This window comes from Fundulus heteroclitus, chromosome 6, assembly GCF_011125445.2.
Source record: "Fundulus heteroclitus isolate FHET01 chromosome 6, MU-UCD_Fhet_4.1, whole genome shotgun sequence".
Classification (NCBI taxonomy): domain Eukaryota; kingdom Metazoa; phylum Chordata; class Actinopteri; order Cyprinodontiformes; family Fundulidae; genus Fundulus; species Fundulus heteroclitus.
In genome coordinates, this window is record NC_046366.1 from 24,521,215 (window position 1) to 24,643,848 (window position 122,634).

The 122,634-nt window shown below is 42.4% G+C and overlaps 6 protein-coding genes across 8 annotated transcripts; 3 read left to right on the top strand and 3 right to left on the bottom strand.

Annotated features, from left to right (window-relative positions):
• Window positions 1-8,114: 8,114 nt before the first annotated feature.
• On the top strand, window positions 8,115-9,461 carry apoda.2 (apolipoprotein Da, duplicate 2). The gene is made up of 5 exons (XM_012855546.3): window positions 8,115-8,259; window positions 8,342-8,472; window positions 8,605-8,726; window positions 8,844-8,932; window positions 9,029-9,461. The coding sequence occupies exons 2-5, from the start codon at window positions 8,353-8,355 to the stop codon at window positions 9,268-9,270; spliced, it is 573 nt and encodes a 190-aa protein (XP_012711000.2). The 5' UTR covers window positions 8,115-8,259; window positions 8,342-8,352; the 3' UTR covers window positions 9,271-9,461.
• Window positions 9,462-12,595: 3,134 nt separating this feature from the next.
• LOC105920045 (apolipoprotein D) lies at window positions 12,596-14,320 on the bottom strand. The gene is made up of 5 exons (XM_012855539.3): window positions 13,618-14,320; window positions 13,344-13,476; window positions 13,144-13,265; window positions 12,972-13,057; window positions 12,596-12,849 (listed from the first exon to the last, which is right to left on the bottom strand). Exons 2-5 carry the CDS (start codon window positions 13,461-13,463, stop codon window positions 12,608-12,610), a joined length of 570 nt encoding a protein of 189 aa, XP_012710993.2. The 5' UTR covers window positions 13,464-13,476; window positions 13,618-14,320; the 3' UTR covers window positions 12,596-12,607.
• An 8,720-nt stretch (window positions 14,321-23,040) lies between these two features.
• Window positions 23,041-33,324, top strand: samd7 (sterile alpha motif domain containing 7). The gene is made up of 9 exons (XM_012855542.3): window positions 23,041-23,377; window positions 28,355-28,481; window positions 28,639-28,762; window positions 29,660-29,784; window positions 29,883-29,964; window positions 30,092-30,771; window positions 31,534-31,649; window positions 31,740-31,850; window positions 32,617-33,324. The coding sequence occupies exons 2-9, from the start codon at window positions 28,379-28,381 to the stop codon at window positions 32,851-32,853; spliced, it is 1,578 nt and encodes a 525-aa protein (XP_012710996.2). The 5' UTR covers window positions 23,041-23,377; window positions 28,355-28,378; the 3' UTR covers window positions 32,854-33,324.
• A 3,146-nt stretch (window positions 33,325-36,470) lies between these two features.
• Window positions 36,471-52,425, top strand: sec62 (SEC62 homolog, preprotein translocation factor). The gene is made up of 8 exons (XM_036138395.1): window positions 36,471-36,583; window positions 40,956-41,064; window positions 43,171-43,276; window positions 43,531-43,720; window positions 47,239-47,334; window positions 47,409-47,469; window positions 47,565-47,684; window positions 49,516-52,425. Exons 1-8 carry the CDS (start codon window positions 36,548-36,550, stop codon window positions 50,043-50,045), a joined length of 1,248 nt encoding a protein of 415 aa, XP_035994288.1. The 5' UTR covers window positions 36,471-36,547; the 3' UTR covers window positions 50,046-52,425.
• Window positions 52,426-53,252: 827 nt separating this feature from the next.
• On the bottom strand, window positions 53,253-75,084 carry nadkb (NAD kinase b). 3 transcript variants are annotated; one of them, XM_036138393.1, is made up of 12 exons: window positions 74,907-75,084; window positions 72,780-73,073; window positions 72,602-72,685; window positions 71,968-72,097; window positions 68,551-68,659; window positions 65,707-65,792; window positions 65,126-65,228; window positions 64,861-65,030; window positions 55,419-55,518; window positions 55,164-55,321; window positions 54,060-54,142; window positions 53,817-53,976 (listed from the first exon to the last, which is right to left on the bottom strand). In XM_036138393.1, the coding sequence occupies exons 2-12, from the start codon at window positions 73,070-73,072 to the stop codon at window positions 53,817-53,819; spliced, it is 1,476 nt and encodes a 491-aa protein (XP_035994286.1). In that variant the 5' UTR covers window position 73,073; window positions 74,907-75,084. The 3 variants fall into 3 exon arrangements, with proteins under 3 accessions (XP_035994287.1, XP_035994286.1, XP_035994284.1); XM_036138391.1 differs by having other exon boundaries at window positions 72,780-73,105; XM_036138394.1 differs by lacking the exon at window positions 74,907-75,084 and having other exon boundaries at window positions 53,253-53,976; window positions 72,780-73,072.
• A 6,297-nt stretch (window positions 75,085-81,381) lies between these two features.
• On the bottom strand, window positions 81,382-119,722 carry skila (SKI-like proto-oncogene a). Its single transcript, XM_036138396.1, has 7 exons — window positions 118,434-119,722; window positions 93,990-94,085; window positions 93,782-93,870; window positions 91,527-91,669; window positions 88,921-89,324; window positions 87,197-87,427; window positions 81,382-85,844 (listed from the first exon to the last, which is right to left on the bottom strand). The coding sequence occupies exons 1-7, from the start codon at window positions 119,553-119,555 to the stop codon at window positions 85,590-85,592; spliced, it is 2,340 nt and encodes a 779-aa protein (XP_035994289.1). The 5' UTR covers window positions 119,556-119,722; the 3' UTR covers window positions 81,382-85,589.
• Between the last annotated feature and the right edge of the window lie 2,912 nt (window positions 119,723-122,634).

The following is a 122,634-nucleotide window of genomic DNA, read 5'->3' on the forward strand; positions in this document are numbered from 1 at the left end:
TAATTTTTATTTTTAGTTCTGTTTTTGCAGTGTGCTTCCTTCCGTAGTCCAAAAATATGACAGTCTCTCTAGTGCCTTAGATTCAATGCACACAACGTTTTTCTGGAAGTCCCGGCACATGCGCAGTGTGGCTGGAGTCACTTCAAATTGTAGTAGTGTTTGTATGCATCCTTTTTTTTTATAGAGTCCTGTCTGGCAAGGCCCAACAAATTTTACTCTCACAAGCAGAGCCGTACCGCTTTCATCATAGTGCTCCGCTTGATTTATACATGCAAGTCGCTTTATTATAATTTATGCAGGGAATATTTCATGTTATACGGACACTAAAACAAGAAGGTAGAAGAGCAAAAAAAGGAGAAAATGTGAAAGAAAGATGAGAGAAAAGGGAAACAATGACACAGCATCCTCTGTCTGCTTCTTCACCAGCAAAGAGAGACGTAAAGAAAAGCACAACCAGCCGATAACGTATTACAGACACAACCAAGTAACGCCTTGATATCATCACTGAAGTATATACAGTATTAATTAATACGACATGTATAAAGTGACAGCTGAAGATAATAATAAGGGTTCTCTGTATGCATCCTGGTGTTGATAAATTTCAAAGAACATACCACCTACTTGTGGTGTGGCAGAGAAATTACACAGATTTCCCATTTCTATTAATGTCGTATGCTTGGAGATTGCAGTTACAATGTTGTCATGTAGACGTGTCAGTGTTGTAGTCAAGTCACTATGCCTCGAGTCCGAGTCCAGGTTCGAGTCACCAGTGTTCAAGTCCGAATCAAGTCCAAGTCATTAAAAAAAAAATCCGAGTCGAGTCCGAGTCGAGTCCACTACTCATCCGAGTCAAGTCCGAGTCGAGTCACTATTGACGTGTGATGTATGACATGAAGCAGTAACATTCCATTGCACCAATAACTCTTTCGCTGTAGTTACCCTTGGTTTTACTCGGTAAAACTACTGCTTTTTCCAAGTCTAAGACGTCTCCTAACCATGGTTTTTAAACATTGTTGTTATGGAATGTGCAACAGCGACTCGAGGTACGCTGATAGGCCGCATATGAAGGATGTTAAAGCCGCAAGCGGCGTCGATCGGCCCTCGAAGCCAAGCGCACTCCGGCCTATTGGCCACCGCCGCAGCTCCGGCCGGCGGGCGGGGTTCGCACACCGCCGCGGTGCCGGCCGGCGGGCGGGGTTCGCGCACCGCCGCGGAGCCGGCCGGCGGGCGGGGTTCGCGCACCGCCGGCCGCCCGCCACCGCAGATGCTGTCACGCATTTTCCTCGCCCGTCCACCGGGCGATTCCCATAAACGCGTTCGGCAGCGTTCCCCCATTACTCACAACAAATCTGGAGCAGATCGGTCGATGCAGCGAGGAGATACAGCCGCTTCATAATGGTAATGCATTTGGCCACCGGACCGGACTTAATTGTTCGGCGGGACGGAAAATTTATACCGATTCCTGGACGGTGACTACAAACAGAAAAAAAACGTCCGATGACGCCATGAACGCCGAGCAGAAGAAAAACATCGACTTACCTTTCTATCAACTCGGCCCGTTTTCCAGTTTTTCTAATCCCTCGACACTCAAGCCATCGTTTGAGCTGAACGTTGGTATGTTGTTCTGCTCTCACACTGTTTGCCCAACCTTAGCGGCAAGGGGCGTTGCTCATGAGATGGTCACATCACGTGCGCGGTACGACATTTAGATAATAAAATCATACACCAAATAATATTCTCATGACATATAAAAATTATAGCCTAATGATATAAAAAAAAGTCGAGTCTTTTTCTCAATTTCCGAGTCAGAATGATCTGAATGTAGGAGTCCGAGTCCAAGTTCGAGTCATCAGTGCTCAAGTCCAAGTCAAGTCACGAGTCTCTAAATTTAGCTAATGACTCGGACTCGAGTTCGAGTCTCGGACTCGAGTACTACAACACTGAGACGTGTTGAAAAAAAAATGGAAAAACACTCATATTTACATGTTAGTTATCGGGACTTGGGCATAGAGATCTGTGGGAGGCTCAGCACATATGCAGAACAATGTCTTGTTGTCAACTATGACTACAATTGATGACATCAAGATGATGAGCACATAAGGAACCAAACTCACAACCCCAAAAGCTCCATAACCAACAGTGAGGCACGGTGGTGGATGCACCATGCTGCAGGCATGTCTTTAGTTTCCAAAATAGAGATTGGTGTCATTATTCTCATTTAAGAATATTTAAACTGGAACTGACGCTTGACTTTTAGGTTGACAGTTTCCTTCACATGAATCAACATTTACATTAACAACTTGAATTCAGACAAGTTTATTAAATTGTGACTTTTACCAGGCATGAGCAGATAATTATGGAGAATTGCACCGAAAACCGAATTCTCAAAGAAGCATGTGAAAGATGGATCTGGTTGGATAATTGTCTGAGATTAAGACCAGCAGGTCTGAGTGAATGCTTGTCACTCAGAGAATAAAAGTTAAATGAGATAAGCATCTCTTAGGGCACAAGATGTCAAAAAAAGGGAGGAAAAGAGAACAAACAGAAAAATCATCAAATACCATTGATGTGCCAAGATAACAAACATTTCTGGGTGAGTTTGAAAGCTCAAAGTGCCAGGTGGCTCTTATCTCGGTTTGACAGATGTTCCTCAAGCCCTTCAGTTGTCACTGAACAGAACTTTCACCAGAAAGCATTTTGTCAGAAGGAAGTGTTATCAGGGAACAAAGGGGGAAAAAAAACAATGTCTGCTTTGTGTTTCAGTCGATGCCGGACCTGGGGAACTCATCCAGGTTGGTCATTCGCTGCGTATGACCTGTCCAAAGGTTAGACATTTGAGGGCAGCGTTCCTACAACATTTCACATCCCTCACCTCTACTTCCTGACTCCCTCATCCCCACATCACTGCCTTCTGCATCCCTCATCCCAACCGCATTTCTATCTCATCCCTAATCTCTACCTCATTCCTCTTCCCTACCTCCTCCTTGTCTTACCTCTCATCCACACCAATTTCAGATTCATCCATCATTTCTTTGTCCTGCAATTATTATCCCCCTTACCTAACCCTTTCATGCTTAATTCCTACCTCCTTTCCCTCTCAACCCACATTCCTACATCCTGTAGCCTTCATTCCTACCTCTATTAACCCTTATGCTTACCTCCCATCTCTAACCCATAACCCACTCTCATTGCTGCATACATTATCCCGACCTCCATCTCATTCACCCATTGTCTAAGAGCTGCACTGCAAAAACGGAACTAGAAATAATTAAATGTTCTTAAAATGAGTGTATTTGTCCTTGATTTGAGCAGGTAAATAAGATGATTTGCCAATGAAAAAAGATTTTTGCACCTAAAATAGGAACAATTTATCTCTATCATCTTATTTCAAGTGCGGGATGTCTAATTATCTTTTTTTAGGGATCAAAATACTCACTCCATTGGCAGATAATCTTATTTACCTGCTCAGATCAAGGATAAATACACTCATTTTAAGAACATTTTACTTATTTCTAGTTTCGTTTTTGCAGTGTAATTTCCTGTAAACACATTCCCACTCCTTGTCTCTATCGTCTCCAGCACCAAGCCTCCAAGCAAATTCACTTTAAATCTTAATGTCCAAAGTTTGGCCCGGGGGCCATTTGTGGCCCTTGTGCTGATTTTTAGCGGCCCTCCAACTTCCTTTCAAAAATGATTTGGTCGACCAGCACTGGTGGCTTTTGCGTATGGAAACTTTTTATTTTTAATTACTGTAAATGTATTATAGACAAGTGAAAATCTTCCAATTGAATGTTCGGTACAACATAAAATATTTGTCTTTTATTGAGCACACTTTTTTACATTCGCTTTAATTTCATAGTAAATAGGGCAACTTTTACTCCAACGCAGTCTTTGGTGCATTAAAATCTGATTGGAATTTATTTATTAAAATGAATACAGTTTAATATGTTTTCATAAAAGTATGATGTTTTGTTGGGTAGGTTAAAAGAAAATCACAATATTTTTGGTTATGTTATTTATTTTTGATTAATTGTTTTGGCCCTCGAGTGCTTTCAGTTTAACAAGTTTGGCCCAATAGCCGAAAAGTTTGGACAGCGCTGCCCTACGACATCCACAATTTTATAAAAAAAAAAAAAAAAAAAAAACTTTCTGAACCAACACTGTGGCATCGTTTTTGCTGCAGTGCAAAGAGGAGCCATTGTTCTGACCTGGAGCAGTAAATTTAGCCAGGGAGCACTGGCTTTCTGCAAAAGTTTTTGTTGTTTTTTAGTTTGAATTACTAAAGATGGGTTTGGTATTATGTTGCAAAAGCAGCACAGTCCATTTCACCTCCAGCTTACAAGGGACAAAAGAGAATAAAACGTCTTTTTTAGCAATCCCACAATCTGTTTAAAGGTTTTGTCCACTTGATGGCAGCACAGGCGCCTGTTCAGGCTGCAAAAGTAAAGAGCAATGTGAAGTCAGTTGAAAATTAAATAGATAACCAGCTAAACCAGTATACATAAAGCTGTTATGGTATCCTCATACAGAGCTTTCCATTATCAGGCATTCCTTTATTTCAAGGGTGCATTAAGAAAAAGAAAGTTTTCAAAGCGAAAAAATAATAATAAAGGCAATAAATTTGATCTTCTGTCCTTTAATGAAATCCATTAAAGTTTGTTTCCTTGATTAAAAAAAATTCTGATTTGTTTCCAGCACATTGTTGCTTTTCCGAAACCAAGGGCGCACATCATGTTGCACAACAGCCTCTGTAAGGACTCACATGCCAGCGCATTTGTAGCCACGCTGCACGTTGATGCCCCTGCAGCTGTGCACACATATGTAAACTGTACATTACCACAGAGGGAGGAGAAAAGGCCCAAAGGTGTGTTGTAACACGTGTGTACATGAGCTTGTGAATGTTCCCTGCTGCTGAGAGACGACTCGGGTCAAAACACCAAGGACGGTGCCTCACACCTGACCTGAACCGGCATCTCTGGGCATTTGACTCACGTTGTTCAAAGAATGAAGAATAAAAAGGCGCTTTTAACTACATAAGATAGAAAACCATAATGGTATGGCTTGATAGTTCATTTTAATTGAGCCAGAAATTGCGACTTGACTTTTGCAGCTGTAAAAGATTTGCTGTTGTCGTTATTGGTGGAAAAAAAAAACAATAAGATGTCTTTTTAAAATAGCAAAATGAAAATCAATCTGACTAAACCTTGTTATGTCATGCCTTTGTTGGCCTACAGCCACATACTGTTGTTGTGTTTGGAGGTAATATGGGGAAAGCTTTGCACTCCTGCAGACACCACCCCAACTGTGAATTACGGGAGAGGTAGAATCATACTTTGTGAACGTTTTGCTGCGGGAGGTACCGCTGCGGCTCGCAAAATAAATGGAACCATGAGGAGAGAACATTATCTGGAAATATGGAAACATTATCCAGGACGTTAAAGCTCGGTCATAAACAAACAATGACCTGTGCAGTGAAGTTCTGGAGTGGCCAGCAAAAAGCCCTGCTCTCTGCCCTGTTGGCAAGTCTGATAGAGCTGTAAAGGTGCCAATGAGCAAGGCAGCCTGCAAACCTGACCCAGCTACACCAGTTCTGTCAGGAGGAACAGGCCTAAACTCAAGCAAAGTATTTTGAGGAGTTTAAAAAGCTATTCTGCTTTTATAACCTGTTCATGTACAAATGTACATGAACTTCAATTCAAAATGCACTCAGCTAAAAGAAACAGGAAATGTTCAGCCTGGTTTACTGTCAGCATAGGCTGGAAAAGGGCCATGTATACTAAATAGTACATATTAAAGGAGCTACAAGTAATACTTAGTGGTTAAAATCCGTAGACCCGCCATTTATTCAACGACGCCTTGTTGCTCTGAAATGCCACTGATTTTCTTACTTTCACAGGACAGGTCTATGATGTATTCTGTTCTATTTCTGGTCTGCTTCTCTTACTGGCTTCTGCGTTTGCAGGCTGCTTCTAAGTTGTTGTTTTTTTTCTAAAATAAAATACCAAATGCTGCGCTCTGTTTTGTTAACCCTGGGAACTTTCATACGATTGGCTCAGGAACCAGGAAGTAAACACGGGCTACACTGTGAAGTCATTCCGGATCGTACCCCTAGGTTTGAAAGGAGAAAAACATGACTAAGACATTGTTGATGAAGAGGATGGATTGTTTATAGGGAATGTTACATCCATCCTGGGTGAAAAATTAAAATGATTTAAGTTGATTTTACAGATAATATATTACTTATCGCTCTTTTGAATTAAGTCCAATTATTTAAGCTCCATAGTCTTTGTGCAATTTCTCTCATAAAATCAACTTGTTAAATGAACATAATTAGTGTTTAACAATTTTATTGTTACTTCAAATAACAAGGAGGGCTCATTTTCTCCTTCTTTGATCACTCAGGTCTGGATATGAGTCTGACTCATTTTAGTTTGGCCAAAGGAAACCCAGTTTTTTAATAAAAAACATTCTTTTAAAAGTATTGTTTCCTTTTACTCTACCCACGTAAGAGACAGACCCAGTGTTATCATGAGAAATTCTCCGACCTCACAGATTTGGTTGTACACACTTTGTGTTACTGACACAACAGGTTTTCTTTATTCTAGAAACAAAATCTATATGATTCCTTGAGAAAACCTTCTGTTGGTTTTAGATTAAGATCTGTCCAACAAGAGTAAATTATTTAGCAAATGTAAACTCAACAAATTTGTGTTATCTGAGCTCAGACACCTTAAAGCCAGTCAGCCATGAGCCTTGGCTGTGTAACGTCTTCTTCATTATCCATTAACTGAGGAGCATTTCACTTTGTTTTAAACATTTATCGTATGTAGTTTTCCACACACAAAGAAAGGCTTCTGAAGGTTACGCCTCAGGTGAAACGTCGCCTCAGTTCGATCTGAATTTGTTAACCATTCTGCTGGATGGTGGCATAACATGTTCAAAACATATCAGTTTCACATTGTTAGTTTAACAAAGTGACTTTTTTTTTTTTTTTTACAGAGATACGGTTTTTAGCTCAATGGGAGAAGGCATGACCCTTCACTCTTTGGGTCATGAATGAAGCTTCTGAAGAAGTTTTGTCCATGAAGCCTCAGAAGTGACAGGAACAGTCGTATTAACCTGCAGTTTTTATGCCATTTTTAGGATACGTGTTCTAAATTGGTGCAGAAAGAGTAGATATGAAGAGATTAGATAATAATTTATACTTTTTTTTAAACAAAACTGCAGTTTTTTATCTATTACTTTTGCTACAGGCACTAATATAATGGTTCTTTTTTCAAAGGACAACCCAGGTCTACGGGTTTCTATGTTGTTTTTTTTATTATACTGCTTGAATTTTAAACAACGTTCACTCCAGGTTTTATCAAGCTTCAGTCAATCTTAAAAGTTATTTTAGTTTAGTTTCTATGAAGTTAAAGCTTCATAAAAATGACTTACCTGGCAAAGGTTAATGGGCTCTCTGCATATGAACCAAAAAGTAATCATTACTTGAAAGGAGGAACCCATTTTCCATCCTTTTCAAGAAACTAAATTAAATCAAAAGATAAGAATAGATTAAAATGATTACAATGCATTTTCTTTTGGGTCACCTCAGCCCTTTTCTGCTTCAGCACATTTTTCCTGCATCAAGTCATGATAAGCAAAGGATAAAAAAAAAAACTATTTTTCCTGGTTTTATTTTATATTATTTTTGAAAATAATGAAAAGACATTATATTGGAAAATGTGCAGAATTATATGGACTAATGTTTATATTGTTTAAACCATAAGGCTTTTACTTTTTTTTTTTTTTTTTACATTGTTATAACCTCAGGTTTTTATAACCAGAACTGTCCACGTTGTGTTTCTCACACCATAAAAAACAGTTTTTTATGATCAAAGTTTAAGAAATGCTGGAGATGCAAATAGGTAGCTGGTCTAAATACACTTAAGAAGAAATTTTATTTTCTGTTTCTCCTGAAATGCTTACAGGAGTCTGCAGCTTTCAGGGACGATATAATTACAGTTTACTTTATGTATTGTTAATAAGTATCTAAATATATTCAGATGTTAAGTTCATTACGTATAGCAGGCTAATGATGTAACCATACTTTGTGGGGGTGTGAACTGAATATCTTTGTTTGAACAGGTGCCAGCTCTCACTCTCGCTCCTCATCACAAAACAAGGAGGAGCTCTATCGATCACAAAGCTGTGGAGCTTTGGGGCTTTAAAAGATCCACCAAACACTGGAGGTGGAGGACTCCTGCTGATTTCAAACAGGTGAGCGGATGCAGCTTTCCTCATCTGGCTGGTTTCTGACTATCATCCTGAAGCTGCTTCTCTCTGTTTTTACTCTTTGCAGATTAAGGAGAGATGAAGGCTGTGCAGGCTCTTACTCTGACTCTGCTGCTGGTTGCTGGAGCCAGCGCTCAGCTTCTGAAGTCTGGAAAATGTCCCAATCCTGCCGTCCAGTCCAACTTTGATGCTTCCAGGGTGAGCAAATTTTTTTTTTCTCCTAATCTGGGTTTTATGATATGACACAAACTCAGCATCCAGTTTTTGTAACAAGAAATACATGCTTTGCTGTTTCTTACTTGGTGAACGATGACTGTGGTTCCACTTCAGTATCTTGGTAAATGGTACGAGATCCGGAAACTGCCAACAACTTTCCAGAAAGGTCAATGCGCCACTGCCAACTACACCCTGAAGGGTCCCGGAGAGATCGCAGTCCTCAACAGAGAACTGCTGTGGGTAAAACCTTGTGGTTTTTTAACGTCAAAAACCAAAAAAAAAATAAATAAATAAATAAGATCCGGCAGCCTTTACACATAAGAGCTGATTTGCCCTTTGTTATCTACCTGAAGCGATGACGGAACCATCGGCTCTGCTGTTGGCACGGCTAAAGTCAAGGACCCCGCTGAGCCGGCCAAGCTGGAGGTCTCCTTCTTCGAAGGTAAACACTTTCGACCTTCAAACTCCGGTCAGAAATCACCGTTAACGTTATTTAGAATCCCCCCGCAGCTCTGACTGCTCGTCTTTTTTGTTGCAGACACTCCCCCTGGTCCATACTGGGTTCTGTCCACCGACTACGACAGCTACACCCTGATCTACGGCTGCACGGACTACGGCCTCTTCCACATGGAGCTCTCCTGGATCCTGAGCAGGGAGCCCACTCTGCCCGAAGAGACCGTTGAGAAGCTGCTCGGCATCTTGTCCTCAGTCGGCGTCAGCGTGGACGAGATGGTCCCCACCGTTCAGGACGAGAGTTACTGCAGCGCCATGAACCAGTGAGCAGAGAGAGGCTCCTGCTGGGCGGGTCGCGCTGGAGTAGAACCACCCTGCAGCGTGCAGAGAGTCATCGTTCCTATGATGTGCAAAGTCATGGGCATCATCTTATTTAAATAAATGTATCTGTTTGTGCTTGTTTTGTCTTTTTTTTGTTTTGTGGAAATAAATTCTGATTCCTGTATTCCAAAAATGCATTTCTTTGTTATGTTTGTTCATCTTTGTAATACAGTTTAAGCTGTATCTTTTAGATTCCATGCAAATTTTTACATCTTTACGTCAGATAAGGCATTTTTAAAGAGATATATTAGGGATATATTCAAAGCCAGTTTTAACACTGCCTATGAATAAAAATGGCAGTGATTTAGTTTGTTTACGTAAAACAGTCATCAAGAGTGGGATCTTAAAGATAAGATCTGGTCAAAAACTGCCTTATCTAAGCTGTCAGACAGAAAATGAACAGGGACATGTCGTCACACCTCCAAACGTGACGCCACATAATCTGTCTCTTCTGAACATTAAAATCTCTTTGCGGACATTTGGCTTGTTTACACGAGCAGCTCCTGATTCCTAAAGGCTTTTTTTCATGGGTGGCACCCCAACTCTCTACTCTGGGACATGAAAATAACCTCACAGGTACATAGTGACACCGGAATTTCCATTTTATGAAAGATTTGCTGATTCCTGGGTTGTTCTTGCAAACCCTTGGCAATTTTCTACCATCTGAGGGTGATGGTGTGGGTCTGGCTCTACAGCTTGGTTCAGATACATTGCGATAACTTATTGTCGCCACCATCCCACCGTGTGGATCAGTGTAGTCAGGTTGGCACGAGCGGTGGAACAAACAAGGTTGGTACCAATGAAAAAAAATTGAGAGGTCAAGCAGTTTCCATGTCCTTTTATTTTCCATTCAAAAAAAAAAAGTCCAAAAAGTGCAGGTGCATTCAAAAAAAGTGCAAGTGCAGTCCGTATATGCATGGAGGTTAAGCAGTTTAGTGTTTTACCTAGTAGCAGCAGGTGGCATTCAGGAAACTCCAACAATCCAACTCCTGACTGAATGAACAAGATGGCTTTTTAAAGGGGCCACGCCCAACTAGGTAAAAACCACTTAAAACAACTAGGGGTGTACAAACATTTGTTACTTTAAAACTAATGTAAAATCCCTCCAATAAAAACCCACCAATAATTATGTAGAAATAAACCCACTAATTAAATAGACAAAATCCTAAATTAAACACAATTGCAATAAATAATTCTCCAGCAATTCAAAAAAACAGTAAACCACTCCCCCCTGCCTTCTTTGTTCTTTGTCTGGCCCGGAAGGTTTCAAATAGGTGTCTGGTCTCTGGGGAATCTTTTTTTGCCAGACACCTGGACACAAGAAGAAGAAGGTTAGAAAAAAAAATACATTGCACCATTCTAAAACCCTTTAAAACACACCACATACACTACACACTGACACTTAAAAGATATCACCAAAATTACATTCATCATTCTTATTTCTACAGGCTGGAGCCTGGGGATGTGCAAATTAGTAAAAAATGTAAAGTGCAGTGTGCCATCCAAAGTGCTATGTGCATGTTCAAGCGTTTCAGGTAAGAGCAATCTTTTTACTTCACAGTAACGAACCGGGTCTTCGTTACACTTATATAAAGGTTTAAAGGACTGAATTTATATAACACTTTTCTGGTGCTCTAGTGCTCTCTAGTGTAAGGTACTCAAAGTGCTTACACTACAGCCACCCAGTTGCACATACAGTACATTCATACAGCGATAAGCAGATTAGTGGGCACCTTGGGGTTGTGACAGTAGGAAGCTGGAAGCTATCAGATTGCAAGACGACCACTCTTCCTTTAGTCGCTCCATGCACAGCCATGACTTTTTAAAGTAATAAAGGTTTAAAGTAATCTAACTTTACTTTTGTGTCTCTTCTGACTGGAAGGATGACGGATATTTTCGAGTACCGCAGCGAGAGCCTTAAATCCTCTGTGGTAGGGGTGTCCAAAGTGTGGCCCGGGGGCCATTTGCGGCTCTCTGAAAGATCTTGGGCGGGCCTCAATCACAATTCAAGAATGGCCTAAATTTGTTTTGCAGGCAATGGCGATGATGCAGATCCACATTTAAAAATGTGTTACGGTGCAGATTTCACTGATACGAGGTTTTTCCATAAAGGCACAAATTAAAAGTCTTCTAAAAATGGAAAATATAAGTTGCAACACGAGGTATTCAGCTTTTATCAGCTGCTTTTTTGCTTTTAATTTGTTATTAGTAAATGGTACCATAAACTTATTTAGGTGCCAGTATTTCTTTAAAGGTCTTAGCCAGAGAAATGGCTTCTTCTAAATGTTATATTTCTCTGATTCAAATGGACCAAAAAAAAGCAAAAAAGCTTTTGAACGTTGGTGCCGATTTAAGGAAGCAAAGGGGCTCAGAAACCACGCGGAGGGTTGCCGTTTTCCTTCTGGACAGGTAAGTTAAATGTTTGCTAATGCTAACAAAAGGACCTGGAAACAGGTTAGCAAACAGTACAACTGAAGGTTGGAATGAGAGCTGGTGGGCCACCTACTGGCTGGGAGGAGTTAAACTTCTAGCTCTCTCCTTTCTAGAAAAATGTCTAAAAAAAGATGATCAACCGAAAGAAAATTAAGGTATCTCTTGCTGTTTTTTATAGGAGACCCTACAAGAGACTTTTAATGTTTTAAATGTGATAATTTTTCTACAGAAACCAGACTAATTGTCTCTTTCATTAAAACCTTGTATTTGGTTTATTGTTGAGCAGATAAAAAAGAAGAAAAAAAAGAAATAGTTTCTGCAATTTTGATCTTTTTTTGTGTGCTTTTTGTTTCTTGTTTTTTTTAACTGGACATTTTTGGCTCCCATGTAAAAGGGCCTGGACACCCCAGCTCCGTTGAATCTTATGTCCAGAAATCTAAAATGCGTTGCAGGCTTGTGTAATTTTATAACATCCACTTAATTTGTTGTACTTTTTCATTGTTCAGAGTGCATGTTAATACGCTTTGTCAAGATAAAAGGCATTCTACCACCTTGGGCACCTCTTTTTTTCAAGATTTATGTGAATGTATGTAAATATTAAAGGTTTTCTGTATAATTGCGTTTAGCACAGATCAAGTTTAATGGTGGTTAACCAGTAAATATTTACTGAACTGACACTGTGGCCAAATCTTTTCCATAAAGAAACGGCAGAAACCGCTGACTGCATATGACACTGACAAAAGAAATCCAAAAAAAACACCATGGATGACATCTTTTTTTGTTTTAAGCACATAATTTTATTAAATTAAGCAAAAATGAAAGAAAAAAACACAGACTGCATGACATTAATTTATTGGTTCATGATGCTACAATAATCTGCATCCTGGTCGGTGGCCAGCAGCTTGTGCACACTGACTCCGAGGGACTGTAGGATGCTGTGCAGCTCTTGGAGGGTCTCTTGGGACATAGTGGGCCTCCTGCTCAAAATCCAGACGAAGTCGCCGTGCAGCAGGCTGAGGTCGGTGCAGCTGTAGACCAGCGCGTAGTTGTCGTAGTCTGTGGACAGAACCCAGTAGGGAGCAGGGGGAGAGTCTGGAGGAGCAAAGAGACACAGCAAGAACTAAGTAAACCTTGAACCACGGCATAATTAAATACACAATTAAAATAAGATTTAAAGGAGTCAATGAGTATGAAAAGTAGATGAGGGTCTTTACTCTCAAAGAAGTAGACCAGCAGCTTGGCAGGCTCAGCAGGGTCGGGTTTTGCGATCCCGGTGATTTCATCAATGGTCCCGTTTGCACTACAACATTAAAGAAAAGCTTTAACCTGTGGCTTAAATCAGTCTTTATGAATCCAGCTGATGAAATGAATATAGAGAAATCTCACAGCAGCTCCCTGTTGAGGACTCCGACAACACCAGGACTCTGCAAACTGTAGGTGGCAGTGCTGCACTGGCCTTTCTGGAAGGTAGAGGGCATCCTCTGGATTTCATACCATTTACCCAGATACTGCAAAACAAGCAGACTCACAGTTAACGGAAAGCCTCACCGTGCTTGGCCGCTCCGTGTTTACTGTTTGCTATTCACCCTTGCTGCATCAAACTTGTCCTGAACGACAGCGTCGGGACATCTGCCAGGCATGATGACCTGAGCGTTGGCTGCCAGAACGGCCAGCAGAGTGAAGACAAACACCTGGAGGAAACTCATTTTTATCCAAAACCTTTAAAAAGTAAAACAGAGTCACGTTATTTCATCTTCTTATTACATTCTTGAAGGTTTTTCTTAATTGATTTCTTAATCTTTACACAAAGAACAAACAACAACAAAAAAACAACAGGAGAAGATCTTAGTTGTTTCCTACCTGTCTAACTGGGTAGCAGTGGATGTCAACGTTGTCTCGCTGTATTTATAGTGGAGGTCTGCTGCTGCACCCCTGGTCTGATTTTCAAGTCACGTTTTGTTTTTTTTAGAAATGTGTGAGATTTTTGGCATCTGTTCATGTGAAAATATACAGACTTTCTCCAAATGCAGACCTTGGCTGCTGAACAAATATGTTTTAAACTAAGGGACATAATATATTAGGTAACCAAAAGGTACAGATAACATGAATCATTCATGAGGAACATGCGTGACTATGTGACTATTATGTCATAGTTGTTACCGTCCTTCTCCTGCCTGAGTTAGGGTTATTTAACTTTTCCATCTTTTCAATTCAAATTTGTTGGATTTAAAGACAGAAATGTATATATTCATCATTCAGATCCTTTAGAATGAGCAGACAGATATCACTACCTGCATGGTTTTCATTCAGGCAAATCTCTCATTTCCTATTAGAATGAGTCCTGTGCAAAAGTAAAAATAATTAAATTAAATTAAATTCTAACCTATGTTTTAGCTTTGGAAGAAGATAAGTTAAGTTAATTTTTAACAAACACATCTGTAAGAACATAGATAATGTTTAATAAATTGCAAAGAGATTATTTGCAAGAAGTGGTTTAAGAGCTCAAATCTAATTTGTATGAGGAAAATTCCTTTTCCTAAAGGGTTATTTTAATAAAACTTTGGTATTTTGTAACAGAATTCAGATTTTAAAAATGAATAAATGTTGGTAAAAAATATGACTACCATAAAATCATTTGACAATTTTAAAATAAAATACCAGAAATAATCTAAAGCCTTTATTAATAGAGGAACAATTTTTCTATTCTACAGTTTATTTTTCTTTAGAGTAGTTTTGTATTTTATATCATCATAAAATGCTTTTGATTTTTGAGCCCACAAGGTTATATATTTGGGATTTGGCTTTGTGTAATCTGTCCTCAGTCAAGATATATACTTGCAGACTGACATGGTCTACAAGCGCATATTTAAAAAGAATGTGAAAAGATTATTGATATGTACCAATATTTATGTTTGCAAAGTAATGCTGCTTTCTTTTATTAAGAAATTGAGAAGTGTAAAACAACTAGAGCCAAGATTTAAAAAGGCGTTTCGAAAATAAAGGCTCCAGGTGGTGTTGAAGGGAAGACATTTTCATCATGCATAAAAGAACCTCTTTCCAGGTCTTAACTAAAATATGATAGCCTCTACCCATGAACCATAGATCCTCAATCTGTCTTGATGCATCTCAATAATCCAGGTAGAGACATCAGAAAAAAAATTATGAGGTCCTCTGGACGGGTTCTTCTTTGTTTAAACATTTCTTCTCCTCCCTGAAAGATTTCTTCACTCTGAGTTTCAGGTAAACTCCTTTATAATTAGATTATTTAATCTGAATACATTTTAATCCAATTGGGAAGCTTTGTGCATGTAAACATAGCTACTGTCACCAAAAGAGGGCTCTTTGTTCTCGAGGTTCAGGTGGACTGCTGAATCTTGCTGGCCCTGCCGTGCTGCTCCATGCGTTCATGTAGCTGTTGTTTAGTTTCTCTGATGTAGGAGTCTGAGCGGTCATCGCTGCATTGGACCGCAGACACAACACCACTCAGCTGTAGTTTGGCTGTTCTGTCTCTGGGATGAACCCGTTCTTGTCTGAGAGTGTTATTAGGTTTGAAATTTACTGGTATGTTGTGTTTGGAGAAGATTCTCCTGAGTTTCTCAGAAACGCCTGACACATAAGGAATGACAATGTTTTTGCATCTCTCTGTTGTCTCCTTTTTTTTCTGCCAGCTTTATTGGCTGATTTGACAAAGGCCCATTTTGGGTAACCACAAGCTAGCGGTGATTTCCTGATGTGCTTGTATTCTTTTCGTTTCTCCTCTGTGGCAGAGGGAATGTTGTCAGCCCGGTAACTCAGACTTCTGATAACAGAGAGTTTGTGCTCCAGTGGGTGATGTGAATCAAAATGCAGATGTTCGTCTGTGTGTTCGGGCTTCCGGTAAACCTTAGTTTTGAGACTCCCATCTTCCTCAATGTGTACCACACAGTCCAGAAAAGGCAAGGAGTTGTTCATGGCATCCTCTCTGGTAAGCCTTATGTTGCTGTCCACTGAGCTGATGTGATTGGTGAATGTCTCAACTTGTACCTAAGTGTCATCCATGTACCTAAACCGGTGAGTTGGTGGTGTTTTATTGTAAGCACCGAGCGCCCTGCTCTCCCCATCATCCATGTACAAACTGGCCACAATGGGTGACCCTGGGGCGCCCACGGCACACCCATGTTTCTGTGGGTAACAGTTGTTTCTGTACTTTAAACATGTGGTTGAGAGACAGAGAGGTCCAACAAGTCCCAAATCTGCTTTGGTGTTAAACTGGTTCTGTCTTTTAGTGATGCATCTTGTTCCAGCTGACTCCTGATGTCATCAAAGGAAACAATGATTTCCCCTTGGTGCCGGTCTCAGGTGTCAGACTTTGGAAATTAAGTCTGTGGAGTTTTGTTTGTGGTGTGGAGTGTTTCCAACCAGCGGCACCATAATTGTTGTATGTGTTTTGTAATGTTGTATGTGGGCCGAGTGAATGCTGCTGACAATAGGTCTGAGAGGCACCCCTTCTTTGGTACAGCTGATAGTAACGGAGGTGAATGATTGCTTTGTCTTTTTCCGTTTTTTTGCGGAGAATCGGTTATTTTCTTTTAGTAGTTATTGGTTGGGTCCCTTTTCAGGGTCTGGTATGTGTTACTTTCATCACTAAACACATTATTTTCTCATGGTAATCGGTTGAGTTAAGTAACAAAGTGCATCTGCCCTTGTCTGCTGGCAAAATTGTGATGTTACAGTCTTTGCTAAGGGATGTAATATCCAAACTTTCCTGTGGCGTGATGTTTGAGGTGGGCATTTCCTGCACTAGAGAGTGCTGCTGTGACCTTTATCCTAAGCTACTCCTGCCTCTGCCTCGTCGTTATTTCTTATGGCTGATTCAGCGGCAGTGATGAGTTCTGTTATCAGGCGTTGCTTAGGGGTTATGGCAAAGTTGAGACCTTTGGACAAAACATTCATCTCTGTTTGTGTGAGCTCTCTGTTTGAGAGATTCCTCACCCACTGGTTCCGGGTGATATTGCGTGCATTCTCACCATGTTCCTCTTTCTGTACTCCGGCAGTAGAGGTGGCGCTCGTTTTCACGAGGAGAGACTAGTATTTTCGCCGTTGCCTTTCTTTGCTCCTGGAGTGCAGCTGGAGCTGAACCTTCACCATGAAACGGATTACCTCTTCCAACAACGGTTCTGTTAGACACTTGATAGTTGTTGAGTTTTTTCTCTCCTTTGTGAGAGCGCATCAAGAGTGAAATGAACCTGTCTTGTTCTTTCGCTCAGAAGCTGCTTTTGCGCCCTAAGACTGATCTGTTCCACTCTGTGTCCTTTGATGGAGGACTTGAGGCGCACGCTGTTAGGGGCCAGTGTTTGCTGTCGGCATCTCAGACTGAACCGATGGTGGATTCTGAAATCGGCAAGTTTTCTGGAAATACGCTTATACCCTCGCACCAACATCAGGAGGAACCGCCCGCACCACGCTCCACTGCTCATCAACAGCTCAGCTGTGGAGGTGGTCAGCAGCACCAAGTTCTTGGGGGTGCATATCACAGACAACCTCACCTGGTCTATAAACACCACGTCACTGGTGAAGAGGGCACAGAAGTGCTTGTACTTCCTGAGGAGGATGAGGAGAGCCCACCTGCCCCCGCCCATCCTCACGACTTTCTACAGAAGCACCATAGAGAGCATTCTGACCACAAATGCCCTTTGCACAATCAATCCTGCACATGCAAATGGTTTTAAAAATACTCACCTGTACACTGTAATCGCACACAGTCTCTTTCTCTTGCATTGCTTACATTTCAATTGTTTACTTTTAAATCACTGCTGCACCTTATACTGTCATTTACTGTAATTTACAAGCTGTATGCAACGAAATTTCGTTCTGTACGCACAAATAAAGTTGTCTAAGTCTAAGTCTAAGTGTCTTTAACAAATTGTAACCCAACATGCCTGTGCAAATTCTCAATTATCTGGGTCATTGCTACAGCAAACATGCTTAAATCAGAGGCAACGAGACTTTTGCTCAGCTCTTTCTGAAAACATTTCGACATCTATCCAGGAGTTTTTGTCAATTCTGGTGGCTGGTACTATATTACAGCGGACTTTACGTGAGCATCTTCCCATCTAAGGTGCAAGTCTGTTCATAGATAACATGTAATGACCCCTTTACATAATACTGCAGTATACTTAGTCTTTTCACAGTTTATTAAGTTTCCCTTCTTAAAATTTTCTGTACATTGTCAAATATTTTGCTGCAGGGGTTCCCTACGGTGAATACAGAACAGCGCATCATTTTGTAAGGAAACAGACTTTTCAAGATGATTTGTAAAACGTAACCTAGCTGGTACCCATAATATCACCACGGTCAGCAACCCAAACAAGATTTCCCTCCACTAAGGCGTGAAAGACATAATGCTTCCAAATTAGAGAGATTACAGCTCAGGAACAGCTCGTCTTTTGCACAGTAGCAGGAAACACAGTTGATCCGGACACCAGACTGCTGCTGTAATTAGAAGATGGACGTTGTCTCCTCATACCCTGAGAGAATTTATAGCCGTGGCTGTATGTTGAGGTTAAACCGGCTCTGATCCCTTCGCCTCACCGTGACTCCATAATGCTGGGTGCAAACAACACGGACAGAAATCCCTTATAAAAAGCTTACACCTGGGAGATTCTTAAATTAGCGGTTTAGATGTCCTAAAGCCCTGTTCTCCTAAATCCTAAGTCCGTTATTTGTGGTTTCCGCTCTGCTTTTCTTTTTCTTTTTTTTTTTCTTTTAATAAAAATCCACTTGACTGATGAATGTCCATATTCGGACACATCTCAGCAAATTAGAACATTATGAAAAAGTTAATTTATTTCCGTAATTCAGTTCACAAAGTGACTTTTATATATTATCTGGAGTGATTACACACAGTAATACATTTGTAACATTTGGGTCTGTTAATTGGGGTGAATTTGTCTTGCCGGTAATATAAACAAAATTTTTATATTACATAGGGAGGATTATTAGATTTAGACTTAGACTTAAACTTAGACAACTTTATTTGTCATTTTGTATGCACAGAGTGCGTACAGAACGAAATTTCGTTTGCATACAGCTTGTAAATTGCAGTAAAAATTAAATTGCAGTATAAGGTGCACCAGTGATTTAAAAGTAAACAATTTAAATGTAGACAATGCAGGAGAAAGTCACAGTGTACAGGTGAGTATTTTTAAAATCATTTGTATGTGCAAAGGGCATTTGTGCGAGAATACAGCTTGTTAATTACAGTAGATTTAAAATACAGTATAAGGTGCAGCAGTGATTTAAAAGTAAACAGTTGAAATGAAAACAATGCAGGAGAAAGAGATGTGAGTCCAGTGTCACAGATCATTATCTTCTGTGTGGTACTATTGCTTGTCAGCATTTTACTATACTTTTCCCTCCTCTCACTCTTCAGTAATTTGCTTGGATACAGCAAACCTCTGTGGCAGCGACCATTTGTGATTAACCCTCTTCTTAAAAGGAATAATTGACTGTCTACTTCATACCTGAGATGTCAGTAATTTTCCCTGTGATTGTGTAAACCGCAACACTTTTTCCTTCCACTCAACTTTCCACTAATGTGCTTGGATTCAACAGCCTATAGACAGCCTCCTTCTTCAGCAATGCAATCCTCCTTTATCTATAAAGCACTTTGAAAACAAACAGCTAAGGGATGCACAGATCAAAAGCAAGAATGCATATACATGAAGTTATTCAAATACAAATAAATAAAATGGACATAACCAAACATATGCACCCTAATGGGTATTAAACGGCAACACAAAATGTGGGATTTTTACCCATATCCATCCTTTGTGCTCAAAGGAGTTAACTTCTATGACATGTTTAGATATTCAGTCCCTGCTATTTGTAATACAGCTATAGTTTTCACCACTGAAACTGCAACACATCAATATGGTTTTTGTATTATCCTTCAACATTATAGCTGCAAAAGAATTAATTAGGGACTGAATCTTCCTCCAAGATGTGCATGTCTCTTTGAAGTTAAGCCCGTCCACCTTATTATCTCAACTACACAGAATAAACCTGCTCTGAAATGTGTCTGATGCATAATTTGTTTTGAGACTCAGTCCAAGTGTATTGCATAAGTGAACCTGAAAAAAAAAACTAATCCAGATAGAGCCAAGGCCTGTTGAAAGAGAACATATCAATATGCAAAAAAAAATGCCCTGTCATAGTTTCTTTTTTTAGTGAATAGTGTGAGCCTTCTTTTCCTGATTAAAAAATGGAGGCTGTGCGATACATTAGGAGGGGATACAGCACCGTATAGTGGCAGCAGTCCTGGCAGAAAAACGACAAAAGCTAAATAACATTGCAGCAGCATAATCTAACAATGAAAATTTTAGAAGAAATATATATTTAATATCAGTACATTTATTTAGTCAGCTGAGCAGTTTTTGACAAAGAAATGATTACCTTTGACAAAAATCAGTAGAGACACAATTATTGGCTTCACTGCTGTTGATTTTTTTTTTTTGCACAATTTCTCTTTAGCCAGTAGGACACAAATTAGGTATCTACAATGTTTCAAAAGGCCGAGAGAGTAATTGCTGATAAAATACTCTCAGCTCTGCGTCCACCAATTATCTCTTCTTTTCAGCTCTCCCTACAGGTTTTCTACAGGACTGAGGTGGCAAAGTTAATTTGTTTTTAACCAACGTTTAAGATAAGTTTAAAATTGATATGCACTTTGACAAGCTTCTTCCTTGAATAGGAAACAAGCCCCAAACATCACAGTTTCACCGCGGATGATGAGACTTGATCTCTACCAGCTTCAGCCAGCAGCTTTAAAATGTTTTTTTTGTTTGTTTGTTTCTGGATTAATTTGCATGTGTCGCACCAAAACATTCCTCTATTGGATGGAGAACCAGTATGATAGCTGGACATTCCCAGGCTATTTAAACTTAGAGATAACTGTTTGAACAAATGAATGTGGCGCCTTCAGGCATCAGGTAATTAAACCAAAGGGTGAACCAGATTTGTGGATTTTCACCGTTCTCTCCTTATTTTGGGATTTAGCAAACAGAAATAATTTTGTGAATTTTAACAGACCCAAAATATGAAATGTTTAGTCTAATATAATGTCAAGCAATGTGAAAAATGTATTTTTATACAGTTTACATCATCATCTGGCTTCAGCAGCATACACTACTGTGCTTAAGCAGTGCATGGATCCCTAATCTCCTCATCATCTGAGCCATATGTTGTTGTCATCTTTCAAAGAGTTATTGATCAGTAGGTCTCTTGGATTTCTAAAGGCCTTTCACTGGTTTTTGTTTTGGATGTGGCCTGTTGTGTCACTGACTATTCCTCTACTTGTGCCAAAAATTATGAACTTGAAGAAATATAAGATCAAAGTAGAGGTGCAAAGGTTAAAAAGCTCAACAAATAAACAGTGTCTGATTGCTACGTCTTTGAAGAAGGAGTGGGAACGGGAAAAAAACTAACCCTGGCGCAGGAGTAAAAAGACTTACTGTGTTTTGAGTTGATCATCTACAGCACAACAGTTTTTCGGGACAATGCTCTTTTTGGATCAAATTGTTGGTGCAGATATCGATGCTTCTGCAACATCTCCTAGATTCAACAAGGTTATGAACAAGGTTATGAACAAGGTTACGTCTTTGCTGCAGGTGTCCGGGTTAAAGATCAGATTTCAAAGCAGTTCTTTGTTAAACTTTCCTTGTTAAACACCAGGTTATCCCTTCAATAGGAGCCTTTTTGTGTCAGGATGATTAATAGATCTGCCTCACGTGGCTTAACAAACAAAAACCAATCCTTTGAAAACAGTCGGGTTCTGCACTAAATTTCACTCAATGAAAAGGTACCAAAGTACAGAAGTAAACTGTGAAATATTTCCCGAACTCCAGAAGAAATAATACCGTACAGGGTTGCAAAAGACCAAGCACGTTGGGAAAAATCTAATAAAGACATTAGGGATAAAACAAATTGTCCTTTGTTGTAATGGCAATTCCAAAGAAAAACCAAGAGTAACAAATAAACTGTGATAAAGTATTCCCTCCGTTTTTGTTACAAAGTGTTTCAGATAGTGAAACTAATTTTAAGATCAGACCAAGATACAGTAACCAGAGTGAATGCAAAAGGTTTTCTCCTGATGATTTTTTTATTTTTAGTGGGAACAAATCCATTGGAGGGTTTTCCAGCATAAACAATCAGTTTTTCAAATGGATTTGAGCCTGGACTTTGATAAGCCAAAGACAAAATGTTTGTTTGGTTTTTTTGGACTCATTAAAAGGTGGACTTTCAAATGTGCTTTGAATCGTCATCCTTCTGCATAACCCAACTAGATCATTGCTTAATGTTCCGAGCTCATTGCAGATAGGACTTTCTGGAAGAGAATGAATGGGTCCATCCAACATGATATCTTGCTTCATGAGATGTTTTATCCTACTTCATGCTGTGACACAGATTCTATTTGAGTGATTTACTGATTTTACAGACCTGGCAGTAAGCACATATTTGTTCACAGTTTATTTAAGGTTAAAAATAGTGAGCAAAGTGTCCTAACGACGGTCAAGGCACTTGGAAAAAGTTTTCCAAATGAACAATTACTGCTTGCACCATTTTTGCACCATTACCAATAATGCATACATTGGATATTTCACTGTAGCGTGCTACATCTGAACTGTAGGGCAATCAAGATAGTTAACATTCTGAAAGGAGGCTCCAGTGTCTGCAGACTGAAAGGAGAGATTCAGAGACCCCACTTTACCCTCTCCACCCCACCCCTTCCACATTGTGTCTGCTGTTTGGCTAATTTTCTTTGCAAGCCCACCAACTGTGGACACCTAGCTCCTCACCAGGCATTAAGGAAAACATCATTCAAAGTGCAGCCCCCTTGCTTTAAGCTTGGTTAGCACAAACTGTCAGATTAGGAGGTCTGAGAGGATGATCCAGCCAACATTCAGTCGGATTTCTAGCAAATTACCACCAAGCATGTTTGGGTCAGCTCTTTTGCACCCTGGGGAGCACAATACTCCTGACACCCAAACTAGACATGTGTAAAAAAAAAAAAAAAAAAAAAAGATTACAAGACTGATCAGTGGAGCTGTCGAGGTCTACAAACAGCAGCGTGCAGTCTCTCTGCATGGTGCCACTAAGCAGCGAAGGAGGGGGCTGGCCATTTTGCCACTGGAAAAGGAAGCTAAGCATTTAGGTGTCTTAACTGTGGCCTAAAGTGCTAACACGGGATTAGTGAGGTAAACGTTGAAAGAGGTTTAGCACCCCATGCTTAGGGACCAGCGCTGCTTCAGTAATTACACATCAGTTGCAAGGTGCAGCGGGCAGTTGGATGGGAGATCATAGTGATGTCAGGACAGGGAGGGCTTACCGCAGGAGATAAGGCCAGCTAATAGAGATGAAATGAATCGGTATTTAAAAGGTTTCTTTTAGTTAAGACACTTTGCTGGCTTGCGCTCGCTCCAGTCCGCTGACCAGTTGGATGCTGAAGGAAAAAAGAGGAGAGACACGTTCTTTCAGATTTGAAATTACTTTTGGGTCATATTTGACGCTTTTTTGTTTTGTTTAATTTATATTTTCACCTGAATTGCAACAACACCCAGCTGCAAGCTCTGCTAACAAGACGGTGAGTCATTAAATACATCTCACTTCTTCTTTTTTTTTGAGTTACACATTTTTTCTTTCTGTTTTCACATTTTTCTTCTTTTAGCTGTTTTTTTGTCTCTTTTACTGTTACTGCAATATATGAAAATGCATGCAGCTAAAAAAAAGGTGGGTTTGTGCCATTATCCAAGCTGCTAAAATTGACGACTGTAAATTTGCTGCTTTGTTAAAATTTCTCATGAAAAAGTGGTTTACATCAGCAAGAAACTTGATGAAAGCTACTAATACAGTTGTAAGTAATTAATCTAAGGGCCAATGCGATTAGATAAGAGCTTAAAATCCTTGTGATTATTCAAATACAGTAATTAGTTTCTTCAAATGGCATGAGTAAAAAAGTGAAGAAAAAAGTGGAGGGGAAAAAAACAGCCTCAACAAGTGTTTTAAAATGGGAAACTGTTTCTGAAATTCCTGTTCACAATGTACAAAAGTCTGAAAAATCCAGTCTGCTTCATGCAACTGACAGAATTTGCATGGCTCCAACCTGTGTTGGGGGGATTAGGAAGGACTAGACATTGCTTCTGTCTTGTCTGATATGACCTCCTCAGGACTCCCATCTAAGTTGTCAGCAATTTTTCTCTTTAATTCATTCTTGTAATGAGATTAACCAGGCAACAGCAAATCCGAAGAGTCCAATCCCCGGATTTGGCAGCTGCGGTGTGGCCTCTGCACGCTGAAGGGAATATGGCAGAGGTTATTGTTTATTTTATTTTTTTGGTCTGTTTTTTTTTTTTTTTTATGTATGCTGCTCACCTTTTGTGACAGTTTCACTCGCATAAAACTGGAAGATGCTTAAAATGTGCAGGTTAGGTTTGCTTACATCAGGAGAGTGAGGTGAAGAAGTGGGGTGCAGTTTAAAAGTTCACTGGATACTTCTAAACTGCGAAATGCTGCAAGTTGGAGTCCATATTTATCCTCTGATTTATTGTGTTTGTGTTTCAGTCAGTACGTCCAATTTTTAAAAAGTGGAGAGAGGAAAGCGGCTGGAAAAACTTTGTATTTTTGTTTAGATGCAAAATGTTTTGGTTGCTATTTCAAGAAATGGGTTATTTCTTTTTCTTTTAGTGTTACTTGCATAAACTGGATTCAGTAAGATTGTATCACTAAACTGAAACTCATTTAACTTTGGATAATTTTGTTCATTTGATGATTTTCCCTAAATGATGTCAAGATTTAATGGCGCTGTCAAAAATGTGCAACAGTAACTTGCAATAATAGCCTGAACAAATAAAGTTGACAAGACAAATAATGTTCTCCAATCATACGAAGCATTTTTGTGTTTTACTGTAGTTACACGGTAAAAAAAAATGTTGGGTTGTTTTTTTTAACACAGAAACTGGGATTTTGTTCTGACACAGTTTTTAATTCTCTTAAGATAACATCAGCCAGCTGAATGGGGCTATGTACTTTCATAATTTCAACCCAAAGGTTTGAAAAAGTCAGGAAATATTAGAAAACTATAAATACTTGGTCATTAATCTATCATTAGCTTATTTGGCTGACGAACAATTAACAATATTGAACATTCACACTTTGATCGAAGATTTTCTCGTGATGTTACTATAAAAGACGTATTCGAAAAGAAAAGGAAAAAAATAGCACATTTCAGGACAAGGATAATGCTAAGTGCTTTACATGACTAAAACATAAGAAAATAAAAACAGAATAAAAGCAAGTAAAAAACAGTTGGAATAAAATGTGTGAAAATTGAAAAAGAAAACAGAAGTAAATGGAAACTAAAAGCAAATAAATAGTAATGATTTTAAAAACTGTTGGACTACATGTTTCAGTTAACAGTTTAACTAGGACAGTCAAAGGCAATCCTAAACAAATGTGTTTTTAATCTTGATTTAAAAGAACCTGCGCTTTAATCTTTGGGCTTGACACACTCCATCTATAACCTGACTCCGCCAGATTACTCCATCTATGGCTGAGAGTCTAATTTTCAAGTATAACAGGAAGTATAATCACAAAAGCATTAATGAAGCCCTCAGACCTTTTAAACCAGGAGGTGTCCAAAGGGTGGCCTGCAGGCCAATTCTAGCCACAAATGTGTCCCACCAGAAAAATACAATTTCGAAAATAGTTTTTAGGAAAAGATCTGCAACCAAACTGAAAAGAAATACAGATTTTTGTTGGACCAACTAACTGAACACAATCGACCCCTAAAAAATTGTAATTGCTTTTCTTTTAATGGATCAAATGTGCATGGCCCCTTTATATCTTTTGGGTCTACTATGGAAAAACAAGCTACTTTGTTCATTTTAACAGAATATGTCTTTTTCTCAGTTTAGCTGGTAACAAAAAGGTTTTAAGAAGATTATTTCATATGAAATAAATTCCAACTTTTGGTTGTAAAAGTATAGTGTAAGACTCAAAGACAAGACAGTAATGAGTTATAAGCACTGTAAGGACTTGCTGACAATTTTTAAGTTAAGACGCTAAAGTTGGCATCTGCTTCCCATCTTTACAGCTGCACTAATCAAAGTGATGTTTCACCAATTTCAATGGAGTCTGGACTGCATCGTTTTTACTCGAAAACATAAAATAAATTAATTGATCACACTTAAACCAGATGATTCTAAGATGAAGAGAGATTCCTGACAACACAGATCAACTTTTATGAAGTTTTAAATTTTTTACATTATAACCACTTTACTTATATTCCTGTTGAAACAAATAACCAGATAAGAAGGATAAAACCCTGTGTTGAATCAACCCAGGCCTGGGTCTGTCCATATTTGACCTTGGGATGGGTTATTCAAACTACATAAAATGTGTTGTTTTAACCAAGATGTTCGGGTGCTTAGACTGTAATGGGAAACATTGCTCACAATTTTTTAAGAGGAGTCATGTGGGAATCATAAAATTATTTTTTGAAATATCTCAAGGTTCATGTCCCTTACAGTTGCAGATATATGTCTTTATTGATGTTGGAGGTGAAACTTGAAACTTAAAGCTCTTTCTTTTCTCTACTCAAGAGAGACTGAGAACCTTTTCACGGTTTAAGATTTTGATTGAACTGATATAAAACAAGCATGGGGACAATCTTTCTTTATAAAGATAAAGTTGTTTCATTCCCTTGTTTTACAAATTTAAAACAACACGTATGCATCAAATGCTGTGTGTGTGTGTGTGTGTGTGTGTGTGAAGAAGATAATGAAATGAAGCCTAAAGCTTGGGGCGTGTAGTTCCTACTCCCATTTTAGAGATGAAAATCTAAAAAAAAAAAAACCTCCTTTTCTCTGATTTGCTGATGTTAGTGGTTGTGACACGGAGAAGGAAGGAGATGGACGGTGCATGTGTTCGCGCCACATAGCTCCACATAAACCGATTGCTTCCCCAGATTTATCTCCAAGGTGTTTTTGGGACATCCTGGGAGCTAATGGAGACTAATAGGCTTAGCACTTAGAGGTGTATTGTCCGGGATGCTTACTGGCAAGGTTTGCTGAGGGTAAAACGCTAAACGTGCGGATTACCTCTAACACATCCCTTTAAAGTGCTGTATAGCCAGGACTTAGCTAATAGGATCCTGAGGGTAGCAGGGGCCTGGGAAGGTGGGGATGGGGGGGGGGGGGAATGGGACGGGCCAGGAAGGTCAGCAGATGTAGGCAGCAGACTGTTGCAGGACTAACAGGAGGATTACAGCCCTCAGATTACACGGCTTTCAGAAGGAACTTGAGGGACTGAGTATAATGCACGATGCCTCGGGGCATTTTTTTCATGGCAGCAGTTGTCTGGGAGGAACGGGGCATCAGAAATAATAAAAGTGCCCAGTTAACGTGGGCCTCCTACAGCGACAAACATACCAATCAAACACTGCTTTAATCAGCCTAAGAGGATTCATTTAAAGGGGCGGCCAATGACATTCTGAGTGGCTCGTATTCACGTATCCAGATGCATGTCGCAGGCTGGCCCTGGATTAGCAGAACTGGATTACTGAGTCATTTACAGTATCATATTTGATAATGGGATTTGGGCAATGCAGAAGGCTAATAAGAGGAGGTTAATTTATTTTTTGCAAGCTGTTCACAGAGCCAAAAACAATGAGCAGATGCAACGCTTGTCTCTGCGTGTGTTGTTATACTCTAATCTTGACTGCATGTACTTACAAGGATAGAAAAAGGAGACAAAAATCATCAGTAAGAGAGCATATTTGCTGGCTTTTTGCACAAGTGAAGGATTTGAATTTACAGATTGATTTTGTGACGAAGGTTTACAACCAAGGTTGATTTAAGATTGTTACGTGGTCAGGTTGGAAAGGTGAGATTTAGGGTGAGAGGCATATTTTTTTTTTTTAAACATATGCACGGATCGATGGCACTTTTTTAAATTTCGTTGTTCTTGTGACAATGACAATAAAGTTTTCATCATAGGTTGAAATGATGCATGACATCCCAAAGCACATCTTTAAAAAAACGGTCTATAAGCGTAAATTTTGTGTAATAAACACAAGTAAGAGGGATTTTCTTTTTACATAAATAACACTGAAATGACGGTTCTTAATTTTCAAAAAGGATCAGAGGACATAAAGGTGGTGTCACCGTTCTTATTTATTGCCACCTACATTATTCCGATATTTGTTTTTATATCAACAATGCTTTTTATTAATTGTGATGATAAACAGTAGAATTTATTATTCAATGACGTGTTTAGTGGGTCCCTAAAGTTCCACTAATTTACAAGTGAGCCCGCTTTCAATTAGGATAACTGCTGCCATCTAGTGGCGAAAAGAAGAGATCGCTATTTTTGACAATTGGAAAGTCAAGCAGGGAAAATGTACCCAATAAAATCCAAACTTAAGTCATTCTAAAATAGTTACTGTTAAAATGAACTTAGCAGGTTAAGCAGAAAGTCAATTTAGGTTTAACCTGCTATCTGAGGAGTTCCTGTCAACTTAGATGATAGAAACTTATCTTCATTTGGTTCTGTTCACGTGCAGTATTCCTTTGGAGGTGCGTTTGGGATGACTCCACGGGAGCAGCTGAGGAAGATGACGGCACTGGGTGAACAGGGGTCTCTGGATGAGAAACACTGGTACCGGCTGGTCAATGGCATGTCGGCTGGAGGTGAGCTTAAAGACTCTGGACTTCCTGCAGAACCAACTTTCTGACTGAATCACTGAACATGCTAATTTTAGCAGCAACTGCAGCCCTTAAAACATTTAGTCATAACATGTCAAACTGATCTGATCGGTGTTTTCTGCTGTTCTCTCTGCTCTCGCAGAGCTAAGGCAAAGGCAGGAGCTGATAATGAGGAACCAGATGGCCATGGCTCCTCAGATCCTCGCCCAGGGCCAACAGAGGTTACAGGGGGTCCCAGCACAGTTCGAACCTCGCTTCATGGAGAGGTCTGTACCCGAATTTACCACAAAATCCCATCCCAAGAGCTAAAGTCAAGCATTTTGATCAGATGTTTCAAACTTTCGGAGACTGTCGTGTTCGTTACAAATACCACCTTAGTAAATAGAATAGAAGAGTTTATTGAAGATTATTTAAGTGAAATGTAAATGGAAGCATATAGATACACACAAAGGTAAAAATCTTTTAAAAAAAAGTAAGAAAATTAAACTTTGCAGTTTATTTCTGAGATTCATAATAATACGTTGCATTTCTTTTTGCAGTTCTTAAATGTTGAAATAGCATAATCAGAGGTTTATTGCAGCAGAGTGGGGTGGTTTTAAGAAATGTGCAAAAAAAATGTTTCAAGTAGCACCACAATGACAGACATTTTAGATTAAAAAAAGGAAAATAATGTTCTCATTCATTAAATGAAGAATGCAGTTTAATAGCATTCAGAATTTATATTTACAGTTGGAAGAATAAACAGGAAGGCTCCTGCAAGAAGTTGGACCTAAGAAATAACATCCAAAAATGGAAATGGACAAGAAGCCACAGGAGCAATGCCAAGAGAGCTCATTTCTAAAAATAAATGTGTAAACAGTACTTACTCCTACTCAACAAAAAGTGCCTAGATGTCACCTGGTCTAAACGAGCCTGTCAAAGGGTGACTGACTCAAGCACTTTTCTCACTTTCATGCACGTCTGAAACCATGAAACATATCAAAATTAAAGCAGTTTAAGGATTTTTTTCAGCACCATGAAACAGGCAGTTGGAAAGATATGGAAGGTCCAATTTTGGAGCCAAAGCCAGAATACATCTTATATATTACTGTCAACAGGTCGCTCAGCTGGCTGTAAATAAATTGCTGCCTGAGATCTCATCCTGTTTCCTTTTGCCTCATCAGGGAGTTGGTTCCTCCTACGGAGATGGTGACATCCGATGCGAGGCAGATTCACATGGGACCTCACCTCGGCCCGCCTCTTCCCCCGCATGCCAACGTCCTGCCTGGCAGAGGATTCCCGGGTCCAGGTGAGCCCAGCTATCCCACCTGAGACAATTCCCCACTCTGCCATGTATCTTAGCTTTAACAGCCTGTTCTCTACCGTTCTGATCTTCCTCCTTCTCAGCTGGCTACAGCTTCCTGCCCTCAGAACCAATGGAAACAGTCGCTCGGCGCCAGGAGCTCATACACAAGCAAAATATAGCGAGGTAGAGCATCCAGGACACTATCAACACCTAACAAACATGTTAGGTTGGATCACATTCTGCCAAATAACAGGTTTAATTAAGTCTGTTCTCACCGTTGCGTCAAACGTTTGTGTTATCTGATTTCCAGGATGGAGATGAATGCCATCCTGCACCAGAAAGAGCTGGAGAATGCGCACCAAAAAGGACTGATGGGGATGGAGAACCCCATGTCGTACCCCTCCAATCCCATGCTCTTCAGAGGCCGCCAGCGCATGCCGGAGAGCCACGACATCTTCGTCCACCGCCCCTCCCTGGATGAGCTGCATTCCAACAGCATACTCATGTCAGCCAGCCCCTACCCACCCATCGGCTCGCTGCACAGGGAGAGGGGTCGGAGGGCTGGGCGGCGGCCCGCCGTTCACAAGAGCACGGAGAACCAGGCCCCCAGCCTGAAAGGTCAAACTGAAGACAAGGGCATAGAGCAGAGTCCAGACGCCACGTCAGGAGAGGAGAAAGAGTTGGAGGCGAAGGGGGACGTGGGAGAGGAGTGCGGCACGAGCAAGACGCACCATCAGGCCAAAGCGGACTCCGACCTGGCCACGGGAAGCAGGAAGAGCTACAAAGAGGGGGAGGCCGGGGGGCTGCGTAAGACCTGCGCCGCCGCTCAGGATGGGTGTTCGGATATGACCAACGGCGCTTCAAACGATAAAGAGATCCCCGGTCAGTGCTCCGCTTTCCAGGAAAAATTCATTTATCCTTCCACCGGCGGAGCTCTCACAGGGATGCCGTACGTGTTCCCCGTCCCGGGAAATGGTTTCCTTCCAACGGGTGAGTCTAACACTAGCAACATGTAGTATACTTGATGTTAAATTAAGTATAAGTATATAAGCAGGGGCGGCTCTAGACAGGGGCCCACAGGGGCCAGTGCCCCTGTAGAAATGGTCCTGGCCCTGTTAAGGCCCCTGTACTAAAAGACATAAATGAAATAAACTTCTTATGGTTATATGCATTGGTGAAGAAAACACACCTGATTTGTCACTTTAACCAATTTTATTCTTTTTACCTTTACAATTTCACCCTAACAAGGGTTTAAAAATCAAGGTGTTTTACTTTTAGCTTCAGCCGTATTGAGCTGGGATCACAGTTTTCATCTGCTAGATCAGGGATCTGAAACCTGCAGAACCAGAGCCCCAAGTGTCTCACTTCATATTATTAAGTGATTAAATATTGCCCTGTTTTATGATTTCATTCTTTTATGTGCCCCTGTGAAAAAAACACTGGCCCCACCTTGGCCCCCGTGGTAAATTTGATCTAGAACCACCACTGTATATAAGCCTAAGTCTTAATGTATTTAATCCTGGACTTCTTTTATACTTTTCAGTATAAGTCAAGTTTACTTTACTATACTATTGTTAGGTATATGAAACTTAATTTATAAAACGTCAAGTACACTGCCTTCTTTCAATGATGAAATAAGTATACTTGTAGTACACTTGAATAAACTACTTTTTACTAAGGGTATTAAATAAATATGACAATGATCACTTTGTTGAAACCTGTTTTACTAACAAGCACTGTCTGTTTTTACAGGTCCGCCAAATTTGTTTCTAAATGGCGAGGAAGTACCAGAGGACATAAGGAAGTGGACAGTGAACGACGTGTACAACTTCATCAGCAGCATACCAACGTGTTCAGAATATGCTCAGGTTGGTCATGAGAACCATTTCTCTCTGTGTTTTCTCTCCTTTTCTTTCCTTTTACGCCTTCATTCGTCTGACTCGACATTATTCCTCCAGACGTTCAAGGACCACATGATTGACGGAGAAACGCTGCCGCTCCTTTCAGAGGAGCACCTACTGGACACACTGGGGCTGAAGCTAGGACCAGCTCTGAAAATACGCTCACAGGTGAGAGAAAATATATATATATACCATCTAGTTATCAAAAGAATACTTCAATTGAAATAGAGGTTTATGAAAAAGGTATTATTATTTTTTGTCATATAAACTGAGTTGTCGTCTGCAAAACTAGAGATGGGAAACAAAAAAAGCTAAACTAGACACATTTTTGGAGACCAATAAGCACAATAATTTCCTGTAAAAGAATATGAATACATACAAAATACATATAAATTGGTTGTGTATATACATTGCATAGCTTTTTAAAATGTCTCTCTGCTTTTAATTAAGTGGAATATGCTTTAGTTTTCATTTGACAACTAAATACAACAAATCTGACATCTAATACTGCTAAACGTACTCAAATCAGATATATGAAGAGTAAAGACAGAAAAAGGAAGCAGGTTTATCGGGCGACCAAGCACCGTGAGGGGGATGAGAGAAAAATTACCAATGTTCCCTGTTAAAGCAAACAGTGGCAACTTGGGGTGACCAAATCTGTCCAGGAACTATCGCAGCACTTGTGGGAGATGCTGTATTTAATTTAGAGAATATATAAATATAATTTATCAATATTGTAAAATAAAAAACTCCCTTATTTGATCAAACTCTATTTTGACTTAATAAAGTAATTCAGTTTTGTCTAACAAAAGAAAGAAAAAACTGCAAACCTGACTCTGAAATGGATTTTCCCACTTCAGAGGAAAGTGATGCTGATTGTTACCGTCATCGTGTGTGTGTGTAACATACGTCTGCGTTGCTCGCACCATTGCAGGTCTCCAGACGGATGGGGAGTATGATGTACATGCTGAACCTGCCTCTCTCCGGAGCCCCTCTGCAGCCCACCTCTGAAAAGCCCGGGGACCGCTCGCCGGAAACGGGCTCCCCCGTCAACTGCAACAGCGAGGACATGGCGGCGAGCCCGAGAGACCCCGAGGTCCTCAAATCCATGGAGCACCTTCACGAGTCAGAAAACAGCTCCCCTCCCTTGGCCACCAGTGAGATGACTTGATCTCTGCAGACACTCGGGACAAATATATACCGAACCCGGTTCAGGCCTGACGGGCTGTTCCTGCCATGACGGCGGTGGATTTGTTTACATTATGAGTAAATGGGTCAACAGTTGTATTTTCGATACCCATATATGTATATAGTAAAAGATGTGTTTATTTTGAGTAATAAGGTGACATACAATATTTTACCTTTCTTCTCTGTTAATTTTATCCTGTAGAGTCTCTGATTATAGTTTCTAATTATTTTTTTAAGCTGCTAATACTCTCTTTTTTTTTATTCAGCTGAGATACAAACAACAGAAAACATATGGGAAAGATTTAACCAAACCATATCAACAAACCAAGAATAGCTCATTTGTGCATTTTGAATCTCTTGTTTGATACGTCTTTGCATTTAATTGATGAAAAATAAAGTCTTTTTTCTACAAAGGAAGCTACAGTAGAATCTGTCTTAGCGGGCAAACAAATGTAAAATAAAGTATTGAGAGATGAATCAGATGTAACACACAATGTCGGTGATGGACATGGGAAAGCCAGACCTCAGCGACTGAGACACTGAACTCCTCGACTCAGCTGTGGCTGCACTGAATTGATGCACATGGAACAACAGAACACCTTCTGATGTAGGGACACGGCTAAATATATTTCCATTCCCCATTAGGGGTTGGTGCCCATTACCCTAGGTCCTTAAAAGAGGCAGGGTACACCCTGGAGCGGTCACCAGTCCATGAAAGGGCAACAAACAGGCAGTTTTGGAAGACCAATTAACCAGAAAGTCATGTTAATGGATGGTGGGAGGAGGCCAGAGCACCAGGAGGGAGTAGAACTCCATGTAGAAAGACCCTGGGCAGGGATGCGACTCCAGGAAGTTTTAACAGCTAATCAACAGCGGTTCCAACTGTTTTACTAAATGTCATTGATTTATTAAAATAAATAGATGAAGATAAGATCCAACGGTAAAAGTGATTATAATCAAGATAGAACAACATGAGTCTCCACAGCATCTGTAGAGCTGTTAAAAGCCCCACATTCTGTCTGGGATTACACATGCATGTTGCCTCCTGCAGTTACTGAAAGAAATTCCTAATCTGTGAAACAACAGACTGGACAAAAAAAATCTTCTGATTCTGAATTACACATCAGACAGAAGATCTGATTCTCTTAGTTTTAGCTTATCTTTGCAAATCTGCCCTCCTATGTGATCCCACAGATTTGTTTATTTCACAAATGACATCCATCCATTTTCTGACACGTCTATCCCTTGTGGGGTCGTGAGGGTTGCTGGTGCGTATCTCCAGCTGTCAATGGGATAGAGGGACGGTTCACCCTGGACAGGTTGCCAGTCTATCGCAGGGCAACATAAAGACAAACAACCATTCTTACACACACTCACATCTAAGGAGAATTTAGAGAGACCAATTAAGTCATGTTTTTGGACTGTGGGAGGAAGCCAGAGTACCTGGAGAGAACCCACGCATTCACAGGGAGAACATGCACACTGCAGAAAGACCCAGGGTAGGACAAATGACATTATTATTTTTATTATTATTATTCAACCCTTTGTAATCTTTTGCATTCATTCATGCAGTTATGAAACTGTTCCATAGGTTTATGCTTTTATGTGAAACAGTATTGCTTAATTACTGGGGAGGTGTTGGCCTAGTGGTTAGAGCAGTGCGCTCTGAGAAGGTTGCAAGTACCTGGTTCAATCCCCACTGCCTGCACTCTGGGTCCCTGAGCAAGACCCTTAACCCCCGATTGCTCTCCAGGCGCCGCACAGTGGCAGCCCACTGCTCCCCAAGGGGATGGGTTAAGATGCAGAGGTGAATTTCTCCATTGTGAGATCAATAATGCTTAATTATTATTATTATTAAAATTAATCTAAGATGAAGGATTTTTTTTGTAACTTACATTAACCTTTATTTCTCTTTTCAAACAATATTTAAAATTTAAATATTTATTTAAATATTTAAATTTTAAATATTTAAATAAATATTTAAATTTAAATAAATGAGTAATATTTTTGCTTTGTAGACAGCGACAGGATTTTTGCTTGTTTTACAAAGTCCACAAAGTTCTAAAAACAATAATTTGACAAAAAACACATTTGCTGACTTCCAACAATTGGCTTTATTTGAAATTCTGTATGATCTTTCAAGAGTTTTTAAGTAAAATTTTTAAACTTTTGTTTCCCTAATACTTCCAAATGTTTTTCTCCCTTTACAAGCATTTATGAAGGAAATGTAGGATATGTATAATAAACTCGTATTTATCCAATTAAATGATTGCGCTTATATTGGAAATTAGATTTCAATTTGAAACTATAATGAGAAACAAAAAAACAAGTAATTGTCAGATTCTGATTTTTTAAAATGAAATATAAATCCGAGTCATTTTTTAATCAAAAAACAATGAGGAAAGTTTAACATTTGGCTTGATTTTCTCTTTCATTTTTTTAAATACGGTAAAAAAAAAAGGAGAAGACAAAAGGAACTGCTTCTATTTCAAAGAGCCGAAAGCTGGGCAGATGCCTAAATACTGGTGACTCTAGAATGTGCTGTTTCTTCTTGGTGGCTTTCCGCAAAATCACAGCACATTTTAGCCAGTAAAAGACGAATGGTGAAAAAAAAATAATAATAATAATAATAAAGTAGCTGATTATCAAAACAGACAAAACAGTTTTTGCGTTATTTCACACCTTGGACGTGAATAAAAATTAAAACATTTAGCTCTGATATGAGAAGAGGGAATGAGAGTTTTTTGAAGAATAAAGGATTTTACACACTTAAGACAGATAAGAGTCAAATAAATGCATCTCAGATTTACACAGTTTTCATTTAGGTACATTTATGTTCTCAGTTTCTGATAAAATCCATCTGACTACGTAGCCTATTTTAATATTAAGTTTGTACATAATAATTTTCATGTATTTGTTGTATTTGCAGTAACCCATGTCCGACAGCAGTGTTACTGTATAGTGAGTATAAATATAGACAAACATAGGAAATAATGATGGAAATAATGATGGACAGATGGAAATAATTGTTAATCACAACATCCTGCTTTGACAAACGGTCTCTTCTGCTGAGTCACAATGAGATCTTCTGCATTTTAATCAATTTAACAGCAAACCAACGTGTTATCTGGTGGCACAGCTGTGTGAAAATAGGCAGCAGCGATATAAATTTTGATAATAATTAGTTGACACCCTGCCTAATTTGTGATTCTGGATACAGAACTCACGCATTCAAATCGAAGAAATCAAAGGCGTGTAGAGGAAACAGCGCCACCTAGAGTCACAACCCCTGATGGTCGCAGAATCAGGCGACCAGTCTTTCTAGACTTTTTTTTGTAACCTCTGGTTTCCGATTATACAATATTATTACCTGAACATGCACGGATCATATTTTAAAAAATGAAACGAAAATTGTATCTAAACCTAAATTCCTCCTAATCTTGTTTTCTTCCAGAAAAACTATAGACTAACAATGTCTTACTTTGCAATATACGGACCAGGTCATTAATGCGATGGACTTTCAAATCTCTTAATTCTCTTAAATCTCTTGGCTATATAAAAAACAGAAATACAACATATCGTAGTTTTGGGAGTTGTGATCGCAGAGGTCTGTCTTCTCGCCGTCGGTCAGTCTCGCGAGACTCTGCACACACGGTGTCGCTGAGTTGGAGAGGATCATGGCGGAGCGCAGGAGGCACAAGAAGCGGATCCAGGTAACATCACTTCATTCGCGATGAAATGCCGCGTCCACGAGTTGGCGCGGTACAAATAAAAGCCGGGGGGCCGGTCCTCACGTCCCGCTGCGGGATCTTAGCCGTAACAGCAGCCTTTTCTGGACCAGGAGTCCTCAGATAACCGAGCAGCTGGAGCTGATGGTGGCTAACGGTTGCTACCATTAGCTGGGCACCGAAAAAAAACAACACCAGTTCTTACGCCACTGGTTCCAGTTTGTGGGCTGTTAGCATCAGTATGTTGTTTTTTTACTGAAAGTGTATCGTTGTTCCTCTGCTTTCTGCCTTGCTTATCCCTGCAGTCTGATTTCATTCTCATGGAGACCGAAGAGGTCCCGGACGGTGGCTGGCTAAGCTGCGTCAGCTCTAACCCCCGCCGTGTTTACATAACGTGGGGGCAATTTAATGACACAATACTCTTCTTTATACGTCCGCTGAGCTGGGTTTGAGGCCGCCTGAACGCCAGTATGGACAGGGCAACGAGCCACAGAGCACTTACAGGTTTCAGTAACTTTGCTGCCTACAGCTCACTTCCAGACCTCCGCATCTAAAAAGGAAAAGGAGGGAAGGGGGTGGCTGCTTTTGACCCATCAACCATAAATTGATTAATTGAGACAAAGCCCGGCACGTGTTTGACTCCACTATTGGTTTTGCTGTAGAAAAGCTACGTTTTCTTTAAGGTTTTTATTGTGTGTGAGAGGATGCTTGTCTGAAATGAAGTTTTATCAACCTAAAAATACAGGATGGATGGCTGACAGCTGGTAAACATTTACGTTCAGCTCTATTGCAACACGAGAACCGAGTGGAACCAAAGGGATCTTGTCTCCACATGTTAAAATAGCCCCACAATCAAACTTTGATTGTGGGGCTATTTTAACACGTGAATATGCGTTATATTGTTGCTCTGGCTGTATATTTTCGTATGTTGTCCTGTAGGAAGGCAGATCATTTCCCTGCAGGATGATGCTCCCGGCGGCCGGTCCAGGGTGACGTGCAGTGCTGGTTTTCCTCCACACAGTAGCCCCGTTTAGACTTAGACAACTTTATTTGTCATTCTGTATGCACAGAACGACATTTCGTTTGCATACAGCTTGAAAATTTCAGTGAATTGCAGTGGATTTCAGAATAAAGTAAATTACCGGATAAAATTACAGGATATAGTGCAACAGTGATTTCACAGTACAGCAATTGAAATGTAAACAATGCAGGACAAATGTGGTACAGATTCCAGTTATAGCTTCAGCAGTTCAACAGTCTGATGGCAACAGGGAAAAAGCTTTTGCAGAACCTGGTGTCGGAGGCCCATCTAGGCACTAATCGGAGGCCCTGCACCCTCCACACCACACAGAGAGACAGCTGGTCAGAATGCTCTCTATGGTGCTTCTGTAGAAGGTCTTGAGGATGGGCGGGGGCAGGCGGGCTCTCCTCTTCCTCCGCAGGAAGTACAGTCATTTCTGTGCCCTCTTCACCAGAGGCGTGGTGTTCACAGACCAGGTGAGGTTGTCCGTGATGTGAACCCTCAGGAACTTGGTGCTGCTGACCACCTCCACAGCTGAGCTGTTGATGAGCAGTGGAGCGTGGTGAGGCCGGTTCTTCCTGAAGTCGACGATGAGCTCCTTCGTCTTCTTCTCCACGTTCAGGATCAGGCTGTTTACGCTACCCTTTATTTAACCGTGCCGAGAACGGTCTGAGCTCGGTAACTGAGATAACTATCGAGTGTAAATGGAACGCAAACTGGACTGAACCGTGCCAGACACAACAGGCCGGACCGCGCTAAATGTTGTACCAGTTCCATAGTAGCGCTCGGCCCGGTTTTTCAGTGGCTCGGTTCTCTGATAACAAAGAACGCATGAGCAGACCGCGTCATCTCCTTACAGTCAGCTGACTAATTTTGTGGTTTCATACATTCATAATAATACTAGCTTCCTTACCGTGACACACGATTTCCAGTGATGATTCGTCTTAGCAGTGTGATGAACCTCAACGTCTGTCGTTGTTTCCTGCATCTGTAAACCCTGATTAGACGTTCGTTTGTCTCATCCACTTCCCAAAAGCCGACTCTGTCAAGTAAATTCACCAAAGGCTGCCTTCTTCGCCTGACTCTCCGCAAACAACGAAATTTCACAATTATAACCAAGCATAACTTCCTGAATGTTACGGGGGCCGCCGTTTTGATTTGCTTGATTCCCTCCTTCAGTCCTAGAGAGCTGTAGTACCGTAGATCGTCACTAGGAGGCGAGGAAGCGTGCTAGCGTGACATGTAAACGGTCGTAAGAACCAAGCTCGGCACGGTTAACTGATCCAAGCTCGGACCGAACTCGGCATGGATCGGTTAAAAAAGGGTCGTGAAAATAAGGCTAATGTTTTCAACATAGCTCCAAGACTTACATTTAGGTCTCATCTGACCGGAGCACCTTCTCCCCTACCTTGCTTGTGGCAAGCTGCAAAATGTCTTCTCACTGGTCTTCTGTCAAGGTCAGATTTGTGTCGTACATGTTTGAAAGGTTTACGTTACACACAGGCAGGCTTTCTTTACTAACTGGGTCACATCTGAAGGTAGTGGTTGCACTAGATTTTATTTAGGGGTAACCAGACTAAAAGAGGCTATATGCATCAGTCTTTCACAGGAAATCCTAAGACGATACATTGAAGCAGGTGGCTGTAAGGTGTGACTATGTGGGAAAACTTCCTGACTACTTAGGAAGGCGCTGTAGGTTACAGTTGGGTGTGCCATAATGACTATAATTCAGCGCTGGTCATGCCTTAAACCAGTAAGGATACATTAGAACGTCACCTGGTGGTTTTAAACATGCAGCCTGAGGCCACACGACAACACTAGAAGCGTCAAATATCTTAAATAGAATAGTTTTAACTAGGGATGCTATCGATATTCAATATTAATATTGCTGTTATGTCCGATAACTGATATTTACTGATGTGTATACACAAAATTCAGTTTGCAAAGTTTTCAGTCAGTACAAAATTTACCAAATTTGACCATCACAGAAACATAAATGTGTTTTTACGTCTCTGTGATGGTCAAGTTTTGTACTGACTGAGAACTTTGATAATTTAATTTTTTTAAATGTTTTTTTTAATCTAGACTTTATATGCTGCTTTTTTTATCTCTGTTTCATTTAAGAATCCCACAATCCTCGCTGCGATGCATCACCGGTCACAGGACCGAACAAAAATCGCATGACCAACCCCCTCCTCCTCCTCCTCTTCTTCCTCCTGAAACACAGGGACAAAAGGGCAACTAGATGGAAATAAACATCGGTTGTTAATATCGGTCCAGTTTTACTTATCGGACCGGCACCGATGTTAATGCTGATATATCGTGCAACCACGATGCCAAAGCTCAGGGGGAGCGGTGGGGACGGCTAACCTGAATAGTTTTTAGTCATCTCGTTGTCTTAGGATTTGATCTTTCTTCAGCATTTTCTTTGTAGTTTCTAACATTTCCTGCATCCTACAATGTTCCCTGACAGTCAGAGGTTCACAGAAAACAGAGGAACTTCACTCGGCTCTGTTTAGCCTTCCTGTTAGCTGCTAAAAGCCTCCGTCTCCCTCGCTGCCCACACGAATGAAGACATTTCTCCACGTGACAGAAATAGTTTCCTTTTAAGACGGCTTCTTCACTGCAAAAAGAGAACTAAAAATAAGTTAAATTTTCTTGAAATTAATGTATTTGTTCTTGATTTGAGCAGGTAAATAAAATTATTTGCCAATGGAATTTGTATTTTTACCCAAAAAATAAGATAATTAGATATACTTCACTTGAAATAAGATGATGGAGATGAATTGTGCCTATTCAAAGTGCAAAAATATTATTCCATTGGCAAATAATCTTATTTACCTGCTCAAATCAAGGAAAAATTGTGTAATTTCAAGAAATAATTTCTTATTTTGAGTTCTATTTTTGCAGTGTTGGAGCTCTGCGCTTCCTCTGCCCACAGTTATAAATCGCCAACTTTGAGTCTTCTTGCATTAGCAGTATCTAAATTCAGAGAGGCCGGTGTACAACTTCCTGTAATAATATAGTTATAAGGCTGTTAAAAACTCTACTTGCTGATTGAGACTGCCAAAAGAAGAGCGGATGCACAGATTGTTGGTCGTGGCCAGGAGGTCCAGCATAGCAGCGCTCACAGATATGCGCCAGCACTTCCACTTCTTTCTTTGCTGTCTGTGCACCAGCTCCCATGAGAAGTGTCCACAGATATTATCTGACAGCCAGGCCTTAAACGCTTGGCTCTGATGGCAGTGGAGGTTCTGTCCAATCTAATGATCCTGAATCATGAAAGCTGTTCCTGTCTTAGACCCAGACTAATTATGTGTCTGTCTGTTCCTGTAGGAGGTGAGCGAGCCCACCAAGGAGGAGAAGGCGGTGGCCAAGTACCTTCGATTTAACTGCCCCACCAAGTCCACCAACATGATGGGCCACCGAGTCGACTACTTCATCGGTCAGTGCTCAACATCTGCGCTCCATCGGTTCCTCCGTCACGGACGTCTGTTCAGGACGGCTGATTTATCTAGGCTTAAAAACGCGGTGCTAGGCCGGCCGCTGTTGGCTCTACATCAGTCGAGCTTTTTCTGCCACATGCCTTTTATATTTGCATCGCTCTGTGACACCGCGCTGACTAGGGCTGAACAATTCAATATAATTGCGATTTAAAAAAAAAAAAAAACAATTTCCAAATCGCAGAGTCTGCAATTTTTGGCTATTTAACAATCAGCGAATCAGACGTGTCCTTTAGGTGTCAATAAAATGTTTAAAGTGGGTTTGCCTCCACATGGAAGAGACGACAGTTGCAGCAGTGAGATAATCTAACTTTTTTACTTGTTTTAGAGTTTATATAATCATACATAGCATTAAGTTCTGGTCAATCAGTTTAATACATAGACTTGCTTGTTTGTTTCGCTTTATGTTCAACAAGGATTGATGTCCAAATCAATTAAAAGCTGTTCTCTTGAACAATATTCTGATTTATAAAAACATTAAAAGTTCTTGTTTTAAATAGTCCTTGTTTACAAACATCTTTATCTAGAGGCCATTTTTGTTGCTTGTGGTTAACGCAGAGAAAAGTCAAAATTGCAATTTTGGTTGAAATATATCGTTAACCTGACGCCGCCAGATGGATTTGCTCCGCATATCCATCTGGAAACCTTCCGTTGAAGTAATTTTGGGAAGGGGCAAAAATACTGGTTAGCTGATTGGCCTATGTTGGTGATAGACGGGCCAAATAAACCAATCAGATCAACGAAGCATATGACTTACTCGTACTCAACATGCTTCGTCGTCGCTCTGTTACGAGCGACGACGAAAACACAACCACAAGCCAAGCTACTCTTGCTGCTGCAGGTAAAGGCTCGTTAGCTCAGCAAAGAAATACTCTGTAATTCCGATAAAACTTGCTCGATAGCCACGCTAACGCTAGTTTCATCGGCTGAAGCCGCCATGTTGTTTAGACTGAACTGTCGCGCTTCCCGTTGCGTCACACCTCAACCCGCCTCAAAGCCAACGCTGATTGGACGTTCGTTTGGTCAACGGCTCCAAATTTTCTTTAACGGAGAGTAGCCAGACTGATCTGCGAGTGAAACCTTGAAAGCTCGCGAGATCAGGATGGTCTCACGAGGCTAATATATCGTAGGCAGAACGCAATAATTTCTGCTCCGAGTTCAGATGCTGTGGGTCTTTTAGCAACTTATCCGCACGGCAAGTAAACAAATTGATTTGTTGTTTTGTATATGTTTAAAAAGACATGATAAAATAAACTGGGAGGGAAAAAAATCGCATTAATCGCAATATTAAGATAAAAAATTACAATTAGATTATTCTCCAAAATCGTTCAGCCCTACCGCTGACCATTTAGTCAGTTTTTGGAGCAACTCGCAGACACATTGCTATAAAAGTTATTTACCCTCTCCAGGGTTTTAGTAATCGCCCCAGAAATTTATGACGATTACACGTCAATAAAGCAGGAAAATGTTTTACGGCGTTTTCACCCGAGCCTGTAGCTGAACTGCACCGCAGCGTGCTCTACCTAAGTATTTGTTCTGGATTTCCGTCTCGATCTGGACAGACGTGGTTGCAAGCTGCGTGCTGATTGGTCGGTGGGAGCATAAAACAGGAAGGAGATGATTGTTGCCGTTCCTTTCGTCTCACCGTTAAGCTGCAGTTATCGTTCAGGGTGTGACTGGCTGTGTGGCTTCACTCATAAGCTCAGTGTACAGTGTCTTCCAAAAGTATTCACACCTTTGGACCTTTTCACATTTTTCTACTAATAGGAAGCAGCAAGTGGCTGTTGACAGGAAGGAAAAATATACACGGTTTTCAAATATTATTAAAAATAAAGATCTGTTCCTACTCCCTTCAATCTGGTGCAGCTGATAAAATCCAGAACAAACTACCGTGAGCAGTGATCAAAGGAGACAAAAATGAAACTTTTGACCTCCACGTTACATAAAGATAAAACGTTGCTGGGTGTTTTCTCTATTCCAGTCTTTGATTGCTGTTTGTTATCTGAATAAAATAAAGACGAGATGTTTTACTGTGTGTCTACGTTTAGCATCCAAGGCCGTGGACTGTCTTCTGGACTCCAAGTGGGCCAAAGCCAAGAAGGGAGAGGAGGCGCTGTTCACCACCAGAGAGTCGGTGGTGGATTACTGCAACAGGTCGGCCTGCGCTTGACATTTGACCCGGATGTTAAAACCAGAACCATCTTCCACCATCAACTCAAACAGAAATAATCACATCACAAATTTAGTTTCCAAAGTCACAATGGTCAATGTTGTTTTTTTTTATTATTATTAGCAAATATGTTTTGTTTTGCCTGACTTCACATTGAAAATGGAGGACTTTTAGCAGCGAACGTCCGTGAAAATCACTCGCAGCTCCTGGAAGTCCAATCTTTTGTTTTTGTTTGCAGACTCTTGAAGAAGCAGTTCTTCCACCGGGCTCTGAAGGTGATGAAGAAAAAGCCGGAGAAAGACGCCAAGAAGGAGAAGGAGAAAGAAAAAATCAAGAGCGACAGCAGCAAAGAAGATGAGAAAAAAGGGAAGAAGGAGAAAGAGAAGAAGAAAGAGTCTGAAATTGTCGAAACCAAGAAAGAGAAAAGCGTAAGTGACTCCAAAACACTCCAGAGGGAAAAAAACTTACTTAAGGGATCATCAAATCAAAAATCACAATTTCTCCAATGGGGATCGCGTCATGACATACCGTCAAATGTTATTGTGGGTTGCTTTTTGTAGACCCACTGGCCATAATCTGTAATATATTTGCCTTTAGTCGCCTTTACTCTGAGCTGGTCGACCTCCAAACCATCAGGGAGCTGATATTTATCCTGCGTGTCAGGCCAAAGTGTTAACCCTTACAAGTTTTGGAGGGTGGTGGCGTGTGGATGCCTGAATCATAACAAAATGTTTTCCAGGTTTGGAAAGTGCTTGATCTTCTAGTAATAAAGAGCTAGATTAAAAACCTCAATTTGATATTTTTATGTGTGAGGCACCAAACGGAGAGCCATCCTTGTGCCTTTAATGAAGTCTCAGAAAGTGGGTCCGCTCCTCTCTGTGATTCACCCCGTCAGCAGTAGACGTCGCCACGGGACCGGCGGCGTCCTCCGGCGGAGCTACGGAGCTGACCTACTTTGAGCACATCATACGTCATCTACTCTAAAATGTGCCACAACAAAGTTTTTTTTTTATTGCAAACGTAAGTAAAGGTGGTTAGCTACTGGTTCAGTAACACAAAAAGTAGCTGTGGCTTGACGACATGTCCCAGGAAATCAGGGACGCTCCCCGTTTAGGACGACCTGTCCTCGTCTTCCACGCATTATGAATGAGAACGAAATGTTGCGCGTAACGACGACCTTTATAACCTTTACTAGGTTGTAGAGAAGAGGCGAGCTCGCACCAGAGCAGAGATACACGCTGGTCTGAAAAGTTTGAAAATGTAAGTTTACTGTGGGGAAAGTCGACAAACCCACTGAGCTATATAATACACTGGAGTGCTAATAGTCCGCTGTTAGAACGAGCCGCTTTGAAGCCACCAGCCGCCATATTGGTACTCCCTATTTCCCCCAGTATCTAGGGAATATGTGCGCTACAGCATCAAATAACGAGGATTTTCTCATGTTTGGGGGGGGCTTAAGACTTTTAAAATGTCAAATGTCATATACTTTTATGTTATGTTCTAAAACTATCAAGTACTGAGAAAGTCATGTGCTGAAATATTTTGCATTTAATTTATTTAAATATTAGGGCTGGGCAAGTTAACGCGTTAATTTTGCGTTAGCTCATTAGACTATTAACGGCGATATTTTCTTTAACGCGCGTTAACGCATGTTGCTCACATGCTTTTATTTTGTGAAGGTCTGTTGCTGCGGTGTAGGGGTTTGAATCAGAACAGTAGGTGGCGATAAAGCGCCAATAACCTCGCTGTCAGCCCAGCCTCAGATTCAAAGAGGAAGAAAGGTGCTGGCCGGAAAAAAACAAAGCCGACATGCGGAAGGCGGTGTTTCCCGCTTAGGCGAGGCGGTGAGTTGACGGCCGGAACAAGTTTTGTGCGGAGCGGAGCGGGGGGGTCTGCTTAGACGCCGTCGGTGAAGTCGCTTCTCGTTTCAAAGCATCCATGTGTTTTTGCCTGTTTTCCCCCTGCCATTCACTGTATGTGCGCGAGAAAGCAACAACAAAAAACCGCGTGTCAACGTCAAATAAACGCAAGCATATCGAGTTAGCAAGCATTTCAGTTTAAAGTTCTTCCAGCATCGAATATGACAGAAACAAGTTAGTTGTAACCACTGCCAAGTTAAACTTTGGTATTAAACATAAAATGGTAATGCTGCTCCCTGCTGTTACCTCAGAAATTGCCTGTTTTTGGTAGATTTTTTCCCCATAAAGAGAATTCCCTGTCAGTGGAAATAAGCTTTAATTTATTATTATTATTGCTATTTTTTGTTTTACATGTTTAAGTTGAGCTTTACACTAAATATGTGTTACTGATAAGTGCTACAAATGTTACAACACTTTTGTTCATATGGCAGCAGAACATTAAAATAAAAGTGCTCTTTACACTACTTTTGAATTAATTCTTGGAGTTTGTAAATACAATGCGATTAATTGCGATTAAATATTTTAATCGTTGCCCAGCCCTATTAAATATATATATTTAACATTTATATCTATAAATAACAATATACAAAAACATATATTTACATATGTGTATACATATATACATACTTATATATACATATATATATTTAATATGAATAACATGTAAAATATTTCAGCACCTAATTTCCTAGTAGTTGATAGTGTTAGTACATTCACTGACTGTAGAATCACCTGTGAAACGTTTTCACACAGCCAGAAAACTGCTTGTTGTTTCAACCAAATCCTATGGGATTCTGTGAGAGTAGGGAGTAGCAAGATGGCGGCCAGTGACTTCAGTTTTTTGGCAAAATCAGCACTCCAGCGTATAATATAGCTCAGTGGACAAACCCCGGGTCTGGTAATGGTTTTGTGTTTAGTAAATGCATTTAACCTGCTCTACCTTAAATATGTCCATATTTTACACACTAGGTCCTAAATCACATTTACTCAGGGTGTCCGCTACAGACATATTTACTCCCTATTACGTATAGCCTATATTTGCACACTTATATAAACCATAATCCGCATTTGAAATGCATTGAAATATCATGAAACGTTAAAATGTCCTTTATTATGAAAAACCCACCTTTCCTGCTCCTTCCTGTCTGGCTGCTAGCAGCTACTGTGCTGCGCTTCTGTCAGGAGGGAAGGAAAACCAGAGACGACGGTCCTGTGTTGACCACTTTGTTGCTTTATTTAGTGACTTTTCAGACCCTTATAGGGACTTCATTTCAAAAAGCGACTAGTAATAATGACTTATTTTTTATTAATGGCCAACTTAACTGAACGCACCGGTCGTTCTGGAGTCACTGTATTGAGGCAGCAGTGAGAGTTGCCGCTTCCCTCAGCGCTGTCTCACAGGCACACCACAGCTGCTGCTGCCTCGTCACATAAATATAGTTTTTAAAGTTGTCGCTTTTGTCTCTGAAACTGTTGCAATAAAATAATTCCCTGAATTTGATTCACATACAACTTCAGTCACTCGTTCACTTTGTGCCTCCAACTGTCTTTTTGGTTTTATTTAGTGGGGATTCAGGCAATGTCCTAAAATTCATAAATCATTTTATAAAGGTAATTTTTTAGTTCCAGACACATTTATTCACCTTTTTAATAACTGTCATTTCATTTTAGGCTTGGCAGTATTATTACCCTGTGAAAAAAAACTACAACCTCGTTGATTACGGGTTGAATGATGTGACAAAATGATTCCCTACGAAAAAATGTGTGTGATAACCGTTCCAATACTATTCTCATTAGTTTGAACAGTTTTGCCAACTTTTGTCAAGCAGAGTTTAAGAAATATATTCCAGAAGAACGAAAGAAAGGAGGAAGACGAAGAAATTAAGTTTTGTTTTGTCTAAATTACAATTTATGTTCATTTCAAAACAAAAACGAGATTCGGGCAAAGTTGTCTATAGCTACCTAAAGAAAAACGTTAGAACAAGAAGAAAAATAATTTTAAAATGCAGACTGTCTTTGAACGGCAGGACGACAGCCCAGGAAGCCCAAAGAAGAAGAAAGAGGTGAAGAAGAAGTTCAAACTGGAGCCTCACGAGGATCAGCTGTTCCTGGACGGGAATGAGGTGAGAAACCGCTTCTTAGAGTTCTTCTTCTGTGGTTCAGCAAGTAGAAAAAAACTGAACCCTCTTGTCTGCAGGTGTACGTGTGGATTTACGACCCGGTGCATTTCAAAACGTTCGCCATGGGCTTGATCCTGGGTGAGTGGCGGCTGTAGCCGTAGGGTTTGTGCTGAGCAGGAAGCAGGAAGCAAACGCAGGGATTTCTCACGCTGATCCCCTCTTGTTGCTCTCAGTTATCGCAGTGATCGCAGCCACGCTGTTCCCGCTGTGGCCCGCAGAGATGCGGGTCGGTGTTTACTACCTGAGCGTCGCTGCCGGCTGCTTCGTGGCCAGCATCCTGCTTCTAGCTGTTGGTAAGTAAAAAAAAATGTTAAACGTGTGTTTGTTCTTGTATTCCTACGCTTTCGCCCTTTTGTCCCGTTTTGTCAGTATGTTGGTGAAGATTCTCAGTCATCCGAGTCAATCCTTGATCAATCCAAAATAGGTTTAAAAAAATAATAATAAGCACTCTCCATTGTTGGGGCGACCAGTTCCAGGTGAATCTAAGCTCCGACGAGGCATCGCCTGCTTGAAACTCCACTTCAGACATGGGAAGCCAAACGTCTTCAGCTTAGGGCTGGACGATATAGAAAGAAAGCGTAGCGACAAATCGGAAATCATATTGATCGATAATTATCAATAAATTCAAAACATATATTTTAAGTATAGCCCTGCCCATTTTATGCCGTTGCTTAGCAACCTATTTTAGATACAGAACACACAAACACTGAATTCAAACTCAACCCTTTATTCAACCAACTTTTTAGCAAAACTGCAAGTTTTTAAAAAAGAAAGTGTGCTTTCTGAACTCTTTAAAGGGGGCGGAGCTTGGTGATGGAGGTTCCTGGGTCTGCGTTGTGATTGGTTGGGAGGATGTAATGACTGGTATTAACCTACATGGCTAGAATATAAAAGGAAGGAAAACTTTTATTCTACTGAACTTTTTGATCTTTTTTTTTTTCTATCATCGATATATGCCTATTGGTTGATTATATATCATCATTGAATTATCGTCCAGCCCTACTTCAGCTTCACAATAGGAGTCCAGTTTTATTTTTTTTTAACCTTTTCTGTACCCGTTTTGTCAGGTTGCAAATACCATATTAAATGGGTTTTATTGGGGGTTAATGTGAAAGTATTTGACAGTTTTTAAGTTGAGGGGAGGGGATTGTGGTGATTATTTTCCACTGGTTGCTGTTGAATACAGGTGTGGACTTTGACTGGGCCGTTCTAAGACATGAATAGCAGCTTTGGGTGTGCGGTTTAGTAGGGCTGGGCGATAAATCGATTTAATCGATTAATTCGAATTTACAATTCTTTAAGATTTCATTTTTGGAAAATCTGGATTTTATTTTGCCAATACACTCATTGGGTTTCCATGAAGAGAGCAGCATGTGATGCTGAATATATGTTTAGGCAAATGTATTGTCAAAATATTGTTAAATGGAAACTTTTTTTACCATAATACGAGGTACTTCATTTACTTATTTACTTTTTTTTTTAACTTCGTTTGAAGTTCACAAGTGCAGTGAAGCCTGTTCTTAGCTCAATGTGTAATACCACTAGCAGCAAATGTTTTGTTATATTTTCATTGTTTATAATGGCACGGCTGCCATCTTGTTTTACAAGCATGTTTCACAGCTTGTTTTTAGTTGCTCTTTGAATTCAAGTTCCTGACGAAATGCTTGACATAAAAAGCAAGGTTTAAAAATAATTTCTTTAATTTCTTTTTACGAAACAAAAAGGAGGAAAAAAATCGATTAATCGGATTTTGTATGATAAAATCTGAGATTTATTTTTTAATCCATATCGCCCAGCCCTACGGTTTAGTCCTGCTGGAAGGTGAACCTCCATCCTAGACTCACGTCTTTAGTAACAGCGTTTCTTCTAAGGTGGCTCAGTATTTAGCTCCATCCATGACTCCACGGCTTTCCTTGTCACTTCCAAACAAAAGCATCCCCACATCATGATGCTGCCACCGCCGTGCATCAACCTGGGGATACTCTTTTACATCTTTAGATGATGGACTGAGACGTTCAGAGCTTAAATTATCTTTTATAAACTAACTCTGCTTTTCACTTCTCCACAACCGTATCTCTGACTCGTCAGCTTTGCCGTCTCAAACGTTTTCCCCTCTCCCCTCAGCCCGCTGCATCCTCTTCCTGATCATCTGGGTGGTGACCGGAGGCCGCCACCACTTCTGGTTCCTGCCCAACCTGACGGCGGACGTGGGCTTCATCGACTCGTTCAGGCCGCTCTACACCCACGACTACAAAGGCCCGCGTGGCGCCGGCAGGAAGGGCTCGGACAAGGCCGACGACAAGGACGACGGCGCCGCCTCCCTCAAGGCTCACAAGTCGGACAGCGACGAGAAGTCGGACAGCGAGAAGAAGGACGGCGACGACGAGGAGGACGACGAAGAGGAGGAGAGCAAGGAGGCGAAGCGGGACGGCGCGGACGACCGGCATTCGGACACAGACAGCGACCGGCGGGAGGACGAGGGCTCGCAGCACAGCAACGGAAACGACTTTGAAATGATCACCAGGGAGGAGCTGGAGCAGCACACCGAGGAAGACGAGGAGGCGGAGGAGGAAGGACAGGAGGACGCTGAGGAGGCACGTGAGAGGAAAGAAGATGGCGAGAGTGAGTGTAAAGCCCAGACTGCTGAGACATAAACTCCCCGCTCCATGGCTCTGGTTTTCTCCTCCTTCCCCGCTGTGATCCAGTCCAGCCTCGGCGTGCAAACAGGCTCCATCTCATGCCGCTGAGATCTTCCACTAGACCGTACCGGGAAAGACTGAACGCTCAAACGTTTACGGCTACGACAATAATAATGGGGGGAGGGGGGGGGGGTCTGAAAGAAGAAGCCTTAACGGTGGAAATGATTCCTTTCCAACTAAATGTTATTTATGTTAAAATAATGAAACTGCTGCCAGCTGTTAAACCCTGAACTCACCCAGATGGACCAAATCCCGACGTTTATTCTAGACACGACCACATTATGGCAGCAGAGTAGCGCGCGTCTCTCTGAGGTACGAACTGCAGCTTAATCTTTTTTTTTTCTCTCATTTCTTTCACTGGTTAAATTCAGATGAAAACTCAGATACGATATAGATTAATTACACTTAAAGTTTTTTGTTTTTTTTTTACTTCTGTTAGTTTTGATGATTATGGCTTAAAGCTATTGAGTTAACAGGCTAATCAGCAGACCAGCCCTTTTTCTCCTTCAGCATACTTTTTTCCTATCGCCTAACTTTCCGTTAACGTGCTCAGAATCACCTGAATAAGAATTGCTTCACCGATCTCTCGATATCCGTGTTGCCGGTGCACCACTACATGTTTTCCTTCCACTCAACTTCCCAGTTAATACACAGAACGGTGTTCAGCCAGCTTGTCTGTGGCTTCTACCCTCCCTGTCCCATAACAAGACTGCCACCACACTGGTTTTAAACATTTTTATCAGCTTATTCTGAAAAAGAAACCTGTATTTTTTTTAATTTGCTCTAAGCCATAGTCATTGAGATTTACAGAAATAAACCCCTGAAACAAAATCAGTTTCACCTTTTGAACCGAGCTACTTTTCTGATCCATTGAGAAGCGTCTGTATTGTCACATTTGTTTCCTAGGTGCAGTCGGCTCACTATGAAATATTTATCCAGAAAAGTACATCTAAGCGGCGAAGGCGGCTGGAGTACTACATATTTTTTTAAGATTCTGTTCGTTTTGCAGGACAACCAGTGCTGTAAGGCCTAAAGTTGAGTTGAAGCGGTGGGAACGTGAGATGTAAAGCGAACTCTAGTGCCAAACACGCCAGATGACAAACGCTTTGCCTGCCTGAAGGCGAGGAGCTGGGTTGGGTTTCATGAAGCCGTTCGTTGTTTTGTAGCCGCGCCGTCACGTTTTCGTCCACCAAAAAACGACGAGCACAGCACAAAGTTGTAGGAAAGAGGATTTTGGTCTCAATGAAACCATTAAAATGCGTTCACACTAGACTCCTGTCCAAAGGGGTCAAGTCTAGTCTTGCACAAGCGATCGGTGGGCTTATTTTTTTTTTTTTTTTTTTTTAAACCCAGATCCGCTCACTGATTGGCTGAGATCCAGTCCCCCGAGGTCCAAGCTGTTCTTTCACTTTATCTTCGGGTTAGAAATGGGTTAGCGGCTCTTTCTAGGCATAGCGAGGATTATATTTAAGTATAAAACAGAAGTGTATCATTTATATATGGATTCTATTAATGTTTCAGATATATGACTATAGTACTGAAAAGTCTCAAACCATAAAAAAACAAAACTTTGTGTCCCGTTCTTGTTTCAGTCATTTAACTTTTAAAGGTAGAATCTGGGAATCATTGGATTACAGCGGGGTGTTTATTTTATTTTTTATATATTCGCCACTATGTGCAGCGTGTGATGCGGTAGGTTGTGCGTTGCCAGGTCTGCTTTTCTCCCTCTGACATCAACCTGAAGTTAAGGAACCAGCGGTGTGCGTAAAACACCGACACAATCTAATAAACGTTTGCGCAGTTTTTTTTGTACGTTCTTTATGTTACTGGTCTAATCTGTGTTTAGTACGTTTTGTTTTTATTTTTTTCTCCCTGCCGTAGTCTAATGAGGTGTGTAGCTCTCTGACTTTCTAATTTGCATGTCACCATGTTATGTTTGTCACCGTTTTGATCCTTATTTGTTTTTTATTTTAAAACGGGCAAAAAGTGCATCTCTGTCCGCAGAGCTGCCAGCGGTTTGACTCCGGATCGTCGTTTCACACAGAGAAAAAAAAAAAAAACTAAATCTATTCTCCCAGCTGTTCTTGACTGTTGCAAACTATCGGTCTGTTGTGTATCGTAGTATTACTCTATGCTGCTGCTTTTCTCATCGCACATTTCTGGGGGAAAATTAAAGTGAAAATGTAAGAACTTCCGCATTTTATCTCTGGTGTCTTTTTCGACCACCTTGTCGATATCATTCTCAAGACTGTCTAAAGGTATCGAAGTGTAATTTCCTGAAATTGGATGTCTGGATTATATCTGTATGTTATTGCAATAAAAAGTCTAGAAAGCATCAGGGTCTGTGTATATTTGTTTACTGCTATATGAAAAAAAAATTTAAATAAAAGCTTCATGTCTGTTAAGGAGATCAACTACATCCTGAAAAAGTAATTTCAGTAACAACGTGAAACCCATGTGAATTCCTTACACTGGGGTATATAAGAGCCTATTTCTGTTCATTTTGATGATTATGGCTTCCAGCTAATGAAAGTCTGAGGTCAGCTCAGGAAAGCAGGTACTGACCTAGTCTGCATTTTTCCCCCCCCTCTGCACTTTTTCCTTCCACTTAACTTTTCATTTATAGACTTTATTACTTTTATAATCCTAAATCTATAGTTGTCCCTGCCACTCATTCCAACTTTTTCTTGCAAACATTTTCCTTCCACTTAACTTTCCATTCATATGCTTGGATGTAGCACTCAGCCAGTTTCTCCAGCAATGACCCCTGAGCCCGACTGTTAGCTGCATTCCTCATTTCTACATTAGAAAACATTTTTTATTTAATATTGAGATTTTAAAATACTTCTGATGAAGTACATTTTGAATTTTATTTAGCTGTAAGCCATAATTAACTAAAATAAGAAATAAACAGTGTAATCTATATAGCGTGAATAGAAGTACAATTTCTAGGAGCTGCACACCCTGGTGGAAAACCTCTACACAGCTGTATCACAACAATACCCAGTGGTTTGCTTCCTCTTCAGGATTTAAAACCGTTGCAGAAACGACACGGTCTGTGTTACAGAGTGTTAAAACGACGTTGGTTACGTTCTGGAAACCCAGATTGTGAGTATAGGTGCAGCTCTTTATTTCCGTTAAAAGATCAAACTGAGAAAGAAACAGTGTCAAGCTTTTTATTTTCACATTACTGCCTTCTGCCACATCATTTGTCAGCTTTTTTTTTTTTTTAAACATGAAATTCACACAGCCGGCCGGGTTACAGCTCATTATCAGCTGCAGTCTAAACGTAACTGCAGTGTGAACAAAATCAAGACTCTGGATTCTGGTAGGGAACGCAGCAGGAACATTTCACGTGATCACTAGTAATATTTCCATCTTCTTGAAATATACGAACATAAACATAACACTGAATGCATCTGAACTAGAGATCTGTATGTACAAATATACAGGAGATAGCTATAGCATGCTGCTTATTCATGAATAGGGAGTGTTAGGTTCTCATTGTCGCTCGTATGGTGTTATTTTTTTCCTGTCTACATGCTGTAGCAGCAAACTACAGACACAAATGCAGAGTCGGGTGCACAGAATGGTAATAACATTATGAGTCAGGGTAAAATACCTATAATAGTCTGTGTAATCATGCGTTGCACAGGACCTGGGTCACCGTCTGCTGCTTTCTAAGTGTGTCTCTGAGCAAACCTGACGCCCCTCAGCGGCGTTCCTTCAGTTCTCCGTGTCTGACGAGTCCGACACGTCCTCCAGTCGCGCCTGCCTCTTGCGAACGTTCCAGTGCAAACACTGAGCCAGGCTTTCGAACCAGTCGTACACCAGGTCGTGGCAGCAGATGGACGGCACCGGGTAACAGGAGGTGGTGATCTTGATGCTGTCGTGAGGAAGACGGGACGAAACGATAAGGAGACCTAACGGGGGACGGTGAGACAGACCAGGAGGGTTCTTGATACGTACCAGTCTCCGTGCTGGATCTCCTGTCGTCTCCTGCCGTCAAACGACACCCACACGTTGTTCCTGGCATCAGGAGACAGAGTGATCTGATTGGGAACAAATAAAGACAGACTGTGGGTTTCAGCCCAGAACATCTCCCCCTTCATCAGAGGGAGCAACGCTAAAGCCTGTTACTGACAGCCAATTACTAACATTACACAACATCTGCATAGGGTGGGGCAGGGTGGCTACGCATTTTTCATGTCAGAATAGATACCACTCTCTACCTCCAGTGGTTTGCTATACAGCTTGTTTTGGACTACAGAAAATGCTCAAGCTCCACCTTGTGGTCAAATATTGGTAATTGCTCTATTATAGTCTAAATACTAAAGGCTCACAATGAAGTTATGGCAGATTTCTGCACAGTGGTGAGGCTATAAATAGAAAACCTGCAACAACCAGAGGGATGGATAAAACAGATGGATGGATGGTTGGATGGATGGATGGATAAAACAAGGATGGATGGATGGATAAAACAAGGATGGATGGATGGATGGATGGATGGATGGATGGATAAAACAGGTGGATGGATGGATGGATAAAACAGATGGATGGATGAAACATGGATGATGGATGGATGGATGGATAAAACAGATGGATGGATGAAACATGGATGATGGATGGATGGATGGATAAAACAGATGGATGGATGGATGGATGGATGGATGGATGGATGGATGGATAAAACAGGTGGATGGATGGATGGATGGATGGATGGATGGATGGATGGATAAAACAGGTGGATGGATGGATGGATAAAACAGATGGATGGATGGATGGATAAAACAGATGGATGGATGAAACATGGATGATGGATGGATGGATGGATAAAACAGATGGATGATGGATGGATGGATAAAACAGATGGATGGATGGATGGATGGATAAAACAGATGGACGGATGGATGGATGGATGGATAAAACATGGATGGATGGATGAAACAGATGGATGGGTAAAACATGGATGGATGATCCGGTGTTTCCAGGTGTGTTTCCAGGTGTGTTTCCAGGTGTGTTTCCATCCCTGCTTCCTGCTTGTCTTCTGTACGCTGAGGTCAAAGTGCTCACCATGAGCTCCACTCCAGCAGGGACCACGATGGGCCTGAAGGACAGGGAGTGGGGACAGATGGGGGTGACCATGATGGCGGGGACATTAGGGTGGATCATGGAGGCTCCTGCTGCAGCTGCGTACGCCGTGCTCCCAGTGGGCGTGGACACAATCACCCCTGGAGGAAGGCACACATACGCAAATGTTCTCACTCAGTACTCTCCCCGTGAAATAAAGCTGAAGCTGAAGCAGGAAAAAAGAAGGAGGCATCTCACCGTCTCCCTGCACCGAAGTGATGAGCCGTCCATCCAGGTACAGGTCCACGTTAGACAGATAGGAGGAAGGGCCTCGATCCACCACCACTTCATTTAACGCCTGCAGGCGGGCAAACAAACGTGGGCTCAGGTTAGGAGGCCTTCAGGAACAGAACAGCCTTTTAATCTGGAATCTTAAACACACGCAGTCCAGATGATTTTCTGAAAACCGTAAAATGCTGTTTGGCCGTACGGCTGTGTAACAACGTGTGTAAAAGTGCTCTATATCAGGGGTGTCCAAGGCGCAGCCCGGGGGCCATGTGCTGATTTTCTGCAGCCACCCAATGGATTTGGCTTTTTAATTAGGGGAAAATTATTACATACAAGTTAAAATCTTTCAATTGGAAATATTAAGACAAAGTATCTGTCTTTTAATCGCTACACGTTTTACATTCTCTTTAGTTTCATAGCAAATGGGACCACAACAATCCAATTACTTAAATGCAGACTTTCGTGCACAAACTCTGGTTTTATTTGTTTATTATAATCGGTTGATTTATCAACGGTAGCGTTTTCAAAAAAAGACAAATGCTGATCTTACTGCTGAGAATATGCACAAAAAAATAAAAAAATTAAAATAAAAAGCCAATCGATTCCAAGAGATTTTGAAAACTGGATGACCACATTTTTACATATTTTAAGTTCTGGATCTATCTGCATATTCTCTTTCCAACAGAAAATCTGACTCATTTAATTAAAATATTACGTACATATTCTGTGGAGCAGGTGTAAAAGAAAAAAATCACAATAGATTTTTATTGGTAATTTTAGTTCATATATATATATATATATATATATATATATATATATATATATATATATATATATATATATATATATATATATATATATGGTTTTTTGTGGCCCTTGTGTACTTTTGAATTTACTATTTAGGCTCACGTGAAGGAAGGTTTGGACACCCCTGCTCTATATAGTTTAACGTTTTACTGTGGTGACATCTACAGGCCAGACCCCACAATGTTCTCGTGTTTATAGGCAGCCTAATGGTTTGGCATCGACGCACATTTTATGGCTTCACATGTTCCTCAGTTGGTTCATTATTGCTTAAAACAATAAAAATAAAAACACACGTTTAAAATGATTTCATTACCAAAAATCTCAAATGTTTAGTGCTGACCCTTCACAGCTTCCGTACTTCCCTCTAGGTCACTGCGTGCACATGTGGGTCGAAGCCCAACTAATCCTGAGCCGTTCTTCTCTCATTGGTGCGACCTCTAATCGCCGGCTCATATTTATTCACCCGCTTCTTGAAACCTGACCACCAAGTTCACTGTGAGGTTAAATGTGGAAGGTTTTACATCTAAAAGCTCTGATCTTCTGACACCTTATTACGCCTTGTGTCGCTCCAACAGGCAGAAAATCCACAGATCATTAGAAAATTGAGTGAGGATTCTTGAAAGAAGTGCTCCTTGTGGATGTTTTCACACCGTTCGTCACTTAAGGCGATGCCATTAGCCAGAAATGTGAGTCCACGCCCTTGGATGAGACGCCGTCCTGCAGATTTATTGTGTCAGAATGCTTCACTGTTGGTGTGACACAGGACTTATAGCAGATATCATCTTTTTTCCCCTTTAAGCGTAAATGATTGTTCCAGAAGTGTAAAACAACTGGCCGGAGGATAATGACGGAAAACAACTTGAAATGAGTCTTTGTGTCGATCTACTTCCTGCAGAATTTCAGGCTGAACTTGATGTTTCTCTCAGAGACAGAAGTGGTGTCTTTGTTGAATGAAAGCTCCTACACTTCCCCCCACTTTAAAAATAAGCACATCCAGCTGGAAATGTGCAAAAAAACACACAGATATCATGCTGTAGGACCGGTTGGGAAGCTACCTGACAGCCTGGTGAATTAAGCAGCTGATTTCAGAAAAAAGGGAGAATCCTGTCCTTTAATAACTTAAACTTCACTTATACATTTAGAAATTGATATATTTTCATCTATGAGACTATGAATTTAAAAAAATACGTTACGTATAACATTGCATTTATTGTATTTACAGAAGAAATAATATTTATTCTGTATGCTGTGCTTTTCTTTTTCATATAAAATCCATTGTTGCATGTCATAAATGTACTCTTCAAAGTTTTTGGAACTACTACTGGCCCATTTCTGCCCTCACATTTCAATTCTTGATGTTCTTCCAGAAGCAATATTCTTAAAAGTAATTTCCTCTCATGCGAGTTCATTTTAATACAAAGCAGTGACAGCTGCATACTTCTCTTTGGAGGTAACCGTTGTTGACACAAGAGGACTTGAGCTGCCCTTTAATGGCCACTCAGTCTGCTGAGCAGATTGATTTCAACTGGACTCTTTCACAGCTTCACCAATTTATTATGCTGAACCCAGATTAGCTGGTTCATTTGTCCCAGAGCTAAACTGGAACAAAATAAGCGTGTCATGCTACTAAATCGCCTTGCAAAGAGGTAACAATTCAATTTCATGCTTTTCCAGATTCAATTTTAAAGTTTTTATGATATTTTTGACATTTGATTAAAAAAAAATAGATTTGTTTTCTAAATTTTACAAAACCCACAAACATGAAACAACATAGTGCTGCTTTTAATTCTGCAGTTTGGTAAAAGGGTTATTTCCATAATTTGGGTCAGTTAAAATCCAGGATAATCTTGACTAGATTATGAGAGTTTAAACAAAGATAACTTTTCCAAAGTTCAAAAAACAAGAAGTTTCAATAGTAGTTCAAGAACCTTGGGTCCATTTTTTTAAAAAAACAGAGAACCTTTAGGGTCTAAAGTGCAAAAGAAAACAGTGAATCTGCCATGTTTGATCTTTAAATGAGTGTTTGTCACTCAAAAACAAAATAATTAAAAATTGAAGCAAAAACTAAAGATCTGATCGTCATCTAGTAAGTAAACTGAAGTAGAAAATGTGGATTTTATGTTTTAAATTAATGAAACAAGGGCAGGAAATGTAATATATTACCCATACCCAAACTTATCCAGACTTGGAAAATAATAAAATTAAAGTTCTGTACTTTTTCCAGATTTCTCAAGACTTTAAAGGAACGCTGTAAAGACGCATCTGATCACTCCTGTGATGTGAAATGCAACCCTAAAGATCGAAGCTGCAAAGTTGACTGAACACAGCATCTGTGTCACTGCAAAACACCGCTGCACTTATATGAGCTGCAGCACACCAGGTCATTTAATACGCTGCAGATGCACCACTTGACAACATAAACTGCATGGTGCTAGAAAGACTAGAAACAGGCAAATTCAATAATTAGATCCTGATGCACTTCCTGGTTCCCTGGAGCCTGCATTATGTAATCCCCTCTCACAGACATTAGATTTACTGGAGATAGTGGCCGCCTCGTGGTAAGAGCAGCGAGCTTGTGTCGTGCAAAAGGTGGCAGGTTCCCCGGTTTGAATCCCACAGCCACTCTCACTGCAAAAAAAGTAAGTAAAATGTTATTAAAATTAGTATATTTTTCTTTGATTTGAGCATGTAAATAAGATTATTTGCCAGTGGGATGAGTATATTTTACCCCTAAAATAAGATAATTAGATACCCTGCACTTGAAATAAGATGATGGAGATGAATTGTTCTTATTTTAAGTGCATAAATCTTATTCCATTGGCAAATAGTCTTATATACCTGCTCAAACCAAGGAAAAATATACTAATTTCAAGAATTTTTTTGTTACTTTTAGTTCCCTTTTTGTACTTGAGCAACACCCTTTGGCCCAGAATGTGCACCACCCAGTGGCAACGCACTGCTCCCTAAGGAATGAGTTCAAACGCAGAGGACAAACTTTACAGTATAAAAAGATGTAATCAGTGCCAACAATGAAGGCAAATAATCCTCCACCAGCACAACAAAGGGAAACTGACAGCGGACCCGACGCACAGCAACACATCATGTTCCACACCTCGGTCACACGGCATTCTGCACCGCTGAGCTGCGATGTCTGGCAGATGTGCTGACGTCAGCGGAGCTCAGCTCAGATATCCCCGCTGGAGACGGCAGACATGATGTAATGCCAGGTCTAAGTGGGGTTCAGAGAGCAGGGGGGGGAAAAAAAACAACCCATCGCTGTGCTTTTTGCTGATGAGAAGGCAGACCGTGTGGAGCGAGACGGCGGGAGGGAGCTGGACCTGACGAAACGCAGACAGGTGTTGCGAGCGCACGCAGTCGGGCGTGTTGTTTGGTTACGCTCCGTGCCAGACCGAGAGCATCGGGAACCATTAAATACCCATTTGGTGACGACTCCCCCGTTTGACGCCACCGTCTCCGTGGAAACGGGCCCAACAGAACTTCACAACATCCGACGTCGTCTCCCCGTGTATGCGCTGAAAGGCTTTGTTGTGACGGTCATCATGGAAACCGGGCTGATGTTTCCTCTCCGACCCGTACACATGTTCTGTGTGTGTGTGTGTGTGTGTGTGTGTGTGTGTGTGTGTGTGTGTGTGTGTGCGTGCACAAACACACAAAACGAAAAGCCTGACAGCCTACGCCGTCGGTCTGCGGTCGCCCCGGGCCTCTTTGTCACGACAACCGAAGGACCAGGAGAGCTGAAGCAGCAGGCGCCGAAAATTCAGCACACAGAAAGGAAAAAACAACTATGGTGGCCGTCCTGGTTTTTGAATTCAGTAAATGTTACAAAGGATTTGCAGTGGTAGCCGAGTTCTGAATTTATTCTGCATCCATCCATCCATCTTCTAACACGTCTATCTCTCATTAGAGTCACTAGGGGTGCTGGTGTCTATCTCCAGCTGTCAATGGGTGAGAGGCAGGGGTTCACCCTGGACAGGTCGGCAGTCTGTTGCAGATTTATTCTGTATCGATTTGCCATAAAATGTATTAAAATTAACATCGAGGCTAAAGCAGCCTGCTGGTAAAACACCAAATTAATCTCACAGATGCACAGATTTCTCTAACAAGCTATTTAAAAAGACTGTTTTCAGCAACACGTCAAGATCCGTCTGCATTTCTTTGCGGCTGCATGAGAGCAGGACTTTTAGCAGCTAACAGGAAGGCTGACCACAGTACAGCATAGTGGGTCGGCTCACGTCTTGTTTTGGTCTACAGACGATGCTCAAGCACCACCAGGTGGTAAAATGTCGCTTATTGCTCCTTTCAAGAACAGCAAAGTTGATCCGCAACAATAGTTTAATGAGACGCGTTCAATGAATTGAATTTAACTTTTTGTTCTCTCTCTTTTTTCTTCATAGTAGGCACACCTGGTCTGGCGTTCTGTTAGCTGTGACATCATCCAGAGAAGACAGATCACCCGCTACTACCATCTAATGTAGAACAGATTACTAGATCAATGTGTGCTTCTGTGCTTTTTTTGTCTCTCTTGTTGTGTCTCTGTTCTGTCTTCTGTAACCCCAGTCGGTCGAGGCAGATGACCGTTCATACTGAGCCCGGTTCTGCTGAAGGTTTTTCCTTCCTGTTAATGGGGAGTTTTTCTTCCCACTGTCGCTTCATGCTTGCTCAGTATGAGGGATTGCTGCAAAGCCATGGACAATGCAGACGACTCTCCCTGTGGCTCTACGCTTCTTCGGGAGTGAATGCTGCTTGTCAGGACTTTAAGGCAATCAACTGGTTTCCTTATATAGGAAATGTTTGACCAATCTGTATAATATGATTGATTTGACTTTGTAAAGTGCCTTGAGATGACATGTTTCATGAATTGGCACTATATAAATAAAATTGAATTGAATTGAACTTGTAGATTTTGAGGATTTTTAATGACAACCTCTCATTTCAGAAGGCCGTCTTGTGAAAAAAGCGGAGGTTTTACCAAGCCCCCTACAATAGAAAATGTCTGCTTTGCCTTTTATGTAAAACTGGAATTAGCTAAATCCACCTTTTCGCCTGTTGCTGGATATGGAGATACACTGAATGTATACAAACATCTGCGATGCTGAAGGACGCACCTGTTTTTTTTCACCCGTCATTCTCTAATAGAAACCGGTTATCTCTACCTGCTTGTCATCGATGTCACTGGTGTTCATATGTGAGTAAAACTTCTTGTCATCTCCTCTGAAAGGGAGACGATTGTTGCTCATTTGACATTTCAAAAACGCTGCGGCACCTTTAACTGGTACTCATAAAACTGAACACCTCACTCCAAAGGCTGCCTGTGAAGTTTAGAGCTCTTTTTGAAATTCTTATTCTTCCTCTCAGGGCCACAGGTTGGCCGACGATCAGCTCCTGCATGTACTGAGATCTAAGAGGAAGCTCAGAGAAGAAGAAGAAATCTTTATTTATCATTGCAATTGTAAATCCCCCCCGTTAAAGCTTTCTCTATTGTTGCTCTACGACTGTGGGATAACCTACTCCTGCCCACAGACAGACTCCTTCACTGTCCACTTTTACAGCTAAAGCTGGTAATGATGGAGAGCTAGCAGGATTTGAAAGTGGCGCCTCCTCTAAGCTCCTCCTCATTCTCCTCCCCCAAAATGTAAACCTGCATCTGACAGCAGGGCAGAGGAGCGCTGACTCAGCCAAACTACCTCATGTCTCATTCACCTGTAAGCAAACTTCTCCTTGTCAGAATAGGATTACCAACTGCAGCTTTTTATTTTTATTTTTTTCATATTATAGCTTTAACACTTGTCTAAAACCCATTTTATTGTTTACCTTTCAGCTTCAGCAAGTATTACTTTGACCTCGTTTGTTTCATTTAGTATAATCTTTTATCTTTCTTGTGAATTGTTTATTTTTTTTTATGTATGTTCATCGTTTGCAGCTATGTGCGGCACTTTGTTTCAGCTGCTGTTGTTTTTAAAGCACTTCATGAATAAAGTTGGTATGGTACTACGGTTATTTGTCTAATTTACTCCTCTGGTGTGTGACGTTTGCTGCTGAAATGTAAAGCTGCCAGGTCTCCCTGGCAAAATACATTAGTTTTTGTTTTTTCAGTAGTAAAAAGTTGGTTAAATACAGGAAATAGTTACTTTGAATGTCTTCATGTTGTGATTTCTGACACCGTAGCCCTACAGGAATCCTACAGCAGAGGACAGACGCTTTCACATAAAGCAAAGCTTGTTAAACAGAAAGTTGCTCTGACGTTTTTTAGCTGTGCAGTTTATAAATCTACTGTAATTAAACACTTTATCTGTCTAAAATCTATCGGAATCATATCAAGTTCAATGGGATTTTATTGTGTAACACTATTTTAAATCAGACACATCTTAAAGCTTTAAGATGACGCCGTTGGATTATATGGTAAAAATAATAGATGTTTTTCTTGAGACAGGCTACAAAGATAGAAACATTTTTGTTTTGTTTTTTATATTTAGATTGTTATTTGACCCATTCTCTTCTTTGGCAGGAGTACAGAGATCACCACATTTGATTCAGTACTGTAATTTCTACTCAGATCCCCTCTGGTGTCGCGCACACACACACACACACACACACGAGATCAACATCAAGCCTAAAAATATGTTGTGGCTCTAAAATCAAAGCAAAGAACTAATTAGAAAAATTTAAGAAACGACATCTCAAGCAACAACTATTTCAGGAGGGAAAGTTTTGCTAGTTGCCAGGCAGCAGCAGAGACAGACAAGCGAACAGCTTTGCAGCATGAGATGAATCACCGAACACTGCGAGGAATCCGTGGTGGTAGATCCGGCAGATAAACAGACCTAAAACGTGCCGAGAGTCGAGGTCAACGCAGAGACAGGAGGATGCCATGGCAGCTGTGGTAGGCAAACGCCAATTACATGAGCGACATACGTGGAAATATGGAGAACGCATGTTTACATAAATGTAAGAAACTGGTTTTGACTGAACACTTCTCTGAAATATATTTTTGGTTACACTTTATTTGAAGGGGTCTACATAAGACTGACATTACACTGTCATGAACATGACATAACACCTGTTATGAACATAAATGACTCCTTATGAATGTTTAGGATTGTTGTCATTAATTGTCATTCGGTAAATTATGACACTATTAAAGCAAAGTTGACATTGTTTAAAATGTCTTTGTTATGACAACTTGACATTAACAGAGACAAGGTTAAATTTAGGGCTTGATTTGGGATTAGGTTAATTTAAGGGCTTGGGGTTTTGTTAAGTTAAGGGCTTGTCATAACAAAGACTTTTTAAACAATGTCAACTTTGCTTTAATAGTGTCATAATTTACCAAATGACAATTAATGACAACAGTCATAAACATTCATAAAGAGTCATTTATGTTCATAACAGGTGTTATGTCATGTTTATGACAGTGTAATGTCAGTCTTATGTAGACCCCTTCAAATAAAGTGTTACCATATTTTCTTTAAAACGGCAACTTTTAGCATATGGCACTTTTGTTTGTCCAGATCAGGTGAAGGAAAAAAATCTATAAAAAAAAAATAACACAAAGAGGGAAGAATCAGGAAAACATGTTAAAAATCACAATGGGCCTCATTTATCAAACATAACTGCTGAACAATAAATGTGGGTGCGGTCATTTTGACATTAATTTACCAACTTGGGCTTAGCAAACATCCCACACCAGGCAAACTCATGCCAAACCTCCCTTTTCAAACAGGCGTTCAGATAAGAGCAGCACAATTTATCCGATCAAACTCTCTATTTCAACGTGAGCGGCACCACAATTGCATTAGGCAAGCTAATGCATTCAGATTCTGCTCGCCAATATTGTCTCTGGCTTAGCTGGACGGACTTCCAGCAGCGCTTTATGGCCGCGCCTCAAACATAACTCAGTGACTAAGAAGCTAAATGGTGATTATGGAGAAGAAAAAAGATGCGTAATGGAAATGTGGAGTAATGTCAGCGCGCCGGCATGTTTTAATAGCTACGGGCTGGTTGGCGACACCTACGGCGTACGCTGGGAGACTGTTATGCATGTAAAAAAAAAATGCTGCTGTACACATCATGAACAACTCGACACAATTATGAGTTGTTCAAAACTCAAAAGAAACATTAAATCATGAGTTTAATTATAAGAGATCAAAATGAGTATGCAAATATTGATGCAGCGACTCAATGTTTTACTTTTCTTGGATTTTTTTTAATGAAAGTTAAATGTAAATATTTCACATTTTACACAGCAGTTTATTCATTGTTGCTGCAGAATTTCCACACAACAAAAGGATAATTATGTTCTTTTTATTCTATTTTTTCTTTAATCAGTCTTCACTTTTTACAACGGCAAATGATTCTTCAGCAAAAATACTAACGGGGGAAAATATGTAGCATTATATAATTTACTCTCCTTCAGATTTAAAGCCAAGAAACACTGATGTTATCCTAACTTGCTTCAGTAATATCTGAATTTTCTATTTATGATTAGGTATTGAAATTAAAGCAACAAGTCGTTTAAAAAAAAAAAAACAACAACAAGCTCAGGTATATAAACCGCTCCACACCTTACTGACACGTTCCTTCCTACCTGGAGCTGCAGGGTGACCTTCCCAGCCTCGCTGTTGGTGTGTCCGTGAGGAAGCAGCCCGTTGTGCTCCAGCGTGGGTTCTCTGTTCTCCGGCTGCTGGCCCGTCCTCTGGAGCATATCCTTCACCACCTTCACCTTCAGGCGGCTGCGCAGGGTGATGGCCGCGTTCCCTTTGAACCCAGAGCACAAGACAACGTGTTCCCTGGGTGTGCGGGGGTCTCCTTCGAGCAGCCCGTTTACGGTTTCACTCATAGAGCCACTTTACCTTCCAGCACTTTGGCCACTTCGGTCCTGTATGACTCAAACTTGAAGGGAGTCAGGAAACCCAGAGAGCCGAGGTGGAACGCCATAACCGGCGGGACGCTGCCCTGGAGAGGAGCAGCGTAAGAACAATTAGTGGATTCAGAAATGTGCTACGCTAAGTCTTAAACAACAGAGGTTTCTTACAGAACTATTTTATTTAAACAAACGGAAAACACTGAACAAGTCATTTTACAGCATAATTACTTTCAATCAAAACACAGGAGGGTTCTTAAAATGTCTTCTATTTTCTAACAGGCTACTCTTCAGATTGCTTGACTTTTGGGAAATTAATGTTGTTATTTTAGGCTAAAGGAAGACAACGGTACAAATAAACTGAATCCAGAAATCTAACCAGCATAAAGAGAACCTCTCTGATTTACAAAGCCTGAGGTAAACCAGTTTATTACATTTACGTTACCAAACTGAAACTCATTGAACCTTTTGACTCCATTAGTTCAGTCAAGCAACATATACAAAATATTGTGTGTATGTTATCAAAGCAATCAACGATTTATCCATCTAATTTCCTCAAAGTCACCATACCTGAAAGAGAGAAGAGGCGTAAAGCAGAGTCCCATCGCCACCCAGACAAATGATCAGATCTATGCAGTCAGAGATGTCATCATAACCTGAAATCACAACCAAAAATCAATGTTGAAAAATAAAACCTGCTCTTACTGCAAGTCAAACTTATTCATTTATTGATTGATTTGTCAATAATACATCCAACAACAAAATGACCTCTTTGTTTAAAAGGTTAAACAAGTAATAATGACGCCTAGTGTTTCAAATCGGAACGACACTCAAAACAGAAAGCGTCCCCCCCCCCATGTAGCAGGCTGCTGCTCTTTTGCCAAAATAAAATACCAAATGCTGCGCTCTGTTTTGGAAACCCTGAGAACTCTCATATGATTGGCTCAGGAACCAGGAAGTAAACACCGGCAACACTCTGAACCAAAGTAGTTCTGGAGCGTACCTCTAGGTTTGAAAACAGAAAAACGTGATTAAGACATTGATGGAGAGGACAGATTATTTATAGGGAATGTTACTTCCATCCCAGGTGACTAATGAGATTTAGGTTGATTTTACAGTAAATTTCTTCTTTAATTTTAATTTCTCCGTCAAAAACCTGGTCTTATTCTTTACAATTTTCTTTAAATACAACCTAAACTACACGACTGCCCCCCTGACAGTTCCAGTACTTTGAGGAAAAGCATGTTTAACCCCTAAAGACCTCTTCATTGTCATGTTGCAGCTAAAACATAAAATATGTGATTTTATGCAGCAGACAAAAAGGGCCAAATACGACGCGGTAACGACCAGGCATTAAATCCACAAAGCTGCCCGTCCTTCATGGAAAACTGGAAAGTTTCCATGAAGGACGGCATGAAGGAAAGTTTTTTTTTTTTGTTTTTTTTTATTATAAAAATTTCCACATGGACCCCCAATACACTATTGCCACTGTTAACGCTGAATGAACATCTGTTCATTGGGGGGAGTGGTGGCTAAGAGGTTGGAGCATAGGGCTTTTGTCCTGGACCTTCTGGGTTTGACTCCCATAGGGTCCCTGAACGCTCCAAAGTGGACACCCACTGCTCCCTGAGGGATGGGTTATATGCAGAGTTTTATTTATTTCCTTCAAATAGATGATTAAAAAAAGGTCACGGCCAATTTATGCCTAATATTAAACAGGCAGATGATTTGCACTTCTCTGACGGTCAAAAAGACATTTAATTCATTATTCTTCAGTTCACCAGAAACCTTTTGAACTATAAGTGCAGCACATAACCCTTTCCAGTTGGAAATGAAGCAGATGCTAGTGAACCAGGAACAAGTGGAAGATGAACTGATGGCTACTTATGCTGTCTTGCATTTACCACTGAAATCTTTTAGCTCTGAAATTGACATTTGGATCTGGGAGTGTCATCAAGCCCCACATGCCTTTGTTCCAGCTCCATGTTGATTTGCTAACTAATTCCCTCAGTGACCAGGCTAATTACCAGATTAGATAATACCAGCTCAGAACGTAGTTTTCACATTTTCTTCTTTTAAACACGCATGTTTTCAAACAGTGATTGAAAGATTTAATGAGATCACATCAGATGAAAATTGTTGAAAACTGTTTGTGATCTTTAATAATTTTGTTTCTTCACTCAAAAATTGAATAAAATGTTTGGCATCAGCGCCCAGTTTAAGAAGCAGAGGTCCTGTTAAAATCCCTGATCAAAAAAAAGGACAAAAAAGTTCAAAGTTGGACAAAGCTTTATCATGAAAAAACTAAAACAATGATACAGTACATCGTATAAATGTAGATCAATGTGAAAACCTTTTATTTTTTCAGACATCCTGATCGTTTGTCTGGAAATTAAAAACATTTACCCATATCTAACTTTATTTTTATTTACAAACTTGTGCAGACTTGGAAATATGATAAAATCAAACTCCAAACTTTTCAGGACTGGGTAGGACTTTAATTTTTTTCTAAAAATAAATAAATAAATATCTTTGGAAACCATGTTACGCTACACCGCCAGTCTGTCAATACAGTAGTTTGTGCTGTTCTGTCTCCCAAAACTCCAATAAACAACAGAGTTGACTCAATAGAAAACATTTTAAGGGATATGAATACTCTTTTATGGTACTGGATGTTTTTACTACGCTTAAAATGAGAACATTCTGGTCCTTGTCCTTTTTATTGTCTTTTTTTACAGTTATAAAAAACAGATGCTCCTCTGACTTTTGCTATAAAGTCTGCCTCATGTCAAAAAAAAAAAAAAAACTGATGCACAAAGAAAGTTAATAATCATAATAAACAATATTAGGAAGAGAATGGATGGATGGATGGATACTATTAGGCCTTAATTGGAATCCAATTGTGGAGAAATGGAAATGGAAAACTAAAAATCATGCATTTACTTTTATCTCTGGCGGCATAGCAAGAAACTGTAGACTCTAAAACATTTTTCTGTCAAAAATGAATGTGTGTAAATTCTGACACAATATTTAAAAATCCATAACACTAAACCTAATGTAGAAACCCCACAAAAAAGAAGATTTATCTTTCTTAACAGTAGTTTGTAAGTTTACAATTAGTTTTTATTTATCTATCAGTAATATAGTTAAAACAGAGAGTTCGGGTGTAAAGTTGATTTAGGGGTGATTCTAATTGCTTTCACATAAACGCATAAGCAGTATAAAAGTTTGGTGCTGTAACAGCCTTCCAGTTTCAATGTCTTATGAAACCCATGACTTAATATCAACATTTGTACAGCAGCATAATTATCGCTGCTCTTTGTTTAAGGGGAACATGTTTGGTCCGTGTCTTTCAGTAAAGTCTGAACCCAGACAGCAGGTCTGGCTCCGCTGTAGAACCCGCGGATGTCTCACCCTCTCTGAAGGTGCAGAGCTGGTTGCGGATGGAGCCGAAGGCCTCGTCCTTTGACAGCGTGGCGTCATCTGCCACCCGGCGCTCCACATACACCATCATCTGCTTCTCCTGACACACACAGAACACACGCCTTAGCCGCGACACAACGAAACGCATGCCGTCCACTTGCAGCTCGCCGCTTCTAGGGGTGAAAGACAAACACGTGGGTCTGCGGGTCGGCTCAGAACGTCTGGTTTTAGAAACATGTGGTCAAAATGTGCTGCAGCTGCAGGAGGCCAGACTGCAGCATTCCTCTGCTGGTCTGAAATATTTCCTGGATTCATTGTGGTCAGACCTGCTGCTCTTCGGTACCACAGATTCCTCAGCAGGAAGTTGTGTTCAGTGGAGGCCAACAGGTTTACCGTTCTGCGTTTGACGTGCAGATTGTCCTCAACGAAAAAAAACAGAAGATTCTGTAAAGATACTAAACTAAACAGCGATAAGTTGTTACCGTAATCGACTCTAAATGACTGACTTGGAACAAATGTTGAGCTGGCGCGTCCAAAAGCTGGCAGAGTGTGCCTCACCACAGGATGCAGCGTAAAGGTTTAGGAAATCAACAAAGCAGCAAAGTCTGCAAACCCTATTCTGATCTCTGACTATATCTCAGATTTGGTATTTCCAGTAAATTGTGCCAGCTCATAACATGTTCATGTGCAAACACCTAACCAACATAAACGCAACTGTACGGCTCACATAGTACGTTAAACCAAAAATTAATACAATTATTTCCGCACTAAGATGCCAAATCTGAAGCAAAAGTATTCATTTTTACGCACTTAGTCTCATCTCAGCCAAACTCTTTAATCTTTTGAGGGGAATTTCACCTACTACACACTTTTCAATATTTTTCCAAACCATTTCTAAACATTGGGCCATACATTTATATTCAGCTCCTCTGATACAACTAAATAAAATCCAGTTCCCTTCATATCTCACCTGATAAGTAAATGGAGTCGACGTGTGTGTAATTTAATCGGAGCATAAATAAATGTGAGAACATTTGTGAACGGCACCATTAAGACCATGAAGGAGCACAGCGAAGAGGTTAGCTTTAAACTCGTGAAGCTGGGCGACATGGACCAACCATTAATAATCTAACACAGGGGTGTCAAACATACGGCCTGCGGGCCGGATCCGGCCCGCCAAACAATTTAGTCCGGCCCTGTGGCTAAATGCATTATCATTATAAAAAAAAATAAAAAAATATTATTATTATTTTTTTTTTTTTTCAGTTTCCTGTCTGGCAATGTAGCAATAAGATGCCACAAAGAGCTCATCAGATTTGACTTTCACAAGTGGACAAGATAAAGAGAAGAGAATGATAAAACAATTATTGAAAACAACATGTACTTCGTTTAATTGAAAATATGCAGTTCCTATATTGTCCACGAGGGGCGCTGTGTTTTAATTAGCAGATTAAGCTTCAGGTGTGGAAAAATTCAAATCATTTCTTAATTTTTATCTGTTTGATGTATTTTGTCATGCAGGACAGCGTTTTTAAGTTCCAAAAAATGTGAATAAATGTTTTTCAACATTGTATAATCACTGTGATTAGTTCTTATGCATAATGCACAAGTAAATGTTTAACTGAGAAAAAGTATTGTTGAAATTGCACATACTTTTCTTAAAAACGCTGAGGTTATTCATAATATATTGTGTAAAAGTGAAATTAACTTAATATAAAAATCAACAACAAGTCCACATTTATTAGTTCTATTTAATCTTGCAATGAGTTAACTCGTGTGGCCCTCTTGAGATCAGATTAAGCTGAATGCGGCCCCTCAACCAAAATGAGTTTGACACCCCTGTGCTAACACATGCACAACAATCCCAGGTAATGCATAATGTTAATGTAATGTTATAATGTTAGTGGCAGCATCATCAGCAGGGACAGGGAAGCTGGTCGGAGGTTTGCTAAGATAAATGGGACTAAATACAGGGCTATCCTGGAAAAAAAACTCAAACAGGCTGCAAAACACTTAAAGCTATAGTGGGCGATCTTTTTCGACTTCAAGTTCTGGGGGAGGATCATCTTATCAATGGTTATCTATCTTATCTGTGGTTGTCCCACACACACAATCATTGGGATGCTAGCTTCTTCTTGCTGCGCACTTCTAGTGTTTATGTATACTTTGAAAATGGCTGAGTCTCAAGAAGCAAACTGTCTTACAAGTTTATTAGAAGAAGAGGAAGGCGTCAGGAGAAAGAAATGAGACCAGAGTCTACTGGGAGATTCTTTCAAGTGATCCCCCTGAGGAGCAGAAGTGTGGGTAGGATGGTCTTGCACATTCGCAGTTTCTTACCCACACTTCTGGTAAAATCCTCCACTATACCTTTAAGATTGGGGTACTGCCATCCTGAATCGTCGGTGACCACTCTAAATTATGGAGTTACAGCCAGATGAACGACTGCATCTTTCATTTTAGTCAAAGCATTTTTGGCCCTGCTCCAGACATAATTTGAGATTCTGTAGCAGGACTTGGAAAACATTATTCACGGATGCTCTTCAACCAATCTGACTGAGCTTGGGCCATTTTGCTAATAAAAGCAGGCAAAATGTGTCTTTATGTGCAAAGTTGGCGAAGACCTTCCCTACTGTTAAATCCAACGATAGGTGGTTCTACAAAGTTCTGACTCCGAGGTGGGTGGAACAAAAATGCACAGCGCACATTTCCGACTTCGGCTTTCACTTCACAATTATGTCCCTCTGTGTTGGTCTGTCAGATAAAATCCTAAGGAAAGACACTGAAGTGTGTGGCTGTAAAGAAAGAAACTGTGAAAAGGTTCAAGGGTGTAAAAGATTTTTTTAGCACACTGCATAATTTTACTATTTTTAATGGACAATAATTCAATAATATATATCGATCGATAGACGTATTTCAATGATAGAATAAAAAGTCAATAAAAAGTTTGATAGAATAATAAGTTTTCCTTCCTTTTGCATTCTAGCCTATCATGTAGGTTAATATTACATATCTTATATATTACTACATCCTGCCAACCAATCAGAAACACAGACCCAGGAACGCTTTGTCACCAAGCTCCACCCCCTTCAAAGAGGTCAGAGAGCACGCCTTGTTTTTTCTTTAAAAACTTGCAGTTTTGGTAAAAAGTTGAATAAAGGTTTGAGTTTGAATTCAGAGTTTGTGTGTTCTGTATCTAAAATAGGTCGCTAAGCAACAGCATAAAATGGCCAGGGCTGCACTTAAAATATATATTTTTAATTTGTTGATAAGTATCGATAGCGATCACTATGATTTATTTTTTATCAATATGCTTTTTTTTCTATATCGTCCAGCCCTGATTTATACTGCGCCTGAGATAACTGCTAGTTTTTTTGTTTGTTTTTTAATGGCGTGCAGCGTATTTCGTACCTCTACCAGAAACCTGCAGAGCTCTTTGAAAGGCTCGACCAGGCTCTCGTCTCTGATCTTCCTGATGACGAGCACGTTGACCGGAGCTTTATTCCAGGTGAGCCTCTGACTGGCCGGGTCCTGGATGTGCCTGCAACGCGTAAGGGGAAAACCAGCATAGAAACGCACTGTGCAACAAACGAGTTACAGAACAACAAAATGAACACTAACAGACCTCCAATGACAGCAAATTTACCACAAATACCACATTTTCTCAATTAAATACACATTATTCCAGATTTCTGAGCAGCAAAGTCATTCATTAACTACGGTGACTCTTAACTGTAGCAGAGGATCAAATTCCAAATACGACAGTAAAACAGTCTCCTGCTTCCCTTTTACCATTTGTCTTTCCTCTTTGTTGGGTAAATAGTAGGCATCGCGAAGGTTATTACACCTCTATAGGTTCAGATCATGTCCTAGGAAACCCTTTCAGATCAGCTAACACTAAAGTTAACTAGCCTCTAAAAAAAAAAAAAAGCCAATCGTTCTCATTTTTCTTATCTCACTTGGTTACACAAACCTCTCTTTGCCATCGATCTAACAAGCAGCAAGTTAGCACAAAGTTCAGCTTATTTAGCAGCCTCATGCTTACATGACTGAAGTCGGGTTGGGTAGAATGCAGGCTTTGGGTCCAAAGTGAGTGGCTGGATACGGTCCATGCAGAAAGTGAGCTCTCCTGTGAGGAAGAATATAAAAAAAAAAAAAAAAAGGAGGAGTTAATATCACCTCACGTTTGGAGCAGCAGAACCCGAGCCACCTGGATTTCAGACCTCTTAGGAGAGCTTTCCGCTGCATCGCACGATGAACCGGCATGTTCCGAGTGCTCGTGTTGGCCTGGCAACCTCCGCCGCTCCATCTCCCACAGCCGCTGCTCGTGACCATCCGCCCGCCGCTGTGACCTCTTTCCCTCCCTCCGTCGCCTAGGTGACCTGGACGGCTGCTCAATATGCTTCGAGGACCTGGCCGAGTCCGACTGCTGATCGGGACAGCCGGAGGGTCTCAACGCGGCCCGGTCCCGAGCTGGAAGGGACTTTGACGACAGACCCGGCTCTGGACTCTCCATTCTTAAAAGGGCAAAAAAAAAAACGGGTTGGTCCTGTGTGGGAGAAAAATAACGAGGGGAGAAACGAGCTCATTAACATCCATCAACCTGGAAAGGGTTACAGAGCCAATCCTGCAGCTTTGGGACTCAAGTGAGCAACAGTGAGCGCCATTGTTGTCCACAAACAGACAAAATCCCGAACAAGAGCAGGGAATTCTTTAAAGAGCTCCTTGACAGCTTATCCAAAAGAACCCAATTAAGAACTGCAGACTTAACTGCTTGCCTCAGTTAAGTCAGAGTGATGAACCCTGATTCCACAACAAGGAGGAGACTGGATAAGAATGACATCCATGGGAGTGTTTCATGGATGCCGCCCACTGCAGACGACCCAAAACACAAACGCCTGTCTCATATATGCCACAAAAAATGAATAAGATCTTAAGAAAATAAGATAAAACTTCAGGGGAAGTTATTTTGTGAAGTATATCCAACGTAAAAACCAGTGTTGTATAGTAACAAAGTATAAATACTTCACTACTGTACTTAAGTATATTTTGGAGTACTTTATACTTTCCTCGAGTATACATTTTTTTGATAACTTTCACTTTTACTTCACTATATTTTCGAACTTAATTGCATACTTTTACTCCGATACATTTTCAATGTTTGATTTAGTTACTCATTACATAAAAGAGAGAGACGCACGCAATTTGTAGAGCACCGACCTTACTTGAAGAAGAAAGACTGAAAGCTTACAAAAAGGTTGTATTTTCTGTCTAAACTTGGTCTAAATTTCTCCTGCACTTGGTTGTATATATTATTTTAAGTGAATTTGACCTTCAAAGTTTACCAAAATGTAAAAAATGTCATTCAAACTGCATTTGCTTTGTTTTACTTTTTACTTTTTATTACATTACTTGAGTACATCTATTTTTACAGTAATTTTCATACTTAAGTACAAGACATTTCAGATACTTTAAGACTTTTACTCAAGTAAAATTTCAGTCAGTGACTTGGACTTTTACCAAAGTCATATTTTGGAGAGATACCTATACTTTTACTTGACTCTGAGATTTCCGTACTTTATACAACACTGGTAAAAACTAACAGCATTTCAGAAAAGGAGCATCCCACCTAAAAGTCAAACACGATGGAGGAAGTGTGATGATCTGAGTCTGCTTTGCCGTTTTAATCGATGGAATCATAATTCCTGCTCTCTACAGATAATCCCGAACAAGAATCCCCGACCATCATGTTAGCATTAAGCTCAAGCACACTTGGGTTCTCCAGCAGGACAATGGTCCATACGGACAAGTATTATGAGAAGGTTTTGAAGTGGCCTAGTCAAAGTCTGAACTGATTTAGATGTTGCGACACACCCTTATACGAGCCGCTGATGCTTGAAACCCCTCCAGAAACAATTGTGGAACCTATACAGGGTTAACACTTTACTTAATTTTTGCCAGTACTGGTGAAAGCTTTTAGGTTTTAGTGGGAAACTAGGTTCTGACACGGGGCTATTTAAAACTGGGTTTTAACTCTCTTAATAATGGGGGTAAACAGCGTATTATCCATTATTTTACACATCTGCTCATGTAATTACCGTCTGGAGCGTTTCAATTCAAACATTAGGCGAAAGTAATAACAGTGTAATCGGGCGTACTGGGGGTGCTTTTTGGTCCCGGTTCGAGTGAAACAGCCCTGCTGTGTGGAGAGAGCGGCACCCCAAGTGCGGGTTTAGCGGCTGTCATCCACCAACCGCTGACAGATAACGTTGCCTAGCATTAGCGCCGCTAGCTAACCGCTAGCTAACCGCTCTGAACCGGCGTAGAAACGGGACGAAGAGACGCCTTACTTTTCCACAGACTACCGCACAGAGCTCATGTCGACACGGGCACGGCCAAGAGCAATCGACACGGTCAGACACCGGCGAACGTGCGCTTAAAGAACACACGTTAAAAAAAGAAACATTAGAGAGCAGAGGCGGCGTGACGTCACAGGACGCTTCTTAGTGACCGCTCCTCGTCACAGCGCCACCTTCGCCCCCGCTGGTCAAAGGGGGGAACTACACCCACAGCGTTGCAGGAACGGACTGCTCTTTTTCCCCCCAGAAGCAGGGGTGAAACTAGCCATGTAGCTGTATGTAAATAGGAGCAGATTCGCTTTTGTAAACAAAAGAATAATTGAAAGGCAAGCGCAGCACTTGAGCTTTGTACGAAACTGCTAAGTAGCTTTAAAGCAAGCCAAGATAAGTTTGTTTATATAGCCCTTTGCAGTGACAAGATGATTCAAAGTGCAGTATACGTGAACAGTAAAACATTATAGGGGCAAATATTACGTAGGAAAGGAAGAACATTACATTAACAAAGGAATAAGCTAAGTAAATATTCTACTAGACTTTTTTCTTAGATTAACAAACATAAAATCACAGTACTGAATTGTTTCTATTAATAAGGTAGGTAAATCCTTGGGGGTTTCCAAAAAAAGTAAAAAAACAAAAACAACTCCCAAGGTAAATCCTTGGGGGTTTCTAATCTAAAATTATTTTGTCCAACTTTTCTAAAGCTACAACTAGAATAACTTGTTTTATTTCATTGTTTCATTGGAACAAGCTTCATCACTAAAACTTAATTATTTCTATTCATAAAATACCAAAAGTAAAAACATTGCATTAAGCTAAGTAAATCCTCGACTAGACTTCTTTAGTTTTGCTTGTACAAGCTTCATCACTAAAATTCAAAGCTTAAGTGTTTCTATTCATACATTAACAAAATCCTTGAAGCTACAACTTCATCTTCCTGATATATTCTTGGAGCTTGGACGTTTCATCTTCAATGGTGGCTCTGTTGCTCACTAGGCCTCTGTCTCTTAACATTTTTAAGTTTACTGCACAGGATGTGAATCATGGACTCCAAACATCTTAAAAAGAAATGTATTAAGAAAGGACAGATGGAAGCTTGAAAAGTGTCACAGGTAGGAAGGAAGATAAAAATGTAAATAGTAGGTGATAAACAATTCACCTGGATAAAAACAGTCAAAGTTAAAATCAATTAACTCTCATTAAACACATAATCATGTGAAAAATTTAGGAAAACGTTAAATGTTTCATTCATTATCAAGAAATGTTCCCATGTTAATGTCTAACCTCAATTTTTTTTTTAAATAAGGCATTTTAATTGCAATTAAAAAGCAAAAAATGAAAATTTTCTGCTCAATAAACAAAAGATTAACACCAAAATGTATTTGGTAGCGGAAGAAATATGTAACTTTTGAGATGGCATTCTGGCATTCACCCTCAATGTAACATTCAGGAGTAAATTAAACTACACATTTGAGGTTTTAACCTGTTCTCGTCCTGTGCATCTGTGTTTGATCCTAGTCATTTAAAGAGGGAGTAATGTGGAATTAATCCTAATTTATTCCTCACCAAATGTTTTTTAAATGGCATGTGCAAAGCTCTAAAAGGTATTTTTCATCCATTTTAAACTAATTTTAATAAAAATGTACGTGGAAAAATCAAATTTTCCAAAGAATTTGGTAAAATCTAAAAATCTGTATCAGTTTTAATAGGTTAAAATGTAAGGAAATCCTGTTTGTGTGTTACTAATTATCAGTCCAACACACAGGTGTAAAAATGCCCTGCACTGCAGAGGTAGATCCAATCAATATTTAATATGAGGAAATACTGTTTACTAATCAAACATTAATGGTTTAATTAATAAATTACCCAAATCCATCAGGACCTTTTTCAGTCTACACTTTACGTTTTTTCTCCCACACCCACTTTCCCATTTTACATTTCTGTTATGGACAATCAGCCAGGATTTCTGAGAGTTTGTGCAGTTGGTTCGCTCATGGAGAGAAGTTTTGAAGTTTCGTGTTGTGTTCAAGGGCCATTTTTAGACACAAAAATGAACAAGGTTCTCTGGGGTCCTGGAAGAAAAGGACGAGTTTGATGCCAGTTTTTTTTTTTTTTTTTTTTTTTTTTTTTTTTTTTGCCTGGCTTTGTTGTCAGCTCAGTGCTGGTTCCCTTTTATACATTTTTTTTCTTAGCTAGGAAGCCACAGGATACAGGTACTGAATTCACTGGCATACTGTTCAGAGTTTATTAGTTTAAAAAAAGTGCAAGTATGCATTTGATCTGGAACAGTCTGGTCAGTCCTGTTTGACAAAACGTGTCAAAACATACTCAGAGTGGGTTCCTCAACAATTTACATAATAATTTCGATGCTATTTATTTTACTTTGTGACATAATTGCTTGAATCCATGCACTTTGGAGAGGCAGAATTTGCTGACCTAGAATTTATGGACCTGCGCGTTTTAAACGAGAATGTGCCAGCACCCAGTGGCCAAAAGAGGTATTGCACCCCAATGCTCATTTCCTCAGTTCTGTGGTAGACATGCTCTCGAGTGTATTTTCCCCCCTAGTTAATCCTGCTGCTTGTTACCTTTTTGGCTTTGGTTTTATTCTATTATCATGGTATTTATTGTATTATTATGATATTTTGTGTAATAGCCAGGATCCCATCTGTCTTGACATCAGGTGTGCATGTAGTTTTCCAATCAAATGCACAGGTGAGCAAGGAAAGAAAAACAACAGGCTCAAAGCAGTGCATACTGTATTTCTGTTTTTCTTTAGGGGTCTCCATCCAATCCCAGGTTTTGGCTTGGGGTCCCACTCAGGTCTTTTTTAAATAATCATTATCAGAAACCCTGATGAAACTCGACTCTAGATACCCTATTGCTGGTCTGTGATGTTATGATTACTTCATTTTTCTTATCATGAAAAATATTTATGTGCATGCCTGGTGTAAAAAAAAAAAACTTTTACCTTTTAAACTAAAGGATTTTTCTCCTACAGTCATGTCACAGTGAAAGAGACAGTATTGGGTGCAGCTCCCAGTCTGTCTGTTTCATGTGACCTGCTCAGCACCATGTGCTCAGATATACTTAGCTATCCAAGGGAGAGCAGCATATAACACCTGAAACACCAGTAATCTGGTTATATCATGTTCCAAATGAAGCACTAAGTTTAAGAAACAGAGCAAGAACAGCACTGAAATATGTACTTTCTGAATAATTACGTGATGAATTACAACACAGATTAAACATGCTGTTGACAGCCTAACATTAGACGAAGCGAGATGTCATTTATTCACTTTCCCCCAGGATGTCAGAGTTTAAGTTTTGAGAAATTAACTTTATTCACTGAAAACAACAGTAGCAAAAGTAGATTAGGAATGAAAGGTGTTTTTTTTACATTTGCATTTGTGTGTTGGTTTCACCTTCTGAGTGAATCCACTGTGTGGATGCCACAGAAAGGCATCAGTCAATCAGCTAGGATCAAAACAGCCAAATTTCCTTTGATTCTCTCTGATCAGCATCTTTTTGCTCTTTTTTAATATGTCCATCAAAACTGGTTGGAGTTTTTTCTCACCACTTTTTATCTGGAAATGCTTCAACCTGTACTCTGATGTACTTTTCGGACATACATTTCGGATAATCTAAGTCTTCCAATTCAACTACGATCGCTAATCTGAACTTCAAGGAAACCCAGAAATCGGCATCAGCCAAAGAAAAGGGTGATCGCTGCACCTCTTTCCTGCAGCTTATTTTAGTCAAAAAAAAAAAAAAAATATTCTATTCTATTCTATTCAACACAGGTCATCCCGTCATGTCTTCCTGTGGTTCCTCATAGACCAGGGGTCTTCGGTGCCGCTCCTCGAGGTTCGGTGTCCTGCAGCTTTTCGATGTTTCCCTGTCCAACACGCCTGAAAACCAGTGTTGTATAAAGTACTGAAATCTCGGAGTCAAGTAAAAGTATAGGTATCTCTCCAAAATATGACTTTGGTAAAAGTCCAAGTCACTAACTGAAATTTTACTTGAGTAAAAAGTCTTAAAGTTTCTGAAATGTCTTGAACTTAAGTATGACAATTACTGTAAAAATAGATGTACTCAAGTAATGTAATAAAAAGTAAAAAGTAAAACAAAGCAAATGCAGTTTGAATGACATTTTTTACATTTTGGTAAATTTTGAAGGTCAAATCCACTTAAAATAATATATACAACCAAGTGCAAGAGAAATTTAGACCAAGTTTAGACAGAAAATACAACCTTTTTCTAAGCTTTCAGTTTTTCTTCTTCAAGTAAGGTCGGTGCTCTACAAAATACGTGCGTCTCTCTCTTTTTTGTAATGAGTAACTAAACCAAATATTGAAAATGTATCGGAGTAAAAGTATGCAATTAAGTTCGAAAATATAGTAAAGTAAAAGTGAAAGTTATGAAAAAAATGTATACTCGAGGAAAGTATAAAGTACTCCAAAATATACTTAAGTAAAGTAGTGAAGTATTTATACTTTGTTACTATACAACACTGCTGAAAACACTATATATGAGCTCAGTGTATAATTCCCCCCACACTTTTCCTGGTTTTCTTGGCCCCGCTCCTCATTCTGCCAATGGGAATTACCCTCATACCTGGACCTGAACGTTGCCTGGCTCAGCACTGTCAACAGCCTCCTTGTAGAGGTTGTTTTATGTGCAGTCTGTCAACCCTTGCAGCTATCGCAGGGCTTGGCAGCAGTTCTGCAGACCGCTTCTGTGAGAGGAGGTTTCAGTTAATTTTAGCCTGGATGCACAAGACAAAAGGCAGGACTTGAAACAGCAGAAGGAGAGCTGAAATGGAAGTAGCCAATTCTGCCTAGAAGACAGTATTTATGATATCTGACTGGCTCTAATAAAAATGTAATGGCTCTTAAAGGCACAGTACACGCCCTCGCCATGCAGGCTCGTTTATGACGAACATCCATTCATGCATTTGACTGATTCTATGTTGCAGATTAAATATGCCTCAGAAATAAGACATTAGACCAGTAGAGCGAACCAGGCACATTATTATCCGCAGCCAGAAATCTAGTAGGTACAAGTACAACCCAAAGGAACATTTTTTTTTTAAAGCACCAAATTTCCCTGCCCTGAGCGACACTAAAGCAGTATTATTTTTCTCTTTTCTTGCAGCTTTGCTAAAGAGCAAACAACTACTCCAGAACCGTCGATTTGGATGCTGATTAAAATGGCGAATGATTAAAACGTGCGAAGAATCAAGCTGTGGGGAAAATCAGGAGGGAAATAAAACGTGATAAAAATCAACAGGATGAATGAATGTCCAGGTCCTCCACCTAATTTAAATGACTGAACTGTATCATGATGTTTGACTTGTGGAATCTGGCCTCTTAGTGATGTCACATTTATAGACTAATGTTTAAAAGCTTCCTCGTCAGCAGAAGAGTAAAGTTTACCTGCTGGTTTTTGTAACAAATAGTCCAAAGATGTGTTCAAACGATGAAGGAAGCCTGAACCTCTATGGCTGCATAACTGAGTGTCCTGACGCACGGATGCACAGTGCCAGCTGCGCCACAGCAGAAAAGAAGAAGAAGCAGCTGCAGCAGCGGGTCGTTCAGGCGGCTCACCGGCTGGCCACTTCAGCGGTGGGATGAAATCTACCCAAGTCGTCTTTTCTTTGACGGGTCAAAAAGATCCAGAATGACTCTCTCTATTCACAGCCCTGCCCTCTGGTAGGCTGGCAGCGACACCAGGCCGCCACAACAGACTGAAATACACCTTCTTCCCCAGAGCTGGGAAGAGATTACTAAGGGAAGTCTGCCCAATCCTTCCTGCACACATACCCGTCTGCATACATGACACAAGACCAAGACCACACACAATGCTGTTTTGTATATCCAGCCAATTCTGTGCAGTAATGTGCTGGAATAATAACACCTTTGCACTTTAATACCTTTCAGTAGATTCATATTTTTAGTATTTTATTTATTGGTGTTATAGATCATTTTAATTTTCATTTCTTTTTCTTTTTTTTAGCAGCGCCTAGAACCATCACTGCCAAATTTCGTTATAGAACACGATTGCAAAACAGTTTCCTCTTCTTCTCTTCTTCGAAAAGTAGCATAGATTCAGTCGGATTGGAAGAAGAACATCAATTTTTCAAGTCTTGCCATAGATTCACACGTGGATTTAGGTCTGGACTTTGACTAGGCCATTCCAACATATGATCAAGCTGAACCTTTCTGAACCGTCTTGTTGCTCCACATTTAGCTCCATCCATCTTCTCATCAAATCTGACCAGCTTACGCTTTTCAAGATGAGAAAAAATATCTGTACAATGTTATATTTGATCATGTTGACCCAACATGATGTCTGAGATGGTGTTTTTTGTTGTTGTTGTTTTTTAAAGGCGGTGCGTTAAAGACCACACATTAGATCTTCTCCATGAACGTAACTCAACGAAAATGAAGGGAACCAAAGACAGCGCTGGTTTTGACACTACAGAACTTTACTTGAATTTGATCCAAGTTCATCGTCTATACAGGGTTTATTTACAAGATTTGAAATCAGGGAAGAAAAAAAAAAAAAAAAAGATAAAAAATAAAAAAAATCCAGAAATAAACAAAAACAACACTAGATACAGCTGAGGTATCGGCTAAAAGCATTTACAGTTACGTCATTTAATAATGATGCTCAACAGTTAGAGATGCAGTGTCCTCTGCTTTTTAAAAAAAACATCTTATATCACAACATGAGGTAGGAGAACAGTGTCTCTAATTCATGCAAGAAAGAAAAAAAAAAGTCTCATCACACTGTAGTATTGGCAACATAGTATGCAATGGTCACTCTCTCACACACACAGCGCTGATAGGAAAGCAACAGATTTAGGTTTCTTTAACGTGTAAATTTCACCTTCCCGACTATGAACCGGCGCCTCCCTTTTATTTTCATCAGTTTGGCAAAATCCACACCTGTACAAAACACACGGGAGCGCTCAGAACTGCAGCAAGAAGCCAAAAAAAATATATATATTAAATAGGCCCGCATGCCATCTTAAAGACGGAGATTCTTCCACCCAAGTGTGGAAAAAAAATAAAAGCTAAACGGCACTGACTTGTTTGTAAGAAGCAAAACTACTTTGAAAGTAGAAAAAAAAATAAACATTTCAGGTTTATTTTCTGCTGCAGCAGCAAATATGAGGATTAAAAATAAGTAATACTGATTTAGCATCTGACGGGTGATGCAATTTAAAGTTGGGGAGGGGAGAAAAAAACAAACATTTGATTTAAGTTGGACCAAATTTTTTGGATATCCTGGCCAGCCCCCATCAGCCGCTAGGGAGGAGAAACTTTGCACAGGTTCAATAATTCATGCAGATGAGCCGTTTCAGGAATCTGGAGGGAAATCTTCAGTTTTTGCTTCTTCATTTCCAACAATAAAACAGATTTTTTTTTTTTTTTTTTTTTTTTACTTGGCGACACAAACCGATAAGGGCAGCAAAACATGCAAACATTATTTTTCTTTGTTTTTTTTCTTCTTTTTTCTCTAAAAAGATCTTCTTGAACATTATTTTTTTTAAATTTAGGTTAACGGAGAAAGTTCAAAATAGCAAAAAAACAAAACTGTTCTTTGTGAGAAAAATCCATTAAAAAAAAAAAAAAAAACAGGAGTCGGTTCTGACAGTGGAGCAAAACTGTGTAGCAAATAATTATTTTTTTTATACATTTTCTTTTTTCTATCGATGTCTGAGTAAACCATGCACTTCATTCCCCCCACATCCACTCTGGAAAAACCCTCTTTTTTTTCCCATCTTTAAATAAAAGAAAGCAAAAGACATTTTGGCCACTGAAGCCTTTTAGCTGTGGTCCAAACCATATAACCTTTTAAAGAGTATTTATATAAGAACAGTTAATATATTAATGACTACTATATTTACAAAGTGAATATAAATCTTTTGTTAATACGTTAAATATTTTTTTTTCTTTCATCGTCTTAATAAATGTTTTCAAAGCAACAACAGTAGAGTTTGTTCCACCTGCACCCTTATCCTCTCCCTCGGGTCAGTCTCTGTAAAGGGAGGCTGTGTAGGAAAATCTGCATCGAACAGGATGGAGCACAGTGGAATGTCTTATCAATTTGCATTAATAGCAGATGCATAAAAAAGAAAAAAAGAAAAGAAGAAGCTCAGATTTTCACAGAGGACGATCCCATTACACAGTTATTTACGCACGCACTCGCACAGACGCTCACAGGGATCTTTTCATAGTGGCGATTAAAAAAGGCGCTTCGGCCTGGGCATGATGGGATTCCTCGTCTGAGCCGATCTGGATGTGGGTCGTCCACCAGAGGGCGGCTGAAGGGCCCCAGATTTCAGCAGCTGCCTGAAACGAGGAGGGGGGGGGGGGGCCTCCTTGGGGCCACCCAGCCAGCCATGAGCTGGATGTTCTGGACGGCCCCTGCTTCGCAGCGTTTGTTCAGCCAAGGAGAATAAGTGCAAGGACCCGAAAACGGACTGAACCGACAGCTTTCACCTGCGACCCGCATTCCTAGACGACGAGTGGGGGGGGGGGGACCTTCTGCTAACAATGTAGTAGAAAAAATAAAAAGAACAGAGCAAGAGAAGGAAGCCCGGAGAGCAGTGACAGACTGCAGCTTTGATCATCTGCTGGGACCGTTTGCTGGGGGGGTGGGTGGGTGGGGGGGGGGTTCCTCTATGCGTTGTCAGGCGGGGATGAGATCGGTCTGCGGCTGCGGCGTGTAAAAAAAACACGGCAGGTGGGAAGTTTTCAACCACATGCAGAGAAAAGAAATCGTAAACATGAACTACCTGCTTGTGTTTGAATGAGAAAATCAACAATAACTGCGGCTGCTGAAGATATTATTACTAGTTAGTTCTGGTCGTTTCAGTTCGTTGCTGCAGGATTTCTCTCCTGGAACAAGAGGAGGCCGCTCTGCCGTAGTCTGCTTTAAGACGTGTGGGTTATTTGACTTTCTCAGTTGTTTCGCTTCAACTAGGGGGTTTTACTCTGTTGCATTTCCAGTGGGCGAACCTTCAACTTATGATTTACTTTGACTAGACCAGCGAAGCACGGGCTCTCCCAGCCGTTGCTACGTCGTCTTCATGATTGCTGTCCTGATACCAACGTCAACAGAATTTGCAACGTACGTTCTTAGCTTATCGAAATTGCCCGTTTGAGTTACCGCCCCCCTTTTTACACAGCTGGTGATGCCCTGGGTAGGGAGCAGTGTCGGCCATATTGACAAACGCCAGAGAAAACGGGTGTCAACCGGCACAAAAATAGGTGGAAATTGGGTGCAATACAAAGTTCCTAGGAAATATTTCACACTGAAATTTGAGAGGTTACTTGATTATTAATCTCTGCGATTAATAAAACTATTTAACTACAAACAAAGATAGACGCGAAGACGCAAAAGGTTTAGATACAAATTGGCAAACTGTCTATAACGTTACTTGTACATTCATTTATTGTTATATTATTTTGATATATAGGCTTGAGGAAATATCTAGAATAAAGACTTGATGAATCTTAAGAGTGGCATTAATGTTTATTGCGCAGAATATTGTACCTTCCTGTCATTCTGCTGTCTGCAGAGTAACTCATCGTGAATAACAAGCTCAGCAGAGCTGGTTAATTAGTCGGGCTATGAACGCTCATGGTTTTGTGGAACCAGAAATATTTAAAGAAAAGCGTAGCGGCCTACTTTTCAGCCAGCTGGCTGTCAGTGTGCAGCCACGAGTCGGGGAGGGGCGATCATTGCCTCTTCTACTCTAAACGGTACCTGACGGTGTGACAGGAAATCTTAGCAGCTTTTTAAATAGCGGTAAAAGACCCGCGCCCAGACCGACTCCTCTGCTAGACTCTGGATGAAGAGAAGCGGCCTGGTCGAGTGAGGAAGAAATCAATCTGCCCTCCAGGCTGGAATATTTCATAGCTGGGGGGGGGGGGGGGGGGGGGGGGGGGGGTCCACATTCAGCCACTTCAACTTCAATACTGGCATACTTTCATGAGGTTCTACATCTGAAGATGACAAAACGGCTGTTTTTGTACAGTAAAGGTCTTTTTTTTTTTTTTCCTCCATAAAGACTTAATATCTTAACGTGTTTATATCTATCTGTGTTTATAAGGAGTCCAAAAGAAAATATATATTCTTATATATATATATATATGTAGAGAGACCCGGTCTCATCTGGTTCTCCTCCGGTCGCTGGTTCGTGACGATTTGAGCTTCATGGGTATAAAGTCTGTAGGTACCGGCGGCCGTGCCAGGTAGTAGCATAAAGTGTCATCAGCGAGGAGCGGGGGGGGGGGGGGGGGGGGGGGGGGGGGAGGGGGGGGGTCTGTAGCTCCGGGAGCCGGGGAGCAGCGACGACTACGACCCCGGCGGCAGGGATAGATAGTGATGAAACCTCCTGTCTCTAAAGCAGCTAGTAGTACAGTAAAAACTATAAATTAAATCAAACATACATGCCCAAAAATCTTTAAATACTGTTTAAAGAGAGGACTGGGAATAATAAAAAAAAAAAAAAAAAAACATAAATCTTGCAATGTTATATTTTTTTTATAAAACAGGTAGAAGGAGGAGAGCCTGTGGAGCTTCAGGCTGAACTGTTTGTATCTTTAGAGTTGGCGAGTGACGGGGCAGCAGGGGGTGGAAGGGGGGGGGGGGGTGCAGTTACTTCAGGCCGGCCGCTGGGGCCTCAGGCATGGAGGAAGAGCAGGAAGGAGAGTGGGCGTTCAGGGGTCCTGTGGAGGGGGTGAGAGGAGGAGACGGGCTGCCTCCCATCATGCCGGACTGAGCCATCTGCTGCTTGAGCTGAGTGATGGTGTGCTCCAGCTTCTCCCGCGCCTCCCGCTCCCGGTGGAGCTCCTCCTGCAGCTCCTGCCGATCGGCCTCGGCCTGCTCCAGCCTCTGCCGCAGCTCCGACAACTGTGGGGGGGGGGGGGGGGTTCAACGAGGAGGTCCAGTTAGAATTAAACACGTCAGAGCAAACCTGGCACAACATTTACCTTTCTTTAAGCTGGATTTGTTGGTCACTTAGACATATTTAAATCTGCAGATTTTTTATTTTTAGTTTTTTATTATGCGCCTAAATATTTCTGTTAATTGGAAACATTTAAAGCTGCACTTTTACACACAGACACTCTGTATTTTGAGATCTGACCTTCTGACTTAAATATTGGCCAAATCCTGCAGCAGCAAATACAAGCTCAGTAGTTTAATATCATCCCAATTTGCAACCAAATAATAAAAAAAAAAAAGCGCCACACAGTGGCCAATATGAAGCACTGCTGCCTCGCAGCAAGAAGGTCCTGGGTTCAAATCCCGGCCTGGGGTCTTTCTGCATGGAGTTTGCATGCAGAAAGCATGCATCAGTGTCGATGCGTTTAATGAACCTGATTGGATGTTTCGGGATTTGGCGAGCGGCTCAGCACTCAGAGCTGATCCAGGGAAACCTTGCTAAGCGTTACGCTAAAAACTAAACATGCTAAATGAGTAAAACCAAATAAATAAACCATCAAACTTAATAATGGATCCAACAAACGGCCCCCAAAACATGAACACCACTATTGAGTGGCAATTCAAGAGGAAGACTTATACATTTAATACCGTGTTCAACTTTCTGCAGAGATGAACTAAACCAGTTTAACCTAATGAGGTAAAACCTGCACACAAGATGGCTTTAGCATAAAAACGCTCTTATATCCCAAAACCCAGCTTGGAGCTGCACTTCAGCCACATTGATATTCAGGGTGAAGCAGCCGCGCCTGTTTGCCACTAATGCTCGCATTTCACTGCTCAGAAAAAAAGGCAGAGAGGTAATCTTGTTTAGCGGGCACGAGACAAACGTCGTAAAGCGAGTGTAGGAATATCTGCTCCGCGGCGTTTCCTCATTCCTTTCTACAGCAGCTAAGAGGAGGAAACTAAGCTGAGGACTCTGCACGCACAGCCTTCTGACGAACTGGCAGAGAAACTGGGTTAAAAGCCGGTGGGAGCGAGGCAGGTGGGCGGAGCCTGAACGGCAGACTGCAGCCCTGAGCTCCAGCCAACATAACTCAGTCTGTCTCCGGCTCTAATCTCCTGGAAACCCAAACAGCGGCCCCGAATCTGTTCTTACATTCTGCTGCAGGGTGCAAATATTCCCGCACAAACATTTCTAATATCTGCCACTTCTATATTGCATTTTTTTCTGTTCAGCCTACATTTAAAGAATGTTTTCAAGATAAAAATGGCCCATAAAACACACAATCTTAGACCGGTGATGCGTTCAGGGACCGTACCTGCGCGGTGTAGTGGGCCTCCTGCTGCCGCTGGGCGCCCGGCTCGCAGGCGCAGGCCTGCTGGCGGAGCTGCTCCAGGCGGCTCTCCAGCTCCAGCTGCTCCTGGCGGGCCTGGCCCAGCCGCCGGGCCTGCTCGCTGTGCACCGCCTCCAGCTCGCTGCGGAGCTCCCGCTGCTCGGCGCTCAGCTCCCGTAGCCTCGCCGCCTCACCGCCGCGCAACGCCTCCAGCTCCTGAACACACAGAAGCCGAGTCAGCAGAGGCCTGGATAGAGGGGTGAGGGCGGAAAACGACTACGATCCGACCCCCGGAGGAGAAACTCTGCCCACAAGCTGACAAAAAACCACAGAACTGGGCTTCTGACCCATGACTCACATTTGGACGTTGTTCAAATGCGTTTTGCCAATAAAATACTATAGTAAAATACTTTTACTCAGTTATGCCTAAACAAGCCTGCTGAGTCCAACTAGGTAGAAACGTGAAAATAAATGCAGCTGCTGAATACAAAATAACCCGCACACTGTTTGGTCCATCATCCCAAAACGGAAGAAAGAACCGGTTACAGAAATGGGGAGAATTTATCCAGGTTACTCTGGAGGAGCTGCAGAGAATCCATCGACACCATAATTATTAGTCTTACTCCACAAATCTGGCCAATAAAAAAAAATAAAAGATTTCCAGACATGGCAAACAAGGGAAAAAACGGAAACGAACGGACCCCCAATACACAAGCACTGTGGTGAAGCACGGCGGCGGCACCATAGTGCTGTGGGGGGGGGCTTTTCTTCAGCAGGGACCAGCGAAACTGGAGCATGGACGGATGGACTGAGCCAGAGACGGAGCAACCGAGGATGAAGAGCAGAGGGAACGTGTGACTTCTGGGCAGAAATCCCCCTCCCAGCAGGACAAGGACCCCCTAAGGCCCGCCAAAAATAAATGCATGCAACACTTTTACAGGGTGCTTGCTCTTTTTCCAAATTAAAATTCCAGACTTTTTTAAAACTGATATTTTTTTTCCCAAGACCTTAACTTTATGTACTTGTATACTTGTGTGCCTACTGCCTACTTCATTGGTTGAGATTGTACAAACTTTTTATTAGAAATGTTAATTTTTATAGGCTAGTATTCAATGAACAAATGCATTATTCACAGTAAATTATGCTTTTACTGATGAAAACGTTTCAAAACATGAAAAATCACAAGTACATGAATTTCACATCAAACAAGTGTTTGATTCCATTAGGCTAATACAGTACGTGACCAGTTAGTAAAATTATAGTTTTATAGCCTACCTTCCTATTTCTCATTTCACAATGCCTTTGAGCATACTGTAAAATTCTACCATACATTTTTTTTCCCCATACTTTATTAAGACTTTCACACAAAATTCAAGACTTTTCAAGGTCTGGTAAACAGTGTTTCAAAATTCCATACTTATTAAGACTTTCAAGACTTGCGCAAGCACCCTGTTTTAGGATTTTAATCCACAGCTGGTGTTGATCCAACGTATGAAATCCCAATAAAAATACATTCAGGTTTTTGTGTTTGGGACTCAAAATGTGGTAAAAGTTCACGGAAGAGAAGTCAGTGGGTGGATAGAGAAAACCATTTCTTATTGCATAAAATGTGTGTGTGTGTGTGTGGGGGGGGGGGGTGCTTTTAAATGATGGCGGCATTAATCTGGTCCGCCTTGTGCTCCTTTCTGCGTTTCCATCGAGCAACTCACCATCTCCAGCTGTAGCTGCTTCTGCAGGGTGGAGTTGAGCTTCTCCTGCTGCCTGCTGTACATCTGCATGATCTCCACTACAATCCTGTCCTTGTCGTCCTCCGCCCCCCCAAACGCCGCCGCCGCCGCCGCCGCAGCAGCAGGGGCGGCGCTCACGGCCGAGTCCTTAGACGCCGGCTCCGTTTCCGACAGCAGCGGCGCAGACCGGCGGAGAGACGCGGTAGGAGGAGGAGGAGGAGGAGGAGTGTGGGAGGGGATGTGGGCGGCTTTCTTGCAGCACGGGCTGATCATCGTCTCCATGGAAACTGCCTGGGTTTGGCTTTCCCGCTCGGCGGCCGAGGCGGCGGCGCTCTGGGATTTGGCCTGCTCGGCGCCGGCTGTGGCAGGAGGCGACGCGTGGAGATCTGGGGAAGGGAAGAAGGAGAGGAGGATTAAAAAAAAAAAAAACTAAATAATAAGAAGAAGAATGACAAGAAAAGCAGAGGAAGTGGTTGAAAGACAAGAAGAGGTGCGAGGCTGTGTTGCTGTGCGTGCGCGCGCGCTTAGCGACAGCCTCGCGAAAAAAAAAACCTCACACTTCTTCCGAGGAAACCGAACGCTCGCCCACAGTTTCTGTGCGTTTGCCCTCAGACCCAGAAAAAAAAAAAAAAAAAAGGAAGGAGAGGCGGCGTGTGGGAGCGCCGCTCCGACTCCCCGTCGCTTTGAACCCTGGTTTGCTCCAGAAGTGTGCATCATGGGAGACATTAGGCGGGACGCTAATGTGTGGCACAAATCATCAGTGAAAAGGATGCGAAGCCACAGAGGCTAATATTAGATCCTCTACTGAAAGCAGCGGTTTGGTTGAAGGGGAAGGGAAACGCCGCAGTGCATTTAGAGTTTACAGCCGACAAAACCCAGAGTGGTGTGGAAAAAAAAGGCAGGGAAGGAGGAGGAGTGGAGTGGGAGGAGGAGGATTTGACAGCAGACTGAGGGATGAAGGGAGCCGGAGAGGGATGGATGGATGGATGGATGGATGGATGGATGGATGGATGGATGGATGGATGGATGGATGGATGGATGGATGGATGGGGGAGAAGTACGGGAACAGACGGAGAGTCGGCTCGGCGAGGCTGCGTCGCCGGCTGCCAGGAAAACAGAAAGCTGTGGAGGATGGAGGGAGAGAGGACAGCTTGGCTGGAGAGGAGGAAGAAAGAGAGAGAGAGAGAGAGAGAGAGAGAGAAACGCAGCCTGGCAGTCAGACGGTGTGTTAATAACGACAGACGGAAAAGGTTCCTGCGATCCGTTCCTGCTGTTTTTTCTTTTATTTTTCTCCTAAAGTATACGTGAAGGCATGGCGCGGACGGGGAAAGGTCCGCGGCCGCGTTGCAGCTCCGGGGTCAGCGAGCCATCCGGCACGCCGGTGCTGGAAGTAGCTGCTGAATGAACCTGATACGCCTGTCGTTTCTGCTTATGCTGCACGCGAACAGCTGCCGCGCGCTGTATTAATGTCAAGTATTTATAGTAGACACACGTCAGGCTGTGTCCACCAGGCTAATTAAACACGAAGGATCGGTTTCACGGGGAAAACGGCTGCGTTGGGAACGAGCTACCATTAAATTGGACTAAATGAATATTAATGAGCCTTCTGTGTTACACCCCCCCCCCCCCCTTGTATTCGCTAACAACTATTAGAAGAAGTGTGCTCGGCATTAAAAGTTTTCACCGACATATTAGCGTCATAATTAGCGTTTGTGCCGCGCAGCTATGAACATATGGTCAACACTTGTTTAGGTCACAACACTGGAAATCATTTTTCTTCTAATTGAACAAGACATAAGGGTGCTTTGAGCTTAAACTTACTCATTTAACGTTAATAAAGTAGAATCTTAATCACAATGTGGTATTTTTACCTTGGAGAAGGGGTTTAAAGCATATATATCACATGGATGCGGCATTCAAAATGAAATATTAGTCAATTATGCTTTCAGGAGTGTAAGAGAAAGACAGTTAAAACTAAACTAAATGGTCTTCATAACTAAATGAGCATTAAGAACGGCTAAAACATTAAAATGAGACTTGATTTTACCCTCGTTCTCTTTAAGGAACCCAGAAATTGAAAGAATCAATCTGCCCTCTAATCACTTTATGCATTTTCTTTTACATTTTTTTTATTTTTTGCATTTATTTTTTGCCATTTAAGCAAAAGCAAAACCCACACACTGCAAAAACTGAACTAAAAATAAGTCATATTTACTTAAAATTAGGGCATTTGTCCTTGATTTCAGCACATAAATAAGATGATCTGCCAGTATTTTGATCCCTAAAATAAGATAATTTGATATAATGCACTCTAAATAAGACGATGAAGACGAGTTGTTCCTATTTTAAGTGTAAAAATCTCATTCCATTGGCAGATCATCTTATTTACCTGCTCAAATCAAGGACAAATGCCATAATTTCAAGAAGATTTGACTTATTTTTAGTTCCGTTTTTGCAGTGCAAACTTTGGGTTCCTGTCTCGTTATGCTTCAGCCAAAGAAAACGACATAAAACCTGAAGCCGTTCTACTTCTTTCCCCGAGTAAAAGAGTCGTGAAGTGGTTTAAAACAAAAACTGTCGGTACTGACCCACTGGTGGCTCCTCGTGGCCCAGCATCCTGTGGCCGTAGTGATGTTTGAGCAGCGCGCCGAGCATCTCGGGACTCATCTCCGCCTCCCGCCTCAGAGAAACGTTGGGGGCCACCATCTTATCGTATGTGTACAGGTAGTAGCTGGGAAACAGAAGGACAGGGTTAAAGATGAGCCATTCAGACACGCCAGGACAGATTACCTCTGTTTTTACAGCGCCTTCGATAACATTTCCTGCCCTTTGAGCCCTTTTTCTCATTGTGACGCGCTGGAGCCACGAGCCTCTGAGTATTTTACCGGCATTAAACGGGACTGACCGACACAAAGCTGCTTCCCTGTCCCTGCTGAGGATCAGCGTGACGGCACCAAGTTTGGTAAATTTGGTTGTCGGCCTAAAATAATAGCCACTCTAAAGATGGTATAGTCTTATACACTGCAAAAAACGGAACTAGAAATATGTAAAATATTCTTTAAAATGAATGTTTTTGTCCTTGATTTGAGCAGGTAAATAAGATAATTTGCCAATGGATTAAGATTTCTGCACTTAAAATAGGAACAATTCACCTTCATCATCTTATTCCAAGTGCAGGATGTCTAAATATCTAATTTTAGGGGTCAAAATACTCATTCCATTGGCAGATAATATTATTTACCTGCTCAAATCAAGGATAAATACACTAACTTTAAGAACATTTTACTTATTTTTACATCCGTTTTTGCAGTGTACATAATAATCTAAATAGGTCAAAGTTTGTTTAAGTAAGTCAGAGTTTAAGCCAAACTAGAAATATGTATCAGAATGGAAAGTCTTGCCACAGATAATTAGATTTAGGCCAGGTAGATCTGGACTTTTCCTTGAGGTTTCACTGGAATTATTATCACTACAGACTCTGCTAATTAGGTGACTTCAGAAGACAATTGTTTTTTTAGGGGCATGCCACACTTTTCAGATTTTAACCACTTTTTCCCCCTCTTCCACTTCCCCATCATGCTCTTATGTCGCTTTACGTTTAACGCCATAACAACGTTTCTGGTGTTCTGGTTTCCTCTCTGCGTCGTTGCCAAAAACCGTAAACATTGAGGAGTTGCGGGGCTCCGGGACTCGGCGCTGCCCTTTTACAACGAGCACGCCTGAAACAAAAAGGACGACCTCGGCTCGCTATCCGTTTTGGCTCAGAGTAACCGGGGGCCAGGTCTGACAGCGGGAGCCGCGTGAGGAATATGGATGTTCCTTATCGCGTGCCGCCAGCATCTCAAACTAAACAGACCTTACGGCTTATCGCGTACGTCCAGGTAGACGAGACACCGCCAGGAGATGCTGCGCAGCCTCTAAAGCCGGCGCTGCGTCTGTACGGCGGTAAAAGGAGGAGAGCGGAGGAGCGGCGGGCCCCTCCCCCCCCCCACCAGCAGCCCTGCTTCAGACAGCGCTCAGCCTGGAGCAGTGAACTGGGTTAAGCCTGACAGCTCAGCGGGGCTCTGCTTAAAACTCCACCAACCAAGACGTTCCTCCTCTCCCTCCTGGATGAGGCCGCGGCTCCGCCTCAGACGTGACTGAATGAACGCAGACCAGGACTGTGTTGGACGCGTGTCCCGCTCCTCCGTCTCCGTGTCGACCTATGTCCAGCGCTCTGATCTGACCGGCGCGTGCCTCGTCTGGTCCAAACGCGTGACATCGGGTGACGCCGGCAGGTGACCGCGGCTCTAATCCCCCACGTCTTAATTTGCGTTGGTGTGACGTCTGCAGCGCCGCCGTAAAACCTTTTTGATTCCAGGCTTTAATCTGGGAGAGATTACCGCGCTGGCAGGAAAAAACCTGAGCCACGTCCACACGGACTCTGGAGAAAACCCAGAACGACGAAAATAAAAAGGTTTCACGCAAAACAGGCGTCAAAGATGCACAACAGGAGACCGCCAAAGTAAAAGCTGGACCGGCAGGCGTTTTAAAAAAAAGCAGCATGTCTGATGTTTCCTCTTTGTACTCATAAATTGATCGACGGATTCAAAAAGCATCCAGATCAGAGGTTTGCAACCCCGGTCCTCGAGTGCCACTAACCCTGCAACTTCTGAACGCACCCCTCCTCCAACGCACCAAACCATGAAGGTCTGCTCGTTATTCGATCCGTGATCCACATAGCGACAGTTTGGCTGATTTTAACGCAGAGATCACTCTCCAGCTTCACGAGGTCCGCCACAAACGTGAGAACAGACTAAGCGAGACTAACAACTGTTAGACTTGAGAAAAATGGCCGCAGTACCTGGGATGGACCAGGGTGGGGTGTCCTGGCTCCTCCTTGATGTCTGTGAAGAGATGGTTGAACACCAGGGCAGGTGGCGATGGTTTCCCCTGTGGAAAAGGGACGAGAAAAAAAAAACAAAAGACCAGCATAAATATGGTGAAGTTATGGTTTACAGCTCCTCTTTACCAATTTACTGATCTACGAAGAAAACTAGGCAGCAACTGACCTTCCTTGTTGGCTCTGCGTCTGATAACTTGTCTGAAGGGGAGCAAATTTCCACCGAGGACTTCCTCAGCTGGGTCTCCTCTTCCTCTGCTGACCTCTAAAACACATAAAGAGAGAGGGGGGGGGGGGGGTTAACACACCAATACTATCCAGTGTTTCCATAAACAGCAGCAGGGAAGGGGAGGCACAGAATGGCCGCCTCACACTTTCAATGAACACAGTTTCAATTCCTTAATGAGACACCAGAGGAAGTGCAGTAGTAGAGCAAACCCCCCTGATGCTGCGCACTGCCGCTCAGCTGGCCACGCCCGCTTTCAGCAATGCGGTCCTAATAGCCCTCTGTCTCCAGAACCTCATGGACCATCAGTCGGTCTAGAGAGTGAAAGGGGCCCCAAGATATACTGATTCTTTTTAAAGCTTTGGCTTCAAAACCGCTAAAACTTTGTTAGCATCAACGTTAGCCATGCTAATTTTTGATGCCAATATTTTCTGCACATTTTCCCTCACCGACAACCTTTAGTTTTCTGTGAAATGGAAAAAATAAACAAAAATGCAAATAAAATAAAAACAGAAAGCACAAGAGGAAGATAAACTAAGCAAAACCGTAACTAAGCATTCTGCGGTCAGTCAAGAATCAGTCAACATAGCTATGAATAAATGAAACAATATGTAATAATTTAGCAGCAGAAGGAATAACTGCAGCTTTTCCACCTCAAATATACCCAATAAGACAACGTTCTGCTGCGAAACTGCAGGATTTTTACGTAAATCCTCACACAGCAAGAATGTCTGACCGCTCCGAGCCTCGCGGTTAGAAATAAAGGAGGACAGTCGGCAGACCGGCTCGTTGTCAGACGCTTGCACAGCTGGAGTCAGCCTCTCGCGTCGGAGCACAGATGTGCATCAGAGCGTGTGCAGATGCGTCCGCTGAACGCCGACGCTCCCGTGTCTGTCTGGTTAACTTCGCCGCATTTCTGCCGCTGTGTGCATCACGGGGGGGGGGGCGTGAACCGACGGTGGACGCTCGTCTGTGGCAGGCGGGCCTCACTCGACAGGTCGCACCGATGCACGACTAGCTGGATGAGGATGAGGGGGGGTGGCAGATGAAACGGGGTTGTAAAAAGCATCAATAATTGACTCCCTAGCCTTTTAAAGCCCTCTCTGCTAAAGCAAGCCGGCTGCTTTTTAGCAGCTGGAGGGTTTTCCTCCGCGCTGATGCCGTCGTGACAGGAGCTAAGCACGACGACATCCTGCTGCTTTTCATCTGTACCAGCCTGCAGCCCAGCAGCCTGCGGCGTCTGCCCGCATTCCCCCCCCCAGACATCAGAATAACTCTGCTTCGTCGCTTCTCGGCCAATTTGGAAAGCGCCATCTTTTTTTTTTACCGCCTGCCCAGGAGCCTCCGACCGGGTTCAGCATCCATCAAACAGAAAGCCCTGCCTCTTGTTTTATTGAACGCACTCCTACGCAGGGCGTTTTTAAACGGGTTTTACACCCAAACATCTAAGTTAAAAGGCAAAAAATAAAACTGCTAGTGCTAATTTGTGTGGTCCCTCCTGCAAGCCAAAGCAGGGGATGGTCCTTTATTTACAAGGCCGTGGCTGAATGAGCATGCAAATGCAAGAGGAGGAGGAGGAGGAGGAGGAGGAGGCGGAGGAGGAGGAGGAGGAGGAGGAGGAGGGAGCTGGATGCGCAGCCTGGTGTGTCTGTGCGTGCAGAAAGGAGGCTCGTCCGTCCCCGAGCGCATATGGTTGGTGGTTTTTCCTTTTTTCTTTTTTTTTTTCCCCTGCTCAGAACGAAGTACTGCAGCACTGAAGGGAGGGGGAGAGGGAGGGATGATGGGACAGCAAAAAGATGGAGGGAAGGAGGGAGGAAGGATGGATGGAGAGCTGAGAGAGAGAGAGAGGGGAAAAAAACACTGCAGTGGTGGGTGGGATGATGTGGCTTCCCTTAGGAGGAGGAGGAGGAGGAGGGAGGAGGAGGAGGGAGGGGGCACATTAACTGCAGGTCATTCAGGGGTCTTTCATCACCTCGACCCCCAAAATAAGGAGAAGCTCCGTGGCTGAGACTAATTACCTGCATGTCGGTGCGCACCGATCACAAAGAGACGCCCGTGTTGAATGCTGGGAGATTTGGGGAGTGGGATCACGGTGCCAACGACCGGCGATTAGTCTATTGAGGAGTTATGACCTTTTTCTCCTTTGCAGAATCTTTTTTTTTTTTTTAAAGTCAGTCATGCTGCAGACGTTTCACAGCAGCAATGGTTTCTGGTCACGTCAGAGAGCCAAGTCTGGACTTTGACTAGGCCACTTCAAAACCTTGATTTTTTTTAACTTTTTTCTGGTTGTTGGCGTCTCATTACCAGATGGACTCGGATAATCGCCCAGCCGCATAAACCAGCTGATCTCTGATTGCTTGGACATTCTCCTCCTCATGGTTCCAATCCTTAACGATTATTTTGTAACACCAGACTGATGGATATCATTCTCATCCGTCGAGCAGACCAGGTCTCTTTTCTGACAGCTTCTGGTCTACTTCGTGCTGTCAGACAGGTTCTAGATAACCAATGTCTAGATCCTGCCGCTCTGGCTCCTCTCTCTCTGTGACTCCTGCTCACCTCACAGCTCTACACCCACCGGCTCATTATCGCCGCTGCTCTCTGCTCCTTGATGAACGTTCGCACATGTCTACACAACTCTACCCCCCCCCCCCCCCTCACAGACGCCAGGCTGCTCCTTGGTCTTAATCTGCACTAATGAAGCACCTATCCGAGACGTTTCGGTGACCCGCACACACCGGCGAGGCCGACCTGCTGACAAACGAACTCTTTGTCGGAGGCCCATGGCTCGCCTCACGACGGCGTGGATTAGCATTCCACGCGCTCGCTCAGCTGAACTCTGCCCCGTTGTTCCTGATCAGCAGCGGTCCGCCCGCCGCTGCCGCTAGACCGGCAGAGCACGGCGGAGGGAGCGCTGCGCTCCAGACACAAGCAGCCATGTGAACTCCCCACAGTGACCCACTTCCACAGCCTCGGTTCAGCCCCCCCCCCCACTTCCTCACGTGACATTTCTGCAGCAGATGCATGGAGGTAGCAGAACAAGCAATGTTTCTGGAGAGCGGTTCTGTTGGATCCCAGAGTTAAAGCTGCTTCGCTGTTCTGCACAGAGCGACATCTGCGCTTCTTGCAGCAAAGCACAGACTCGCACCAGCAGCATCTGGCCCCTTACTCTGCTCTCTTTTTTTTTTTTTTTTTAATCTGAACTTTGTAGCTTAAAGCGTTTTAAATTAAGGCCACCGTTCAGTGTGTGCTGGAACCTTTAAAAAAAAAGAAGAAGAAGGCGGCATTTCTGGCTCGCTTATTTGTAGCTTTAGACAATTTGAAGGGTAGAAATGAAAATGTGCTGCAAGGACAGGATTGAGTGATTGTTCCGCTCGCGCGCACAAGCGTTCCTCATCTCATTCAGCTGATTTCTGCACGAGATCAAGGATTTTAGCTTTAAGAGGAGGAAAGGGGAGGGGGGGGTGGACAGCCATCCAGTTTCTTTGCTGCAGAGCACGCCAGCGTGAGCGGCGGACAACCAGAAGGGGAGACGGCCCATAGGGCTCGGGATCCGCGTTGCATTATGGGACGTGGCGGCCATATTGACAGCAACGCAACGTTAAAATACCTCTGACATAACGTTGTTGAACGAAGAGACGTAGAAGTAGAGTTGAGAAAGAATAGATAGAAAAAATATGTTAAAATCCCGAAAAGGATCTGAAATTTACCGGGACACACTAAATAGAGAAATCAGGGACCGGTATGTTGACAAAATCAGCATTATTATGGAGCGCCGACGACCACTTGTTGCCACTGTTTTGCATATCAGACGTCTTCGGCTACCTAGTTTGTGGTGTGAGCGCCTAGACTTCATAAAAGTTCCAAAGCTACAAGTCCTTGGAGTCTCATGTTCAGTTCACGAATGGTTGGGTTCAGGAGCGGCAGATTATAAAGCCAGCAAACAGTGGGAAAACAGTAATTCATACAAAGGTAAGCTGCGCTCAGACGGGCTCTGGCACCTGCTAACCGTTAGCGCTAACAACCACTCACGCATGTAATGTACTTTTAACTAGCTGCTATGTGTTTCAAAGGTTTAGTTAGTAACGTTAACTGCCAGCCCTCCCTAAACCCTCCGGGTTTCTCACGTATTTGAGCCTTTTCCCGCTGCCGTTTTAGTATTTATGTGCATGTATGTGGTGTGCGGCTGAAGGAAAGAAACTGTCGGCTATTAAATAAAACCGTGCAGCTTTAACTTACCAGAATGAAAATGGAGGGAACATACTCTCATAGACATCGGGATACTGTGGAAAGTTATGATCGGTAGTCTTAAAGTCGCGATCCAAGCGAGCCGACGACTCCATTGCGCTTGCTGTCTCTCCCGTGGTTGCGCCTCCAGGCAGGAAAGCGGTGGAAAGTTAGCCCGTTTTCTATGTTTTTCCCATGGCGATCATGTGTTGCGCTGTTACAGCCCACAACACAGCAACGGTTTACCATGGTTGAAATGAAGTTACGGTAAAATTAATCAAATTAAAACACGGCTGAGAGAGGGAGTACAGTATGCGGTAGTCATAAGCAGTAGTCTGAGTAGCGGGGGCGGAGCCGCGGAGGCTTTCAATATGGCGGCCACACAAAGTAATACGTCATGACGACCAAGCCCTATTCCAGGCGGCGCGTTTCGCCCGGTTAAAAGGCGAAGGACCGCCGGCTCTCCTCCCTCAGAGTCACGCTGAGCCCCCCAGACGACTGCCGTCTACGTGCGACTGACACACTCAACGTTGACTCTGGGCTATAAATACACGCCGTCTCCCTGCGTGCGTAATGAACAAACGCGCGTGCGGCTGAGTGTCTCGTGTGCCATCTTGAATTATTTAAAAATGAAAGCGCCGGCTAAAAAAAACACACGTTCATTTCAGGCCGGTGAGTAATGTTAGAGGCTTTTGGCTTTCAGATTTCGTCAGGCCGTCTTTTAGAGGGATTTCCTGTGATGGACAACGCAGGCTAACTGGTACCGGATTACAGGTTTGCACACCTAGAGACTGCGATTCCTGCCCAGTCCTCTTTGCTCAGTGAGGCAGGATGGAGAGCGTCTGCGAACGTCACGTTTTTAAGGTTCCCGGTCGGATTAGGGTCTAATCTAGCCTCGTGAGACCATCCTGATCTCGCGAGCTTTCAAGGTTTCACTCGCAGATCAGTCTGGCTACTTTCCGTTAAAGAAAATTTGGAGCCGTTCACCAAACGAACGTCCAATCAGCGTTGGCTTTGAGGCGGGTTGAGGTGTGACGCAACGGGAAGCGCGACAGTTCAGTCTAAAGAACATGGCGGCTTCAGCCGATGAAACTAGCGTTAGCGTGGCTATCGAGCAAGTTTTATCGGAATTACAGAGTATTTCTTCACTGAAAGAAGAGCAAAACACTGCTCTGGAGGCTTTTCTCAGAGAAAAAGATGTTTTTGCTCTTCTCCAGACTGGTTTCGGCAAGTGCTTGTGGTTGTGTTTTCGTCGTCGCTCTGTTAGTACGTCATATGCTTCGTTGATCTGATTGGTTTATTTGGCTTGTCTATCACCAACATAGGCCAATCAGCTAACCAGTATTTTCGCCCCCTTCCCAAAATTACTTCAACGGAAGGTTTCCAGATGGATATGCGGAGCAAATCTATCTGGCGGAGTCAGGTTAAGTCTAATCCACTGTACATACAAAGAGGCTGAAACTAAACAATGGATGAGAAAACAGTCTAGAAACCATCTTCTGAACTCATAAAGACGTTAAACGGCAGTGATCAGGCTACTGACCTCACAGTGAAGCAATAAATATAAATACATAAAGACAGACAGACAGGCAAACACAGCAGGTCTCGACGAGCCGAGCAGCCAATCAGATCGTGGCTGTAATAAAGGTGAGGTCTGACCTTTGATCCCAACCCAGCGGACCTGCTTTGTTTTTATAGAGTCTGTCGTTTAAATCCATTAAGATTCATCTTGACCTCTATTCAAATCCTCACAACAATAATAGTAATAAAACAAACTAATTCCTAGACGCCACCTCAAACCCAGCCGTGCCCCTTTAACCCCCCCGCTGAGCGGCAGCAAGGAGGAAGTACACAGCCTCTGTTTGGGTGCCTCCTCTATCTGCTCCAGCCGCACCAGAACCGAGACAGCCGGTCACGCCCCGTCTGTCTGTTTCTAAACCACATCCTGTGCTGCTGCACTCGTCAGCTGGGGCCAAAGATCGAGCTGGAGATACGCGCTCGCCTCTACTTCCTCCTCGAGTCTCGCCGAAAACGCAAAAAAACAGACGACGCAAACCCTTCTGCCGCTGGAGACCTTTATATGTGTGATGGTCTTAATCCAGTAAGCCATTTATCCCCAGACTGGGAGACACTTTGTTTTTTTTTTTCGGCAGCCCGATCGATAAAAAGCCACAGGGGAAGCGGGCACTAAGCGGAGGGGCAATTAAACCAACACACATCCTCTCCTTTTTCCTCTTTGTTTGCCGTTTGTGTTGTTTTTTTTTTAGCGCTGCGGGCTCTGGGATTAGCTGGGACTCTAATTGATGTCTTCATGTTCAGATCTGGACTCATTCCTGGAAGAATAAAAAAAAAAAAAAAGGAGTGTGTGTGCGTGTGTGTGTGTGTGTGTGTGTGGGGGGGGGGGGTGCTCACTCATTGATGGTGGTCTCCGTTTGACGTAGGTGCAGAGAGGGTGAGATTGCTCAACGTGTTTTTCCTCCTGGTTCAGCCTTTAGACGGACGGATAACAACCGACAGGTGGACGGTTTTCGCAGAAACCGGAGGCAGAAGTTAATAATAATAAAAATAAAAAGAACCAAGGAGACAAGCAGCCAGCATGTGTGTGGATGTCCTTTCATTCAGACACGCACACATCTGCCCCCCCCTCCTCCTTTCGACAAACAAAGCGAAAGATCAGAGCCAGACAAACAGGCTGATAGGTTAGTCATGAACAAGCTCCCCTCTCACACACATTCCCACAGAGGCCAGATGAGGACAGGTACATTCCCCGCTGGCTTTGGCTTCAGGCAGCGAGTACTTTTTGGGGTTTTTTTTGTTTTTTTTGCAACACATGGCTCCTGCGTCTAGACGGTCAAACGTGGTCTTCCTCCCTCCTGCATGACCAGAGTTCCAGCACAATCTGCCCGTAAAAACCAACCGGACACGATTACCAAAGCCGCCTGTCGCCGCCACATGGCAGCCAGAGCCTCGATTTAGAAACCCAGACATAGTTTTTTTTTTTTTTTTATGGGTTTTCTTATTCATCTTCCTCACATTTCACGGCTGAATTACAGACCCAGTCTGGTCTACGGCAGGACTTTAGTATAAAGATGCAGTGATGAGGCTCTAATGGGCCGATACACATTTATCTTTCCTCTGAGGTCTGACCGGCAGATTCTGATCCAGTCAAAATACACCCCCCCCCCCTGAAAAGAATAGAAAACAAGAGAAGATTGTATTACGGGTGGTTTAGTGGCGCTAGCAGCTTTAAATGCAGCGAAACATCAGTCCCTGAATGACTGAATGAACCCGGTGGTTAATGTGGTTAAAGACCAACACTGGCGGCAGCTCTTAGTTTCTAAGAACCTTGTTAACTGCAAATAAAGACCTAAATAATCGGCATATATGACCTTCAAACCACAGATCAGATCTGATCATATTTCTATGTCTGCATTTTTTTTTTTTTAAGTTTAATCCTAGAAATTTGAAAACAAATGGAGGGAAATTGGACGTTTTTATACTTATTTCTGACTTAATATAAACACAGTTAGCTCATTGGTGCAGACCTCATTAAGGGGAAATTGGCCGATTGCGTCTGGTGCAGCTTAAAAAGCTGATTTAAAAGGACTCTTATGTTTGTAATGTGTTTAGGGTATTGCTTAAAAAAAAAAAAAAGAAGAAGAAGCAGAGAATCTCGCTTCAACCTGACCCAGAGGGTATTATCGATATCATCCGTTCAGAAGGCGCTGTGGTCCATAAAAGTGATGAGATGACGCACAAAGACATTGTGGTCAATACCCCCCCCCCCACCCCCCCGCAGACATTGCTTCATAAGCAAAGGGTACAACCAAATTATCTCACACATCTCTTCCAGCGTCTGCGCCGCTGTGACTAATAGTCCTGTGCAGACAGCAAAATATTGCCTCATAATGCACTTATGCGCCTCAGTTGGAAAGGAAAAAAAAACAAAAAAAAACGACTCGGAAGTTGTGAAATGCTACGCAGGGTTGGTTTAGATGATATCTGCATTTTGTTCACGAGCCGTCGTCGTTGTTTGCATTATTTGAGGATAATTGGTGCAGTTTCTCCACGCAATGAAATAATCGCAGCAAGACGAGCTCACAGAGAAGAATTTGACAAATAATCGCAGCAGAAATAAACACAAACACCCTTTTTTTTTTTTTTAACTACTCATCAAAATGGGAAAGACTGGGGGGGGGGGGCAACCCATTCAAGGAAGAGATGTGAGATTAGAAGAGGAGCAAATGTTCCTAAGATTATACTAAGGTACTAGAAAATGACTAATTTTAAGCTTTTACTTATCAGAGCTTTACAACAAGCGCGGAGGGAAGCGTGAGCCTGAAATCCCGCTGAAGACCAGGGCCACTCGCCCGTACACTGCAAAAACGGATCTAAAAATAAGTAAAATGTTCTTAAAGTTAGTGTATTTATCCTTGATTTGAGCAGGTAAATAAGATTTCCTGCCAATGGAATGAGTATTTTGACCCCTAAAATAAGATAATTAGACATCCTGCACTTGGAATAAGATGATGAAGGTGAATTGTTCCTATTTTAAGTGCAGAAATCTTATTCCATTGGCAAATTATCTTATTTACCTGCTCAAATCAAGGACAAAAACATTCATTTTAAAGAATATTTTACTTATTTCTAGTTCCGTTTTTTGCAGTGTAGTGCTCGGCGTGAAAATCAGAGCGCATCTGAGTCAGTCAGAGCCAACGGTGCAGCGCGGAGGACGGCCTTCGACTGCGCCGCTCCAGTGCAGAAATGTGCGAGCATCGCCGCCGCTCCCTCCCTCCCTCCCTGGTGCCCCTGCGCAGAGATCATTAATTACCAAAGCTGCCAGGACTCACCTGCGTGAGCAAACCGGGGCCCCGCAGACAGACGGAGACACACACACACACACACACACACAGAGGAGTTAACAGACATGCTATCAAACAGCGGCTCCATCAAACAGCGATGTGGGAGGATGACGCAGTTTACTGCGAGCAAACAAACACAGACACGAGCAGACACACTTCATGGCTCCCTGGAGGACGCGTCGACTCAGAACGAGGCCAGTGGGGCCCTCGTCTTGTCTGCCGATGACTGTACTCATCATCTGAGCTCTAACTGGGACACCGTGCACTCGGCTTGTATGTTTGTGGAAGAGATGCAAGATCTCCACCAAGCAGAAGAGGTGGTGGTGGTGGTGGGATGGAGAAAGAAAAATAAATAAATCTCCCACGAATGCTTTTGCGATTGTGCTCGTCGGGAAAGGTAGGGCACTGGTTTAACAAATGGCATTCGAGTCGGTTGCCTGGTTTCCTGCGCGAGGGAGCCTGGCTTACTATTCGAAACGGATGAAACAACTCGGAGCCGCTTGGAGACAAGAGGCGAGTGAGAGAGGCGCGGCGAGGACGAGCGTTGCTAAGCAGACTGAAAGCTGAGAGAGGCTGTCGGCGAGCCAGCAATGCACTGCTATCACTCCAGAACGGGAAAAAAAAAAAACACAAAATGGAGACGCAAGCCCGACCCCGCTCTCATGGCAAAACTAAATCTGCACAGCACCCAGTACAAAAAAACAGAGACTCAAAAGGCCTCATTCAAAGACTTGTTCGGGCTGTAAAACGGGCTTTAAAACATTCTGTGCATCTCCAATTATGGGTAATTAATGCTTTAGTGTTCCAGAGAAATCAGAAATAAAAATCAAACAACTTTCAGCTTCATCTTTCATGACTGGAATTGGTAAAATTGGAAAAATCCTTTTTTCCAATCCGTGTTTCCGGGTCGCAGCAGCAACAGCAGCCGACCTTCAGGGCGGAAGGCGTTACTGAGGGAAGAATATTCAGCGTCTCAACCAGCCATTTGAAATGAAATGCGCAGAGATGAAGGGAGCTTCTCAAAAGGAAAACCGTTTTACGACAACATACCAAGACGCGCTGCGGTTTATTCAGGCTGCGGGAGAGCGAGAGAGAGCAGGACGTGGAGGAAATAACAGGAAGGCTGAATAAAGTAGTCCCGTTTGGTCCACCTGCACTGCAAAAACAGAACTAAAAATAACTCAGATTTTCTTGAAATGAGTGCGTTTATCCTTGATTTGAGCAGGTAAATAAGATGATCTGCCAATGGGATAAGATTTATGCACTTAAAATAGGAACAACTCATCTCCATCATCTTATTTCAAGTGCAGGATGCCTAATTATCTTATTTTAGGGGTCAAAATACTCATTCCATTGGCAGATAATCTTATTTACTTGCTCAAATCAAGGACAAACGCACTCATTTGAAGAAATTTTTACTTATTTTTAGTTCTGTTTTTGCAGTGTGAGCTTTGACCCTCTGTCATCTACGCACTGGATTTGGAAGGGTTGGCAGCTTTTTTAGAAATCCCATTGCTGATTTAGGGGTGTTAAGTCATGCTAACCCGAGCTAATTGCTAATATAAGCTGCTAAAGACAACTTTGCGGGTGAAAACCCGGTTTGCACACTTGCGGCACAGCTACTAATACTGGAAGCTTTACAAATACTGGAATACTGGCAACGAGGTTCTGATCGTTGCGTCTCTGATCACATTTATCCCCTGAAGTTTCTTAATCAGCCGCTTGGTTACAGTTCTGCCTAGGGCTGGGCGATAAATCGATTTAATCGATTAATTCGAATTTACAATTCTTTAAGATTTCATCTTTGGAAAATCTTGATTTTATTTTGCCGATACACTCATTGGGTTTCCATGAAGAGAACAGCATGTGACATTTAGGCAAATGTATTGTCAAAATATTGTTAAGTGGAAACTTTTTACCATAATACGAGGTACTTCATTTACTTATTTACTTTTTTTTTTAACTTAGTTTGAAGTTCACAAGTGTAGTGAAGCCTGTTCTTAGCTCAATGTGTAATACCACTAGCAGCAAATGTTTTGTTATATTTTCATTGTTTATAATGGCACGGCTGCCATCTTGTTTTACAAGCATGTTTCACAGCTTGTTTTTAGTTGCACTTTGAATTCAAGTTCCTGACGAAATGCTTGACATAAAAGCAAGGTTTTCAAATAATTTCTTTAATTTGTTTTTATGAAACAAAAAGGAGGGCAAAAAAAAATCGATTAATCGGATTTGGTATGATAAAATCTGAGATTTATTTTTTAATCCATATCGCCCAGCCCTAGTTCTGCCATACGGTGGGATGGAGAAAAGGCTGGGGGAGGGGGGTTTGTCCTTGAGGAGACATGGACCCCAGATACGGCCATGGTGCTCCAGAGAGAAGCTTTCACCTGGCTAAAACGCCCCGCAGGGTGAAATCTATCACAGCCACGCGGAGAGAGAGAGAGGCTGCTGAATCCTAACTGGCCCTGGGTGCTGGGGCTGTTCTGCAGGGAGCTTGGGTCTCATTCATATTACATGCAGGAGCTCGTTTGAAGCCTCCACTGCTGCTCCTTGGATGGGCAGCTCGGCTTCGGCGCTCAGATCTCTGGGGCTCAGCTGTCTCTCCCTCTGACACACACATACACACACACAGCCACCACAACCAGAACCCACCACTTACTGTGTCACGAGCTATCGCCACCGACGTGTCTGCAAGTGGTTTGGTTTGCACTGCAAAAAGGGAACTCAAAGTAAGTCAAATTTTCTTGAAATTAGTATATTTTTCCTTCATTTGAGCAGCTAAATAAGACCATTTGCCAATGGAATGAGTATTTTTACCCCTAAAATAAGATGAATAGACATCCTGCACTTGAAATAAGATGATGGAGATGAATTGTTCTTGTTTTAAGTGCAAAAATCTTATTCCATTGGCAAATAGTTTTATTTAGCTGCTCAAATCTAGGATAAATACACAAATTCCAAGAAAATTTTACTTACTTTCAGTGCCCTTTTTGCAGTGTGTGAGGGAATCTCAATGCTTCACGTTAGAATTAAAAACACCCACAGCGGGTTGAATCCTCCGTTAATGATCTGAGAAGCACAACGGGCCAGACGGAGCAGCAGGAGCGCCGTTCGCCTTTGGGGGGGGGGGGGGGGATAAAATGTGGTGGCGGTCTGAGTCAGAGCTGTAAGTGAACACACCTGGGCGAAGATCAAACGGGGCAGAGGGAGAAAGAGCAGCGCGGCCATAAATCTTCGTCCCGGCGGATGAGTGGAGCGCAGACCGCAGCACGGATGGAGCACCGTGACTCATGCTGCAGGACGAGGGGGGAGGAGGGGGGGGGACGGGGGGGGATATGTCTGCTGGTGGCTGCGTTTTACGTTCGTTTGTCTGTCTGCGTGACCCCTTTGACTTCCTGCGGGAAGACGTTGGGCCTTGTGAAGAAACATCGTGGCGTTTAACGACAAGGACGTTCCTTCTCCCGCAAAGATGCGCCGCCGCCTTAGTGAACAGAAAACCAGGCGGGGATGGCCGTCTGCCAGAGCGGCTGATTAAAAGAAAGGAAGAGAGGAAGTAAAAAAAAAAAAAGGCAACCCTGCCAAAAAAAAAATAAAATAAATGTGCATCGTTAGACTGACTGCTGGATCCCCTCCGACGTGAGTCACTCTGGTGAAGAAAACACGAGAACGTATGGTCTCGTCGGGAACCAGGATGTGTCTCAGCCGGTGGATTCTGATAGCGATGACGAAGCGAATGTCTGGCATTGCAACGCGAGCGCGTCACGGGAAACTGGTTAAACTGTAGCCAGATTGTAAAAACCACAAGGCAAGGCCGCGCCGTCTGAAGGATGCAGTCAAGGGTGACGAGGGTGCATGAAAGATGGCTGCAGACCCCCGCTAACTTTTTCATCATGCCATGTCCACTTCAGGGCGTTTTACTGGGATTACGTGCGATGGACCAACACAAAGCAGGGCATAATTGAGACGTAGAATGGAAAAGGTGCGTTTTTCCCTTAAATAAAACATGTCGTTAATACAAGCAAAGCCCAAACGTTCATCCGGAGCCACGGCGAGCTGGTTCAGGTCCAGTGTTGTATAGTAACAGAGTATAAATACTTCACTACTGTACTTAAGTATATTTTGGAGTACTTTATACTTTCCTCGAGTATACATTTTCAACCTTCACTTTTACTTCACTATATTTTCGAACTTAATTGCGTACTTTTACTCTGATACATTTTCAATGTTTGGTTTAGTTAGTTACGCTTACAAAAAGGTTTTATTTTCTGTCTAAACTTGGTCTAAATTTCTCCTGCACTTGGTTGTATATATTATTTTAAGTGAATTTGACCTTCAAAGTTTACCGAAATGTACAAAATGTCATTCAAACTGCATTTGCTTTGTTTTACTTTTTACTTTTTATTACATTACTTGAGTACATCTATTTTTACAGTAATTTTCATACTTAAGTACAAGACATTTCAGAAACTTTAAGACTTTTTACTCAAGTAAAATTTCAGTCAGTGACTTGGACTTTTACCAAAGTCATATTTTGGAGAGATACCTATACTTTTAATTGACTCTAAGATTTCAGTACTTTATACAACACTGTTCAGGTCAACGCTCTCCGTCCGATCTGACGCCGCCGCGCCTACTTTGAGAAGAAGAATGGGCCGACGCTGGCGGAGATGCTGGCAGTGCTTAAAAAAAAAAAAAAAAAAAAAAGACGCTTTATCGGCGCTCGCCCTGATTTCATTTACAGCTTAGAGATGAGTGCCGGGGGTCAAAGACCTTTTAGATGTGGGGTGTGTGGAGTTGATCTAGACCAGGGGCCTGCAACCTTTACCATTTTGCCTACAGTCCACTTGAATTAAACTCGTTCAGAGCCTCAAATGTTGCCTGGTCTTTTGAAAAAAGACAAGTTATAATTTTTGATAAAGATCTACTGTAGGAACTATGTTATAATTAAAGAAACGCCCTTTTATGTCTATGTTGGTTTAAAAAAAAAAAGAGGATTTATGGGATGTTGATATTTGTGGATAATGATGTAAAAAAAAAAAAAAATCTAACTTTTGATTTAAAATGAAATATTACTGCCTCTTTTAGCATCATTCTGTTGTGAAAATTAAAAGCATTCTTATATTTAAATACCATAATAAAAATATAATTTATTAAGAGCCACTGTGGAAGGTCCAAAGAGCCACTTGCGGCTCCAGAGCCACAGGCTGCAGACCCCTGATCTAGACTCAGGAGATCCAGAACCAGCGCTGGCTGAGCTGCTACAAGCTCCGCAGGGACACGAGGCAAAAGAAAACACTGCACATCCGTGTGTGTGTGTGTGTATGTGTGTGTGTTTTCTCCAGGGTTCCCAAAGAAATATATGAGCAAGACAAATGATTCCCGTGAGCGGCGCCGACGCAGGTGGGATCAACAGCGAGATAAACCCGTAAACATTTGGCAGCAGAGGGCCTAAAAGTAACAGAGTGACTGCCTGACTCCTGCAGGCCGGCCTCTGGTTGCCAGCTTTACCGCTTCGCCTCCAGCAACAGGATTTATGGGGTAAAATAGAGAGAGAGGCTGGCGGCGGTGGAAGGGGAGGAAAACAGTCGGTTTGGCGTTTTGAAGTTAGTGGAGCAAAGGTGAGACTCGCAGGAGCGCAGCAAACCCCGTTCAGCAGGTTTGGGCTGCTCTCAGCTTTCTGTTTGGGTTTCCGCCGTCTAGACTGGAGGTGGAAACCCAACGACTGGAGGGCCGAGGCCGACTCGTCTCAAGCATCCCTGCCACGTTGAGGTCGGCAGGTATCGCTGCTAATAAATTAGGGCCTCTCTCTCCTGATCCACGCGTGTTTGCCACATGCATAATTGATGGTTGTGGCGGCCGGGCTTAATGTGTTGTGGATGTGCAGCGCGGTCGGCCCGGCGGGGCTCGTGACACGCCTTTGATATCCTGTTTATCTGCTTGTCTGGGAGACGGGGGGGAAGAAGGGGGGAGGAGATCCCGCCTGCATGGCTGCACAAGCGCATGTGGGCTCTCTCTCCCGTGGATAAGCTTCGTCTCCGGCGTTCTCGGTTTGGATCTCCATTAATCGCCGTTTCCCCACAGGGAGGAGTCCTTTCAGATGCAAACGCGTCCCGCTCCGCTGGCACACAGCGCCCGCACCCTGGCAGTCTCCCACAGGCCCTCCGCGGCGCCGCCACATCACCGCGCTCCCATGGAGACCGGACAGTGGACGGCTAATCTCCTCGTCAACACGTCGATTAATTAATACGGAGGCTCGTTAACTCGGGTCTCATGGAAACAGCCAGTCACACACGCGCGTGTTTCTCCTCCACCAATCAGTGTCGCCGCTGATCTGCGCTCGTTATCGGCCCGGCTTTCCTCAGAAGCAACAAACTGGTCCGGTTGCCCCCGAGTGGGGAGGGGGGGGGGAGGCGAACATGCAAACAAGCTGTCGGTCTGGGACACTTTTAGAGCCTGAAGGACGACTGGGAGGGGCCTGGCAGGTTTGTTTAGTCTGTGGGGCTGCTGGCAGACGGAGCCATGCCCGCCGCCCTGCAGTCAACTCGCTCTGGTGCAACCTTCAGTTTACACACCGCACTGAAAGAAAGAAATAAAAATTAAAACAAAGACGTCTAAGATGATCTCACTGCTTTTATAACGATGCGCCCTGCTTCATTCGCTCGTTCTTGTTTGGACTCTGGTGGCCGCGTCTGTTTTTCCCCCCTGATTCTTTTTTCCACTTCGGTAAACGCACCTCAACTTTCTTTCGCTTTCTGTTGTAAACGTAGACGTCCACGCCAGAAACCCTGCAATCATGTTGGTCCAGGCCCAAAAAAAGGCTGACGTGACTAAAAAAGCAGCCAGACTGCTATCAGCCAGGATAATCGGTGCATCTGAAATCTATTTATGTTTTTTCCAAAAATAAAGAGTTTTTATTTTATAGTTCTGACCCGACGACTGTAAAGTGTTATAAAACTTTAAAAATAGAGCCGGTCTACGCTAGACGGCGTGCTAAAAGGAATGTCCAGTTTCTGTCAAACCTGAAGGCAGCTTCATATTCCAGCTCTGAGCTGGATACAGTTCACGCAAAAGGCCTACAATGTTTTCTTAAATGCAGAAAAATACAAAAGTTATTTTAAATATGAGGCTCAAAAACTGTTTTTTTTATTATAGAAAATGTGTTGGAACCCGATATTCACTCATAGGTGACATAATGATGTAAAACGTGGAGGATAACTCGGTGTTTGTTCAACCGTAATGCCAGCCGCACGATTTGGTCCCCTCAGGAGCTAAAATCATGACAAGTAGCAGGATCTGACCCTTGATCGAGATTCTTTCCAGTTCTTTCAGGTTAGTTCTAGACTTAAACACACTTTGGCACACTTTTTTTTAATCTATTGGATAAAATTTGGATAAAATTTGGATAATATTTGGATAATATCGCAATCCTTTACTTTTTGGATTCAGAACAACCTTTAAACCAGAAATCTGCTGCAAAATATTTTCTTATTTCTTAAAATAAACTCAATCAAAATCTAAATCGGCGCGTCAGACAGTGAAGAAAACTGGAACTCGACCCAGAAAAGCCAGATCGGTGATCGGCATCTAGATTTTATGGACTCTTCGTAGAGCAACACAGGTCCAGTATTAGCAGCAGGGCGTTGCGCTAGCTCCTGGGGTCGCCCGGCAGATCATTTTAGCGTCTGCATACGCTGAAAATGATCCAGTTCCAGTCACCAGCCGACTTCTCAGTCCGTCTCTGACTAAGATAAAAACAATTTTTTTAAACATTCAGAGGCTTGGAACCCCAAACTTTTCCTGAACCTTTGTAAACTCCTGCCCTGGCGCCGACTGATGGTGGTCTTCTGGTGGGCCGGGGGTGAAGGGCAGAACTCCAACGTGCCGCGGCGTTTTAACGTGACGTAGACACTGTGAGCTGCTGCAACACTAACCCACGGGAAGACGTGGACTGTGGCCGGTGGGGGGGTTTGGGGGGCCCTGAACACGTGAAACCTAAAACCGCGGAATATTCTTGTCTGTTTAAGACAAAAGGCTCAGAGGTAACGGCTTTGGCATTCCTCCAGCGAGCTGCAGTCCCCCTTACAGCTCTGTAATGCTGCCACTGACCTGATGGTGACACAGCAGCGGGGCCCCTCGCCTCAGCTCCTCCCACCTAGAGGGGCCCCGCTCAGTCTCCCACAACAGGCAGCACATTTATGCACAGGAACCGTGAGTGGCCTGCGGTGGCCCCCTTCTACATTCCACCCCCTCACGTCTTTTTTTTTTGTGCCATCCTACCGCTCCTCTCCGTTTCCACATCCTTCAAGGCTGCAGACCGGATCGATAAGCCTCGGCCTTTTTCCGCCCCGTCCGCCTCGCAGAGACGCACACAAGTGGTCTTATTGCTCGCGCAGCGATCGACTTATCGGCTCGTTTGAACGCTTGCTTTGTTGCCGTTAGCCGATTGGAGCGTTCGGAGATACGACGCAGACCGAGGAGGCAGGAGATAAAACGAGAGACTGCGAACTGATTGCTGGAAGACAAAACTTGCCAGGGTAAAAAGAGAGAAAAAAGCTGATCGACGACAGACTTCCAGATCGAGAGACGGACACATAAGGGAGGAAAAGCAGCGACGACAGCAGAGAGACTCATCAGCGCCATGCAGCTGCGTTTAAAGACGAGTCAAATTCAGCGTACGGCGACTGAATGTCACACCGCGTGGCTAGGAATGAGGAAACCTCGTCAACGCCGTTCTTTTATCCTCCTATATTATAAATCGCAACGTGAAACCGTAAATATTGCAAATGGGCCGATATCGGCCGGCTGTATGGAGCACAGAGCGACGCAGCGGTCACCCCTCCCCCGCCTGTTGCTGCAAAACCTCCCGTCGTTCGCAAGAAAAACAAACTCGACGGTTTGGAAATATTTCTGGAAGCAAAACAAACCAAATCAAAAACTGATGTGGCGCTCTAAAGTTTTAAAACTAAGAAAAAGGGTGCCATGACTTAAGCTGCCAACTCCAGGCCAGCTACGTTTTGGAGCAGCAAGCTCTCTCTATAGTTAGTTATACCTGCTAAAGTCTGCTGGTGGACATCAGGGTCTATTTCTCTCACTCTGATGAGTTCTCCTACTGCTCTCCAATTTGCATTGCTTGTTGTTATTTCAGCTTTTAACCTTTTGTTCTCTCTTTCTCTTCATAGAAGGTACACCTGGTCTGGCGTTCTGTTAGCTGTGTCATCATCCAGGGAAGACAGATCACCCGCTTTCCTTCCCGTTAAAGGGGAGTTTTTCTTTCCACTGTCGCTTCATGCTTGCTCAGTATGGATTGCTGCAAAGCCATGAACAAGCAGACGACTCTCCCTGTGGCTCTACGCTTCTTCAGGAGTGAATGCTGCTTGTCAAGACTCGATGCAATCTGCTGGGTTTCCTTTTTTTTTTTTTTTTTTTTTTTTTGACCAATCTGTATAATTTGATTGAATTTGACTTTGTAAACTGCGTTGAGATGATGTGTTTCATGAATTGGCGCTATATAAATAAAATTTAATTAAAACTACAATTTCATACATTCCCGGTTTTTTTTTTGCTATATTTTTGGGTCAAGGCAATCATAGCGTGCAAATCTCACTGCGGCCCTTGTCCAATTAGCACGTTTGCTCCGGTCCAATTAGATCCGAGCACGACGGCGAGTCAAGGCAGCTCCGACAGAGCAGAGCAGACTGCCCAGGAGCCAGCCAGCGACTTACAGCTGCGCTGCTCGGCGGTAAATGAAGTCACTGGTTTCCAAATAGCAAAACAGAGGAAGCCGGGGAGAGCTGCAGCTGTCTGCCGTCTGTGCCGCAGCCTCTGTGTCAGCCCGGCCGGGGGGGTGGGGATGGGGGGGGGGGGGGGGGGGAGAAAGACAGAGGCGAGGCTGTTCCCTCCGTCTGACTCGTCTGACTCTGGGCCAGCTAGACGCTGCAAAACAAGGCCGGGGCAAACAGGCAACACATGTCAGGGGTTGTGCCGTGCTTTAAAGATAACGTTTGAAACCGAACATAGGGACTGTTTTTTTTTTTTTTGTTTGACTGTTTCCTCGCTCTCCTTTCACCTCAATATGAAAAAAACAAAAGCTTTGAGAAAAAAAAAGAAAAAAAAGAAAAAAAAAGTGAGATTGGGCCAGCGGAAGATGTTGTTTTTAGATGTTTTGGAACCCGTTGCTTGGCTATCGCTGATGTCGCAAAGTTTCACAAGGTGGGGGAAGAAGGCAGTCGTCGAATCTGACTTTGATCTGTTACTTCCTGTCTTCTTTGGAAACCAAATAAAAGGAAAGGAGAATATAAATAAAAAAAAAGCAAACAACACCTGATGTGTGCATAAGTGCGGAGCGCGAGCAACGGGCCCAATGAGCCCATTGTCTGCGGCGCAACCAAAAATAATCTGCTTAATAAGGCTTGGGCTTGTTGCCGCTGTCTGGTCGTGGCGTCCGTCAAGCAAATTCTGTTTACACAGCGGGGATCTGCAGACAGGCCGGCCCGGGCCTCCGAGCACAAGGCGCCATTTACAGAGCGCAGGTCCTGGAGTTTTTTTAAATGCACCTACTTAAAGCAAACACGCCCAACAGGATATGGGACTTTCTAAAAAAAAAAAAAAAAACACATTTCCAGGGAGCGGTTGTCGTCTGCGTCTCATCTCGTTGCCCTCTGGTGAGAGCTGGACTGCTAGTAAATGTGCACATTGACGCCATGGGTCATTAAGAGCTCATGGGAAAAGGAGGGAGAGGGAGGGGGAGAGGGAGAGGGAGGGGGGGAGTCCGTGTTCGGGGTCAGAACCAACACGCAGAGATTTTTTTTTTTGTTTTAAGCCTGAATGGCTGTAGCGCGCTGGCCAGGCCGGCCTCCTGCTCACATCCACTGGGATGTGGAACAAATGAGTCACGCGGGCCGGCGAAGTGGAGGCGGCTGGACTCCAAGAGTCTGGAGGATGTTCGGGGTGGAGGGACGTGTCCTGCTCGCTTCCTCCACGGGCGCGCGTGCTCCCGTTTACGCGGCGGTAGCGGGAAGCGGCCGCGTTGCCACGCGGGGGTCACCTTGTTCTCTTATACACCCGTGCGTCCGTTCTCAGCAGAGAGGGGAGGGGTGGAGGCGGGTGGAGGAGCGTCATCTCCAACCCTTGGTGGTAAAAAAAAAATAAAAAAAATCACCTGCTTCCTGGAGGACTTCCATGCAGGGATCTCTCCAGGAACAAGCCCCACTATTGCTTTGTTTCCCTCCAAGTACAGACACATTTAGTTACTGCCAACTCTTAATTTCCGCAGCGTAATCTTAGAAAAATTAAGAGAAACCCAACAATTCTGGGTTCACTAACATTTTTGTTCAAAATATCCTGAAAGGATTCAAGGTGGTTTAAAATCCAAGTAACATTTAGCAAACTACACGCAGTTACATTTGTGATGGTCAGTCAGAAACAGCTGTTTGTCTGTTTTTTTTCTGGCATCTCTCCCCAACAAGGCGTCTAAATGGTTCTTGGTGACCCTGAGATGCCAAGTCGTTACCTCTGTGAGAGCCTTGCTCACTACGCGCTGGGGAAAGAAATGTGGGTCCATGTCCAGCCTGAAGGCTGAAAGAAACGCTCCTCGGTCTGATGTCCCATTTAAACATTTATGGACGCAGAACCTAACAGATTACCGATGAGAACCTCACTTTAAAAAGAGAAAAAAACCCGCTTCAGTTACATTTATGTTGCCTATCGTTCTGCGCCATATAGGATTTGACATTGAGCAAATGTACTAGAAACTGAAAGTTGGATTCTAATACCACTTTAGCTTTGTATGTTTGAATGTAAGTTACCACTATAGAAGTTGTTGTTTCTTTAGAGGGCTTTTTACACATCTATAGCAGAAGCTGCAAAAAATAAATAAATAAATAAATAAATATTTTGTGCAAGTTTCTCATGAAACTAAAGTCTGCAAAGGGCACGGCGGCTGGCCAAGACGGCGTCACTGGCACTGACGTTAAAGAGAAAGCGCGTGGAAATCACCTCGGAGAGAGCAGACAGCACCTCGAACTGTGGAGAGACGCGGGCTCCAGAGAGCCTGACAAAGTGTGAGACAGAGAAAAATGTGTCACACCGGCCTCCAATTATCTGACACACACACACACACACACACACACAGAGAGAATGACAGCGTCTGACACATAAAGCACTAAAATACACGCCGACATGTTAGGATTTATGCTCCAACGTGACATTACAGATGCTTTGGTGCTTTTGTCGCCTGGGTCCATTGTTGCACACTGTGTGCGTTTCCGCTGCGGTAATAAAACGTCTTTTTTATTTTTTCTCCCCTTCTTACAACGTCTGTAACCTACGAGTCTGAGATCTGGGAGAGGAATGCGGTCAGGATGCGAGAGACGAGACAGCAGACGGCGTTTCCACGCGCTCCCAAGTTAACCACACGCGGAAAAGGGAAGAAGAAGAAGAAGAAGAGAAGAAATCGTGCGTTCCATTTCCCCCCGCGCGCGCGCGCGTGTAAACATCGCGTGTTTGTTTTGGAGCCCAGTCTGCGCTTAGGGTCAGGCACACAGGCGGGCCGCTTTGTTAGGAAAGGTGACAAATAAACCGCGTTAGCGAGGGCTGTTGGTTTTGCTTTGACTCCGAGGGGAAAATGTGATCCGCGTTTGTGCATCAAAGCGCGAGCAAACCGCAGCAAACAGACGAAAACACGCGGAAACAACAGCAGAAGGAGAGAGGGAGGGGGGTGGGGGTTACCACCGCGTTGGTCAAAGGCAGGTCAGGAGACATAAACCACCTCATGGCAGGGAGAGCAAATCTACAGCTTTTCCCTCAGCGACTGTTGACTTTTTTATAGACTTGCTGGCCTTGTGGCTCTGATCATATATTGACGTCCCCCCCCCACCACCACCACCACCCACCCCCAACAGCAAGAAGAAAGAGAATAAGAAAAACCATCAAGCAATACACAGCCTCATAGACGAGCTGAAGAAATTCAATGAAGCAATTTCAATTTCAGGTTGGCCTCCAGGTGAAGGGACTCTGGAAAATAGCTTTGGCGTGCAGAAAATATTTTCCTTTCCCGACAAACCATTATTCCCAGGTTTCTCAACAATAATAAAAGAAATCGGCTTGTTAAGGGGACCAACATATTACTTTTTTTTTTTCTTTTTTTATACTGCAAAGGCATGTGCGTAACAAGAAACTCCAATTTACTGAGAGCAAACTGGAACATGGTCTTTATTCAGCTGCCGGCACGGAGACCATTCCCCGAGCGTCCCGAGCCGACCATTTTGTTCGGCGCCGTTCCCGCTGACCTCCAGCCGACTCCTGGGGGGGGGGGGGGCAAATGATGCACTTCCTCCTCAGCTGGGGCCAGCGGGAGGAACGTGGGCCTGATCAGACCTGGTGAAGCAGATGTCGCCACCTGTCCCAGGACTCAGACACGCTCTGGGTCAGGGCGGGTTTAATGTCTGCTGCAGCCCAGTTAAAAAGGCGACATATAGTCGGCCACGCTGCAGAAAAAAAGCAAACACTACCCACAACAAAGAGGAATATTCATTCTCTATTGGTGGAGGTAATCCTGATTATTTTCACCTTGACCAATCAGGCTGCGGGTGGCAGTGACAACTACACTCTTCGGTGCGGAAGTTGCTACCGAAGGAAGTTGACCGTTTTTTTAAATATACGTAAAAAGTTTAGGGGAAAAAAACGAAGTCAGAAGTCACAGTGAAGCTATTTAAAAAACGGAAACCATGTTTAACGACAAGTTAACACACTTAGGCGGCTCATTCAGGGTGTGACAGAGAGAGAGAGAAAGAGAGAAAAAGATCACAGGAAGGGTTGAGAGAATAGAGAAAACGTTGCTCTGTTCGACCCTTTTTGAGCTTTCTGTGTTTGTTTTTCATGGAAAATACTGTATTTGGAAATGTGAGCATCCTTTTGCCAATGTCAGATTTAATGCAAGTGATAAACATGTAGACAGTTAATGTAAGACAGCCAAATATGTACGTCCCATCAGTTCATTAGAACCAAACCAAACCAAATCCCAGTAACAAAAACAAGCATTTGGTGTGGCTGCTACAACGGAGTGAGCATTCAATGAGACCCAAATAAGCCATTTTAAAGAAAACTACCGTATATCCTTTTTTACAATACGTCTAGACATATTTACAGCTTATACTGGCTGGAGCAAAGCGAGAGAGTGAGATCCAGAGCAGATAACAGGAAGGCTAAACGCAACACAGCAAAGATGGTTTTTCCTAGTGGTTTAGAGTTTTTAAATCAGTCTAGCAGATGGATTTGGAAACGTCAAGTTAGAGTAAGGATACACCATCTCACACATAGAAACTGGTGTTTTAGTGATGCAATCTTTCCAAGAGGTAGTTATTGAGGAGTAAAAAAAAAAAAAAGAAAAAAGACCCAAAGCAAGCCATGTATAGTTTCAGTTTTGAAATGAAAGCGTGAGAGGAGACAGAGAGATGTCTGAAGCCATTTCACAGGAAACGGCGATTTCCATGACATGTCCAGACGAGGTTGCGTTTCGTTCAGCAAGAGACGGAGACGGAGGCAACAGGAAGGCTACGCAAAGTGCAGCGACGTTGTTCTATTTTAACTCTCAGGCTCAAACCTGTCTGGCACGGAACATCCTGAACTTGAAAATGTTGGCACACTTCAGGAAATGAAAGAATCTACGTTCCCAGGGAAAACACGAGGAGTGTGCCGTTAAAGTGATGCCAGCCACGCTAACCGCGCCAATTTTTAATAAAAGATGTTTCAGAGCCTTAAAATGTTAAGAACAAAACAAAAATTGTCTTCGTTTTAAAATAGCAGAACCATTTTTTGACAGCAACTGCTGTCTGTCTCTCACACAGTGTGACATCACCCCTGTATTTTATAACAACTAGTCACAGCTCATTGCAGAGATGCTGTTTATTTATTTATTTATTTTTATATATATATATATATATATATATATATATATATATATATATATATATAGATATAGATATAGATATATATATATAGATATAGATATAGATATAGATATATATAGAGAGAGAGAGAGAGAGAGAGAGAGAGAAATAAACAGCATCTCTGCAATGAGCTGTGACTAGTCTGTCTCTCACACAGTGTGACATCACCCCTGTATTTTTTTTAACAACTAGTCATAGCTCAATGCATATATATATATATAAATATTTTTTTTACTGTTTATGGGTAAATTTCATTCAAACTGGGACATCTCTACTTACTAGCAGCGTTGTGTTCGCGACATGCAACGCAAAACAACCGACACCAGGAGTTTCTCCAGAAGTGCACTTACTTTGTCGAGGGAGCTCTTCAGCTGATAGTGGAACTTCTCTTTGACCTCCTCCAGCAGCTGCTTGAGTCTGGACTCCTCGGGGGTCCCCTGGTACTTCCTGGCAAGCTGCAGGTAGCAGGGCCACTTGGCCGAATCAAAGCCCCAGTGGCAGGTCCTCTTATCGGGCGACTTGTGCGAATGCATGACAAACTTCTGCGGCGAAAAGAGCAGCTGGCATTCGACGCACTGGATGCAGGGCGCCTCGGGCTGCGTGTAGAACTGGGCCACGAACAGGCCCTGGCACTTGCCCAGACACTGGTGCTCCACCTGGAAGCTGGCCTCGCTCTCCGTCAGCAGGCCCCGGGCCAGCAGCTTGCCGCTGGGGTCGGCGGGCAGGGCGGCGCCGGGGCGCAGGAGGGCGTTGCACAGCCGCTGCGCGTCCGTCAGCGTGATGAGGCCGCAGGACGGCGCGTTGAACGGCAGGATGCCCAGCACCTTGAGGATGTGCAGCTGCTCGGCGTCGCAGCGGGAGCAGTAGACGTAGAGCTCGTCGCACACCGTGTTGATCTGCTGCAGCGAGAAGTCCCGCAGCACCGAGTTCAGCACCTGGGGCAGGCAGAGGCGCTTCTCGCCGCCGACGACGAAGCAGGAGATGGACTCGCCCTCCAGCAGGGAGTGGGTGAGTTCGGTGGAGCTGTCGCAGGGAACCAGCAGGGGGCCCCCCCCCAGAACCGGCGGGGACGACAGCGGGGGCATGCCGGCGGGGGAGTGCTCGTGGCCCGTGCGTGCCGAGAACGCAGCGGGGCCGCCGAGGGAGCTCTGGCTGCTGAGGGTGAACTGGGCCAGCGTGTGTTTGAGGCCGGGACTCAGGTCCAGGGCTTTGGCCGAGCCCCCCAGGTGCAGGTCGCCCCGGGCCTCCAGGTCCAACTCCGCCTCGCGGCTCAGCTCCTCCGTCTGCTCCTTCTTCACCTTGGCAGTCTTCGGGACGGAGTCCAAGCCGCGCCTCTTCAGGTTGATCTCGGCCATGACGCGCTTCTTGATGGGCGCGTCCTCCATGCGCTCCCTGTACAGCCTCTTCATGTTGCCCTTGAACGAGGTCAAGTCTTTGAAGGGGGTTTTCAAACCGGTCTGGGTACTGGCCATGTCCGCGTACGCCAATTAATCGCCTCTCCGCTTTCTCTGCTGTGGTCGGTTCCTTGTTTTTCCTTTGTTCTCCTCCCGCTTACGTCTTTTTTTTCTAAAGGCCACGCGTCTTCTGGTAGCTGGACGCATGCATGGTGGTTTCCGTAAGTTCTCTAGGTTCTGATCCGCTGTCTAAAACACACAAACAAACAAACAAACAAAAAAATGAAGGGAGTTTAGAAACAGAGACTCTTTAAACTATGAGTTTTCATTTCACCTTAAGCGTTTTTTTGTTACAACTACAAACTTCATCCGCATTTATTGCGATTTTATGCGATAGACTAACAAAGTAAAGCAGCGCATAACTGAAGTTGAAGGAAAAATTATTAATTTTTTGAATAAATAAAACATTTTAAAAGGCTTTCATGTATGTGCATTGAGACGACACTCTGCAGAACTTTGTGGACTTTGACTGGACCATCCTACTACATTAAATTCAATTTTATTTATATAGCGCCAATTCATATATATATGAATATATACTTTGATTTAAGCCATTTCTTCTGAGCTCTGGTTGCATATCTAGAGTCTTTTCCACTCCTGGAAGGTGAACCTCCGGCCCGCTCTTAAGTCTTTCGCAGGTTTCCGTCCAGAACATTTAGCTCCGGCCACCTTTCCATCCTCCTTCCCTGTCCAAGTTTAAGAAAAGCAATGCCAAAAGTGAGATACACAGAAATGTGGACTCCAACTGGGTGACTTGAATTGAATTATATGGGGCTTAATAGATTTCCACATTTTTATTTAATTGCTAGGTATGATTTTTTTCCCTCTCACCTCCCAGTGGCACTTCTTGGTGTCGGTCTCCAACATAAAACTCTATCTTGGGGCTTTTGGAGGTCAACACACAACATTTTATGAAAGTTTAAGGGGCATTTAAGTCCTGCAAAGCACTGGATATTCTGTTGCTGAAATAAAAGACGTCATTAAAAACTGTTAGAGAGCCCACAAGCTCCATAAAGAAAGAGAGTAATGTCTAAGCTGCTCCCGCTTTGGGCAGAGGAGGCCAGAGGCTGCCGGCACGGCCCACTGAACCAAATGGCCATTAACCCACTTCACAGACACGCGGGAGAAATTTACATCAGGGAGTCCGACAAAGGGCTTTAAGACCAAATTCTCGAATGCAAAGTGAGAATTTTAACAAACCAGTTTACCAAGAATTGACAGGGCAAAAAAAAAAAAAAAAAAAAAAAAAAAAACAGCTCCATCGCCCTGCTCTTGTTGGTCATTGCATTGTGAATGGGGAAGGCTGGCTCACAGCGGCTGGGCTGGGGATGGGGGGAGTTTAAAAAAAAAAATCTTGTTTTGCAAATGAAAGGGTCCCTTCCCGCGTGCCGTCACACTGTGCCTTCCATTCGCTCCACAAACCCATGAAAAACAGCGGATGAATGCGGTCCGACTCTTCTCCCTCACTCTTCCAACCCAGACGTGCAGCGTTAGAGCCTATAAGGTCCCCTGAAACTATTTTTTTATTTTTTTATATGTCGTTATCAAGGTAGACGACAGGAATATGGTGGCCACCATTTAAACTGCGGCAACATAGTAGAAGACATTAACGTTAAATCCACTTAAAAATCATTGACGTTACAGATCCAACCCTTTTCCCTCAGGTTATGGTTTGAGTTAGTTTTGAAAAATGGAAAAAAAAAATCAGGGTTAATCTGGTTGATGTGGGCGTTTTTTAATGCATACCCAACTGACTCACAGGACTCCTTTGATGACGCTGAAGTCGTCATCCAACCTGAAGCTTTGAAGGACCAACTCAACTGGTCACACCTGATCTGGAAAACGGCAATTTTAAAGCTGCAAGCTATTATCGAGCCGTTTTTTTTTTAATTTAATTTGGTCTAATGTTCATTTTCACAAGTAGGACAAAGAATTTGAAACATCACCAATCTGTATTTTAAAGAAGCTGCTAATCTAATAGGATTCTGCTCAGGTTTGACCCATCCAGTGTTAATGTAGAACCAAAAAAAACTCTTCAAAATCAACTTTTAGAATTACAAAAAATAAACAAAAAACAGGCGTAGAGGTTTCAAAAACAAGCAATCTATGTTTTTTTTTAAGAATCTTTCATTGGTTTTCTTTCAAATTTAACCCGTTTAGGTATTAGAGTTTTTAAACTGGAGCCCATATTTAGTCAGGGAAGCAAAGTCAAAAGGAAAACCTTAAATATGACTTTTTTTTTGCTTTAACAAACAAAACAGAGGATTTGATAACCAAAAAAAATCTTATTTTATAGAATCTGTTGTTAGTGTAGATCTATTCTGCGCAGCTCTGAGCTGTCTAGGTATTGTTAATTGTCAATAGCATGCTTATTTGCATCAATCCAACCAGGCATTGCTCCGTTTTTGCAAATTATATATATATATATATATATATATATATATATATATATATATATATATATATATATATATATATATATATATATATATATATATATATATTTTTTCCAAACCGCTTATTCCCTCATGGGGTCACGGGGGATGCTGGTGCCTATCTCCAGCGTTCACTGGGCGAGAGGCATATATATATATATATATATATATATATATATATATATATACACACACACAGCAACAATATTCCTGTTTACCTTTTTTTGTATATCGTACCAAAACAAGTACTTTGTTGTAGGCAAAGTGGAGCCGGATTCAAATTCCTTGTGTGACGCAACATGGCGATAAAACCTGATTCTGGTCCAAAGTGTGTCTAAGGAGGCGCTGAAGGATTACAAAAATCAAAATGTGGTTTTAATTTACTGACTAAAGCAGGGGGGCCCAGCTCCAGGCCGTAGGGCCCCCCCGTGTCCTTCATGGTCCAGACGCGTCCCTGCTATAATGGAGGTGACTGAAATGGCCGAGCTGCCTCCTCAGCATGCCATGGAGGCCCTGGTTACCGGATCCAGCCGTGTGGACCGTGGAGGACTGACCCTGGAGAAACCCCACCGGAAACAGGCTTCTAAAAAAAATCTGCGTTTTAGATCATGTGAAAAAAACAGAGCTTTGCAACTCTGACCTGTCTAGGAGGCTGTATTATG

Excerpts from the sequence above, each read along its gene's own strand:
- apoda.2 (XM_012855546.3), top strand. The coding sequence starts at position 8,353 with ATGAAGGCTGTGCAGGCTCTTACTCTGACTCTGCTGCTGGTTGCTGGA. Across the intron at positions 8,473-8,604 it reads CCAACTTTGATGCTTCCAGG|TATCTTGGTAAATGGTACGA; the intron begins GTGAGCAAATTT and ends GTTCCACTTCAG. Across the intron at positions 8,727-8,843 it reads GTCCTCAACAGAGAACTGCT|CGATGACGGAACCATCGGCT; the intron begins GTGGGTAAAACC and ends ATCTACCTGAAG.
- LOC105920045 (XM_012855539.3), bottom strand. The coding sequence starts at position 13,463 with ATGAGTTTCCTCCAGGTGTTTGTCTTCACTCTGCTGGCCGTTCTGGCA. Across the intron at positions 13,266-13,343 it reads ACAAGTTTGATGCAGCAAGG|TATCTGGGTAAATGGTATGA; the intron begins GTGAATAGCAAA and ends CTTGTTTTGCAG. Across the intron at positions 12,850-12,971 it reads GCTGGTCTACTTCTTTGAGA|ACTCTCCCCCTGCTCCCTAC; the intron begins GTAAAGACCCTC and ends TTGCTCCTCCAG.
- samd7 (XM_012855542.3), top strand. The coding sequence starts at position 28,379 with ATGACTCCACGGGAGCAGCTGAGGAAGATGACGGCACTGGGTGAACAG. Across the intron at positions 29,785-29,882 it reads CAGAGGATTCCCGGGTCCAG|CTGGCTACAGCTTCCTGCCC; the intron begins GTGAGCCCAGCT and ends CCTCCTTCTCAG. Across the intron at positions 31,851-32,616 it reads CTCTGAAAATACGCTCACAG|GTCTCCAGACGGATGGGGAG; the intron begins GTGAGAGAAAAT and ends GCACCATTGCAG.
- sec62 (XM_036138395.1), top strand. The coding sequence starts at position 36,548 with ATGGCGGAGCGCAGGAGGCACAAGAAGCGGATCCAG. Across the intron at positions 36,584-40,955 it reads GGCACAAGAAGCGGATCCAG|GAGGTGAGCGAGCCCACCAA; the intron begins GTAACATCACTT and ends CTGTTCCTGTAG. Across the intron at positions 47,335-47,408 it reads TGTTCCTGGACGGGAATGAG|GTGTACGTGTGGATTTACGA; the intron begins GTGAGAAACCGC and ends TCTTGTCTGCAG.
- nadkb (XM_036138394.1), bottom strand. The coding sequence starts at position 73,072 with ATGGAGAGTCCAGAGCCGGGTCTGTCGTCAAAGTCCCTTCCAGCTCGG. Across the intron at positions 55,519-64,860 it reads AGGTCACCCTGCAGCTCCAG|GCGTTAAATGAAGTGGTGGT; the intron begins GTAGGAAGGAAC and ends GCCCGCCTGCAG. Across the intron at positions 55,322-55,418 it reads CACTTCGGTGCAGGGAGACG|GGGTGATTGTGTCCACGCCC; the intron begins GTGAGATGCCTC and ends GCCTTCCTCCAG.
- skila (XM_036138396.1), bottom strand. The coding sequence starts at position 119,555 with ATGGCCAGTACCCAGACCGGTTTGAAAACCCCCTTCAAAGACTTGACC. Across the intron at positions 91,670-93,781 it reads CCCACCCTGGTCCATCCCAG|CTACTACCTGTACACATACG; the intron begins GTACTGCGGCCA and ends TCTGTTTCCCAG. Across the intron at positions 89,325-91,526 it reads CCACGAGGAGCCACCAGTGG|ATCTCCACGCGTCGCCTCCT; the intron begins GTCAGTACCGAC and ends TCCCTTCCCCAG.